Below are 114,012 nucleotides of genomic sequence, written 5' to 3'. Positions count from 1 at the left end.
CCTTGTTTCAAGATAGGGCCAACTTTTTGGTGTAGTTCATGCTCTAGAGCTCAGGGAGGGATTAGGCTCAGCCAGACACCAGTTGAGACCAAATCTGTGTTTAGCTTTTTTCTCTGTCTTACCACATTTCCATTCCTCCCTTTCTGCTGAGAACATTTCTTCAGTAAATCACCATATACAAATCTTGTTAGGCTTTGTCCACAATGAGCTCATTCTAAGACCTGGGTATTACTGCAGCAATATAGGGGCCAGGTAAGGATTACTCTAGGCGATTGCTGTCAAAATTAATGCTTCTTTGAGGTTAATGATATCTCTGGGTCAGCAAGTCCTTGCCCCACTCACCATTTTGACAGGGGCATTGTGCTTAAAAGCAACACTCAGAGAAGTCAGTGGGGTAACTTGGGGAAGGGAACATTTTAACAGGACCAAAAACAATTTGTTTAGCAAAGGACATATAGGTATTTATGATTAATTAGAAATTATCAAAGTCCTCTATCTCTTTTTCAACTTCTCTGCTGTTCTTAGTTTTTTCTTTGGTTATAGATAAAGGAAAGGAGGCAACTCTCAAATTCCTTCTTAGGCTTACTGTTTAAAAATTTTGACACTGTGTTTCTGTATTGAATTTATTGATGACCCTTGACTTAATGGACTTCAGAATATGTTGAGAAGCTTAGAGTCATAGACTTGAAATAAAAGAGGGAACTAAGCAAAATAGTATCCAGTGTCTTCACTATAAAAACCTAAAAATGACATATATTTTGTGATTATTAAAAGCAAATTTAGTACAACTTAGGATAACTCTTTTCCCAATCATGTCCAATATGTTTCATTTACCCAATCATGTCCAATATATTTCAATTTCAAATATGTTAAGCCAAATGAAGCTTTTGTAAATGGGAAGGTAAAGTGTCTTATGAATGACGTCTAAAGAGAACTGAAGCCACATCGATCGTTAATTGCTTGCCCTGGGACAAATCTGGTTTCATACCTTGTTCAGTCAAACATGGTTATGCTACAAGCAGGTTCTCAGTCTTTGGGTGTCACAGAGCTGTTTCATGGGGCTGATATAATCATCCAAGGTGGTAATGATCTCTCTCCTCTTGTTTCTTTTTTAAAATCATTCTAAAAGGGTTATTAATTTTTTTTAAATAAGAGTTTGAGAGTTTCCAAATTGGTACCACATGTTAGTGGAGACCAATGTATATACTCATAAGTCAGTCACTCAGTCAACCACCTCTAGCTGTGTGATGGTTTTAACTTTAATGCAGTTTAAATTGCTGTCATTCTTAGTCATAAGTTGTTTAATTTATACTCATAATGATTGCCTTAAGACTACAACATAAGGTTTATAAGTTACTGAAGTGTATGGTACTTCTGTAAATTTGTCTCAAGGTGATATTTATCACATTTGAGATATAATGATTTTTTGTTTTTGTTTTTGGATTTTTTTAATGTAGCCCACCAAGATGTACCTTAAAATATGTTTGAAAAGAGAAATTATAGTAGCAATTTTGTCTAACTTGGCTTTTCACTTTTGTGAATAAAAACCCTGCTAATTATATAAGAAGTATTTAAAATTAGCCCTTTGAAGTCTTTGCCATTTAGAAACAAAACACAGTACTGAAAAAAAAATCACTTGCCTTTTCTACATGCAAAATGAAAGAATTCCAAATATTGTATTATGCAAGCTCTTTTTATTTTTGATGCTACATCATAGCCTCATTTCAATGTTTTAAAAGAAATTTGATCTTCAAAATAAACTTTTTCTCTTTTATACAATTAGCTTAAAGTAAAATAAACAGTGGGCATCACTTGTTAAATGGAAAATAAGCATTGCCAGTATATGTTTTTATTACAATTATTGTAAAGATTGCATGAAGATGAATTTTATAATGCTTTCTTAAATAATATAGCAACCTAAAAGAAAATGCCTTTTCTTTAAAGTTACATTTTTACACAAACATTTTCCTTCTGTACAAAATTAATTACAAACTTGCACAATAAAAAATGAAATAATTATTAAAATTCTAAGGGCTTTGAAAGAGTATATACTACTATGAATGTGATCTGTGGATCCAAAAGGGAAAACATTGGACTAATGGTTTCCAAAATTTTGCCCAGCCCTGGAATACGTATTGAATTTCCCAGAGTAATTTTTAAAAAGATAATTCCTGCCCACTTCATCAGGTTTTCAATATTTTGATTTGTTTGTTATAATGCAAAAACAGCAATAATATCTGTATCATTTTCCTTAAGTTGTTAACATGCAATGCCAGGACTTGAGAAGAGAAACAAGAGACTAGATAGTGGAAAGATTTGGTACCTACTGTTTTAGATAACCCTTTTTCAGAACCTTGCAAACATAGGGACAGAAGAATGCTCATTTTGGGAACTACACAGCATTAAACACCGGAGTCTTAGAATCTCTTAATTTTTAATTTTATTTTATAACAATTTTATTTTTAAATCGCAACATTCTATTAAAAATGCAAAAATCTGGGCACCTGGTTGACTCAGTCGGTTAAGCGTCTGCCTTTGGCCCAGGTCATGATCCCAGGGTTCTGGGATCCACTCCCGCATCAGGCTCCTTGCTCAGCGGGGAGACTGCTTCTCCCTCTCCCTCTGCCTGCTACTCCCCCTGCTTGTCTCTCTCATGATCACTCTGTCTCTCTCAAATAAATAAATCTTAAAAAAATGCAGAAATCTTATGGAAAACACAAAACAAGATTATAATCCTTTAATCTATAACCAACTAAAAATTTTTGGATATATTTCCTAACAAATTGGTACAATACACTATTTTATATTCAATTTTTATTATTATCCTGAACATTTTCCACATTGCTATACAGCCTTCATTATTTTCACTTTCAGTGGCTGCGTAGAGGTCCATAAAGTGGATGCACCACTCCCTTTATATTGGATAGTTGGTCCTTATTTTTAAATGGTTCTTTAGTTATGACTTCTTACTTTGTTTTTGTAGATTAAATATTCAAAATTGGGGTTATGGGTTAAAAAAATTACATATTTATAGGATTGGATACATATTGCTACATTGCTTTTGAAAGTGTTTTATTGCCAGTTTAAAGCATCAAAGTTGATGAGAACATGCTCTCTCTGCAACATACAGTGTTATCACTTAAATCTTTTTCTAATCTGAAAGGCAAAATAAAAAAGATATCTTGCTTTAATATTATTGATTAGAAATTAAGGTAATAGATTTCTATAAGTTTGTTCAGTAGCCACTTTCCTTGTGAAATACCTGTTCAAATTTTTACCTGTTTACTTATTGGAATCATAATATTTCCATTTTTAATAATTTGTATGAACTGCTTATAAACATATTAAGTTATACATAGCCTCCAAATTTTTGTTTATATGTAAAAATTTTTGTTACATATTGAAATGTTTCATTTTTATTTTTAATATGTTTTTTCTTTGTGGTTTCTTCTATTCCTCTTAAGATCAGACAAGTTCCCTTGTTATGGGCTGAATTGTGTCCCACTTAAATTCATATGTTGAAGTCCTAATCCCCAGTACCTCAGAATGCAACTAAATTTGGGGATGGGACCTCTAAAGAGGTAATTAAGTTAGAATGAGGTCATTAGGGTGGGCCTTAATCCAATGTGACTGGTTTCCTTATCAGAAGAGATTAGGACAGGGACTTGAAAAGAGGGAAGGCCTCATGAAGACTCAAGGAAAAGATGGCCATCTACAAGCCAAGGTGAGATGCCTCAGAAGATTGATTTGGTTTCCTGCCGACACTTTTTGATCTTATACTCTTAGCCTGTGAGACTTGTGAGAAAATAAATTTCTGTTGTTTAAAGTCATCCAGTTTGTTGTACTTTGTTATGGGGGCCCTAGCTAACTAATACACCTTCCGGTTCCCTAAATTCTATATAACTCTTATGTTCTCCTATCTCTCCTCTATGGCTTTTTCAGTTTATGTCTGAACTTTATCTGTATTTTTGTGAAATCTAGATTGATGTGTGTTTTCCCCCAGATTTCTACATAGTTAACCCATCTTCAGTCACTGTTTTATATTTTAATATGGAGTTATTTTAGCCTCAGAAAAAGAATTGTCTGGAACATTCTGGTACCTAGTCAAAACCTTCTCAGATCCCTTGCAGGAAGTAATTTTTCTCCCTAAGAAGCACCTCTTCTCAGGGTTTCAATTCTTGTTTCACAATCACTTATGAACTCTCCACTAGTAGACCAAAGAAATCAGGATAGGGGCTGTATCTTACTCATCCGTATGGAGTATTTCTGTAGGCAGAGCACTGTGTGCATTAAGGAAGGATTGATGAAAGAATCAGGGAAAGTGAGCTCTCAGTCAGACCTTGGGTCACTCTAGGCCAGTGGTAGTCTGCAGGTCCCTGAGGCCTTTTCAGGGGGTCTGTGATTTTGAAACTATTTTCATTACACTAAGATGTTATCTGCCTTTTCCACTGTGTTGATATTTGCACTGGAACATAATAAAATTAAAAAAAATTAAACCTAAGAAATCACCTACAAAAAAAACACAAAAAACAGTGGTGATTAATACTGCTGGTACTTAAGCATGAATCAAAGCAGTAGCTTCAAGCAGTAATAATAGTTACTGCATTCCTCATGCCACATATTGGCAGGAAACAAAATTCTATATAAAAATGCCCTTTGTGAAGAGTAAAAGTTGTTAAAGTCTCAACTCTTGAATACGTTTGTTTTAAAATATTCTGTGTGATGAAATAGAAAGTACATAAAACATTTCTATTGAATACAGAAGGGTACTGTCTCAAGGAAAAGCATTTGTGTGATTATTTGAGTTGCTAGCTGGAACACTTCTTTTTTAAAAGCACAACTGACAAAAATTATGATTATTCAGACTTGGATATTTGGTATACACTTTCTTGTGAATTCAAGACTGGAATCTATCATTTCAAGAAAAACAATTGACATTTGTTGCCAGTGCTTAAAATTTGGCCTAAACACAAATTAGAATATTGCAAAATTTGTATACATGTCTGAGGTTGATAGCTTTCTAATACTTCAAAACTTTTCTGATGAAATCCACGGTAATATTAACATATAGGATTTCTTGGATGTTGTATAATGAAGACATTTCACATTGCAATTAGCTTTCCAGAAACTACCACTTGTTGATTTTGAACCAGATTTCCTCATATACTTAAAAAAAAAACACACCTATACCAACAGATTGAATGCAGTAATAGATCTGGGACTTGCCTGCCTACTATTCAGGTGGACAGTAAATAGATTTGCAAATAACACCAGTCTTTTTACCTCTTTTTTTCCTTCGAAAATAAGTTATTTTCATTAAAATATTTAATAAGTTTTGAAAATACATTTTAAAATTTCAATTCTAATTTCTAACGTAAATATCAACAGATAACCCATAAAAACAAAAGGTCTTTGGGGGTCCTCCAAAATGGTTTGTAAGAGTTTTGTAAAGGGGTCGTAAGGTCAGAAGTTTGATAAGCACTGTGGTAAGCTAACGCCTATAACTTTGGAACCTAATTCTTTGAAGGACCCTTTCCAGTGCCAGTAAAATAGTTCAGAATCTACACAGGTTTCAGATTGCGGGTCTACACCAAGAAGGATTTAGAAGTGCAGCTCTAGAGGGCGGTGGGGGTGGGGCCAATGCTGCGTTTGCAGTCTCCGGGGAAACCACCTTTCTCCGGTCTCCAGGATCGCGTCCTCCTTTCCTCTCTGCCTCTGATTGGAGGCAGGTTAAGTCCGTGGGCGGTCCTTCGGGAGAGGGGCGTGGCTTCGTTTTGGCGGAGGCTGTCCTCTTCGCGTGAACGTATTGACGTCACGCGGACGCCGCTGCCCTGACGCCTTGCATTTGCATCCCCTACTGAGGCTGCTGGGGTTGTTCTTTCGAGGGGACGCGAGCGGTACCCCTTCAGAGGCCCGGGCTGTGTCAGCCTCTGTCACTCCTGTGCGGTCCCGGCCCTGCGCAGCGCGTTGGTGCCACCGTCATGGATCTAAATTTAAACCGAGCGGATTATTTACAGGTAAACCTGAGGGGATAAAGCGAGAGCCGCGCTGGGTGAGACCCGCTCCCCGAGAGGATTTTGTCCTTCCAGTGACGTCTGTCGCGGTCGCCCAGAGCGGGTGCGGTGGCGAAGATGCTGCGGGGCTGGGTGCTGCGCTCGCGTAGTCCCGGTCACGGGCAACTCCTGCTTGTTCTTGAGGGTCCGCCGGGACTTGTAAAGAAGCGACACATGCTCCCGCGTTGCTGGCGCCTGGTCTTAAAGATGCCTAGAAAGAACTGACGTGATCCCGGATAACTCCCCGGGGCCCTTCTTCTCCCAGGCTGCAGCTACCTGTTGGCCCGTAACTCCCAAATCTCCATCTCTACCCAGCCCCTTCTCCGAGCTCCAGACACTTCTTAACTGTGAGCTGGACCTCACCAGCCAGATCATCATAAAAACGACAACTGCTTATTGTGCATGCAATTTATTCTAAGAGCTTAACATACATTGCTATTTAATCGTCATAAAAATTCTCGAAGTAGGTAATGTTACAGATCGGGATCCAGGGACTCAGATAAAGCAATTTGCTTAACAGAGAAAAAGGATGGAGTTCCTATGTGAAGCAAAGTCTCTGACTCCACAGCTGGTGTTCTGTTACACCATCCTGCCTCTCATTATTTAAGCTCTAGACATTTTGTCCCTCTTTTCCATCTTCTTTTTCAGTAATCCTATTTTGACTAATGGTGCAAAAGTTTGCCCCGTCAGTTTACCTGGAAATTATGCTAGGCACTTTCCATCTTAATATCTTCCATATTGAACTGGTCACTACATTTTGCTACTGCTTTTATCTCCTAAATATCTCTTGACTCTGTCCCATTGTTGCCATCTTCATTACCCCCAGTTCAGGTTCTCATTTTCTTAATTGGGCTCCTAGCCTCCAGCTTCACCTCCCTCTGAGCCATCCTTCACATCACTTGTTAGAGTGATGTTTCACAAATGCAAATATAAACAGATTACTTTAAACTTTAATACTACTCCTTAGAATATGGAATAAAATTGTAGTTCTACATTATCTGTAAATTTTTTCATGATCTGTTTTTTCCAACTTCTCCCCCATTGGTCCCATCCACCCAGCCTCCTATCCTAACTGTGCACCACTAGTGATAGTTCCCTGCTGAACAGGCCATGCTGTTTTCATCTTCCATATCTTTTGTAAAATAATCTTCATCATCGGATTGGATGTCATTGCCATCAGCATGTTTGGTATTTTAGCAAAAATCTTCTATGTTGCATTTTAAATAATTGTAATCTATTTCCAAAGATTTTTAATCACTTTAAAAAAACTAACAACTATATGACAACTGTATATATGAAGTTTTTTATGAAATCTTCTAGAAATATTTGTTTGTGAAGTGTTTTTCCACTATGAATGCTTGGGTGGCTCAGTCATTTTAAGCATCTGTCTTTGGCTCAGGTCATGATCCCAGGGTCCTGGGATCCAGTCCTGCATCTGGCTCCTTGCTCAGTGAGGAGCCTTCTTCTCTCTGCCTGCCACTCCCCCCTGCTTGTTTGTTCACTCTCTCTCTTTCTCACAAATAAATAAAATCTTTAAAAAAAAAGTATTTTGCCACTAATGTCACATTATTTTTGGCTTGACAACTTTATAGCATAAATTTTACTATTTTGGGGTGTCCTATATTTTGACTTTTGTGGCATATTTCATTAGAAAGTAAGTTCATCACTGATCATAATTATTTCATATCACCAATTGCAATAAAAATAAGTCTCACTATGATCTGAATCTGCTGGTCCTTTTAATCTCTGATGTAATCATTTCATGTCAGAAAACATTCACTAGGTGACTGGTGTGTTTCCTTAGGTGGGAGTGACCTCTCAGAAGACTATGAAGCTACTTCCTGCCTCAAGACATAGAACTACACAAAAGGTACTGTAGAGTTAATGGTTTCTCCCTATCGCTTTAGCTCTGACAGAGGAGAGGTTTATATTTCTTTATTGGTAAGTTACTCTTTAATGTTAAAATGTAAATAAATTTCTTTTAATTTGAACGGAGGTTGGAATACCAAGGGATATTTATAGACAGTAATTTTCTTGGATGTTATAATTTTTATGTACAGTCTGTAAAGGATAAGCAAACTTGTTGAAAAACATATTCCATTTTCCTGTTAATAATTTACTCAATGTGTACTTGTGTGTACCAGATTGTGTATATGAAAAAGAAACATAAAGCACAATAGGATATAGAGAAAATTCTTGTTGAACTTTATCATATGTGTAAGAATAAATATTGAGGTGCCTTGGTGGCTCAGTCAGTTAAGTGTCAAACTCTTAGTTTTGGCTCAATTCGTGATCTCAGGGTCCTGAGATCGAGCCTGGCATCAGCTCCATATTCATTTCGGAATCTGCTTCTCCCTCTCCCTCTGATTCCTCCTCTGCCCCACTCTCTCTTTCTGATAAATAAAAATAAAGTTTTTATAAGTATTTAAGTATTTTGATATTGAACTTTCTATCTAGCTAATATTATTTTTATAGAAATATTGATCCTATGATTTATATAAGCCAATTATAATTTCCTAGTAGACTAGTAAGATATTTTAATAGCTGCCAAATAAATACACTATCCTGATGTAATAACATTTTATTAAGATAAATCAACAGATTTCTGATTGTCATGTGTATTTGGTCTATTAGATCAGAACTTCTCAAATTCTTTTTGGTCTCAGCACCCTTTTACACTCTGAAATTATGTAGGATCCCAAAGAACTTTTGTTTATTTGGGTTATATCTATGAATATTATTATATTAAGATTAAAGCTGAGAAATGTCTAAAATATTTATTATTTTATTTTTTAAAATAAACCCATTACGTTTACATAAATAACATTTTAATGAAAAGTAACTGTATTTTCATAAACAAAAAGAATTTAGTGAGAATAGTGGCATTGTATTACACCTTTGTCAGTTCTTTAGTCTGGCACAGACAAAGGCACCTGGCTTCTCATGGCTGTTTCCTACTGTCTATTGTGATATATTGTTTTGATTGAAGTATACAAAGAAAACCCACCTCACACAGACACACAGTTGAAAGTAGGAGTTATTTAAATATAGCTTTTTCAGATAATTATGGCTCTTCGTACATGATATGACACATATACTTGGCAAGTAGTAGTTTCTTAAATATTAGTTGCAATGTGGAATATGAAACCATATTGAGTAGCTTTTCATACTTTGGTACATTAAAAACCATTTGTACTTTGAATGGATCTTTTACTCATGCGTGGTTTTATAGCATCTTGTAATGGTCTTTTGAGATTATTAGTTCATTGAGTTATACAGATCTCCCAAAGGTTGAATGTTCATATGTTGATTGTCCAAATGTTATTATAGAATATCAAACAAATCACATTTGTTGATATCACTACAGATTTCATCAGAAAAGTTGTTAAATATGGAATAGCTAGCTGTCCAGCTCCCAGTGGCAGATACAAGTCTCCCAGAGTACTTATTTTCATGTGAAAGCTCAAATTTTATCATTGGGAGCAAACACTCTCAATTATTTTCCTTTAAAATGACAAGCTCACTTCCTTCAGTTTTATAAAAAAAAATATCTACAAATACCCAAGTGTTAATAACAACTTATTATTAACCATTGTTAATAGTTGACAGTTGTTTTTTCATTCTTAAAATTGTGTTTCTTGGGGTGCCTAGTGGTGCAGTCAGCTAAGCTCTGACTCGGTTTCAGTTCAGATCTGATCTCAGGGTTATGAGATCGATTGAGCCCACGTCCAACTCAGTGCTCAGGGCAGCGTCTGCTTGAGTTTCTCTCTCCCTCTCCTTCTGCCACTCCCCCCCCCACCGTTTTTCTCTCTCTCTCTCTCTCTAAAATAAAATAAATCTTTAAAAATAATGTGTTTCTTAAAAAAACTGGGTAGTTCAGCTCGTGATTGAAACAATTATATAAGTGCTTTTTGGTTTGCAGCAAGAGTGTTTTATGCATATTTTCTTTTTTAAAGATCCATCCATCTATTTTATTTATTTTTTTCCTAAAGATTTTATTTATTTGAGAGAGATCACAAGTGGGGTGAGGAGCAGAGGGAGAAGCAGACTCAGCGGGATGAGGCGCAGAGAGAGATGGAGAAGCAGATTCTACGCTGAGCAGGGAGCCCAGTATGGGACTTGATCCCAGGACTCTGGGATTATGACCTGAGCTGAAGGAAGACGCTTTAACCAACCGAGCCACCCAGGCGCCGTGACCACTCATCTGTTTTAGAGAGCGGGCTGCAGAGAGAATCTTAAGCAGACTCCACAATGAGCACCAGCCCAACTTGGGGCTAGATCTCAGGACCCTGAGATCACGACCTGAGCCTAAACCAAGAGTCTGATGTTCAACAGACTGTACCCCCCAGGCACCCCAATTTTATGCATATTTTCTATTTTCTCACAGTAAATATTAAAAAGAGATGACTCAAGGGTCAAAATTTAACAAGATTAATAATTTTTATTGCTTCATCCAGAACACTGTTACATGAAGTTGGATTTTTTTTTTCTTTACTGTGAAGTGGTGATGAAGATTACAGTGACCACTGGTGTGGTTTGTTGTCGTTTTGATTCTTGCCAGACACTAGCAATTTTATCCACCATTGCTTTTGTACCATCATTGCAAATATCAACCTAGTGAAAGAAGAAAGACTTACTGAGAAAAATAGTTTTCACTTGGCAGATTCCCTAAGAAGTTCTCGTTGACCCCAGGAGTCCAGGAACCACACTTTGGGAATCCCTGAAATAGATTATTGTTTTTATAAATTATTGGAGTAGTGTAGTGTTAAAAAAAACTCAAAACCTTAACTGTTCTTATGTATTTTTTCATCTGAATAGAAATCTGCCAATACCAAAGATCTATAAATCTCCTGAAAATGTGTGCATAATTATTTGTGAATGTTCATTGTTCTGGGGAGAAAGTCCATAGCTTTCATCAAATGCACAAAAGGGTTTGCTATCCCACTACCCCAAAGTTAAGACTCAGGGGCCTTGGGGCCCTGGATGGCTCAGTCACTTAAGTGTCTGCCTTCAGCTCAGGTCGTGATCCCAGGGTCCTGGGATCAAATCCCACGTTGGGCTCCCTGTTTTACGGGGAGCCTACTTTTCCCGCTGCCTCTTCCTCTCTCTCTCTCTCTCTCTGTCTCTCATGAATAAATAAATAAAATCTTTAAAAAAATTGGGCGCCTAAGAATGTGCTCGGCAACATCAAGTTTTTGGTATTTGAGACTTATTTTATTTATGTCCTAATACATGGTCAATTTTCTGATGTTCCTGTGTGCTTGAAAAGAACATTTATAATTTAATTCTTAGGATGAATGATTACTTATTTATGCATGTATGCGCACACACACACCCTATATATATGTACATGCATATATACATATGTGCATATATATTAGATCAAAGGTAATTGTTTTTCTAATATATATCCTTATCTTTTGTCTGCTTGATTATTAATTCCTGAGAAAGAAGTGTTGAAATCTTCCTCTGCATTTATTTCAAAATAATCCATTGGTTACATGTTGATAATTGTTGAAGCTACGTGATGGATCCATGGGAATTCATTATAATATTCTGTCTACTTTTGTATATGTTAAAATTTTTCTATTACACAGGTTTTAAAAATATCAAAGAGGTCAGTCACAACTTTAATTGATAACCTGTTTTGAAGGTTAATCCTAACATGTTCTTATGCTCCAGCTGAGAAAAAAAATTACCTCCCTGACATTTCTCTCTCTGTTCTCTTGTTCTGTTTACATTGTAGGAACAAAATATATGGCCAACTACTTGCATAATGACTCTCCATACCTCCTTTTTGCCCTTTTCTTGTAATTTCTTGGAGTATTAGTTTGTGTGGGGGTACTTTCCTAGATTTTCTGATCTTTACATTTAAAGTCATAATTTATATATTGAAAATCTTGTTTCCCCCATATAAGTTAAAAGGCATAATAATAGTAACTTTAGATTCTCTTCAATCTATTGTAGGTGGTTATTGGAGATCACGATGGGGTAGTTATGTGCTTTGGCATGAAAAAAGGAGAAGCAGTGGTATGTATAGCTTTTTTTTTTTTTGAGAAAAACAGATTTTCTAAAAGAGAAACACTATTTATTGAATACTTTTAGGTTAAAATTTCCTAAAAGCAATGAAAAATGCATTGTGAGGGAAGTAGTTACATGGAGTATGAGGCTACAGGTGACACAAGAGTCATATGCTAGGGTGCCTGGGTGGCTCAGTCGTTAAGCATCTGCCTTCGGCTCAGGTCATGATCCCAGGGTCCTGGGATCGAGTCCCACATCGGGCTCCCTGCTCAGTGGGAAGCCTGCTTCTCTCTCTCCCACTCTCCCTGCTTGTGTTCCTGCTCTCACTGTCTCTCTCTGTCAAATAAATAAATAAAATCTTAAAAAAAAAAAAAGAGTCATATGCTAGCTAGCTGTAGAACAGATTACTTCAAAGTTCAGGGTTTAAAATAATGCACATTTATTATCTCACAGTTTCTGAGGGTCAGGAGTCTGAGCTCAGTGTCTCACATGGCTGCAGTGCCAGGCTGGGGTCCTATTCCAAGCTCACATGACATTATTCAGATTCTTGCTGTTGTAGGACTGAGGTCCCCACTTTATTGCTATCTGTACACCAAGGCCTGCTCTCATCATCTTGAGGTCCCCACAATTCCTTGCCCTGTGGTCCTCTCACAGGCTCACTCCTAACATGCTGACCTACTTCTTCAGGCCAGCAGGAAAATCTCCAGCCAGCTAAGGTGGAGTCTTATGTACCTAATGTATGTACATATATGTACATACATGTAACATATATTATGTTACATTATGTAACATAATGTAACATGGAAGTGACTATCCCATCACCTTTGCCACTTAATGTAAGCTAATCAAGGATGTGATTGTATATCATTATATTCACAAAATCATAGTTTACAAGCAATGGATCTGAGCTGTGAACACTTATATTGAAGAATTTATAAAAAGATGAATAGGTAAAAACTGTCAGAAGCCCAGTGTTTCCATTATTCATATATCCTCCCAGATACTTTATTCTCTGTATAAAGTCATTGGAGGGGAGGGAAAGAAACTGGTGCCAATAATAAAATGGAAAATAACCAGGATAAAATTAATGATATAAATGTTGTATCCAATTAGATATTAAGTTATACATTTGGGTTTTCAGTAAATTTTATAGCCTTTTATTTATAGTACTAAAATTCATGAAAATTATAAAAGATACAGGAGACTTTAGTTCTAAAAAGATGATTAAAATGTGGGTGCCTGGGTGGCTCAGTCGTTAAGCATCTGCCTTCGGCTCAGGTCATGATCCCAGGGTCCTGGGATCGAGCCCTGCATCAGGCTCCCTGCTCTGCGGGGAGGCCTGCTTCTCCCTCTCCCACTCCCCCTGCTTGTGTTCCCTCTCTCGCTGTGTCTCTGTCAAATAAATAAAATCTTTAAAAAAAAAAAAATGATTAAAATGCAAAAACATGTCCATTGGAGCCAGTGAGGGAATCTTGTTAAAATGCAGGTTCTTACTTAGTAGAGTTGGGGTTAGGCCTGAGATTCTGCATTTTAATAAGGTTACTCATACTGATGCCACTGCTTAATGAACTGTACTTTGAGATGCAGAAGTTTAGATTTTAATGATGTGGCTGAAATATGTGTGGTAATAAATATTCCAAATTTGGAAGATTTTTAGCCAAAAACCTTGAAGACTCACTGAAGTAAATACATTCATATCTAAAGATGTTTCTGTAGTGGAACTATAATATTTTGTGTGTTTGAAATCACAGCATTTTTTTTCAGTAAAGGAAAATGTTTACAGTAAATTTGTGTACTTAATTTTTTCCCCAATAATTTTTGCAGGCAGTGTTCAAGACTTTACCGGGGCAGAAGATTGCAAGATTGGAGCTAGGAGGTGTTCTTAATACACCCCAGGAGAAAATTTTTATTGCTGCAGGATCTGAGATTAGAGGCTTCACAAAGAGAGGAAAACAGTTCCTCTCTTTTGAAACCAACCTCACTGAAAGCATTAAAGCTATGTATGTTTATCCTTTTTTTATTTTTACATATCCATTTATAATATTTTGGATAGGTGACAAACATCAGATTGAGTATCATATCTTAATAGGTTTCCTGGGAAATAAAATTGACTAAAGGTACTTTATTAGTCAGAAATTAATTAACATAGAATCAATACAAAATCAATTGGTTGTCGAAATGTTTTCTTTTTAAGACCCTTATAGTATTTATACATTCATTTTTTGACTAAATGGTTCAGTTGATTCTTGATCAAGGTATAAAAGAAAAAAGTAAAAGAAATCTAGAGATACTTAGGTTTCTGTTCCTTTGCTGTCTCTGGTTATTTTGGTTGTGAGGTAGCATCATTTGTCAAAAAGCTGGCTACCAAAGTTGGTAACTAGCAATAGGCTATAATTTCAGGTAAATCAAGTAAGATTGTGAGTAAAAAAATAACTCCCTTAATGGCTTCCTGATTTGTGAGATTTTGCAAGTAAAATTTTAGTTTTTTGAATCATGGGAACTAGAAGGGTTTTAAAGTTTATCTAATCCACTGTCCTCAGACCTGCTACTTAGGAGAATCTCTTGGAAGCTTAAAAGAGTAGATTTCTTGTCCTACTCATACCTGCAGATTCAGAATTATTAGGAGTGAGTGAAAAGAAAAAAGTTCTTCATTTTACAACAACAGCCAAGTTGTAGACCTTGGTTTGAAAACTACTAATTCAGTCCAGAGTTCTGTGTGATGCACAGCTGTCCTGCATAATTCTGTATAATGCACATCACATGTCCTAATGTCCAGGCTGTAAAACTTTGCTTTGGTGAGATTAGGTAAAAATTAAACAGTGGCAAGTGGGAGTGAGTTCAGTGGTTTAACAAGAATGTAATATTTTTTTTAAAGATTTTATTTATTTATTTGAGAGAGAGAATGAGAGATAGCACGAGAGGGAAGAGGGTCAGAGGGAGAAGCAGACTCCCCGCTGAGCAGGGAGCCCGATGTGGGACTCGATCCCGGGACTCCAGGATCATGACCTGAGCCGAAGGCAGTCGCTTAGCCAACTGAGCCACCCAGGCACCCAAGAATGTAATATTTTTGAAATCTCCAGTGATAATTGTGAAATACTAAAATCAAAGTAATAAATTAATAATTTGCATAACTCCACATTCAGGAAGGTATGTGGACAGAGGTTTGAGGAAGATGAGGAGTTTCCCAGCCAGTATCTATTGCTAGTTTCTTAAACATTCTTACTAGAGTGGCAGAGGTGGGATGGAGAGGATCTTTACTCAATTTTTTAAAATTTATTGTCTGAATCCCCAGATTTACAAGGGTGCACAGGAAAGCAAGGTTATAACTTGAAAATATTCAGTAAGAAACTGAGCACTTACAAAGTTGGTTACCATTTACGCATCCTTCCCTGCTTAATGCTTCCATCTGTCCCCGCTCTTGTCAACAGTAGTGATTGCAAGTAATACTTTGGAAAATGTGTAATTGCAATATAATTTCAAATGTAGTGCAGATGGATTTCAAGATGAAACTTAAAATCTTGAAAAAGATAGAATTTCATTAGGTTGGTAAAAATGATATTAAGAGGACTACTGAAATCATAGGCAGAGCCACAAAGTGAGGCCCCTTAAGCGATAATCGAAGAGAAAATCAATGAAGATCCTTATAGCATAGGGAATAATTTTAGTACCAAAACTTTTTAACTAGACTTTAGAGCGGTGGAGAAATAGATGAAACCTTCAAATAAAATTACCTTTTTTATGATTACATGATTTTAGCAATCTAGAAGTGAAAGGTAATACACTAGTACGTGATTTTTGTCAAATTTCAGCTCCCCCAGTAAAAACTGGATTCAATATAAGAATTAGAACATTGCTATGATTATTGCCTAAATTTTGTTAAATATAATTTGAAATCAACTTGTTTTCATTTCTTTTTTCAAGAAAAATTCTAATGAAATCATTTTTTCCCCACTGTTTATCATTTAAAGTAGATTTGCTTCCAAAAGCCTTTTCCGGACAACTTAGTGTAGTATTAAGAAAGCTAACTCTAGACCTAAAAGCTACCTGAGCCGCAATCCACTCCACTACTAGTTGTGTGCCATTAGGCAAGTTACTTAACATTTTATTGTTCTCTGTAAAAAGGGATAATAATAGTCCCTAGTTTACAGAATTATGAGGATTAAGCTAATACATGTAATATATGTAAATCTCTCAGGACAGTGCTTGGCACATAGTGCACATTGAGAAAAAGTTACTTTTTGACATTGTCTTCAGATATAGACAATTATCATTGTCTTTGTTTTCAGTTTTTCTGAGCTTAATTTTTGAGATGGCTGAGGCCTTAAGATCCTCATTTTCAGCTTTTTAAAATCAGCGTTATATCAAAAGGCTACAAATTAAGTGGGGGAAATGGTGGGGGGGAACTATTCTTTAAGTTTGTGATAAAATGAAAGAGACTTGTATAAGTAAACTTATTTTCATATCAAAAGAATTCAGGAGTTTCCTATGCTTATTTTTTAAAATATGGATATTTTAAATTACTTTTAATGTCCTCAGGCATATATCTGGCTCAGACCTCTTTCTCAGTGCAAGTTACATCTATAACCATTATTGTGATTGCAAAGACCAACATTATTACCTTTCTGGGGACAAAATCAATGACGTCATCTGCCTTCCAGTGGAAAGATTACCTCGTATTACACCAGTATTGGCCTGCCAGGACAGAGTGCTCAGAGTTTTACAGGTTTCTGTTATTTGCATTTTTATGGTTTTTCATAATTTATGTAAATGAATATTGCTGAACAATGTGTACTTGAGATAAATTACTTATTACTACCACTTTAAATGTCCTACTTAAAATTATATCTGGAAAAAATGCTTTTTAATTGGTAAGCTAATTTTTTTTTTTAACTTAAGGCAAATGTATTGAGATCTTTGGCAAGTTTTTAGAGAGACATATATCGGAAAAAGGATGCTTTTCTGCCCCCATGCATAATTTCTGAACTAGTTCAGTCAGAACGGAATGCCTTTGCTACAAAGAACTCTTTCTAGCTTTTTTTTCTTTCTTCCTCCATTACTCTTCCCTCCCCCAAAAATCAAATTAATGGAGGAAATTGTGTTGGGGAGAGGGTGTTAGGTTTTAACAAAGAAGGGATAGTTGTGATCAGGGTTGTATCATTTGAGTTTATTCCACATTTATGACAATATGCGGAACAGAATAAGCACTCAGTAAATATTTATTGGATAAGTAAATGAATGATAGAAAAATCAGTTTATTGTCCTTATATTTCTACTAAAAACTATGATTGGTTAAAACAACTGCATAAGGCATTGTTATTAGTAATAAGAGTTACAACTATGTCTTCTCAAAAATGGCTTTCAATAAAATACACATATGTAAACACACCAGGATCCATAAAATAAAGTTTAAATGCAAATAACCTAGAACACGTGGATTAGGTGGGTTAGAAAGTTGGGCTGATGATAGTGCGGTTGAACAAAACATTTGGCCATTTATTCTGTGCCATCACAGGCTTTCTCACTCTTCTAAATTTCACAGCCAGAAATTTCATAGCTATTTCTTGACATCAGTCCTTTTATAGAAGGAAAATTCCAGTAGTTCTATGAGGTTTTATTTTTTTTTTCCTATGGGAAAAAAAGTTAATGTTCAAGGTTCATTCTAGGGGCATGAATGATTAATTTCTTCAATAGCCTGTGCTCCCAAATACAAGTTGTTTGAATAAGGCTTTTAACAGGAGCTGGCTAGTATTCAATTAGGAATTGGTCTAGCTGATTTGAGGATTCTGCTTTGTTTAACAAGAAGAGATCCATGTGCTTACTGTAAAAATAAAAAAATCACTAAGGATTTGTGAGAAGTTAAAACCTGAAGCCTTTGTTCTACCCTTCACATATCCCTACACCCCATCGACTCCACATTTGTAAGCAATCCGTTGCCCCAGAGGTAGTCTTTTTTTAAAGTTTTTTTGTGTATTTTTTTGTTTATATACTTGATACCTGTGAAGTTTCAAGTGTAATTTTAAATAAAAGATAAAGCATATGACTTTTATATTTTTATATGTTATTTAATTTTTTAAGAAAAATGTTATCATTCCATATTTACTATAATTTTGTGGGGTTTTTTGTTGAATGATTTATCATAGATATTTTTTCCATGTGAGTGTAAGTACTTCTACCTCATTCTTTAACAGCTTCACAAATACTGTGTACTAAATGAAAACATTACAAGTGACAAAATTTTTAAAAAGACAAATGGACATAATTTGTTTTCTTATCTAAGTAACAGGTCATTTGACCTCTCATTGGAGTAGGTTTTGGAAATATCCAAAAGAAAAGCCAACATTCTCCTTAGGAAGTAACTTTGGGTCTGTTTAAATGTTTGAATGTGCTCTAAGTTAAACTGGAAAAAAGCAACAACTTGTTCCTGGAAAGCTTTGATAGGAAAATTTACCAGTGTCAGTCAAGTTTTTGGGCAAAGTATTTAAAATGAAAAGTATTTGAAGTGTAGAATATTTTATATATTTCTTCTTGATCTTTACATTTTGTATGTATTTTTAAATGAATTAACATATACAAAATTGCTAACAAAGACAAGTTAATCACAACCTAATCTTTTCTGGCAGTTTTATTCTGGAGTTCTTTATATGAATATTGACATTATCTATGAGTGCCTATATTATTTTAAATTTGTACTCTGTTTCAGTTTTGAAATACTTGTTCTCCTTCAGGGATCTGATGTGATGTATGAAACTGAAGTGCCTGGCCCACCTACTGTTTTAGCACTACACAACGGAAATGGCGGTAATCACAATCAAATAAGGGAGGGCATTATGTTAGTTAAGTCTAGATATTTCAGGTTTAATCATTTAACTATATATTAAGTTTAAATGGGAAATTGTAGAAAGAACATGAACTGGAATTGAGACAATAGTCTTCAGATAACTTGCCAGTAACTAACAGTAATGAATTATTGAACTTTAATTTTCAGTTTCCTTATCTTAATATTAGATGAGAAAGGGTCTTATCTCTTATATTTATAAAATTCTGTGACTAAATAACCAACCCCCCCAAAGTAAGTGTTCTTTTTATATTTTTTAAATGAGATTTTTATGTGAAAGTCAATGTATACGAAAAATTTTCAGTTTTAAAGAGATGAGTCATGGGATAAAATTACATGTTGACTTTAATTATAACTAGGTGACTCTGGAGAAGACCTTTGGTTTGGAACATCAGATGGAAAACTTGGGCTTATTCAGATCACTACCTCCAAACCAATACACAAATGGGAAATTCAAAATGAGAAAAAGCGGGGAGGTATGTTTTTGATGTAGTTTAGATTCTGAAATTTCATTGATTATTAAATATCCTGAATTATATAGTTCATTCTGTTTTATTTATTCATGGTACATAGTAGACCTAGCACTTCACAGAGCCACCTTACTATTTGTTTATTTAGCAGGTCTGTCATACTTTGGCATAATTATTAATTACGAAATGCTAATAGTAGTTTAGTATAGATAGGCTTTTATGGACTAATGTCCATCCATAACATCATTCCATGCTCAAAGCCATTATTCATTGTTTGGTGTAGGAAATTTATTTGAATTTGAGAGTAGTTGATAGGAGACAAGGAAAAAGTCCAATGGGTCAGGGAGTATTTCTGTTTTCTAAGGAATTTATACCTTTCTGCGGGAATTTATATCTGACTTAGAAGGTAGTGAGATGGCTATTTATAGGTATAGTAATTCTATTCATATATTCATTTATTCCTTCAACAAATACTTGTTAGGTAGCAGAGACAGAGAATAAACAAATGAATAAATAAGATAGCTTCATCCAGTCACCTGAAAGAAATATCAGAGGGTGATGTATTAGTGATGGGTGGAGGGAGGAAGACTATATTTAGACTGGGTAGTAATGGAAGGCATCTTATAAAGGGTAAAATCTGAGCTGAGATCTGATTGATAAGTAAAGGAGATAGTAATGTAAAAACTTGGGGGGGCGGGTATGCTGGAGAAAGAGGAAAAACTCAGGACTTGAGGCAGGGATAAACTTGATTCATTTGAGGAGCAGAGGGAAGACCAGTGTGGCTAAATGCATTAGCATGGCAAGAAAAGAAGTCAGGGAAGTAGCATAGAGCCAAATCATGTAGGTCCTTATGGGCCTTGTAAAAGGGTTTGGATTTTGATCTAAGTGCAGTGAGAAGTCTTTGGAGAATTGTAAGTGGGAGTATGACATGATCTAATCTACCAAAACAACAAAAACCTACCAGAGAGAATGGATTTGGGGGGAAGCAGGTCAAAATTGGAAGCATAGAGATTGGTTAGGAAGTCATTGTTATAGTTGTTATAATTTATTTTACTCTAGGCTAGAGATATAAGTGGCCTGGGCTAAGCTAATGGTAGCTGGAAATGGAAAGGAGACAATTTCAGTATGTTTTGAAGATAGGGCTGATAAGATTTGCTAAGGGATTTGATCTGGGCAGTGAGAAAGAGAGGAATCAGAGATGTAGCCTAGAATTTTGGCCTGAGGAACTGGGTGATACCTTACTGAGATGAGGAGAGATTGGGGAAGGAGCATTGAGGGGATGTGATTAAGGGGAATGAAGAGTTTTCACTGGGGTATGGAGAGTTTGAGATGCAAATGTATGTCTCAAAGAAAATGTTGAATAGAGACTTGAATATATGAGTCTGGAGCTCTTGGGGAGAGGCCAGAGCTGGAGATATAAACTTATGAGCTATTTCTATTCAGAGTATATTTACTTTTTATTTTTATTTATTTTATTTTATTTTTTTTATTTAGAGTGTATTTAAAGTCTTGGAAATGGATGAATGTAGATAGAAAAGAGGACATCTGATTATGGTCCAAGGTTTTTGTTTTTTTTCCCATTCTGATTTGGTATATACATTTTTTTTCATTCTTTACTTTGTATATACTTGACTATAGTGTTAGTTTTATTAATAACTTGTCACCTCTATCATCTTTTTTTAAAGGGATTTTGTGTGTTGACAGCTTTGACATTGTGGGTGATGGGGTTAAGGATTTACTTGTTGGGAGAGATGATGGAATGGTGGAAGTGTACAGTTTTGACAATGCAAATGAGCCTGTTCTACGATTTGATCAGGTCAGTTCATTTAAAAAAAAGACTATATATGCTTATTCATCAAATAATTATAGAGATGACTATTATGGTTTAGGTTTTATTAAATCAAATATGTTAAAATCTTGTGTTTGGCTTAGAATATTGCACCTTTGATGTTCTCAAAATCTTCTCTAGACTACTCTTGTGTTTGAATAATAGACTGTTGCCTTCCAGCTGAATAACAAATTAGTGCTTCATTTGGTTTCTAAATATTGTATATTTGAAGTATTAAATATTTGCCTTAGTTTCTGTAATGCATAGTAGATTACAGAAGTAACATTTATATGTTTGGGTAACATAAACAAGACTGTGTTGTTTCAAGATAATAATGTTTTAGGAGTAAACTCATGTTGTTAGGACAATATCAAAATATCCTTAAGCAGAGAGAGAAAAGTTGCAATTTCACTTCTAGCCACCCAAGAGTTTACCATATGAGAATTACTAGATAAGAGTAATTTTAGTTCACTAATTTTAAATGTAGTTCAGCTTGTTTATCCTAAGGTACAGAGTTACATGGAGAATCATTCTGCCGTAAACAGAATCTTTCATTTTCATGAAGTGGTGTTCTCCAGTCCACGGTTTCCCATCCTGCCTCAGGCAGGATTCATTGAGGCTGTTTTAAAAAACAACAACAAAAAAACCACAACTCAGTATCAGCTAACTTTTCTTTGTCTAATTTCTGTGCTAGTGCTACCTCTCAGTTCCAGCTTTAACTACAGATCAGCAAATACAGATGTTTTGATGTATAGAGAAAGTATATTACATAGATAATATGGGGATAAAAATTCTCTAAAGGTTTCATATAGGCTTTCTTCTTTATTCATTAAAAAAACTATTTGGGAAAAACACATGAGAGATGGTATATGGAATTCAGATAGACTAAACATATTGGGAGTTTTGCTTATGTAACTTTTTAAAAAAGCTTCTTTCGTGGGATGCCTGGGTGGCACAGTTGGTTGAGTGTCCAACTCTTGGTTTCCTCTCAGGTCATGATACCAAGGTCATGGAACCGAGCCACACCTCGGGCTCCGGGCTCAAGGGAGAGTCTACTTAAGTTTCTCTCTCCATCTCCCTCTGCCCTCCTTATGCCATGCACATGCGCTCATGCACACAGTCTCCCTCTCTCTCTCTCTAAAATAAATAAATCTTCAAAAACAAAAAGCAAAAAACTTCTTTATATAAATAAATGATTTTTGCTCATTAGGTGACTGATGAGGCTAAGTGCAACACACAAATATATGAGTCATTTTCAATATTCTTTCCCCAAATTTAAAAGCACTGGAATTTTCTGCCGTTTGTGTAGGATTTTTGCCTTCTAATCTCATTGTTTCCACATGGTAAGTATTCAATAAATGTATGTTTTGAATGTCGGGAAATGGGAAAATAAGTTTTATGGCTTATTTTAATATGTGAATTTTTTAGTTATTAATGAAGTGCTTGATCTTAAATTGATTTTAGATGTTGTCTGAAAGTGTCACATCTATCCAGGGTGGTTGTATAGGGAAAGATGGCTATGATGAAATTGTGGTATCCACATATTCAGGTAAAGTAAATGGTAGTAAGTAAAGAAAGAATGAATAAGAAAAAACTTAACATTTAATAAATTAGTTTTGATGACTACTTTTTTAAAAAAGTGTTATTAGTAAATCTTACCTATATCATTAAACCTTTATTGATTAAAAAATGAGGGAAGGAGTGGGTGTATTGATTTATAAAACAGTTAATATTTGAATAATACTTGTTAAGAGTACTTAGCATGCTCTAGTATCTTTGAAAATTAAATTATATTCTTGGTTTTAAAAAGAAGTATTTGCTGAAATTTAGTTTTGTTATTGTGTACATTTCTTATAAAAGTTTCCTTGCTTTTGAGATGGTCATTTTTGCATTCTCAAAATAGCCAGTGTGAGAATTTAATTTTCCATGAAAATGATTTTTGAAAGACTGTTTTAATTCATCAGGTATTTGCTAGAATGTGTTGACTTATTCCATACTTGAAAACTAAAACTGTAATAAGTGAAAGATTTCCTTAATCATAGTATTATAGTGTTTCAGGCAAAATAAAAATAGTATTACAAAATGCCTAAGTAATTTCTTCTTTATGGTTTGAATATTTTCCAACTTGATTTCTTTTGTTTTTTGTTTTGTTTTGTTTTTTGAAGGAGAATAAGTCCTAGACTAAATGAGGTTGCTGTTGGTGGACACAGGGGCATGTAACAATTGGGGTTTTTTTTTAACACTAACAGCACTAAGTGGTGCATGATTAAGTAATTTCATCTCTACAGGCTGGGTTACAGGTCTGACAACAGAGCCTGTACATAAGGAAAGTGGACCGGGAGAAGAACTGAAAATTAATCAGGAGATGCAGAATAAAATTTCTTCTTTAAGGTAATCTTGGATTTTTTTGTTTGCTTTTTTTTTCATTTCATGAAGTGTGGGTTTTTTTTTTTTTTATTACTAATAGAAGCAGAATATTGGAAGGAACTATACCTTTTAATTCATTTATCACCTTTTTAAATGAAAGTTTATCAGTTTGAGAAAATTAGCAGTAAGTGCTAATTAGTTATTTCAAAGTTAGAAATATACTTTTATATGCTTTATTCTATACTGACTTTTTCTTAGATCATATTTTCACTTGTTTAGTTACAGATAGTTGTAATGTTTTGTTTTTTCACAGGCATTAGAAAGAAACCAACATAGATGCTGTGTTCCTCATTAATTGTAATGTTTCCTGCTCCTATAGACCCTTCTGAATCTTTAACTTTGGCTTATCGGTTTTCTTACTGGAAATGAGTAATGTTGATTCCTTTAGACACGGGGATTGCTTCTGTGGCCTATTCAGTTTGACAAGTCCTATGAAAAGGGGCCCCAGACTCAAGTAAAATTGCTTCATATAATGAAGAAGTGCAAGTTGCTAAAATTTTTAATGACTGCTCTCCCTACTTCAACCCTTGCCAACTTCTTGGGGCAGTGATGGCCAATCTGTTTTTGGTTGAGGGCTACAGAAGTTTTTAAGGCAGCAAAATGCCACAAGTACTAATTCACTAAAGCCAAACAAGTTTACTACAAGCCAGTTTAGCAAAGCCACCTTGGGAGCAAGCTCCAACTTTCATGCAACAAAGAAACCAAGTAGAGTCAATGTCTACTATCTCACATCCTCAGTATAATACCGTACATTTATAGCCCAGTCCATCCCTCCTGATTCCAGTGGAATATGGGATGAGAAACTTATGTCTGTTTTGTTCATTCAGTACCTACAACATAGGTACATATGAAGCATTCAGTAAATATTTCTTGGACGAATCTTTTCCTTTGTTTATTGCACAAATCTCTTCCAAGCTCTTCCCAGACTTTTCCCCCTAAGTTGGGGCTGGTGAAGCCTCATGTTGTTGTTTCTCAGTTACTATTTGCTTCATTTGCATATGGGTTTTCCCTTTAACTGGAGTGACTCTAAGCAATGAAGCAATGCCTGTACAGTTCAATCTAAGCAAAATCCTCTTCAACACTTAATAGAACTTCTGCTGTACCACTGGCTCATGATCATCCTATGGTCCCCAAAATGTGAATACTCTGCAGCCTCCTTCCTTTGTCTGTCTCACCTAATTTTGATTGAAAGGTACATATTTACACATTTTGTTTCTTCAAACTAAATCTGTTTCTCAGCCCCAGTACAATCAGTTTCTCTTCTGATTAGTATTATATGTAACTGTAACTAGATTTGTGTGTTAGAATTGATTATTTGCAACCTGCTTTGATACTTACAACTCTTTATTAATATTGCTAGTACGGAACTGAGTTTTAATTTTTAGATTAGAGATAAATAATGTGGAATTGTTTGGCCAGTCAGAAACAAAATTTTGCTCCTATTAGTGTCATAGTTCTAGTTCACCTAATAAAAATCCATTTTGCAGAAGTTAATGTCTCAAATTCTTGTAATCATTCTAAGGACTTCAAATGTGTATACTTGTAGGTGACAGAGTTGTATATATTTTCCTCTAGGAGTGAGCTGGAACATCTGCAGTATAAGGTAGTACAGGAAAGAGAGAAATATCAACAGTCTTCTCAATCAAGCAAAGCAAAATCAGCAGTACCTTCGTTTAGTGTAAATGATAAGTTTACATTAAATAAAGATGATGCCAGCTACAGTCTCATCTTAGAGGTACAGACAGCGATAGATAATGTCTTAATACAGGTAAGCAAAATGTCTAATTTATTTGTTTTGTGATTGGATCTATTTTGCAGATCAGTCATATACACTAATTATTATTGAACACTTTTAATTTTAGACAGTAATTATTTATCTTTTTTTAAATTTTTTTTCAAGATTTATTTGAGAGAGAGAAGGAGAGAGAGAGAGCACACCAATGGGGGAGGGGCAGGCAGAGGGAGAGAGAGGAGCAGACTCCCCACTGAGCAGGGAGCCAAACGCTGGGCTCCAATCCAGGACCCTGGGATCGTGATCTGAGCCAAAGGCAGACGCTTAATGACTGAGCCATGCAGATGCCCCTTTAAGTGTTTATCTTTTAAATGTTGCATTTAGTTTAGATAAATTTAAAGGCCTATCTTAATTTTCCATTAGATAATCAATTGCTCATAGATTACCTGGATTAAATCTTTTTTATTTACTTATTTTTTATTTATACTATAAGTATTAAACAAAAGACTCATGGACTTAAGTTTTAGGAAACATCAGAAAGAAGTTAAGGGTTTTGTTCTTTGGTTGACCTTTAAGAAAATTTGAAGAGATGTGACAGAAAACTACAGTATTCAGTGCCCTTGTTAGAATCTTTTTTTAAGGGGCGCCTGGGTGGCTCAGTCAGTTAAGCGGCTGCCTTCGGCTTAGGTCATGATCCCAGGGTCCTGGGATCGAGCCCCACATCCGGCTCCCTGCTCAGCAGAGAGCCTGCTTCTCCTTCTGCCTCTGCCTGCCACCCTGCCTACTTGTGTTCTCTATCTCTCTGTCAAATAAATAAAATCTTTAAAAAAAAAAAAGAATCTTTTTATAAACTCCAGATTCTAAAATGGTACAGCTTGCTCATTAGCTATCAGTTTCTAGGTAGGTCAGTAGGCAAAGTGGGTAAGGACAAAGGGTGAAATTTAGGGATAATAATATACAACTCCATTCAAGAATATATTTAATTAGTTTTCTTTAAATTGGATGATATTCAGGAAGTGGAAAAGGATGATAGTAGGATGAATGGAAAACAAAAGATGGAAAACCTATCAGATAATGAGAAAAGAATAAAGATGAGGAAGAAGACAAGGTTTAAAAAGATGGGGAGAGATCAGATTATTAATTAAAAAGTAAAGGCTGAAATCTGTCTTAAGTAATGCTAGCTTAAGAGCTGCAGGTAAGGGAGGAGGAGTAAGATGGCAGAGGAGTAGGAGACCTAAATTTCGTCTGGTCCCAGGAAATCAGCTATTTAGGTATCAGACCATTCTGAACACCTACGAACTCAACAGGAGATCGAAGAAAAGAATAGCAACTCTGAACAGAAAAGCGACCAGTTTCTGGAAGGTAGGACATGCGGAGAAGTGAATCCGAGGCGATATTCGGGAAGATAGACAGCGGGCAAGGGGGCCTCCGTCAGCCGCTACTGGCAAGTGATAGAGCAGCAGAGCACAAAATCAGAACTTTTAGAAGTCTGCTCTGCTGAGGGACATTGCTCCAGTGGCTAAACTGGGGGTGGAACCCTCGCAGGGACAGTGTGGTCTCAGAACCCTTGGGGTCACAGAAAGACTGGGGGTGCCTGAGTGCAGCAGAGCTCCCAGGTATCAGAGCAGGGAAGCCGGCTGCAGAGATGGAGCCGAGGCGTGGGATCTCAGCTTGGGGTTGCCATAAACCGTGATCCGCCGCAGAGTCGGGCCACTGCTCCTTCAGCAGGGACCCAACAAGTGGCAGATCCAGGGAGACTCCCCTTCCTCCCCCGGGAGGAGCGGCATGGGAGCGCACCGCAGGGATCTGCTGGGTTTGGAGACTCCACATGGGGTCGAGTGCCAGAGATAGAAATGCTCCGTCACAGGCCGGGTGAGCACGGAGTGCGGCCGGAGACTGGGGAGATGAGAGTGACTTACTGCTTTTCTCTGGGTGCTCACTGAGGAGTGGGGCCCCGAGTTCTCGGCTCCTCCGGGGTGGAAATTGGGAGGCCGCCATTTTCATTCTCATCCTCCAAAGCTGTATGGAAAGCTTGCAGGGAACAAAAGCTCCCGAGAGCAAACCCGAGCAGATTACTTAGGCCGGACCCGGCAAGGGCGGGGCAATTCCAACTTCGGCGAAGACATTTGGGAACCACCGCAACAGGCCCCTCCCCCAGAAGATCAGCAAGAACTGCCAGCCAAGACCAAGTTTATCGATCAATGAGAACAGCAGAACTCCAGCGTTAGGGAAATACTGCACATAGAATTTGTGGCTTTTTCCCCATGATTCTTTAGTCTTTCAAAGTTAATTTTTAAGTTTTCTTTCTTTTCTTTTATTTTGAATCTTTCTTTTTCCCTTTTTCAACCAACATCTTTTCAATCCCTTTTTTAAAAATCTTTTTTATTTTTCATTTTTAGAGTCATATTCTGTCCCTTCATAGTAGTTAACCTTATTTTTGGTATATATATAAGTTGTTCTCTCTTTAAAATTTTGAGATACAGTTTATTTTAACAGATCAAAATATACCCTAAATCTCTAGTGTATGGCTTTGTTCTAGTCTCCTGCCTGATCACATTCTCCCCTCTCCTTTTTTTTAATTTCTCTTCTTTCTTTTTTCAACCAACTTAATCTTATCAATTCCTTTTATAAAATCGTTTATAATTTTCATCTTTATAGTCATATTCCATCCCTTTGTTGTTTTTACCCTCATTTTTGTACATATATAAGCTTTTCTTTCTTTAAAATTTTGGGAGGCAGTTTCTTCTAACAGACCAAAATATTCCCAAAATCTAGTGTGTGGCATTGATCTAGTCACCAACCTGATCATATTTGGTCATATTCTTTTTTTTTATCTTTTCCTTTTTTTTTCTTTTTTCTTTCTTTCCCTTTCTTTTCCCCCAGTTTCCAGTCTCTTCTGATTTGTTTAGTGTATATTTTTCTGTGGTCATTGTTACCCTGTTAGCATTTTGTTCTGTCATTGGTCTGTTCTCCTCTGGACAAAATGACAAGATGGAAAAAAAAATCACCTCAAAAAAAAGAACAAGAGGCACTACCGACTGCCAGGGACCTAATCAATATGGACATTAGTAAGATGTCAGAACTAGAGTTGAGAATGACAATTATAGAGATACTAGCTGGGCTTGAAAAAGCATGGAAGGTATTAGAGAAGCCCTTTCTGGCGAAATAAAAGAACTAAAATCTAACCAAGTCGAAATCAAAAAGGCTATTAATGAGGTACAATCAAAAATGGAGGCTCTAACTGCTAGGATAAATGAGGCGGAAGAGAGAATTAGTGATACAGAAGACCAAATGATGGAAAATAAAGAAGCTGAGAAAAAGAGAGATAAACAACTACTGGATCAAAAGGGCAGAAATCGAGAGGTAAGTTATACCATAAGATGAAACAATATTAGAATAATTGGGATCCCACAAGAAGAAAGAGAGAGAGGGGCAAAAGGTATATTGGAGCAAATTATAGCAGAGAACTTCCCTAATTTGGGGAAGGAAACAAGCATCAAAATCCAGGACGCACAGAGAACCCCCCTCAAAATCAATAAAAATAGGTCAACACCCTGACATCTAATAGTAAAATGAGTCTCAGAGACAAAGAGAAAATTCTGAAAGCAGCTTGGGACAAGAGATCTGTAACCTACAATGGTAGAAACATTAGATTGACAACAGACCTATCCACAGAGACCTGGCAGGCCAGAAAGGACTGGCATGATATATTCAGAGCACTAAATGAGAAAAATATGCCACCAAGAATACTATATCCAGCTAGGCTGTCTTTGAATAGAAGGAGCGATAAAAAGCTTCCAGGACAAATAAAAACTAAAGGAATTTGCAAACATGAAACCAGCCTTGCAAGAAGTATTGAAAGGGTCCTCTAAGCAAAGAGAGAGCCTAAAAGTAACATAGACCAGAAAGGAACACAGACAATACACAGTAATAGTCACTTTACACGCAATACAATGACACTAAATTCATATCTTTCAATAGTTACCCTGAATGTAAATGGGCTAAATGTCCCAACCAAAAGATACAGGATGGGTATCAGATTGGATAAAAAAACAAGACCCATCGATATGCTGTCTGCAAGAGACTCATTTTAGACCCAAAGTCACCTCCAGATTGAAAGTGGAAAACCATTTGCCATGCTAATGACACCATAAGAAAGCAGGGGTGGCAATCCTTATATCGGACAAATTAGATTTTAAACCAAAGACTATAATAAGAGATGAGGAAGGACACTATATCATACTTAAAGTGTCTATTCAAGAAGAAGATCTAACAGTTGTAAATATCTATGCCCCTAACATGGGAGCAGCCAATTATATAGGCCAGTTAATAACAAAAGCAAAGAAACACATCGACAACAATACAATAATAGTAGGGGACTTTAACACCCCCCCCTCACTGAAATGGACAGGTCATCTAAGCAAAGGATCAACAAGGAAATAAAGACTTTAAGTGACAACTGGACCAAGTGGACTTCACAGATATATTCAGAACATTCCATCCCAAAGCAACAGAATACACATTCTTCTCTAGTGCCCATGGAACATTCTCCAGAATAGATCACATCCTAGGTCACAAATCAGGTCTCAACCACTACCAAAAGATCGGAATCATTCCCTGCATATTTTCGGACCACAATGCTTTGAAACTAGAACTCAATCACAAGAGGAAAGTCAGAAAGAACTCAAATACATGGAGGCTAAAAAGCATCCTACTGAAGAATGAATGGGCCAACTAGGAAGTTAAAGAAGAATTTAAAAAATTCATGGAAACAAATGAAAACAAAAACACTCTCCTCCTACGAGGAGAGTATATAGCAATACAAGCCTTTCTCAAGAAACAAGAAAGGTCTCAAATACACAACCTAACCCTACACCTAAAGGAGCTGGAGAAAGAACAGCAAATAAAGCCTAAACCCAGCAGGAGAAGAGAAATAATAAAGATCAGAGCAGAGGGTGCCTCGGTGGCTCAGATGGTTAAGCATCTGCCTTTGGTTTAGGTCATGATCCCAGGGTCCGGGAATCAAGTCCTGCATCAGGCTCCTTGCTCCTTGGGAGCCTGTGTCTCCCTCTGCCTCTCTCTCTCTCTGTCTCAAATAAAAATCTTAAAAAAAAAAAAAATCAGAGTAGAAATTAATGAAATAGAAACCAAAAGAACAGTAGAACAGATCAATGAAACTAGGAGCTGGTTCTTTGAAACAATTAATAAGATTGATAAACTCCTGGCCAGACTTATCAAAAAGAAAAGAGAAATGACCCAAATAAGTAAAATCATGAATGAAAGAGGAGAGATCACCACCAACACCAAAGAAATACAATTATAAAAACATATTATGAGCAACTATATGCCAGCAAATTGGATAATCTGGAAGAAATGGATGCGTTCCTAGAGATGTATCAACTACCAAAACTGAACCAGGAAGAAATAGAAAACCTGAACAGACCCATAACCACTAGGAAATTGAAGCAGTAATCAGAAATCTCCCAACAAACAAGAGCCCAGGGCCAGATAGCTTCCCAGGGGAATTCTACCAAACATTTAAAGAAGAATTAATACCTATTCTTCTGAAACTGTTCCAAAAAATGGAAATGGAAGGAAAACTTCCAAACTCATTTTATGAGGCCACCATTACCTTGATCCCAAAACCAGACAAAGACCCCATCAAAAAGGAGAATTACAGACCAATATCCCTGATGAACATGGATGCAAAAATTCTCACCAAAATACTAGCCAATACGATCCAACAGTACATTAAAAGGATTATTCAGCACGACCAAGTGGGATTTATTCCTGGGCTGCAAGGTTGGTTCAACATCCGCAAATCAATCAATGTGATGCAATACATTAATAAAAGAAAGAACAAGAACCATATGATCCTCTCACTAGATGCAGAAAAAGCATTTGACAAAGTACAGCATCCTTTCTTGATCAAAACTCTTCAGAGTATAGGGATAGAGGGTACATACCTCAATAAGATAAAAGCCATCTATGAAAAACCCACAGTGAATATCATTCTCAATGGGGAAAAACTGAGAGCTTTCCCCCTAAGGTCAGGAACATGGCAGGGATGTCCACTATCACCACTGCTATTCAACATAGTATTAGAAGTCCTAGCCACAGCAATCAGACAACAAAAAGAAATGAAAGGCATCCGAATCAGCAAAGAAGAAGTCAAACTCTCACTCTTTGCAGATGATATGATATTTTATGTGGAAAACCCAAAAGACTCCACCCCAAAACTACTAGAACTCATACAGGAATTCAGTAAAGTGGCAGGATATAAAATCAATGCACAGAAATTAGTGGCATTCCTATACACCAACAAGACAGAAGACAGAAATGGAGTTGATCCCATTTACAATTGCACCCAAAACCATAAGATACCTAGGAATAAATCTAACCAAAGAGGCAAAGAATCTGTACTCAGAAAACTATAGAATACTCATGAAAGAAATTGAGGAAGACACAAAGAAATGGAAAAACGTTCCATGCTCATGGATTGGAAGAACAAATATTGTGAAGATGTCAATGCTACCTAGAGCAGTCTACACATTTAATGCAATCCCTATCAAAATACCATCAACTTTTTTCAAAGAAATGGAACAAATAATCCTAAAATTTGTATGGAACCAGAGAAGACCCTGAATAGCCAGAGGAATGTTGAAAAAGCAAAGCAAAGCTGGTGGCATCACAATTCCAGACTTCCAGCTCTATTACAAAGCTGTAATCATCAAGACAGTATGGTACTGGTACAAAAACAGACACATAGATCAAGGGAACAAAACAGAGAACCCCTAAATGGACCCTCACCTCTATGGTCAACTAATCTTCGACAAAGCTGGAAAGAATGTCTAATGGAAAAAAGTCTCTTCAAGAAATGGTGTTGGGAAAATTGGACAACCACATGCAGAAGAATGAAACTGGACCATTTCCTTACACCTCACACGAAAATAAACTCAAAATGGTTGAAAGACCTCAATGTGAGACAGGAGTCCATCAAAATTCTAAAGGAGAACACAGGCAGCAACCTCTTCAACCTCAGCCACAGCAACCTCTTACAAGAAACATCACCAAAGGCAAGGGAAGCAAGGGCAAAAATGAACTATTGGGACTTCATCAGGATAAAAAGCTTTTGCACAGCAAAAGAAACAGTCAACAAAACTGAAAGACAACTGACAGAATGGGAGAAGATATTTGCAGATGACATAGATAAAGGGCTAGTATCCAAAATTATAAAGAACTTAGTAAACTCAACACCCAAAGAGCTAATCATCCAATCAAGAAATGGGCAGAAGGCATGAACAGACATTTTTCCAAAGAAGACATCCAAATGGTCAACAGACACATGAAAAAGTGCTCAACATCGCTCGACATCAGGGAAATCCAAATCAAAACCTCACTGAGATACCACCTCACACCAGTCAGAATGGCTAAAATTAACAAGTCAGGAAACGACAGATGCTGGCAGGGATGTGGAGAAAGGGGAACCCTCCTACACTGTTGGTGGGAATGCAAGCTGGTGCAGCGACTCTGGAAAAGAGTATGGAATTTCCTCAAAAAGTTGAAAATAGAGCTACCATATGACCCAGGATTGCACTACTGGGTATTTACCCCAAAGATACAAATGTAGTGATCTGAAGGGTACGGGCACCCTGATGTTTATAGCAGTAATGTCCACAATAGCCAAACTATGGAAAGAGCCAAGATGTCCGTTGACAGATGAATGGATAAAGAAGTGGTATATATATATACAATGGAATATTATGCAGCCATCAATAGGAATGAAATCTTGCCATTTGCAACAACGTGAATGGAACTGGAGGGTATTATGGTGAGCGAAATAAGTCAATCAGAGAAAGACATGTATCATATGACCTCACTGATAGGAATTCTTAATCTCAGGAAACAATCAGGGTTGCTGCAGTGGTGGGGGGTGGGAGGGATGGGGTGGCTGGGTGATAGACATTGGAGAGGGTATGTGCTGTGGTGAGTGCTGTGAATTGTGTAAGAATGATGAATCACAGACCTGTACCTCTGAAACAAATACATTTTATGTTAAAAAAAAAAACATAAAAAAGAAGTTAGTAGGAAGGGAAAAATGAAGGGGGAGATATTGGAGGGGAAGACGAACCATGATAGACCATGGACTCTGAGAAACAAACTGAGGGTTCTAGAGGGGAGGAGCTGGGGGGATGGGTTAGCCTGGTGATGGGTATTAAAGAGGGCATGTACTGAATGGAGCACTGGGTGTTATACACAAACAATGAATCATGGAACACTACATCAGAAACTAATGATGTAATGTATGGTGATTAACATAACAATAAAAAAGCTGCATTTAATAACTCTAGGAGCATCATTTACATAGAACTGGGTGCAACAGCTGTTTCCTAGAAACTACCTCTCCAGGAGATAAAAATTATCTCCTTTCTGTGTTACAGGTGAAAATAAAATTGATAAAAATGAACTGATATAATCAGAATGGCCATATTAGGAAGATTATACTTTAAGGGGGGTGGTGAGAGATGATAGTCTGTGATCTCTGATAAAATTTGAAAAAAATTAAGTCATTGTGATATATCATTTATTCTTTATTGCATTATTTTCTAGAAGTACATATTATCAAATATAAACTGAGAATTCATATGTTCAAATTTAAAGATGACTGTGAACTAGAACTAAAGAGAACCCTTAAAGAAAATGTTTTGTTGGGTGCCTGAGTGGCTCAGTTGGTTAATTGTCTGCCTTTGGCTCAGGTCATGATCCCAGGGTCCTGGGATTGAGTCCCGCATCGGGCTCCCTGCTCAGCGGGGAGCCTGCTTCTCCCTCTCCCTCTACCCCTCACCCTGCTCTCGTGCTCTCCCTTTCTCTCAAATAAATAAAATCTTTAAGAGAAAATAATGTTTTGTGAAAATTTTTAGTTTCCCATCTGAACCATTTTTTTTTTTTTAATATTGCCTATAGAGTGATGTTCCAATAGATTTACTTGATGTGGATAAAAATTCTGCTGTTGTCAGCTTTAGCAGCTGTGATTCTGAGGTGAGTAGAATGTATAAACAACTTTTCAGATACTTTTTCTATTATGCCATTTTGAATAAAGTCTATAAATGCTACTAGGGTTTGATGTTTCTTCTTCTATCTCTTTTTCATAACCTTTCCCTGAAAATCTGCTTCTGCTCTTTTTCCCTGTTTTCGGATAATCCAGAATCCTGGGGTGTTATCCTAGATTCCTTCCTTTCTCTGATCTGTTAAATCCAATTAGTCACTAGTTTCTGCCAGTTCTATCTCCTTGGCTCTTATATCTTTTCTCTGCTTCATTTCTACTTCTTTTATTTTATTTTATTTTTATTATTGTTTAAGATTTTATTTATTTATTTGAGAGAGAGAGAGAGAGAACATAAGCAAGTGAAGGGATAGAGGCAGAGGGAGAAGCAAAGACTCCCTACTGAGCAGAGAGCCCGATGATGCAGGGCTCCATCCCAGGACCCCGAGATCATGACGTGAGCCGAAGGCAAACTCTTAATGGACTGAGCCACCCAGGCGCCCCTTCATTTCCACTTCTGTTAATTTTCCAGGCCCTTTTCATGTTTGCTTGAACTACTAGTCACCAGTTTTTTTGCCTCCAGTATTGCCTCTCACCTCTAGGCTCTGCTGTACACTGCCACCAGAGAGATCTTCCTAAAGTATAAACATCTCTCTGTCATTTCTTCTCTCAAAACCTTTTAAAGATTCCTTATTCCCTGCTGCATATAAGTCTAGATTTCTCATTGTGGCATAACAACTTTCTATGATTCAGCTCTTGATTATATCTCTAGCTTATCTCTTACCAGCTGCTACCTTCCCTCCCATGCACATTATTTCTGCCAAACTGAAGTTCTTAAAATTTCTTGAAAATGCTGTATAGTTTCACACATCCTACATTTGAACATGGTCTGTTCCTTCTGCCTGTTCTTTTTCACCTTTTCTGGGCTTGTTGAATCTTGCTTAACCTTTATTTAGTAGACATTTGTTGAATACTTACCATGTGCAAAGTACCTTGGATGAGAGTGTGTCAGAGGTTTTGGATATGCTTACTATATCACTTCTTTCTGCTTAGTACTAGCTGACTAGCATTCTCAGAGCTAAGTGTGGCTCCTGAAGAGAAGTTAGGGTAAAGATAAGGTCTGGAGTAGTTGTGTTGAAGAAGGCAAGCCAGAGCAGGAGATGGTGACTAAAGTTGGCAGGTAGTTATGCACATAAAAAGGGAGGAATAAAAAGAATAGATGAAGAACAAAGTTGATAGCTATATTAGGGAATAGTTTTCAATATAATTTTATAGTAAAACTTTTTTTGATAAGAGATTTTATAAGTTGTATTATGTCATATATATGATTTGTCATCCCTGTTTGAGAATAAAACAAAGATTAGGGCCTACATTTTAATTTTCATTTAAAATATCAAGTTGATCTTAAAATTTTAATTTCTTAGTTGCTATGAAAGATTAACCTATTTTATTTACATCATTGCAGGATTCTTTGAAATGAGTATTTTATATTAATTTAAAATCAGTTTTCTAGAATGATGGCTTTAAAACAACCTTGTTATGAAGATTTCAAGTATATATAGAAGTAGAAACAGTAGTATAATAACCTACATGTACCCATCATTAACTTCAACATATGACCAGTCTTGTTTTATGCTCTTCTCCTTCTCCCATCCCAAACCTAATCCCAGAACTTTCATGTATTTTAATCTTTATCATCCTATCCATAAATACTTAAGTATATAACATTTGTTTTTAATCACATGAAAGCATATTTATTTTTAGGTTGACTGATATTCTGTGTTTATTAAATTTAAATGATTTGAAATTAAAATGCTCAAATTTTCTTTTTGTTATCATCTTTTTTATTTCTTCAGTTATTTTTTAAAAATAGGGAAATAGCAGTATATGAACACTGAATACTAAATATTTCAAGTTGATTTGTTTTTGTAATTCCTGCACACAGATTATTTCTCTGTTTTTAATAGTTTAATATTCAGGTTCAGGAAGTTATAATATTTGAAGTAACCTCTCCAATTTTAATTTAACAAGCATGTATTGAATGCTTACAGTATCATCCCAGGCACTGTGCTATTTGCTGGAAATACAGAGAGGAGATATTTCTTAGTCCTCTAAAAGTATTTGTGAAAGTCAAAGACTGTCAACACCAAACACTGATGTTTTTGTCTTTTAATATAAACATTAGGAGTGTGTGCTGTCAGTTAAATTTTTAGGACAATTAATATTTAAATGTTATTGCAGAAGCTCAGGATGGAAAGAGCGTGAGCTTTAGAATCTTAAAAGATATGAATTTGAATTCCAATTTCATTACTTACTAGCTTTTGGGAAGTTTTCCTAACTTGTAATGCTGCAGTTTCTTTGTCTGTTAAAACTTACTTAGTAAAACTTCACATAGAGTTGTTTGCAAGAATAAAAACACATCACAGTGTCACACAAATGATATGTGCTTAGTAAATGGTAAGCATTATTATTACTGATGTTTTTATTATTAAAAACGTGAATTCATCCTTTTTCTTCAACTTTGAATTCTTCCCAGTCAAATGACAACTTTCTTCTCGCTACTTACCGGTGCCAGGCAAATACTACAAGGCTGGAACTCAAGGTAAAAACATTTGAAATTACCTTTAATTGAAAGCTTGAACTTCTCTTCCCCTTGGCATATCTTACAACATATGATATCATTTCTTTGTATTATTTTCTCCCTGAAATGAGTCATTTGGAGTAATGATTTTTGGATGACGAGTTAGGTTTTAACTCAGCCCCAACCATTATGTCTGCTATTGGCTTCTCTAAAATTATCCATCCTGAATTTCCTCTAAGTGGAATTTTTTTTCTAATCCTCTATTATGGAAAGTTTCAAACCTACGTAAAGATAATGACTTCAGTTTCAACAGTCATCTCATGGCATTCTTGTTTATACTGTCACTGTCCATTCCAAATTATTTTGAAGCAAGTATAAGATATTTTATAATTTCATTTGTAAATATTTCTGTACATATATCCAAAAGATAAGAACTGTTTGTTAAAACATAACCACAATACTATTATCACACCTAAGGAAAATTAACAATAACTCCTTAGTATCATCAAATATTTAGTATTTAGATTTCACTGATTTGTTTCTACAGTTCGTTTGATCCAGTCATTGTCCATAATTTGGTTATTGAAGTATCTGAGTATTTGCCCTATATTTTCCTACCACTCAGATTTCCAATAATGTCATTTATTATCATCTATCCTAGAGAAAATCTTTTAATGTTTTCTTTAGCAATTTAGTAATGTGATCTCCCTAATAATTAAATACTTATTGTATCACACAAATCTATTTTACTTACTTAATTTGTGTGAGGTTATTAGGGACTATAACTTTTTTCACAGTGTTCCTGATGTTCAGACTCAAAGCCTGTTTTTTTCAGGAGAGATGCTGTTAACATAATAACTTTTTCATATCTAGTTAAGGAAATTCCCGTTAAATGTAGGTTTTTTTCTAAACAATTTATTTTAGTCTGCATAAGTTCCCTTTTGTGTATTTTGAAAGAAAAATTGAAAACTGGAATAAATTTTTTTCTAAAGGAATATACTTAAACATATTTTATGTAACTCAATTAAGCATTTTAAATTACATTTCCACTGAACAAGACTGTGCCAATAAATTGGGAAGTAGGCCTAAAAATATTAAAAAGCTGTGTTTTTTTAAAAAATTGGATGCAATAATAGATGCGAGAAAACTACTGAAAAAGAAGAAAAAGGTGGAACTTATCTTGCCATATGGTAAAACGTACCATAAAACTACTATAATAAAAATAATGTAGGGTATTTACAGGGCCTAAGTAAATAGGCAGTGCAACAGAATACTCTAGAAATAGAGCCCACTACACATTTATGGAAATTTAATGGATGGCATTTTTATGTAGAAAAAAATTCTATTGGGGCGCCTGGGTGGCTCAGTCATTAAGCATCAGCCTTCGTCTCAGGTCATGATCCTAGGGTCCTGGGATTGAGCCCCACATCGGGCTCCCTGCTCGGCGGGAAGCCTGCTTCTCCCTCTCCCTCTGCCCCTCCTTGTGTTCCCTCTCTTGCTGTGTCTCTCTCTGTCAAGTAAATAAATAAAATCTTTAAAAAAAAAATTCTATTAAATTACTGTCTATTTAAAAATTGGTGTTGACACAATTGGCATCTATGTGAAAAAAAAATTAAGTGGGTTCTTATCTTAATGTCATATATAAAAAAATAAATTTAGATGAGTTAAGTACCTAATTATTTTTAAAAAGAAGGAAATTTAGTTGTCTTCTAGGTAATGGGTGAATATCAATAAAATACAAAGACTGCCTATAACTTGCTAAAAAATAAAAAAAAAAGACTACCCAGTAAGGAAAATAGGCAAAGAATATGGATAGACAGTTCATACAAGGAGTCAAAATAGCTAACAAATATTAAAAGAAAATGTTCTATCTTATTATTAGTTAGGGAAATTCAAATTAAAATAAGCAAAAAACATTTTCTGGATCTAACAGATTGGCAAAAAGTTTTAAAAAGCAACATCACCAGATGGCAGGGTTGAGAAAAAGGACATTCTCAATCGTAGCTGAAGAAAATAAAAATTGTAATAGCCACTTCGGAAAAATAGGCAATAGTCCCATTTGGAGGAATCTATTTTATAGCAATAAAATCACAGTATTATACACACAGATATGTATTTAACTGCAGCATTGTTTGTAGAGGCAGAAAAGTGGAACCAAAGTAAATATTTAACAATTGAATGGTTGAATAAATAGCTGTTTATACATTCCATAGAATATAGCACAGCTGCAATTAAGAATTCATTGATCTATTCCTGTTAACATGGAGTGAATTCCATGAAAAACAAAATGTGGATAAAATCCCTATATATATAAGAAAGATATGAAAAGAAATACACCTGTCTGGTATGATAGATTATGCAATAGGGGGAAAGCATGGGTGGGATGGGAGTGGGTGGGAGGTGATGGCATTAGGAGAGACAAAGATAAAGGAAAAAAGTGATTATTAGAAATAAAAACAAAGATATCTATGATATAAATACTATTTATTCATATGAAATTATGCTTTTGTTTTTGTACATCTGCATAGAAAAATGTATGAAGGCATAACTACCAAAATAGCACTAATGATCATCTCTGGGTGGCAGGATTTTAGGTGACTTATATGTTCATCCTAATTTTTCTTTATATTTTTTAATAATGAATATGAATTGTTATATAATCAAAGAAAGCAGTATGACTTTTTATTGTGGAAAAAATTATGTGCCAGTGTAAACTTACCTTTAAAAAGAAACCCTAAAATATAGCTGTATCAGATGTATTTTTTATTTTTTATTTTTATCTTTCCTCTTTCCATTTAGAGCAATATTGGAAGTGTAACATCTGCAGAAAACCTTACTTTAAACTTTTATTTATGTTTCCAATTTAGGTAAAACATTGATTTCCCCCCCTCCCGCAACATGCTAAGAAAAGTATGAATTAAAATATTAGCTAGTTTAGAGAAGCTACCATTGTAATACAAGAGGTACTACAGTCCATCTCATGAATTCGAACTGAGAGGAGCGGAAAATGGGCCAGGAGGGAAAAGCTGGGCAACTTTCCAACTCCTCTAAAATTAGTTCTTCACAGTTTAATGAATTATTATTTTCTGTTAAGTGTTTTGAATTCTCAGGATATCCAACCAGGTATATTTAAAATAGCACAAAAGAATTTCCTAATCCAAATATGTAATAATTAGATGGTGTATACGTCTCTATTTTCATAGAAAATCAAGAATTAAGTTCTTGGTAACATTTTTCTGTCAATAGATTTTTTTTTAAAGATTTTATTTATTTGAGAGAGAGAGCAGAGCACGGGAGGGACAGAGGGAGAAGCAGACTCCTTGCTGAGCAGGGAGCCCAATACAGGGCTCAATCCTAGAACCCTGGGATCATGACCTGAGATGAAGGCAGACGCTTAACCAAGTGAACCAACCAGGCACCGCTCTGTCAATAGATTTTTTATAACAACTATATGCTGTAATATCATGAGAAATGAAGTATTCCATTTAAGTTTTAGTTCTTTGAAAAACTCATTTATCCCCTCAGCAAAAATGTCTAAATTTTAACCATTTTTTATGTGAATCTTATGAAATATATTTATATACCTGTGTTTTTAGATGTGGTGGGTAGTATGTGAGAATGTGTGTTTTTTGGAACGGCATAGCACAGCTAAGTGTAGACAAATCACCTAAATGTATGTGGTGGGGATAACTTTTATAGATTGTTTGCTTTTGACAGCCAAAATCTTTTTAAATTTTTCTTTACTCTAGGTAAAAAGTAGTTGTTTAATAGAATGTCATTTACTTCAGAATATTAGAGAAGAGAGTAAAATCTAATTATTTGATTACTTGTGTTGAACATTTTAAAGATAACATTTATGTTATGCTGCTAGATTAGTTTTATTTTCTTTTCTCTTTTGTGTTAAATCAGATTCGTTCAATTGAAGGCCAGTATGGCACACTTCAAGCATATGTGACTCCAAGGATTCAACCTAAAACCTGTCAGGTCCGCCAATACCTTATCAAACCCCTTTCACTCCATCAAAGAACTCACTTTATTGATCATGACAGGTAGGACAAAGGAGGAAGGAATTTATTTTTTAGGATATTACGTGATGCAAATAAACTTGCTTTTGATTTTTATAGTATAAATTCTGGTAGCTATTTATACATTTTAAAAATTAAATAGTATGGATTCATATTTTTAATATAAAATTTGTCTTTTAATGGTTGGTTGAGTTGAACTTTCCTATCTTTCTCATATGTTACCATTCTGCTATCAGTAGAATAATAGTTCTCTCTCCCAAACACCTATGATGAATAAATAGGATTTAGCATGAATTTTTCTGTGAATAGGATCTTATAATATTAGCCTCAAACATTATATTTGCTTTCTATTTCACCTCAGGGAATACTGGTAAAGCAATTGGTTGTGATAGTCCCTTATTTCTGACTTCCATCCCAACTTAAGCATCCTCCTGTTGGTGGTTTTTCACTTTCTTTTCTAAAGATGGGAGGCCATGGGCTTAAATGAAGAAGGGAAAGAAGTAACAATTGCTGAATACTTTCCCCTCTGCTGTACGTTGTGCTAGGTGCATGGCATTATCATTTAAGTTTGACAGCAAGCAAGACAGGTAGTAATGTCTCCATTTTACAAATGAGAAATGGAGGCTTGGAAAAGTAACTTGCTGACAGGAAACAGTTATGATTGGAGGCCAAAGCCCATGTTTTTTCTATTGCAGTTTGTAATTTTAAAGATATGTAATTTAAATAAGATGTAAGGAAAAATATTTATAGAGAAGATTTTTGGAAAACATGAAAGAATAGATTCTCTTTGTGGTATCTTCCTGTTTTGAAGTCTAAGTTGTTGTTAGTGGAGGTAGCATGCGTGGTGTGCTGGAAAGAACAGCAAACTGGGAATCAAGAGACTAAAATTCTTATCTTGTATCTTATCTAATGTTCCTCTTTAGCTTTGGGGAAAGCACTTATTCTCTTTGGGTTTTAGTTTTCTTATCTGCAAATGAGAGGGTTGATCTGGATGATCTCAAAAGTCCCTTCTAGTTCTTAGATTCCTTAATTCTGTATCTTCTTAAAATTCCTCCGACTCTTTAATCCCTTAAACTTTGCATTTTCTTAACTGTTTATAATTATCCATTTGATTTATTTAAATTTATTTATTTTACAGCCTTTTGTGTATATGTGCCTATATCTATGTGTGATTTTGCAAAATAGAAAATATTGTTCCATATCCCTGCAAGATAGCAGGTATTTTTCTCCAACTTACCCAAAGGCTCAGAGTTAGTAAACAGCTGGTAAATAATGGAGCAAGGTTTCATTCATTTCCATGTCTATTTTACTTGAAAGCCCAATTCTTTGCCTTCACATTATGCTGATTCTTTCCCTCAGGAAATTCTTGTGTAAGTACGTTTTATAGTTTATATAGATGAACTTTTAAAAAATGAAGTCTACCTGGATAAACTGAATTTTATTTGTAAAGCTATTATGTTACTTAATTGAATATTAAAAGCACAGATATAAGCATTCTTTTTTCCATGAAATTGAAATTTTTAGTTATCTGATGGTTAATATTAATCTGAGGAAAATTAAATGGATACTTTTATATTTGTTTAACCACTATTGCAGAATTCTGTTTGTTCATGTGTTGTGTATATAAATTACCTCCACGTATTCCCACATACAAATATGTACCTCCACCATTAAATTTCAGACCCATGAATACACTGACTTTAACGGGCCAATTCAGTTTTGCTGAAGTTCACTCCTGGGTGGTTTTTTGCCTGCCTGAAGTTCCTGAAAAACCTCCAGCAGGAGAATGTATGACATTTTACTTTCAGAACACCTTCCTGGATACACAACTTGAAAGTACCTACAGGTAAATAAAACTTATTATTGGTTCACAAGTGTTTTTATATAAATGGAACTTCTAATTTTTGTTTTAAGGCAGGAATAACTTGAAAATAATGTGATTGAAAACCTATACTGTTCAAAAGAATCTATTGAAAAACAAGTAGAATTAATGAGCTTAAAAATGATTGAATAAAGATGAGTATGAAAGATCAGTCTTTCCTATTCCCAACAATAACCAGTTAGAAAATAAACTATTTGAAAAGACCCTTTCAGAGTAGCAGTAATAACAAAATATCCATATAAAAATCTCTAGGAATATTCATTAGAAATATGCAGAACTTACATGAAGAAAACTAAAATTTTATTGACATAAGACTTGATTAAAGTCTTGAGTAATATATTCTATAGTCATCAATATGAAGACATTGTAAACATGGCAGTCCTTCCCAAATTGTTTCAAACATTCTAATAACAATAAAAATTCCAGTTAAATTTCTTTATGTAAAAATAGGAAATGGGGGGCGCCTGGGTGGCTCAGTCGTTGGGCATCTGCCTTCGGCTCAGGTCATGATCCCAGGGTCCTGGGATCGAGCCCCGCATTGGGGTCCCTGCTCGGCGGGGAGCCTGCTTCTCCCTCTCCCTCTCCCCCTGCTTGTGTTCCCTCTCTTGCTGTGTCTCTCTCTGTCAAATAAATAAATAAAATCTTTAAAAAAAAAAATAGGAAATGGTTCAGAACTTGAGAGTTTAGAACATACAGGCTTTTGAAGCTATCGTGTTAAAAGGTGGGGGTCATATTCTTCTACACTCTTCTTAAGCTCCTAGTTGCACTCCTGCCCCTTCACTATCACTACTTACTCATCTCCCATAGGCTTCCATAATTTGTTTCTGAATAGAGTAAAGGCTAAATTTTCCTTCTCCTTTGTTCCTATCTCTGAATGTGAAATGACCTACTTCTTGGGTAAGGCTAATTTTTCCGTCCGCTTTTGAACTTGTACCCTCTTTTTTTTAAAAGATTTTATTTATTTGAGAGAGGGCGTGGGCACAAGAGACCATGGCCAGGGGTGGGAGGCAGACTCCCCACTGAGCAGGGAGCCCGATGCAGGGCTGGATCCCAGGACCCTGGGATCATGACCTGAGCCGAAGGCAGATGCTTAACCGACTGAACCACCCAGGTGCCTCTTTTTTTTTGGGTGGGCAGCAAAGCAGAGTTTATTGAGTGATAGTACAAAGCTCCCGAAGAGGGAGGGGACTCGAGAGGGTTGCCCTCATACTTCTTTAAGGTGCTTGCATTCTCTTTCTCACATCTGTAGGTTTGTTTCGCCTTTTGGGTTTTTTTTTGTTTGTTTGTTTTTACTATTTTGTTTGGAGAGGAGGGAGCTTCTTGTCTAGGATTCTTTCCCTAAGCAGATTATTGAGGTATTCTACTTCTTGCTTCCTAGGTGAGACTTTACCATGCTAAGTTCTGGAAATAGCAGTGAACACATAATTTTACCTCAGAATGCAGCCTTTTGAGATCAAGAAGTCTCCAGAAATATAACTGTTTTTTTTTGCATCAGTTCTCTGAAGGTGTCTTACTGTAAAACCTTCAGGGGATCTTACATGTGTCTAAACCTGTAACAGTGACTCCTGTTTTCAAGTACCGCAGTGTTACAGGATTTTTTTTCTCTGTGGGTGCCCATGGTTCTTGGTTACACTGCTTCAAAGAATGGAAGAGGTAGACCAGACCAAGAGTGATGGGAAACAAAGCGGAAGTTTATTGAGTGATAGCAAAGTGACAGTACAAAAGCTCCCAAGGAGGGAGGGGATCCAAGGGGGTTGCCACCAGAGTTTCTAAGTCTAGGGGTTTTTATGGGCTTCTTGAGACTGGCTGTTTTAATCTGATTAACCCTCCCTCTACCTGTCATCCAGTCAGGTTTTTGTCACCTGTCATATGGGAAAGGGTGGAAGGCTCCTTCCAGGGTGGTGTAAACACTTTTTAAGGGTGGTTTCCTCTTGGGGTGGGGGGAACTTGTCCCTGCTTGCCTGCCTTCCAGCTATCCTGCATCAACAGTAAACCTCACACTTTAACCTAGCAGACAATTCAACACGCCCCTGGCATATTCTGTATTATTATAATAGCATACCTTTGCTCTTTCCCATTCTGTGTCTTTAAATAGTCTTTCCTTAACAATCAAAACTATAGGGATGCCTGGGTGGCTCAGTCCATTAAGCATCTGCCTTTGGCTCAGGTCATGATCCCAGCGTTGAGATCATGACCTGAGCTTTGATTGTTAAGGAAAGACTATTTAAAGACACAGAATGGGAAAGAGCAAAGGTATGCTATTATAATAATACAGAATATGCCAGGGGCGTGTTGAATTGTCTGCTATGATTAAGTGTCCTGCATCGGGCTCCTTGCTCAGCAGGGAGCGTGCTTCTCCCTCTGTTTGCTGTTCCCCCGGCTTGTGCACTCTCTCTCTCTCAAAAATAAATAAATTTTAAAAAAATCTTTAAAAAAATGAAGCTATATTGGGCGCCTGGGTGGCTCAGTTGGTTAAGCAACTGCCTTCGGCTCAGGTCATGATCCTGGAGTCCCGGGATCGAGTCCTGCATCGGGCTCCCTACTCAGCGGGGAGTCTGCTTCTCCCTCTGACCCTCGCCCCTCTCATGCTCTCTATATCTCATTCTCTCTCTCTCGAATAAATAAATAAAAATCTTTAAAAAAAATAAATAAAAATAAAGCTATAAAATCCCTTTAAAAAACAATCAATTCTACTTATCCTCCAAGGCTCAACTCAGTAGCTACATTTTGAAGCCTTCCTACCTGTCTTAGGTTATTTATTGTTATTTGAAGTACATAGTAATTTTTATGTAAGCTTGTCTCTTCAAATTAGACTTTAAGCTCCTCATGGGCAGAGTCAGTTTCTTAATTATCTTCATATGTTTCCTCCAAGTACCTACTGCATGGCTTTGAACATAGTGGTGCTTGATAAATGTTTTTAGAGTGCCTGAATAAAATACATATATATGGAGAAAGTGTGCTTTGGAGGCAGACATACGTAGGTTTGATCATGGCTCTGTGACTTACCATCTATTTGTCCTATCTGGACTATTTAAGTCTCTGAGCTTCAGTTTTCTTTTCTGAGGGATGGCAATAAAAGTACTTCATTGAGCTGTGATGATTAAAAGAAGATAAACCATGTGAATCATTCCACAGTGCTAGGTACTGTGTGTTTAATATTAAATATCATCAGTTAAAATTAAAGACTAGTGAAAATATCATGATTTCTAAAACATAATTGGAATCAAAATAATATATATGAACCATCTTCCTAGAAAAAATGAATTAGCATTTGTCTACAGCTAGTTAATGTAAACTATTAGTGTGTGTGAAAACCAAATGAAAAGATAGCATTTAATATATGAAAAAATGGTATATATATTAATTAGGAAACTTTTGGTTATCATAAGAAGGAACCAAATAGAAGCAGACCAACATACTGAATAACAGGAATTTATCAGCTCATATAATTTAAAAGTCCAGTAGTAATCTGCCTCAGGCACAACAAAGACTATCCCTTTCCAAAATAAGACAAAACCAGAGAGGGAGACAAACCATTATTGACTCTTAATCAGAGGAAACAAACTGAGAGTTGCTAGAGGGGAGGGGGGTGAAGGGATGGGGTAACTGGGTGGTGGACATTGGGGAAAGTATGTGTTGTAATGAGCACTGGGTATTATATCAGACTGATGAATCACAGACCTGTACCCCTGAAACAAATAATACATTATATGTTAATTAATTGAATTTAAATTAAAAAAAATAAAAAAATAAGACCATCCCTTTCTATTGCTCAGCTCCGTTCTTATCTTTTTTTGGCTTTCTTATTAAGTACCATAGTGGCCACCAGCAGTTCTGTCCAGTTTTCTATGTTTTCAGGTATCATAGACCCTCTCTTTCCCACTGGTTCCAATAAAATCCCAGGATTGAGTGTCATTGTAGAGCCGTGAACCATTGTGGTCAGGAAGATGGAATATACACTGCTAAATGCTTTCTCTTAAAGTCCCACAAATGGGCTTGAGGCCACTGCCAGTGAAACTACAGTTGACTCTTAAGCAACACAGATTTAAACTGCATGGGACCACTTATATGTAGATTTTTTTAATAAATACGGTACTGTAAATGTATTTTCTCTTATGATTTTCTTAATAACATTTTCTTTTCTCTAACTTTACTGTAAAAATATAGTATATAATATACAAAATATGTGTTGATTGACTGTTTACTAGGGTATTACTAGTTTTGGGGGGGTCCAAAGTTATATGCGGATTTTTGACTACAGGGTTTGGCACCCTACCCCCCACATTGTTCAAGGATCAACTGTATATGGATTGAGAAGGGTAAGACAAAGAAGTGGTTCTATAAAGAAGATGACAGGTCCTGTGTCCATAAGAAGTGGCAATGGATGATGGGCATGGAAGAACAGAAGCTGTCATTCTTAGGCTTAATATCAGCTTTCTTTTGAGAATAAAGAATGTAGTCATGTTGTAATTTATGTGATTACATAGAAAAACATATGTAAATAAGCAATTCCAAAAGCATTTTATATACATATGGAGTTAGCTGTTAGAAATTTTATTGGTGAGAGTGAAGAAAAAAGATGCTTTAATGAAGGATTTATATAAATTGTTATATGTTTAGGAGGCATATATCTCACATCTTTTGTTTAGTTTCACAATTATGTTCAGAACTTGAATTTATATAATAGTAAAAGGTTACACATTTAAATGTTTTATATTAATAATGTATTTTATATTAATAATAATGTATAGAAAGAGACCTAAAATCAAATGAATTCTAAACACCAGGTACTAGTCACAAAATATGTATTTACTGGACCTATTTATGTATTTTCATCTAATGCTGTTCTTTTAAAAATATATTAATTTTATAGAAAAGGAGAAGGAGTTTTTAAATCTGACAACATTTCTACTATATCCATCCTAAAAGATGTGCTCTCTAAAGAAGCTACTAAAAGGAAGATTAACCTCAACATATCATATGGTAAAAAAAAAAAAAGAGGAAAAATAAATCATTCTTTATGGGGTATTGTTTTTTGGTTATTGTTACAATAGGAATATTTCTGATCAAAGTGACATTAGCTAATTGTGCCTGACTCACCTCCTTCTAGAGATAAATGAAGTATCAGTCAAACACACTTTAAAGCTAATCCACCCAAAGCTGGAGTACCAGTTGCTTTTGGCTAAGAAAGTGCAATTAATTGATGCTTTAAAAGTAAGTATACATTTCATGAACTCATGATCATTACTTTATTGTGATGGGATTTTTAAAATTGTAAAGACTTTAAAGTTACACTGGATTGGATTTTGATTATTAAAGTCCTTCTGTTTTTAATTTTAAATAAGGAATTGCAGGTTCATGAGGGAAATACAAACTTTCTGATACCAGAATATCGCTGTATTCTAGAAGAGGCAGATCACCTACAGGAAGAATACAAAAAGCAACCTGCACATCTTGAAAGACTGTACGGTTAGTGGACTGTTCTAGAAAACCTTGCCGTATTTCTTTTTTTTTTTTTTAAGATTTTATTTTTATTTTTTGACAGAGAGAGACAGCGGGAGAGGGAACACAAGCAGGGGGAGTGGGAGAGGGAGAAGCAGGCTTCCCACAGAGCAGGGAGCCCGTTGTGGGACTCGATCCGAGGACCCTGGGATCATGACCTAAGGCGAAGGCAGATGCTTAACAACTGAGCCACCCAGGTGCCCCCTTGCCATATTTCTTTTCTACTGGCTATTTGTGAAGAATTTCCTGAGAAGCTAGGCAGAAAGATAAGCGAATATTACAGCAATCATGAACCAGTGACAACCAATTTATTGCATCAAATATTTTGTAAAATTTGTTTTAATATTTAATATTTTTACTTGAAAAAATGAAAGGAGAGGGAAGCCTGGGTGGCTCAGTCCGTTAAGCATCTGCCTTCGGATCAGGTCATGATCCCAGAGTCGGATGGAGTCCTGCATCGGGCTCCCTGTTCAGCAGGGAGCCTGCTTCTCCCTCTGCCTGCCACTCCCCCTACTTGTGCTCTCTCTCTCTTTGACAAATAAATTAAAAAAAAAAATCTAGAAAAAAATGAAAGTAAAACTTAAGTGAAATAAGTGTAATGCAGTAAATTAATCTCTATATGAAGAAACCTGGTGTGAAATGAATATAACCTATGAAGCAATAAAATGTAGGCCATATTTCACACGAATAATTTTTAGGTTCTGTTGATATTGTGAAATATCAAAAGGCAGCATTTAATATTTTTTAGGCAAAATATAATAAAGGATATGTATGTGCTGTGAATTTACAGCAAAAGTTGTTTTGCTTTGGTGGTGACAAGTTGGGTGTTTCACAAATTGTCTTGAAAAACATTGAGAACAAGAGGGAGATATGCAGGAAGGGAGAGAAAGGAAGGATGGAACAGCTTAAGGAAAACATTTTTTTGTGTGTGATCTTTATATAAGCTAAGCTTATTTATTTCCTATTTCTTTATAACATCTTCATTAATCAGATATTTAATCCTTACAACAGCTCTGCAAAATAGATGGTGTTATCTTCATTTTTCACATTTTTTTAACTGAAATCTGACACTAAAGAATTTGTTGTCACATTGGTAGTGGCAAAGCCTGCATTAGAACTTCCTCACCCCAAAATGCTTGCTTTTTGCACTATGCCAAATCTTTTCTAGAGTCAGTTGGTATCATCAATCCACATTGATCTTTGAACCTGCCTAATGAATTAATTTTAATAGCCAGGGTCTTGCTCACAAACCATAACAATATCTAATATCTTAATATTTACTATATGGAAAACACATGATCTTTTATCCTTATAATAACTTAGAAGATGGGTGGTTTTCTATTATTACCAGTTCCAAAATCCAGAAAGCTTTAAAAACTAAAACTTTCATAAATCATTTGGCAGCAAAATTGACTTGACATGAATTAATAATTTAATGACAAAATTTCACTTAAACTGACATGAGGTTATTTATAGTCATTTTTATTACACTTAGTGTGAATATTCACCCATATATTTTGTTGCAGAAGCTCATTCCCCTTGGATATTATGCTATATTTGGTATATCCCTTTTATTATCTCTCTAAAATATGAAAAATTCTGAAACATGTCTTGGATAAATCCCAAGAATGGTCAACATATTGATGGAATATTTTAATTCAAACAGAATCTGTTGGAGCGCCTGGGTGGCTGTCAGTTAAGTATCTGTCTTTGGCTCAGGTCATGATCTTAGGATCCTGGGATCCAGTCCTGCATCAGGCTCCCTCCTCACCCCGGGGGGAGTCTGCTTCTCCCTCACACTCTCCCTCTGTGCTCTCTCTCTCAAATAAATAAATAAAATCTTTAAAAAAAAGTATCAGTACCCTTAGGCTTATATATTAAATAATGCAGTGATGAGTGCTTAGAAATAGATTCTCAAGTAATCACTCACTTTCATTAAGTACTGTGTTATTAGAACTAATCAATGACAGGAAATTAACATTTTTCTTTATAGGCATGATCACTGATCTTTTCATAGATAAGTTCAAGTTCAAAGGCACCAATGTAAAAACCAAAGTACCTCTTTTGCTGGAGATTCTGGACAGTTATGATCAAAATGCATTGATTGCTTTCTTTGATGCTGCATGAACTATAAACAAGGTAAAGTTCCAAAGGAGTCTTTTTAAACGAAATATGTTAAAACAGAATTACAGCACAAGCTAATTGTACAAACTTTTATTTGAAATGCTTTTTAATATCGTCTAAAAATATTTAGGATGTGACTTCTTTTAGTAATGCTTCTATTTTGAGAAATGGAGCTTTTTTAAAGAGAGTTTTTATTTTAAAACAAGTGGAGTGATGATAAAGAACTTTAATGAATTTTTTGCAAGTGGATGTTTTAACTTTTAAATTGAGAAATATTTGGAAAACTAAAAATATATTCAAATATTTAACAAGCTGTACGCACATGTATAAACTGCTTTACAGTTTTCAAAAATGTATTTACATTCATTACTTCATCTCATCTTCACAATATATATTGTTATTTTGTCAAGTCATATAGGAAAACTGATTCTCTTTGAGGTTAAGTGATTAAGAGGACAAGCTGGGACCAGATCCCAAGTTCTGGTGCCTGGTTTGTGTCCTGGTTACTGTATACGTTGTGGAAATAACTTACCAATTATTTTTTCTCGGAGTTGAGATTGATTTGCAACTGATTTCACTCTTGCTAGGTAATGTTTCGTGAACCATGCTCAGTTTGTGAAATGCTTGAGTTGGTTCAGTGCTATAAATTGTGGCCAGGGAAATGAGCAGAGCTTGCACAGATTGAAGGGATCTTCACTTGCTGTCCCTGTAACCAGTAAAACTGTACAAGTGTACTGCATGTGAAGAGTGCAGAAATAGTGACGGCTCCTTAGATTTTCCTGCACTAGTACCCACTAATTTCCATTTTATCATGTATGGAGGAAAATAAGACTTTAAAGCTACAGAAGTTTTATTCATTAATCTTAATTTATGTTTTTTCATATTCAGGGGAATATTGTATTTAAAGGTTGTTTTAAAATGACATAAAGATTATATAATTATGTTTTCAAGAAGGGCACACTCATGAATTTGTCAAAAACAATGTTTCTTAATTATCTACCATTATATTTATTATATGCAAACCTTGTATATTAAATTTGAAAATTTGTTGAAGGCACATATCACTGAGAGTTTTATTTTAATAAGGTAACATTGTTTTTATTATATTTAAACAACCTTCATTGCTAAATGGAACAAATAATTTTATCTAGGTCACTAGAATTTCACTGGGTGCTTTTTGTTGGCTGCCACAGCTTGGGGAAAGATGCATCAAAATCAGTGACTGTCTAGTTTTCTTATAGTACATTACTTTTTGTTTTAGATAGATATATAGATAGATAGATAATCTCTCTCTATATATCAACAGTGGTTCAAGGTGGCACCTTCCCTAATTGCATCTTCATTAGGTAAATTCAAAGGCATGACTGAAGACACCTAAATGGTGAGATGACATTATAGTCTGGAACTTGAGTATCAGTTACTACGTGAGCAGCGTGTTAATGATTTATGCACATTATATAATCATGACAACCATATGACATGGAGATATTTTTACTCCCAATTAATAGATAAGAAAACAGAATCAGAGACCTTGAATAACTGGAGCAAGACTCTCAGGCCAGTTAGTGGCTCAGATTTTAGAGCTTTGGAAACCAGTTAAGCTAACTGACGGTCCCAGGGCTAACGTTAGGCTAGGGCGGCACACTAACAATTGCTGAAGTTTAACTCAGCTTATCTTAGAGGCGGCCCTTGTCCAGTGCCCAGGGATCACCTAGTGGCCCAGTTTAGTCGCCAGAAGCTCAGGCCCCGCCTCTTCGGCCGGCGCAGGCGTTTTTCCTCCAGCCGCCGTTCGGTGTTTCTCCGCCCCTGCTCCGTGGCCTTCGCGGCCGCCTTCATTTGCCTGCGACCGTGTCGCCTCGAGTGACGTCACGGGCGTCGGCCCTTCCCATTGGCCCATTTCAATAGTCGCGGGATACTTGAACTGCACGAACAGCCGCCGCTCCGGCGGGCTGCTCGCTGCATCTCGGGGGCTTCTTTAGCCTTCCACGCCCGGCAGTTCCTACCTACGCCTTTCGCAACCTCTTCGGAACTGCGCGATCCCGAGCGAGCAGGCTGGCCCGGGCTGCGGCGGCTGGTTACGGCTGGAGCGTTTCTCGGCGGTGTCGGCGGGACGGAGTACACGCTGCTTGGCGCCGCAGGCTGAGCCCGCCGCGACCCCGGGAACAGTGATGTTGGGTAGCTCCGAGCCCGGGCCTGCGGCCCGCGAGGCGGGCTCGTCGCTGCTAACATTGCAGCATACGGCGCTCCAAGAGGACCAGGAGAACATCAACCCCGAGAAGGCGGCGCCCGCCCAGCAGCCCCGGACCCGGGCGGGGCTGGCGGTACTGAAGACCGGGAACCCGCGCGTTCCAGCGCCGCAGCAGAGGCCCAAGACACGACGGGTAAAGAGATGAGCGATATCTGTGGGAGGGAGGGCCGAGCGGGACTTTTGCACGAGGTTTAGCAGGCCGAGGAGCATGGAGAGAAAGCATCTTCCGAGCTTTTTTAAGGGAGGCCTGGGTCTGGAGTCCCCTTGATCCCTAGTTTTCTGGCATGTGGGATGCCACTTACAGCTTCTCTCCCATTGCTCTCTTCGCCAGCGCTGTGTTTTGCTGCTTGTCTGCTCTTTATTGGGGATATTTTTCTGTAGATAATGAGGTCAAACCAAGCCCTACGTGTGTCCGCGCTTTTCTCGCCGCTTTAAACCTTAGGCACTGCCCTAGGATCTGGACCCGCTTCCTGCTTTCCATATGGTTAAGATTACCTCTATTTTAGGAAAGGGTATATAAAATACTTTGCTTTTAGTAAATTCCGCCATTTTACCGGATTTGCTCTGTTGCTCCACCCTGGGGCGAAAGTGGTGAACCAGCACCTCTTTGCCTGCTCTCCTAAACTTGTCATCTTTCAGCCTGCCACTCCACTCATCTTGTAGCTTTGATTAGTTTTATATACTTTCACTTAGTGTGATTCTTTCTATAACTTATGTAGGAATGCCTGTAAGGAATTTGAACATCCCTTCAGCCACTCAAACTTTGTTGCCTGGATTTTGTCCCAGATAGTTTTATTTCCTGAGAGTATTTGGGAGTGAAAGCAGAAACTGAGACCCATAAGGGGAAGAAAGCAAAACTCCATTTAATAGGCTCAAAGCCAGATATTTATTTCTTTTTAGGTTGCACCTCTTAAGGATCTTCCTATAAATGATGAACATGTCACTATTCCTCCCTGGAAAACAAACAGTAAACAGCCTGCATTTACCATTCATGTGGATGAAGCAGAAGAGACTCAAAAGAGGCCGCCTGAATCTAAAAAAACAGAACATGAAAATGTCCTGGCTTTTAATTCAGCTATTACTTTACCTGGACCAAGAAAACCACTGGTACCTCTTGATTATCCAATGGATGGTAGTTTTGGTAAGTTTTGTATCAAAATTTGTAAGATTTGTATCAAATCAATGTAATCATAATTATTAAATAGGCTGAATTAATGATATTTTGCATTTTAAGACATCGTACCTGATCCTTCTTACATAATGAAATTGGTTTAATGTAACAAAGTTTATAAAGTGTGTGACTTATCTCAGATCTCACAGCTAATACATTGACCTAGTGACCTATAAATCCTAATTGGGTGCTCCTTCCTTCTTGTATACTGCCGATAACATCAGTTTAATTAGATCTCAAACACTTTGCTTGCTTGGGAGAATAGATTTCAATTGTACTGATAAAACTCACTCTGTACATACCACTTCATAGTATTTGAATAGGACACAGTTTTCAGTATTGTGATATCTAACATCTCTTACAGCTTTAAAATTTTCTGTAAATCTAGTCTGATACCAAAAAGGGACACTGTCCTGTGAATGAAGAGTTGAATCATGGCTGCAGTTAACCACATATAAAATAAAGTAGCTGCTATAAAGACAGCTCTGCCAACAGTTTGTGCAACTTCTTTACCATAGGTCTGGAGTCACTGACAACTCATAAAGTTCAATCTCATTTAGGTTTTAGTTCTATTATGAGAAGTGGTCTGGGAATAGCAGGAAAATCCTTTGGAAATAAAATAATTTCTGTATTTTTATTGAAAATTTGTAACAAGTTTTAACCTCAAGATGAACCTTGAAGTGAAAAGAGTAACGAATGATATTCTTTGCCTCAAAAGGTAATTTAAAATTACAAAACATGAAACACTTGTTGATTGTAGTGCCAAGTTGTTTGAACTCATAACAAACCTAATTTTCATTGACACATTAGCCCTCCTAGTTATTGCTACGTTGTACTTTGAATTTATCAGACTGTGGGGTCTGCAAAATCTCTTAGGGTAAATACTACATAATATCACAAAACTTGGATTTTAACTCTGTCTTGTCTTCACAGGATCACTGTGCCATCTGCTCTTCTCTCTCATAGAATATGAGTGATACTTTAATAACATAATACATCTTCAAATGCACTTTCCTTTTAGTGGCCTATCAGTATTTTCTCTTGTTGATTAAAAGCAAGTGGACAGAGGTACAAAAACCAGAGTAAAATATTCTATGTACTTTGTCATAAGAAGCCCTTTTTTAGTTGGATGAAAGAAATGCTTTTGTATGGGACGCCTTACAAGGGCTATCAGTTTTGGCTATTAAATTAATTAGAAAATTAAACGATGAACTTAATCATACTTTTATATTCTCCCAGAGTCACCACATACTATGGACATATCAATTGTATTAGAAGATGAAAAGCCACTGAGTGTCAATGAAGTCCCAGACTACCATGAGGACATTCACACATACCTTAGGGAAATGGAGGTAAGAGCTCTTGGAATCCTTTTCTTATACTGTTGTTTATTCCTTGTAGCAAAATGAAACAGGATGTTTTTAAGTTCTTTAACTGCTAGTGAATTATTCTAATGTTATACTTATGTTTCTGGTATGTAGTATCTTTGTTAATGGTAGAATAATCTAATTGCAATTTTAACATTATAGTAAGTAACTTTCTCAACAGGTTAAATGTAAGCCTAAAGTGGGTTACATGAAGAAACAGCCAGACATCACTAACAGTATGAGGGCTATCCTTGTGGACTGGTTAGTTGAAGTAGGAGAAGAATATAAACTACAGAATGAGACCCTGCACTTGGCTGTGAACTACATTGATAGGTTCCTTTCATCGATGTCTGTGTTGAGAGGAAAACTTCAGCTTGTGGGCACTGCTGCTATGCTATTGGCCTCGTAAGTCCAACTTGGTTTGTTGGATTAAAAGTGATTGATATGCTTCTATGTAGGGAAGAAGTTGTGATTTTTATTATTTTTTTGAAGATTTTATTTGAGAGAGCACATGAGAGGGGGGAGGGTCAGAGGGAGAAGCAGACTCCCTGCCGAGCAAGGAGCCCGATGCGGGACTCGATCCCGGGACTCCAGGATCATGACCTGAGCCGAAGGCAGTCGCTTAACCAGCTGAGCCACCCATGTGCCCAGAAGCTGTGATTTTTAACATTGTGACATATTAATATATACAGAAGGCAGAAAGTCAGTGACTACTTTAGGGGTATCAGTATGAAACAGTGTGTGAAACTAATTTAGGACATTAATTTTCCCAGATCTAGATTGCAGGGTATCTTCTTAAATGAAGATGGGAGACTGGCTACATTTTAATACACCAGGACTAGATTACCAAGTTTGAAAGTGTGGTTCCTTCCCTCAAAAAGTGCTTTCTGGCATAAAATCTTAACTTCTCCCATGGAAATTAACTAAATTAAAAAACTAAAAACGTTTATTTTTCTAAGAATTTCCTAAATTTTCAGTTACTTGGTGAACTCTGGCATTGTTCCCATCTTGGCAACTCTCATATGAACTCTTATATCCTTTAAATGCATTGGGACAAAATTCCAAGTTCTGGATGGATTTGGGTCTTTTAGTTAGCATTTATCTAGCTCTACTGGAAATGGTCAAGTATCAGGGGAAACAGGCAATTAGTAGAGTTTAGGTTTTGGACTCATTTCATGTATTCTGCTAAAGGGACTTCAGAATTAGATAAACAGTTTGCTTCTCTTTTTGGAAGGACTGATTACTTAAAACTTTTTTCATTCTAGAAAGTTTGAAGAAATATATCCCCCAGAAGTAGCAGAGTTTGTATACATTACAGATGATACCTATACCAAGAAACAGGTCCTGAGAATGGAGCACCTAGTCTTGAAAGTGCTTGCTTTTGACCTAGCTGCACCAACAATAAATCAGTTTCTTACCCAATACTTTCTGCACCAGCCGTCTGCCAACTGCAAAGTGGAAAGTTTAGCAATGGTAAGTTCTTTTCATTTCGTTGAATGAAGATTCTTAGGTCACAGAGTTTAATTTTATAGCTTTGGTCAAGGGATTTAGTATTTCGGGGACAAATTAGTATTACAGTATAAAGAGAGCCTGCCACTGGCAAAAGATAACATGAATTGGTAAAGTACTAAGAATAGTGGTATGAGGATGAAGTCCTAGGAAATGGTAGCCAGAAGTTATAAAAATTATAAAGAGGAAAAAGTACAGGATGAGGATAGATAAAGCTATGGGTTTTTTTCTTTGGTTGCCATAGAGCCAGTCTTTGAAAGATTTTATGAGAGAGCACAGAGGGAGAGTGAGCAGGAGCAGACTCCCCGCTGAGCAGGGAGCCAGACGTGGGGCTTGACCCCAGGACCCTGGGATCACGACCTGAGCTGAAGGCAGGCGCTTAACCAACTGAGCCACCCAGGTGTCCTGCCATAGAGCCACTCTTAAAGAGGAAAATATTAGGGCAAAAGGCAAAAATTTGAGGCTTGGATTCTAGAGCTCTTGTGATCATCAAGTATATTTGCTTTTTCATTCCAGTTTTTGGGAGAACTAAGTCTGATAGATGCTGACCCCTACCTAAAGTATCTGCCATCAGTTATTGCTGCAGCAGCTTTTCATTTAGCACTCTACACAGTCACAGGACAAAGCTGGGTATGTATCACCATGTCCTCACACATCTTGTCTTGCAACTTAAACATTTGTGCCAGGTAAGTTAGATAACTGTCCTATACAAGTGTTGCTGGTACAGAGGTACTTACCTAGAAAAACTGTTCAAAAAATATATGCTGCTTAAAGTGTCTTACCTGTTTAGTAACATATGTTTGCTTGTTAGGTAGAAAGCTTAGTTATTACTTGGGTTTGAAAGGTGTACTTAAAGAATTAGGGCCATAAGACCTGCTGCTGGAAGGGAAAGTAGTAAACATTGATCGAAGTCAACATAAAAGACGGAATAATGGCTTGAGAAATCTGGAAGATTTGTTACTTGGAGGTGTTAGTCTTGAAATTTAACAAAACTTAGTTTAATGCCAATACTAACTCATTGTGTTTAGTGTCTGTTGCTAAAAACAAAACTCAGTGGTTCTCTACTCCCTTCTCTGCAGCCTGAATCTTTAGTTCAAAAGACTGGATATACCTTGGAAAATCTTAAGCCTTGTCTCATGGACCTTCACCAGACCTACCTCAGAGCACCACAGCATGCACAACAGTCAATAAGAGAAAAGTATAAAAGTTCAAAGTAAGAATTAACATGAATAGATACTAAAGAAGCTTGCTTTTCCAGGCTACTGTATGATTGAGATCCTTGATATTTTAACTTTATCAAAGGTTTCCCAAAATATCAAAGGATTCACAAAACAGGCACAGCCTCCTCTTAGCAGGCCAGGTGTTTTGAGTAGGTTGTAGTTATGCTTTATGTCCTGCATTTGAGGGAGAAGAGGGAAGAGGAATGGGGCACGCATGCATGCATATTTTGTGGAGCAATGATTTACTAACTCAGAACAGAAATAGCATTTCTGAGTTCCTAGTTATATGTATCATTCCGTGATCTCCTTTACCCAATGAATATTTACTGAGTTTTTTTCCTACTTACAGGTATCATGGTGTTTCTCTCCTCAACCCACCAGACACACTAAATGTGTAACAGTGAAAGACTGCCTTTGTTTTCTAAGATGTAAATCACTCAAAGTATATGGTGTACAGTTTTTGTAAGGTTTTAATTTTACAATCATTTCTGAATAGAGTTATGGTCAAGCACAAATTATGGTATCTATTACTTTTTAAATGGTTTTAATTTGTATATCTTTTGTACATGTAACTATCTTAGATATTTGGCTAATTTTAAGTGGTTTTGTTAAAGTATTAATGATGCCAGCTATCAGCACAGTAAGAATAAGAACTAATAAATGGATTTGGAAAATTTGGTCTGTTAAGTCAAATCTGATTTGACTTTATGATATCACTCAGAATTAATTTGATTTACTACAGAAGGGAACTGGGAAGGCTTCTCCTGAAATTAAAAGTTTTAGGAAAACAGATAAAAGTTTGAACACTCATTTTTCCCAAGGAACTGGATCAGTTTGGTGACTTGAGCATAATCTAAGCATATCTGGAATAAATCTGTGCTTATTTATCAGTTCTGATGATCCTGATAATCTTTCAGCCCTTTGTACACACTAAGAAAATGCTTTTTCATTCCTCCTCAACTTCTCCCCTTTACTGAAGTGACAATTATTTAAAACCTGCTAAATTGTCCAGAAGGTTTATTTTAAAGCATAATGTAAAAAATTATATAAAGAATCGACTAGATTTTATAATGGATTTGTGAATAGAAAAATACTCAAGTTATTAGCACTGAATAAATATCCCTTTAATAGTTATATACACAAATATACAACTATGTGAACTTCAATTAGCAGCTCTCTTCTTTTTTCTCTTTTTCACTGGCTTTTTACTTGGTGCTTTTTCTTGTTTTGCACTGATGGTTTGTGTTCTGTGAATAAAATAAATTAACAGTTTACTTACAGTATTAGCACTAGAAAGCTGATACCATGGATGGTTTACCAGACTTAACACCATTCTGCTCGTTAAATTTTGGACTACCAAAATAGGAGACTTTTTTTTTTCCCCCAGGAGAATATGTAACATTTGCCAACTAAGAATAAAATGCAGTAACTTAAAAGGCATCCATACAGTTTTATAGAATTAGGTCCTGTTTTTAAATCTCAGTTTGAAGAAACCACAGAAAGAACAGCTGGATTTCAAATAAAAAAGGGGTGTCTTTGTTTATAGTAGAATAAGATGAGAATAAAACCAGAGAAGTCTTGAGTTATGTGTATACATTTGAAATAAACCAGAAATTTGTTACCTTATTTTCTTTGGGTTCTTGTCTGGTTCTAAAATGATCATTTCTTCTTCTTCACTGTCTGAGAGTACTATAGGGGCATCTTTAAGAAAATGTTAAGGAAATAATATAAGTATACTCTCTTGGAAAATTTCTGTGTGGGTTTATGTCAGCAGTTCTAATATTCTATTTCCATACAAATAGCCCCAGCTCCTCTTGAGTTAAGGCTTACAGAACTACTTGTTCTTTCCTTCCCTGAAGTGACTCCTTGGCAAAGTTCTGAAAAATAATACATACTTTCTTTACTTCCTAAAAATTCTGTACTATGACCATTTTGTACATGTTGTAATAGGGGGGAAAGTCTATATAACTTCTCCCTATTATAAACAACACAAAGGAAAATACCTAGAAACAATTTAGGTCAAAAGGTATATACATTCTAAAAAATATTTTGCCAAATCCACCCGAAATACTATTCCAATTTATATGAAAAACTCATTTTCCTATGTACCCTTTTTTTCTTCAAGATTTTATTTGAGGAGAGAAAGAGCACAAGCAGGGGGAGGAACAGAGGGAGAGGAACAAGCAGACTCCCCACAGAGCATGGAGCCCGAACTGGGGCTTGATCCCATGACCCTGAGATCATGATCTGAGCAAAAATAGTCAAGATGCTTAACCTGAACCACTCAGGCACCCTAAATTTTAATATTGTCTGATACAGTAGTTAGAAAACATCCCTTTTTGCTTTGAATTTATTTCCTTTATTACTTTGCCCATGAAATATGTTACTGGCCATCTGTATTTGAGAATTACTTTGTATCTTTTGCCAATTTTCCTCCTGAGCCTTAGTTAATGATGTATATAAATCAATCTTTGAGTTTTCAATTAGTTTCTCCTTGTGTTCATATGCTTTACAAAGGCTTTACCTGCCTTATCCTCCCAATTATCTTAGGTCCACTTTTATTATTCAGTTGAAAATATTACTCTTCAAAGCAGTAATTGGATGTTTAGCTATTCATCTTAGAAAAATATTTCACAAATATATAAAGAGGCCTATGCAAAGATGCTTTACTGTAGCACTATAACAGAAAATGGTAACATTTATCAATAAGGGAATGTTATTAAGCCAACCTAGTTATTGTCAAAGCTAGAATTCTGTGTAGCATTTAAAAATGTGGCTGATGACATGAAAAAATTCTAAAGATTCATTCACAGTCCCTTAAATATAAGTGCTTAAAGCAGCTTATATTGGTGTAAATATATGGTAAATAAATACATAGAGCAAGGTCTGGAAGAATACCACCAAATAGAAGTAACCACTAGGAAAGCTGAATAAGGTTCCCAATCGATGGGGTTTTTTCTTTTTTTTCCTTACAAAAAACCCTGGCAGGCTCTCAGTAATGTTTACAGATAATTTCATTCCTTGAAGGTAGGTAGGTATGTACATTACATACCTAAACAGTATCAACACTTTTTTTTTTTCAGCTAGATTTAGTAAATACACCCTTTAGTTCTCTGCCAGCCTACTTGCTGCATCCATCCTTTTGTGATTTGGGTTTGAAAAACCCAATTCATGATGATTATGGGCCAAGCAAGCTAATTTGGTTTTCTGAACAGTGAAAATATCCACAAGTTAAAAACAATTTTCTCCAGTTCTTCAGCTTTCAGAATGCAAAGAACATCTAGGACTACCATTATTCCAAGTGATTCTAGAGTTTTGTATGTTCTAATACTGCTCTATTAACAACCATATATAGCTATTTAATTTTATATTAGCTAAAATTAAAATTTAGAATTCAATTCTTCTCTCACAAACCACATTTCAAGTGCTCAGTACCTGCATGTGGCTAGTGGCTATTATATTTATTGAACAGTGTACATATAGAACATTTCTAACATAAACTTCCATTTGGACAGTTCTAATTTATGATATGATAGAGGCTTTTTATGTTTGAGTCTAGAAACTACAAAGAAAAAAGAGCATGGGGGAATGAACTTTTTAAGAAACTCATCCCTTTAAAACTGGCCCAGATATACAGAAAAAAAGAACAAAACATTTTTAACTAAAAATGCCATTACATACCAGAGTAGCACGACTCCACAAAGATAAGCACATTCTTTTAGAAAACAATTGGGACTTAATATTATAGTTAGCATCAACAGTTTAACTGAAATTTAAATTACAAAATACTTAGCCCCTCTAAAAAAGGAACTGCTAATATAAATAAGATCCCTAAAATAGGAAAGTATATGTAATATATTATGTATATATAATATATATAATGACATAGAAGCCATAAATGAAGTGTCACCTACCTTGGCTTCCAATATTGGAGACTTCTACTCCAGTGTCCATTTTTGTACTACCAAGAATGACTGCTCCATCGGTGCCATCCACATCCTCCTCTTCCTTCGCAGAGTCTTCAAGATCACCCCAGGAGTTTTCTAGTCCCTCTCCAATTTGGGCGGTTCCAGGAGTCCAAAGCACAGGATTAGAAACACTTCACAAGTTAAGAAAATTATGAGTAACAAAAATACTATGTGATGCAGTGTTGAGAAAGATGAGAGTAAAAGTTTTAAGACTGATGTGTGCATCAAGTTTGTGCAAAAAAATTTCACTAATAGCTACACTATGGGTGGCTGAACAATAAGAAAAAAAACGTAACTCAGGTAAGATTTTATGGAAACAGTGGTGAGAAATATCGAGACACACTGGCTCTCAACAGTTGCAGTGATAAATATGGCAAATGGGTGAATAATTTCCAAGAACAATATGTAACAGTATATATATAAAGTGCTTGACTGAGATTAAGGAACAATTTTCCAAAGGAAAATAAAAGGCTGTAAATTGGCTAACAAGATAGAAAGTTTTCGGTTTTTGTAGGATAGTTGAAGAGGTGGATGTTATATAAAGACTTAAGACTAATCACTGTCTTGTATCTTAAATGTTTTCTCTAACTGTTTCAGAAAACAAACGTCAGTATGTACACCCTTCCCATATACCTAATAATGCCAAAAGTGTTATGAATCATGTTGTTACTGAAAAAACCATCCAATAAAGATACACTTCTGAAGGAGGCTCAGCTTCAGCAATAATTTCTTCTGCTTTCTCTTCTACATCGGAGGTATCAATAGGGGCCTTTTCCATTTTAAATGCTGTGATCCTTTGACTTGCTATAGACTCTGCAAAGCCAAATTTTCCACCTTCTTTCCTGTGTGGGTTTTTTATTTGGGGGTGGGGAGAGGTGGAGGAGGGGGAATGATAGATGGAAGAGAAAACAGGAAGGGAAAAGTTAACCATTTTATCCTTTTGATGGGAGAGGAACACTGGAAAAAAGCTATCTAACTTAACCTCACCAATTTATTATGCTTATCAAGAGAAATACTAAAAAGTTACTATAATTAATTTATTGAACCACGTGCCAGGCAAGTGCTAAGTGCTTTAAGTATATTACTTTCTAATCCTCAAACCAGCCCTACCAAGTAGGTATTACCTCCCATATTACAGAAGACACTGAAGTGCTGGGTTATAGAAGCAGAGAACCAACCCCAGTTTGTGTTACTTATGTTAGTTTGAGCTACCAGATTCTTTTTTCTAAAGAAAATGTTAATTTTTTTTAAAGACAAATATTATGTGGCTTCTCAGTTCAGATTATATTTAAAGTGGAATACAATATAACACTTCTGTATATTCAACTTAGATTAACAGATAAGGAAAAATGGGAGTGTGAAAATTAATATGGTTACTCTTATGGAAGAAAATTCCTTAACAGAAAAATCTGTTAAAAATAAAAAGATCATTTAGTTCTAAAAAATATTAAGCTTACCTTACTTTCTGGTCATTCTCCAAAGCCTTCTGTATTAGCTCTGTAATTTCCAGTACTTTCACACCAGCTATTTTACTACATCTCAAAACCTATTTATAAAAGTGCATTCTATTATTTAAAGACAACAAACTACACAGCTTTCTCTAACAAAACCAGAAATATGAGAATGGTTTTTCTACCTTTAAAATATAAGCTTGACCTTTTAAAATATGAAAATACAATGTAAACACAAATGAATGCAAAATGTGAGACTGGTTTTAAAATATCTGAAGGATTATCACATTAAGAAAACAGACTCAAAAACTTCTTTGACAGTGTAAAAGATACCATTGAAAAGGCCACAGACATACATTATATACTCAGGGATGCACTACCTTTCTGTGTGAGTGATCCAAAGCATTAATTCAAGATATGGCTGCAGTATCCCCTGGGAAACTATAAAGCAAAGATTCCCAGGCCTCAGGGACCTAATGGATCAGAATCTCTGGAAATAGGGATCTGATAATGGTCATAATACTGGTAATAGAAACTAACACGGCACACTTAATATATGCTATACAGTGCAATATACCCATGTGTTTATCCTTACATTCCTTAGCAAGGTGTCGACACATAACTTTATTCCCTATTTTACAGATAAAGAAGCCAAGGCACAAAGATAGGAAATCATTTGCAAAAGGTCAGTTAATATAAGGCAGAACTGGAATTCCAACTAAAGCAGCCTCTGTGCCCCACCTGTGCTACATGCTATATGCCAATCTATTTTCTAGAAGCCTTCGTGTGAATCTGATATGTAGCTGGATTTGAGAACTACTGCTTACTGAACCCAGTTTCTGAGAGTACTTAATTTCTACCTTTTTGACACTTTTTTTTTTTTTTTTGAATAGGGAGATGAATCTCTTTTCTCACTGGGAAGAAAAAAGTGTTCCTCTATGTAGAAGGGTTAGACCCTGGAGGGCCACACAGAGAGCAGCAAGGAAGAAAGGATACCTTGCAGCCACCAGTCAACAGAATGTAATAATACTGAAACCAGATTCTAACATATCCTAGAATGAATCACTGAAAATATCCTTGATGGCTTTTAGTTAAAAAACAAGAAAAAGCAAAACAAAACAACAAGAAAAAGCTTCTAAAAAGAAAAGACCTATTCTTAATAGAACATTAATCAAAGCACTAACTTGATCTTTCAGTAGCATTATCCCACCACTGGACTGGATAGTACAAATCTCTCGATGCTTGTTCATGGCAATCACCAGCAGGCCATCCATTACACGTTCTTCTCGTTCATTGGGATCCACCAATAAATATGTACTGAAATGAATGTTAAATGGACCTGAGCAAATCTGAGGCTGAATGCTTGTCAATTTTAAGATACTGAATATTTTTAAAAGATAGCATTAATAAAGTCAACACAGTGAAGGTCCGAGCCTGTGGATGTGAGTCACTTTAATGGCAAAAGAGATGAGAATTTTATTTTTACGGACAAAATAAATGCTAAGGGGATATCACTAGCTATTACAGTAAACTCACTTAAGTTCATATTGGTTTTCTTTAAATAATATATAATCTAAACCTAATGCTATCACTTTGGTTAAATGACTTGTTGCTCATTAATAAAAACTTAGATAACATTAATTTGTTAATTTTAAATGTCCCCTAGTGTGTCCTAGATCCTGAAGTGCTTCTAGGTTCTGCTAATGGCTCATTAAAAGAATACTATTTCTGCACCGTCCAATAATAGCCTCTAGGCTACTGAGCCTCTAAAATGCAGCTAGTCCAGACTGAGGTGTACGTGAGTGAAAAATACTAGATTTCAAAGATTTAGTAGAAATAAAAAAATGTAAAATATCTCATAATTTTTATACTACATATTAAGATATTTTACATGTAAGATAAAATATATATCAAAATCAATTTTCCCAGTTTCTTTTTACTTTTAATGTGGCTGCTAGAAAATTTTAAATTACATATATGGCTCATGTTGTATTTCTACAGTGCTGGTCTACTTCCCACTCATGAAATTCTACACTACAATGACTACAAGTTGAAAGCTTCCCTAGTTTTTATTCATAAAATTGTTACAATATCTTATTTATTTATTTTTTTTTTAAAGATTTTTATTTATTTGACAGAGACACAGCGAGAGAGGGAACACAAGCAGGGGGAGTGGGAGAGGGAGAAGCAGGCTTACCCGCGGACCAGAGAGCCCGATGCAGGACTCGATCCAAGGACCCTGGGATCACGACCCGAGGCGAAGGCAGACGCTTAACGACTGAGCCACCCAGGCAACCCAACAATATCTTATTTATAACTCCCTTTGTTTCTGAAGAGATTTAAGGCTCAAGTTTTCATTGAAAGGCACCACTACATGGACCTAAGACTCCAGTTTTTCTGTTGTAGGAAGAATTAGTGAATTGTGAAGAAACTACTAGAGAGCTGAAGAAAACTAGATTTATCCCATTTGTGAACCATTCCCCCTTGTGACTTGCTCCTCTAATATGCTCCAAAGTCCTATCTTCCATTAATCCACAGTAATTCTCAGCCTACTTTCCTGAATTAGAGCCTAGCACACAACTCTATTAACACCTGTACATCTCTAGCACCATCATGCTGCAGGGAATTTATGTATTTCTTTTTAAAGATTTTATTTATTTTTTTGTCAGAGAGAGAGAGAGCACAAGCAGGGGGAGCGGCAGGCAGAGCAGGTAGAGGGAGAAGCAGGCTCTCCACCAAGCAAGGAGCCCGATGTGGGACTCAATCCCAGGACCCTGGGATCATGACCTGAGCCGAAGGCAGACGCTTAACCGACAGCCACCCAGGCGTCCCTTGCTGCGGAAAATTTATAAGTATCCTATGAAAAGTGTTGTGAAGTCTCTTCATTACAGAAGAATTTGTCACTTCCACTGAGAAAGCTCTTTGCCAACTAATGCTCTCACAAAGAAAGAAAGAAAAAACATGTATAAGGTGCTTTAATATTAGAAGAGGTGTTTGTTCATCTATCCACAGCACATTTGAACAGAACAAAAAAGTTCCTAGCTACATGTACAATTTCAGCCCATGACAAGAATGAGACTTACCCTTGCTGGAAGAAGGCAAAACTGACACAAATGGGCAGGTGGTGGATGCTTAACGGTACAGGATCTCGCTCTTCAGGTGTATACTGTTTGAAAATAAAAGCTTCAATAATTAGCCACTAAATTATAAACATAAAAAAACACCTTGCACATCAAGTATTAAAAAATATAATTCCTTTAATCATCCGTTGAGTACCTAAATTAACTCTTTAACAATTACCTATTTGACTTTGCCACTCATGTTCCTTAAAACTTTATGCATATGTCAAAAAGCTTTAATGGAGTATAAATACCACAAAATCCATTCATCCTAAATATGTATCTAGTCACTTTGGAGTAAATTTAGAGTTATGCAACTATTACCACAATCCAGTTTTTTGACCTTTCCAATACCCCCCCAAATCTCCGAGTCTATTTGCAGTCACTTCTCACTCCCACTCCCAGCCCCAAGCAATCCATGTAAGTGGAATCAAACAATTTTGTCTTTTGTGTCTGCTTCCTTTGAAGTTAGCATGTTTCATCCATCTTGCAGTATGTATCACTAGTTTGGTCCTTTTTACTGCTGAATAGTATTCCACTGTGTGGATACACCACATTTTGTTTTTTGACTTAACCAGTTGATGAACATTTGGATTGTATCCAGTTTGGGGCTATTATGAATAATGCTGCCATGGAACATTCACATGAAAGTCTTTGACTGAAAATGTACTATCATTTCTCCTGAGCAGATTCCTAGGCATGGAACTGCTGGGCTGTGTAAGTTGACACTTAACTTTTTAAGAAACTGCCAAACTTTTCCAATGTGGCTATTCCACCAGCAATAACTACAATATTTTTAAATTGATCTTCTTTTACTTCCTTATACCAATTCCCTTTTCTGAAGGAACATGTCTATTGTTAATAAACCTTTGTCTCTGGGGTGCCTGGGTGGCTCAGTCGTTAAGCGTCTGCCTTCGGCTCAGGTCATAATCCCAGGGTCCTGGGATCAAGCCCAGGATCAAGCCCTGCATCGGGCTCCCTGCTCCTCGGGAAGCCTGCTTTTCCCTCTGCCACTCTCCCTGCTTGTGTTCCCTCTCTCGCTGTGTCTCCCTCTGTCAAATAAATAAAATCTTTAAGAAAAACAAACAAAAAAAACCTTTGTCTCTACCTTTCAGTCTTTAGAGTCTAGTCTAATGCCTAAAAGCAGCACATGAATGACTTTTCAGAAATGTGGGCATCTGATGTTTCCTTTCACAACTTTAAGACTCAAACTAGCCATAGTGTACTTTCATTATTCCTGCATGAATTCATATAAATTGACACTGACATACTTAGCACAAAAACAAGGCAATGTAAACAGTACATGTCAAGAGTTTTTAAAATGTGGCCCATCCACTGGCAGAATGAGTATCACCTGGGAACTCTGTTACAAGTACAAATTTGTAGGTTCTACCCCTACCCGACTCTGAGGGTGGAGCCTAGCAATATGTTTGAATAAACCTTCCAGTTGTTTCTGAAGGACTTCTGCCAGAGAGCTAGCACAAGTATCTCAATGTGCTGAGAACCATGTATTTCTCACACATGTGGCTCCTAAACATAAGCCAACCGCTTCATCTAATGCTCAATCCCAAGAAAAAGTCATCTAGTTTTATCCTAGAAAACCAAGATAGGGTGTGCTTTTATTGTCAGACACTTTGATACAAAAGATTTAAGAGATTTCAAGGACAATTTTGACCTTATATCATTTTTGCCTTATGTACAAATTTCAGAACATACTTAATTACCATCTATGATAAGAATTCACTAATAACAAGTTGCCTGAACATCAAGGATATTCGTTCTTTCATAGGGAGAAGTGTGGGTTGAATCATGGGAGCTTACCAGTGTTACTTCATCTCCTTGGACAGAGACATCGGGTCTTCGGAAGTGACACAAGGCTACAATTGCAGCAATACTGGCAGCATCAATAATATTCCCATCATGATTCAATAAATGTAGGTCCACACGTATTTGCCAAACCTGAATGTGAATTTAAAACAAAAATAAATCCTACTTGATCACAACCAGTGGCTATTCATAAGGAAAGTAACACTGCGTGCAAATTTTTCTCTTGCAGTTAAAATATGCAGTTACTCCTTCTATTTTATCAATAAAAATGTATTAAGAGAAATGTTAAGCCAGGCCAACATCTGAAGTACCAATAGTTCACCTTTCTATGAGTCATCTGACAACAGTAAAATATACACTCTAAATAAATAGAACTATTGCACAATTAATAGTAAGATTTTCCCAATCCTAAATATATTTTTGTCTCCTAACTTAAAAACCTCAAACTCTTAGGTTTTACTGGACAGTATTTATAATAACCTTACAAGTAATCCAAATAGAAAGTATCATATTCAAGGATATAATGTGGAAAGTGACTTCTCTGGAGTCAAAAAGATAGTCAAAATACCCTAATCAAGAGTAAAGTTCTAAAACATCATCATGCAGCACAATTTATTGAGAGTAACATTTCCAATATCAGTCTACCACTGACTCCCTGTGTAAGTCAATAAACCTACACAAAAGGATTTAATCTGTTCTTCACTTCCTCATTCATAAAAAAAGGAACACATTACCTGCTTCTATCAACTCACATAAAGAACATAAGAAAATAAAACAGAATGTAAGAAAAACCACAAGTTCTCTGAATAAGACATTTTACACACATCCAAGTTGATACTTTCACCAATGTTTATTGTCTCTTCAGAGAGCGAGATGACAAAGTTCTATGGGTAGCACTCAGGAACATTTGAAGTGAAGTGAATCAGTATACAATTGAATTAATAGAAGCTCTGAGAATAAAAGTACAGATATAGGAATCCATGAATCAACAATACTCAACCTAAGATTGAGAATTTTGGGCATATTCCCCACCTTTTCACCAGCAACAACACAGAGAGATTCAGTGTCTATACACTTCGAATTTCTTAGACATCTTTCCAAGAGTCGATTCAACTTCACCAAGAGATCTGACTGCCTATGAAAATAGGAATGGGCTAATGTCATGAAATATAACACCAGGCATTAAAACAATAGCTCACTGCTGTTATGTTCTCCTCTGGCTAAAAAGCAGCTTAAAAAAAAAAAAAAAAAAAGATTTAAATACCTGCCAGGTTCAAAAGCTGGGGCAGCCATCTGAGAGAGTTCAAGGTTAAAAAAAAGAATACCTTCTGTTGCCCTATTGAGCTTTGGAGAAACAAGCTCACAGGAAACCTGTCCAAGAACTCTGCAAAATAAAGTACAAATCTGTTAACTAAATATATCTCCTTTCCAATTAAAAATAAATCTTTAAAACAGGTACCAGTTAAGTTTCGATCTTATTCCGAGTAACAACATACTCAGTATGATGTATCATTAGAGGCTGAAATTACATATAAAGTATAGAATATATACAGAAATAAAACACATATTGGCATACACAAAAGGATGACAAGAAAAAACATCTATTACAATATTGAATATTCCATAGATTTTTTTTTTAAATCAATGATCTTTCTCTTTTCTAAAACAAATATTTATTGACACAAGATGGCATGAAAACTTGAGATTTCTTAAGAGTTTTCATATGGCATGGCTGGCCAACATTATCTGAACAATATCCTCACAGCTTCCAAATGAATATTAAAAACCTAATTCTCCTGTCAGGAAAATGAGAAAAGTAGGCCTACTTAATGGGAAGTGCAGAAAACAAATTCAGGGCAATTACTGCTGGCTGTATATATGACTTAAAGAGATCAGAAAACTATGTGATACTAATGTGATGAAAAATATATTTATGGTTAAAAATAAAAAACTCTCACATTAAAAATATACTTATTTTGACAGCGAAACGAAGTCTGTCCACACTTCTTAGCTGCTTTGTAAACAACCGACTCAATAAGGTCCTTTTAAACTTTTCCCTGTTGAGCTTTTAGCTCATTTGAATCCTTTGTTACCTTGTTTTCCCAAGTTCCACAACACAGCACCCATAATCTGTTCCAAATGAGATCTTGATGTTCCTATAATCATAGGTTTGTCTGCCATCCAGCCGCTGTAAGCACAACATTCATTCGTTATTCCTTCAACAAATATTTATTGAGCAGCTACTCCATGCCAGGGCTAAACACTTGGAGATAGGTGGTTTCCTAACCACTCCCCATAGGAAAAGTGGAAACCAGGTGCCCGAGCACTACTAGTCGCTGGTCTGACTCCAGCTTTGAACGCAACTGGAGCCAAAAAAAAAAAAAAAGCTTGAGGGATTGGGGGAACGCACAGGCTGTTCCCTCCAGGGGCTCCCTGGGCCTGCGAAGGCCAGCTCTGTACGACCAAACCGCAAGGCTGCGAGCGGCGGTGCGACCAGAGCGCCCACGCACCGCGAAGTTCCCCGGGACCATTTACCTTCTTCTCTTCGATGGCGCGGAGTAGGAAACGGCGCTCGCAGTTTGAAAGTGGTGTCTCCTTCATGCTGTGAAACCACAGCACACACTAGCCCCGGAATCGGCTAGGAAAAGTGAACTTGATCCCCTCACGCGTTACCCGCTAGCTCTGACGCGCAGGAAATATACGTCATCAAAGCTCGGCGGCTTAGGAAAGCCAGGGCTGGGGGCGGTCGCTAGTGCGCAAGCTCAAACCAACGTTGGCACTAGCGGGGCTGGCTAGGAGAGAGGCTAGTGAGTTTAAGGAGGCGGGTTTCTGAACGTAAAGCTGTTTTTCATTTATCAGAAAGTGTAGGGAAGAAAAGGACCCCAAAACAACTATCAGTGATAGAAATTAATATCAGTATAGGGCTTTCGCATTTCACCCTTTCTTCAGTTCTAGCGGGGTAGACTAGACAGTATTATTGTTATTTTATACAGATGAGGAAGTTGAGATTTAGCCAGAAAGCTGCAAAGGCAGAGTTTGTAGCATTTTCAGTGGAGAAACACTGGAATGAATGGGCGTAGTGGAGAGGAGGGAAGAGAAGAAACTTGAGATGGTGAGGTGGGGTATTATTGCGGGCTGAAAGGTGAAATCTCATAGACTTGAGAAGTTGACAGGAATTGGGAATATTGGCACTTCGTAACTAACGGTGTTATAATCACCACTAGTTGAAACAAAATTTGTTGTTTATTTTTTCAGTCTCCCCAGTTATTTTAAGTCGATAAACTTATTTTTATGGACATAGAGGAACCCGATGCTTGCGCCGCCAACCACTCAGCTTTTTTTTTTTTTTAGAGAGGCAGTATCAAGTAGTTAAAAGCAGGAACTCCAAAGTTCTGTGACCCTGGCCAAGTTAGCTTATGTGCTTCACTTTACTCATCTGCAAAGTAGGAGTGATAAGCCTATTTATTATGAGGGATGAAAACGAGTTAATACATGTAAAATGCTTAGCACAGTGTCTGGAATGAGTAAGTACTATGTGTTTGCATATTACTTTGTTAACATTTGTTTCTGAGGTGATAGTCACCGTAACTCCTTTTCAGGCTCCATTCCCCTACTTTTGTCTTTTTTTTTTTTTTCCCTACCAGTGATACAGTGTAGTCTGTTTGTACTACTTGCAATCCATGTACTCAATAAATTACATTTTGTGTGTGTGTGTGTGAGGGCCTTCTGTGTGGCAAGAATAATTCCAAGTGCAGGAGAAAAGGGGTGGACAAAATCCTGTTCCTCAAGGAACTCATATTCCCTTTGGAAGAGACAAACAATAAAAACTTAAACACACACAAAAAAAACCCCAAGTTCACATATTGAATGCTATCTGAGAATGGGGTTGCTATTTCAATAGGGATAGTTGCAGAAAGAGGTTGTTCTGTAGAGGTGGCATTTGAGTTAAGTAAATTCTCAGTGATGAGAAGGAGCAGCCATGATATCATCTGGAAGAAAGGAAGTGTTTCAAGCAGAAGGAGCAACATGAGCCAAGAATGAGATAGGATGAGCTTAAGTGGCCTGGAGACAGAAATTGTGAAGGAGGAAAGTGGACAGAAACTATGTCCACATGCTCAGTTAATTGATTTTCAAAATAGGCAAGGGGATTATAGAGTATAGGCCATTCAAGTTCTTTAACAATATAGGTTATTTTATAGTACAACTTCACAACAGAACTCCTGGCTGACTTCATCATTTAAATCCTTGTGTTCTTTTAGTGGGCATTTACGAATTTCTCTTTTTGTCAGAAATGAAATGTTGGCCTTTATTGAAGTAGTTTATCCTTTCCTGGGGGGCAGTTTGGTAGTGGAAAAAGAATGTTTGGCTTCAGATAAACTTCAGTTCTAATGGACTTTGAGTGAACTAAGTAATCTTTGTGAACTTCAGCTTCTGTATCTTAGTTTGGAAAGAATAATTACTTCGTGTTAAGTTGAAAGAATCTAACACAGGGTTTTGGACAGGATAGCTATTCAATTGGTTTCCTTCCTTTTTTGACTTGCCAAAGGGTTCCCTTGAAATCACTCAGATTTGCCATGTCAGATTGCTGTTCTGAGATTGCTGCTTGATTATTTTGCCTTTGCTTTTCTCCACTTAGGTAGATTTTCCACTGTTCTTTCCTACTTCCACTATTATGTTATTATAATTTTAACACTGCAGCATCTGCCTTTTATTGGAGTTAGTCCAAAGATGTATAACCCATCTCCACCCACATCCACATACCATCACAAAATATATTTACTTCATAATCTTATTTTTAGTAAGAAACCTTTGAAACACCCAAGGGACCTTGGCTTCATGTTTTCAGGGGAAAAATTTTTTTGAAGTTTGAAAAGAGGTTCAAATAATATTGTACATCCTGCTCTTTAAAAAGAATCAATTTGAATCAGCATATTAACCTGGATTGTCTGTCTAAATATAACCTGGTTTTCAACAAAATATTTGAGTATACATCTTTTTTTCCCCTCTTTATTGGGCATCTGTTGCTTTGTCTGACCAGCATCCTTCTATTTTTTGGAGAAATGTCCTTTCCTGATCCCACATTATTCTGGTATTAATGTTTATAGGAGGCAGGGTATGACCAGGCCCTACTAATCATGGAACTCCATCCCTCTCTCCTCATTGCCTGTTCACCCAGGCAGGGCTAAAAAGAGTCGCTTCATCAGTCTTGACATGTGAACTCTAGGAAAGAGTAGGTCTTTCCTTCTCTAAGATTATGAACTCTAACCACAATGCAAGTCTGGAACTATTAGGGGCCATCTTGCTACCACAGGGAGAGAATGTGTTTGAAAATGAAGTCAGACAGAGGCCAGTAAACTGAGAAATAAAGGAGAGAAGTGGAGCCCTTATGTAGAAATAGTTTGCACCAGTTCTTGGGTTTCCCAGTTGGTGAACCAGTACATTTGAATTGGTCTCTGGTTAAGTGTATCCAGAAGAATCCTGACTAAATACATTTCAACTAGGTTATAAAGATCCATGTCTTACTAACCTTTATAGCACCTACTGAAACTGGTGTACCTTGTGAGTAAATGAATGAGTGAATGGTCTGTTACAGCACATCTGGTAAAAGAAATTAATAGGTGGATGAATAAATGAACAAATGGAATCTTACAATTTTGTTTACCATATAATATGTCTGCTGTACAATTTGTCTCTATAGAAATTGATTTTCCAGAAATTATCCTGGAAGAAAATAATGCAAAATGTTAAGGTGTTTATCTCTGGGTGGTGGGATTCTGGGAATTTTTTTTTCTTTTTTGAACTTTCTTCTTTATGAATTTCCCAAATCTTCTGTGAGGCATATAATAGCTTTTATCATCAGAAAAAGTAAAATAAAAATGAGTTTTCCTTTTCTTGTTCTGAAACATTTAACTATTTAAAGAGATTTTGGCTTTCAACTACATTTTATTTTTTTTAATATTTTATTTATTTATTTGACAGAGGGAGACACAGCAAGAGAGGGAACACAAGCAGGGGGAGTGGGAGAGGGAGAAGCAGGCTTCCCGCCGAGCAGGGAGCCTGATGCGGGGCTCGATCCCAGGACCCTGAGATCATGACCTGAGCTGAAGGCAGACGCTTAACCACTAAGCCACCCAGGTGCCCCTCAACTATATTTTAACAAAGACATTTGTTTTGTTGTTGTTTTTCAAGACTCAAACTGGAAACTACATAGTTAATATGTGAAAGGATTTTATGCATTGACAACTGTTGTGGTCTGAATGTTTGTGTCACCCCGCAAATTCATATGTTGAAATTCTAACCCCCAAAAGTGATCATGTTAGGAGGTAGGGGTCTTTGGAAGGGGAGGATGGAGTCCTCATGAGTGGAATTAGTACTCTTATAAAAAAGATCCCACAGAGCTCCCTGGCCCCTTTCACCACATGAGGATACCATAAGAAGTCTCTGACTCAGAGAGACCCCTCACCCAATCATGCCAGGACCCTGATTTCAGTCTTCCAGCCTCCAGAATGGTGAGAAATAAATTTCTATTGTTTATAAGCCATCCAGTCTGTGGTATTTTGGTTATAGCAGCCCAAACAGACTAAGACAAAAGTGACTGAACACTAATAAGTCATATGTAGTGTGTATTACCCTTCCATATTTTTCTTCCATATTATAAATTTTATTTTATTTTTTTTAAGATTTGTATTTATTTATTTATTTGTCAGAGAGAGCACAAGCAGGGGGAGTGGCAGGCAGAGGGAGAAGCAGACTTCCCACTGAACAGGGAGGCCAATGTGGGACTCGATCCCAGGACCCTGGGATCATGACCTGAGCTGAAGGCAGCGCTTAACCGACTGAGCCACCCAGGCGTCCCCTTCCATATTATAAATTTTAAAAACCTAGATTATCAAGTTCATCTCTAGTTTCTATGGACTAGTTAAAAGAACTTCCTTTTCTTTTTCATCATTTGCTATGATCAAATATCTATATATGAATGCTTATATTATTATTAAGCTTTTTCTTTATGTTTAGAGGAATAAAAAATTATTATCTTCAGCTTATAAATACAACAAAATGAGGGGGAAAGAGAAGCAGGGGACATTTTGATTTACACTGCTCTCAGATAGTTGTAACATGTGGGTAATCCTGGACTCAAAGAAAATCAGGCAAATTCTCAGGTTCCACCCCAGAATTACTGAAGCAGAAACTCTGCAAAATGGGCCCTACCATCTGTGTTTAAAAAACTCCTCCAGATGATTTTTATACACACTAAAGTTAGAGAAGCCCCGATCTAAATTTCTTAGAGAAAGAGATACACCTGGTCTTGTCCATAGCTCTGGGATTCCCAGTCTGTTTTAGCAAAATGTACTTGCAGATGTCATCCACTGCTCTTCCCCAGGGGACACTGCTAACTGAGGGCTTACTGATTTCTGGAGGGAAGTGGAGGCAGAAAAGGAATTATGGAGCTCCTAATATGTGCTAGGCAGTGTGATTGGTGCTTGTACTTCTGTACAGTGATTTCCAACTTGATCTTCACTGATTTTACAGAAGGAGAGTTTTCAATTACAATCCAAACCTGAGCTATATTTCAACAGCATGGATTTTTATTATTTTATTTTATTTTTTAGCAGCATGGATTTTTTAAAGTTAATAGACACATGTTTAAGAGCACAGTGAAATTGAGTGGAAAATACAGAGTTCCTATATACCCTTCCTTCCCCAACCCCACTACATACGTGCAGCTTCCCTCACCACCAACATCCCCAATCAGTATGATACATTTGTTACAGCTGATGAACCAACATGGACACATCATTATCCCCAAAGTCCATAGTTTACATTAGGGTTTACTCTTGGTGGTATATGTTTTATGGGTTTGGACAAATGTATAATGACATATATTTGCTATTAGTGTGTCATACAAAATAGTTTCACTGCCCTAAATATTACCTGTGCTCCACCTGTTCATCCCTCCCTCTCCCCTAGCCCATGACAACCACTGCTCTTTTTACTGCCTCTACAGTTTTGCCTTTTCCAGAATGTCGTATATATATATATATATATTGGAATTATAAAGTATGTTGCCTTTTCAGATTGGCTTCTTTGACTTAGCAATATGCATTTAAGTTTCTTCCATGTCTTTTTGTGGCTTGATAACTAATTTCTTTTTATCACTGAATAATATTTCATTGTATGGATATACCATAATTTCTCTATTCATTCACCTATTGAAGGACATCTTGGTCGCTTCCAAGTTTTGACAATTATGAATAAAGCTGCTGTAAACATTCACATGCAAATTTTTGTGTGGACATCAGTTTTCAACTCATTTGGGTAAATACCAAAGCACACAATTGCTGGATCATATGGTAAGAATATGTTCAGCATTATAAGAAATCTGTCAGACTGACTGTATTCCAGAGTGACTATACCATTTTGCATTCCAACCAACAATGAATGATTGTTGCTCCACATCTGCACCACTTGCTCTTTTCAGTGTTTGGGATTTTGACCATTCTAATAGGTGTATGGTAGTATCTTGTTATTTTAATTTGTGATTCCTTAATGGCATATGATATTAACTTATGTTGAGGAAATATATATGCTTATTTGCCATTTACAAATCTTTGGTGAGGTGTCCAGATCTTTTTCCCTTATTTTTTTATTTTTTTTAAAAGATTTTATTTATTTGACAGAGAGAGACAGTGAGAGAGGGAACACAATAAGGGGGAATGGGAGAGGGAGAGGCAGGCTCCCTATGGAGCAGGGAGCCCGATGCGGGGCTTGATCCCAGGACCCTGGGATCATGACCTGAGCCGAAGACAGACACTTAACAACTGAACCACCCAGGCGCCCCATCTTTTTCCCTTTTTAAATTGAGTTTTACATTTTCTTATTCTTGAGTTTTAAGAGTTCTTTGTAGAAAAAAAACTTTAAAGAATTCTTTGTATATTTTGGATTGTTGGGTTTAGCCAGCAAGCCCCGACACGACAAACAAAAAGATTACTCCAGATACCTTAGTAGGAGAAAGGAGAGGGGACCAGATGTTCTAGTGGCAAAAGGCCCTGAGCCAAGCTCTGCCTCCACTTTTATTGTGAACATTATCAATACATCAAGGGAATAAAAAAAACAAGGAGTGTGAAACTTTAATAATCAGGACAGTAACAAAGGGAGTATCCTGTGATTAGAACAAGCTATGCTCATGTCACATATGCAGGCAGGGAGTACGTAACCACCAGGGATAAATGTTTCTCCTAAGAATTTATTCCCTAGATAAGTGCACTGATCCGCAACAAGGATCCGGCTGTTTTCAGCCCAGAAACTGCAAAGGAGGCCCAGTTTTCTGGACACTCCTTCTTTGCTTTTCAATTAGTCTCACCCAGAGAGGCATATATTTATTAAATCTTATCTAGCCAGGAATTATGAATTCTCACATTGGATGATAAATGTGTTTTCCACTGTTTTCTCTCAGTCTGTGGCTTGTCTTCTCATTCTATCGACAGTGTCTTTCACATAGCAGAAGGTTTTAATTCTAATGAGAGTCCAACTTGTCAATGTTTCTTTTTTGGTTTGTGTCCTTGGCATTGTATCTAAAAAGTCATCATCTCCAAACCCAAGGTCATCTAGATTGTCTTGTGTGTTCTTAAGTGTTTTCTACTTTTTCCATTAGAGCCCTTAGTGTATGAATTGTAGTTGTTTTAAATTCCTGGTTTGATCATTCCAACATCCTTGCCGTATCTGAGACTGGTTCTGATGTTTGTTCTGTCTCTTCAAACTCTGTTTTTTGTCTAGTAGTATGCCTTGTAACTTATTGTTGAAAACCAGACATCAGGTACTGGATAAAAGGAACTGGCATTCATAGCCCCTTAGTGTTGATAAGGTGTGGGGAACGGGGAACATTCTATAGTCCTATGATTTGGTCTCAGTCTTTTAGTGAGCCTGGGCCCCTAGGCTGTGACATTTTACAAGTGGTTCTCAGTTTCTCACCCCACCTTCCTTAGGTAAGACAGGAAAACTAGTGGGGAATGGAGTTGGATCCTTCTTTTCCCCCAGGTCAGGTGGGCTCTGGTGACATAGTTTCTCTTGAGGGCAGGCCTTATTAAGAAGAACAGAGTGTTCTGGCCCTATGTCAAAATGGCTACCATTCCCCTCCCCTTGCCAGAAGCATGAGAACACTTTTTTCTCCAGTCTTCACTGTGAGAGCCTGGTAGGGCTTCTGTAGGTAAAACTCACAAAAGAGTGGGAGTCATCCTATGAGTGACCCCCAACTGGAATTTTTAACTCTCAGACTTGTCTGCATTGAACTCCAGCAATTAGTCCATTACAGCTTAGGCGACCACAGAGGTTCCTGTAGAGGTTTCTGTATGTGAGTTTCTGTTCTGGTAAGTTGTGGTTCTCCGTATCTGCCTGTCTCCCTCTCCGGATTTTGTGGCAGTGGTTTGTTCTGTGACCTCACTTCTGTGACAGGTCTTAGAAAAGCTGTTGATTTTTAGTTTGTTCAGCTTCTTTCTTTTCATGTGGACAGGAATAACCATTTCCAAGATGACTGTGTGCTAGACCAGAAACTGGAAGTCATGTGAAGTAAAAACTTAAAACAGATTCTTTTATTTAACAAACATGCATATAACACGATGTGCCAGGTCTTGATTTAAGCACTCATAAATATTAATCCTAATAACTAACCTATGAGGTAGGTCAAATTATTATCTCTGTTTTACAGATGGGGGAAACCCAAGACACAGAGAAATTAAGTGATTTGCCTAGGGTCACACAGCTAGTAAATCATAAAACAAGGACTCATTTGCAGGCAGTCTGTCTCAAGAGACTGTATTTATAACCACTACCCTGTGCTGCTTCTTATAAATGGGAATCCATTTCTATGCCAAGTATATGATCTTCACCTTAACACCAAGTTAATTTATTTTCTTTCTCTGTGAGGATCTTAACTTTCCTCTTTCAATTATATTGACATCTACAATTGACCCTTGAATAACACGGGTTTGAACTGTATGGGTCCAATTTTATGTGATTTTTTTCTGATAAATACAATATAGTACTATAAATGTGTTTTCCTAATGTTTTCTTTTCTCTAGCTTATTTTGTTGTAAGAATACAGCATATCATGCACATAACATACAAAATATGTTTAATCGATCATGTTATCGGTAAGGCTTCTGGTCTTCAGTAAGCTATTAGTAGTTAAGGTGGCGCCTGGGTGGCTCAGTCAGTTGGGCGTCTGCCTTTGGCTTGGGTCGTGATCTTGGGGTCCTGGGATCGAGCCCTGTGTCAGGCTCCCTGCTTCTCCTTCTCCCCTCACTGCTCGTGCTTTCTCTCTCAAATAAATGGGTAAAGTCTTTGAAAAAAAAAAAAAAGCTATTAGTAGTTAAGTTTTGGGGGAATCAAAAGTTACATGCAGGTTTTTGACACTGGGGGGGGTCAGCGCCCCTAACCCCAGCATTGTTCAAAGGTCAACTGTGTATAGAGAAGAAAGCTGCTATTATATTACCCAAACTCAATTTCTTATGCTTAGACTTGACATGCAATTAGATGTACAACCATGAAGTAGGGTTCATTAATGCAAAGAGACATGATGAGATCCAACTGTAATCCCAAAGCTTGCATAAGGACAGAAGTAAGATTGTAATTTAGCTTTTATTAATAATCAGTATGAGAACTTCTACGTGCAAAAGTGATGTTGGTTCTTGATTGACTTTTACAGAATATGTCATTTGTACAACCTTTAGCCCTTAAGTCCACAGATGCTGTCCCTGTTTCATTGATCAACTCTTTATTCAAATTAATGACTTAAGGGGAAAAATTTCTACTTTACTTCTTGTTTTCACTTTGTTTACCTCTTCCTAAAGTTGCCCAGGAAGGAAGGCTTAGATTATTTCAGAAGCAGCAGTGTCAGCAGAAGTGGGAGAATACCAGATGATGGTGACTCTCAAAAGAGGTAATAGTGGACAGCCAAAGGGAGAAGGTGGTTTCATGTGGGCATGCCTCTTTAACAAGCAATAAAGTAGGGGTACCTGGGTGGCTCATTCTTAAACATCCTACTTGTCCTACTTTGGCTCAGGTCATGGTCTCATGGTCAGCGGGGAATTTACTTCTCCCTCTTCCTCTGCCTCTCACCCCACTGGTACTCTCTCTTTCTCTCTCTCTCTCTCTCTCTCTCAAATAAATAAATAAATAAAATCTTTTAAAAAATAAGCAATAAAGTATTCTTTTGAGATAGTACTTCGGTGGTAGGCAGCCTCAAAGATGGCCCCCAGGGCTCCCACCTCCTGGTATTCAGGGCCTGCATAATCCTCTCCCTTTGAGTGACTTGCCTCAAACCAGTAGACTCCCTCAACATTGAGAGGATGATACTTTTGTGATTAGATTACAAAATAATGTAACTTCCATCGTCCTAGCAGTTTCACTACCTTGTTGGCTGTGATGAAGCACGTTTCTATGTTAGGGGGGCCCACGTGGCAAGGAAGTAAGGATGTCCTCCAACCAACAGCCATGTAGATACTGAGGCCCACGATTCACAGCCCAAATGGAGTTGAATAATGCCAATGATCACATAAGTGAGCTTGGAAAAAATCCTTCCCAAGCTGAGCTTTCAGGTAAGACCCCTGCCCTGGCTGACGTCTTGATAGAGGCCTTAAGCAGACCCAGCTGAGCTGTGCCTGGATTCCTGACTTACAAACTAGGAGTAATAAACGTTTATTGTTTAAGCTGCTAAGTAGCAATAGACAGCTAATGCAATTTCTAGCACAAACTCTTAGGTAAGCATTACTTCTGGATTTCATATTTCCATTGACCTATTCTCACTTGTTGATAGTGCAAAGAAAATCTCTATTTAACATTTTTTGCAAGCCCTGAGTTTATAAAAATGTTGCTAAAATAATTTATGAAGGAATTTGTGGCATGTAAATGCTAATTCTTTATCACTGAAGTATGCTTTCTTTAGTGACCAGGAAATTTTTGATGATCTTTAAGAGAAGAGGTTAACTGAAAGGAAAGCGTGGTTTGTATCTCAAGAATCTTGCTATAGTTAAGTACTGCTGGACTAGAACTGTAATTTTTATCTCTGGCAATATAAAATGTATGGGAAAATGACTTCTAATGTGCAGATAGGAAAGCCTTGACCGACTTTGCTCTTACTTAAAACAAAAAACTGAGCCTGAATATGTAGTTTGTTGAAAGTCAATGACAAGCAAAAATCCATTCAGCAATGGATTTTTTATTGGATCCAATAATGTTATCTGAAAAGGTGAATGTATATTGGAATCTCTGTTATGAGACTATATCTATAAAAAGAAATACCAGTATCTGTTTATAAACAGGGACTGGAAAAGAAAGCTGAAATTAACAGGGATTATGTATTATGTCTGATGGTGCCATTTTCCTTAATTTTCATTTCTGATATTACTAATAAAATTAGATTATGTAGCAAATAAGAATCTGAAAGAATTCAGTCATTTATATAAATATTTTTTGTGAGCATGCTATGTGCCAGGCTCTATTCCAAGCACTGGAATAATGTAGTAAACAAAGTAGACAAAGTCCCTTGGAGCTTATGTTATAGAGACAGGTAGACAGTAAAATAATCAAAAAACAAGCAGATGAATAATGCCTGGTAATAACAAGCAATACAAAGAACAGTAAAACCAGGTTTGGGGGAGAGAGAGTGGCCAGAAGTTTACCATGCAGATAATATAATCAGGAAAGGGCCTCTCTGATGAGTAGGCATTCAAGGAAACTTGGAAATGTGGGGAATGAATTATTAAGTGGACTTTGGTATTCCAAATGACCAAATGGGCTGTGAGAGGGGTTGCCGGAAACAAATAAATTACTTCTTTGAGGTTCTGTAGCATGTACCATACACAGTGGGACATAGTTTTATGAGAGGGGATTTAAAAAGCCTAGGCTCCAGAGCCAACTTCCTGGTTTAAATTCCAGCTCTGTAACTTATTAGCTGGGTGACCTTGGGCAAATTATAAACCTCTCTAAAAAAAAAAAAAAATGAGGCTAATAATCACAACCTCATAAAGTGTTCATGAGGGTTAAGTAATGTGTGAAAAACACTTAGAACAGGCCTCAGCCCATATGTAGCTATAATAAACATTAGCTACTGTTCTTAATAAATTTCCTCTATTACAATATTTATTCGTTATTAAATAAGGTCAACACATACCGCTCTCTGGAGGTATAATGATCTGCCTTTTATAAGGTGAGGGCTCTATCCTTCAAATTTGCAAGCCCAATTTCCCAAGTAGCTTTCCTGGCCTCTAGGAGAGTTTTAGCACAGGAACGCAGAACTAGCTTCAGATACATTAGGTATACACTGTTAAAACAAAGGTATAAAGAAGTAGGTGTCAAGAGTTTTTTGAAAACATCTAAGAAAGTCACACATTTTCTACAGTGTAATTTTTATAGTGGTTCAGGGCATCAGGCAGCCTTGGGTTTAGATCCCGGCTCTCGGGAGACACATCATCCTACCTCTCTAAACTGGGGTTGTTATAGCTGACACTCTTACAGCATTCATTCTGGACCAGATACTTTTCCAAGATGTTTACATACATTAGCTCGTTTAATCTTCACAATCCCTTTACAAAGTGGTTACTGTTATCCCCATTTTACAAATGAGCAAATTGAGGCAGAGATCAAGTGACTTTCTCAAGGTCACAGAGCCATTTAAGTGACGGAGTCAGGATTTGAATGGATTATGTGTGGCTCCAAGTCTGTGTGCTTAAAAGCCTTATACTCTACTACCTCCATAATAACAGTTTCTACCTCATTGGTAGAACCTATTAAGAGGTTATGTGTAAGCACTCATCACAGTGCAAGACACTAAGTAAGTGCTCAATAAACATTTGTTGAATGACTAATTATGCAAAGTCGTAGTAAATTATATCTTAGTAAATAGACTGCATACTTTATTGTGGCTGAATAATTCAATTATTTTTCACGTTTTTAGATAATCTTGTATTTATTACATCAACTTTACAAGTCCATTATAGTCTAATAACCCTATTGGATTACCTGGCAAAATTTGTTTGTACTGAGCCCATGCTGGCTCCTGATGTTCACCTCTTATGTTTCTAAATGCCCACAGACCATCTGTTTGAGAATATATTTTAGAATTTTGCTTGAAATCAGTGTCAAGCCCATCATTTACATATTTGCCTTCTTTGCATTTTTGGAACTTGGGGAACTTCTAGTTCTTTCAGGATTAAAATCTAGTTCACATTACTGGCATACTTCATTATTGATGAAGACCATTAGAAATTTTCTACGTAGTTTCAATTTTTTTGTTAAAGTAATGGGATGACTGCATTATACTAGAAAAGCATTTGAATCATACAACTAGCAAATCACTTCTATTTCAAACCCATAACTGTATCAGATTGTGGGGCTGATCCAGCATAAAATTAGATTACTCATCTGTTAGAGGAAATTTTCCAACAGGAAAATTTAGGTAGGATATGAGTCATATAATCTGACATTCTTCTGCTATCTAAATAAATCCTATTTCTTTTAACTAAACCATATGTTTTAAAGGAGTAAAGAAAAAATAAAAATGTAAAATTTTTGTACATAGAACCCCTTGACCAATTAGGTATTTTATACATTTGAATTTCTGAGTTATAGTTGGACCTTGGAAATAGGTCAGTCATTTTCTTTGTAGCAAAATTTTCCAACTGCATTTCCTTCTTAATAAATGGTTTCTGGTTACTTAAATTTAGCAAAGAAATTAAGCTATGCATACTTTTGTGTTCTCTGTAGATGGTACTGTCTAAAAGCAAAAGCTAGTAGTAAAAGTTCTGAAATATTGAAATGGATAGTGCATGGTCTCCCTTCTTAAATTTTCTAAAGGTCAATGGCATTGTTAGGAGATGAGAATTAAACTCCAAAACTTAAATTGTATTTTATTTATTTATTTAAGTTGTATTTTATTTCTACAGTCTGCAGTTAAAATGGTAATAAGTTGCTTCCATGGGGAAGTTTTGGTACAACAGTTGGAATCAGAGCTCCACTGACGTGGGTTTGGCCTTGGTCATGGAACCCAAGGTTGCACCTCAATGCCTGTTCTCTTTCCTCCTTTAGTTTGGTTTGCTGAGAGCTGAGGATGAGTTGTAGTGTAACTACAAAGGATGGGGGTGGTAAGAGAAGGAAAACAAGACAGAGCAGACCTTGGTGGATCTAAGACGAATGCTAATCTGTTAGTTGAGAATTGAAAGTCGATGTGAGTGTGTGTATATGCATGTGTCTCTGTGTGTGTTTGTGCATTTAGATTGACTTACACTCCTTATTGTTAAAACCAATGGAAATTGAGTCTTTTGCTTGATTTTTCTGCATCATTTGATATTGTTTGTCTTCTTGAGATGTTTTTTCCTATGATTTTAGTGACCTTCTTGAAATACTTTTTTTTCCCCTCTTGATTTTCATGACTTCTAATTCTCCTGATTCTTCTGCCTTATGTGACGTTCCTTTTTAGTCCCTTTTGGGGATTCCTCTTCCTCAGTTCATCTCTCAATTATCAGTGTTTCATTGAATTCTGTTTCAGAAAATTTCTTCCTTTTTACATTCTCCCTGGTTTTCCACTTCCCTGGTTTCAATTACCAACTATGTGCTGATTACTCCCAAAGGTATTGTGGGATTTCAGACACAAATCCAGACCTCTTCTGAATTTTTCTAGATGTTCTGTGGACATTTCAAATTTACTGTGTCCACAACTGAACCATGATCTCTCTTCCCAAACTTATTTTTCCTTATATTCTCTCTAGTGAGTGGCAGCATCCCAGGAGCCAGTACATGAGGGTGTCATTCTTGACTCGTTTCTTACCACACCCACCCCTTCTCATAGCTCACCAAGTCCAACTGAGGCTACCTACTAAACACCTAATCCATTTGTTTTCTCCAGGCCCATTGTCATGACCATTGTTCAAGTCACTATTGTCTTTTCTCTAAGTTGTTGTTATTGGCCACCAGCTTAGCCTGCCAGTCTTCAGTCTTGCCTTGCTCCACTTCATTTTCCACAGTATGTGTGATGTTTGTAAAACACAAATCCACCATGCTGTTTTACTTACAGCCCTTCTATGACTCCACATTACTTTAAGATAAATTCCAGACTCTACCCCATGGTTTACAATACCTTTTCTAATTTAGTCTCTATTTTCCCAGTCCTATCTGTAAACACTTTTCTTTTTATCTAATCTTCAACTTTATTGAATTATTTTCAATTACTCAAAAGCACCGCATTCTCTCTCACCTCCAAGCATTTGCACTGGGATTCTCTCTGCCTGAAATACATTTTCTATCTGGCCAACTCCTAACCGTTCTTCACGTTTCAGCAAGAAGTCTTTCCTGAAACCCCAGACTGACTGGAGTCCCCACTCTATGCTTCTAGAACATTTATGGCATGCATTTAAAGTGGTCTGTTTGCCTGGCTGTGTCTCTCCTTAAGCTCCACGAGGAGAATCTATTTCATTCACTTTTTTATCCACCGCACCTGGGCCTGAAACATGGCAGATACTTGGTAAGTATTGAATAAATGAGAGAAAAGCAAAACCAGGATCAAAATGGAAGCATATTTACCTGGCACCACAAGCCTATATTGTACTACAGAGCAAGAGTAATCTTCTCAGTCACATTTGCTTTCCTACTGCGTTCCAGGCACCATTCAAAGCAATTTCCAAACATGTGCTTTTCCCAACAACCCTAAGTAGATGAGGATTTTTATGCCTAGATAAATAAAGCAACTTGCCAAAGGTAAGACATTTATTAATTTGATGCTTTCCTCCTCTTTGGTAGGGTGGCTATGAGTGTTCACTATGTCTAACAAAATATATTATTTCATATTTTGCACAAAAGTACCACTAACATGCTTATGACAAACTTCAAGTTTGAGGCTTCAAGTTCTCTAAAACAAATTTTAAAAAATCTTTAAATTAGAAAATATCATTTTAAATAACCATGCATCCTTTTTATGAGAAACCTGTTAAATTATTTTTCAGAACCTTTGCCAACATTATATAAATAATGTAAAATTTCAATGAAACTACCCTCCTTTATTCAAAATAGTTTCAAAGCCTTCTCAAGAAGGACAGATGGTGTTTTCATCATCTACAATAATATGAATGATACCAAAGTCAGTTGAGGTTAGGCAAAGTACCAAGTTTCATAGAGCCAGGCCATTAATTTAAGAGGCATAAAGAAATTTGTTCAGAATTGGGAATCTTTATAGAATCCCAAAAAACCCACAACATATTTAGCCATCCAAATTGTATCTCACAAGATGCTCAGTGCATTTCTATTTTTCTGCAAGAGATTAGTCAATATTTTGGTAATCAGATTTTGAGCAGGCAGTTTGAAGCTCTGCTTTTCACAGAGAAGGTGATCAGGATATATGTTGATGGCATGCTTTTAAATGGCAACACTTTTCTGCTTCATCCTGAAGAAACTATAAGCCAGTTGATTAACTTTGTGTAAAAATTAATCCATGGCAATAGCACTAGAAGGAGTTATATAAAACTTAAACCAGTGAATGTATTTAGAGTGGTGGGATTTTTTCCCCTGAATTTCGTGGAGATGCTGTATGTGCCATAGACAAAAATCAGGGAGAGATACGAGGTCTGTCTAACTCGTGCTGGTGGCAGCCTCAAGCATCTGGCTCATGTCTACCTGAACTCTTAGAAAGCAGCCATGTCACCCTGTGGCTACTCCCCCAGGCTATGATGTCTATTTTGGCTCAAGACTTGTGACACCAGTTAATAAGCTTTATTCTGTCCTAAAGCACAAAACTGTGTTATTTGATTAGCCCAAGCTCTGTAAAAACCCTGTGCTCAGAAGCACATGATTGTGTTGGGTTCTTAAGAGCTTCCAGTGGAGCCCAGGGAGAGAAACCAGGATGCTGGGGGATGCGTTCCCCTCTACCCCTCACTGTGGGTGTCACACGGCTGGGGAAGAAATAAGGGAACAGCTGGAGCGAGGCAGGGCCCTTGGCAGCAGAGCATGGTGTCAGAACCCAATTTGGCAAAGCCGAAAGTCGTTGGCAGTTATATCAGGAGTGCCAGGTCCTTTCCAGCTGCCAAGAGAGAGTGGCTGTGGGTGGGTGGGTGGAACAAAGAGGCAAAGGGAACAACGCAAGCCCATTTCCAAGGGGGAGTGGGAGATACATGACAGAGAAGCTGCCCTCAGAGATGTGACACACTAGTGGCTACTCTGTGTGGGGAGGGAGGCAGTTGTCACAATCTGTATCAAGTGAATTACAGATAAGGTAAGGTTGCCATGCTCGAGGAACTGTGTACTTAAATTAACACAGTGGTAAACTTCTAAGGAAGCACTCTGACTCCACAGAGGAGGTTTAGGAACTAGCACAGGGCTCCTAGCATCTCTATGTCAGCACAGTCTTGGCCCCAAAAAGCAACCCATTAGAACGGCAAGGCTCTTGTGTGACTCCTGAGCCAGAAGAGGGCAGCTTGATTTTCAGAGAAACATGTTGGTAGGACTGCAGGGATCCAGCAAGCTTACCAAAGCAGATTCAGTAGTCCCATTTTGCCACATATGATCGCTTGAAAATGATATGTCTACATATGAATGAGTGATCTCCCGCTAGGAGGAATGAAATATCAGAATTTAGTATATTGACTCCTTATCTTTGGTTCATTCTTACAGACCCTCCATGTAGAACTGCCACTGAGTGTCACGTCTCTGCAGGCACCTTCCTCTTTGCTTTTTTTCCCAGTACTCCTTGGTAATGGGGAGTTGGATCCTTTTGCCTTTTTGTTCTACCCACCCACTTGCAGTCTTTTTTTTTTTTTTTTACTTTTTATTTGGCAGCCCAATAATAAGCAGTGGGTCCAAAAGAAACCAACTACAAAGCCTTGAAACAAATGCTTGTCTAGGTTTTATTTTACTAATCTCACCTCATTCTGCTTGTCCACATCACTGTGATACATAGAGCATTAAATTATACAGCTCTTTTCCATATTCTGCCCTGTAATTGTTATCTATTTCTTTGATCTTTCAATTTAGTCTCTTTTGAAGCAGAAAATAAAAATTCCTTAAAGATGGGGATGCATCTTTTATTATTTGGCATGCTATCTAATGCATAAAGGGTGAACTGTGGACAATACAGTTACAGAGTTAACGCCAGGTGTTTTTAGTTCTTCACTCAGCGCCTGAGACAGGGCATGTACAATTAGACCTTTAAAAACCTTTTGTGATTTATGAGATGATTCTCTATGTGTTTTTGATTGTGAATCTATCTTAAACAAGTTGTTTGACCTCTTTCTTTTTTGTTTTTAATGATAGAGATCCACTTTTTTTTTTTAAGATTTTATTTATTTGTCAGAGAGAGAGAGCACAAGCAGGGGGAGCGGCAGGCAGAAGGAGAAGCAGGCGCCCTGCTGAGTGGAGAGCCTGATGCGGGACTCGATCCCAGGACCCGGGGATCATGACCTGAGCCGAAGGCAGCTGCTTGACCACCTGAGCCACTCAGGTGTCCCTGTTTGACCTCTTTCAACACAGTTTTATTAACATACTTTCCAGATCTAGCTTTTTACGGTATAACAATAAAACCAATCCACCCCCAAATCACTACTTCATGTTTTTTTCTAAAATCTTCTGGAAAAACAACAAAATATATTTGAATGAACAGTACTGATGTCATTAAATTTGAAAATAACTCCAAATGACTCTTTGGACATAGAGTATGCTCATCTTTGAAACCAATTCAGGAAGCTCTACTTGCATCTCTTCACATTGGTGGAAATGAATTCGTGCACTTTGCAGAAAGCACTTTGTTCTAAATTGAAGACTTTATTTTTTTTAAAGATTTATTTTTTTATTTATTTGAGAGAGAGAATGAGATAGAGAGAGAGAACATGAGAGGGGGGAGGGTCAGAAGGAGAAGCCGACTCCCCGCCGAGCAGGGAGCCCAATGCGGGACTCGATCCCGGGACTCCAGGACCATGACCTGAGCCGAAGGCAGTCACTTAACCAACTGAGCCACCCAGGCGCCCTAAATTGAAGACTTTAGTTGGGATCAAATTAGATTATGTATGGGAAATTGCCCTGTTAATTGGTCTATAAATATATGTCATTAGGATGAGTAATGATGATGGTCGTCATGGAACAGCCAAAATACATTTGGGCAGTGAGGAGCTGGGACCTCTCCAGGCATGGCTGACATTCATGAGATAACTAGACAACTAAGTGCCCCCAACCTAGTGCTTCTGAAACTTTAATGTGCATAGGAACCACCTGGAGAAATCGTTAAAATGCTGCTTCTGCTTCAAAAGCCTGGACTCAGGCCTGAGTGTCTTCATTTCTAACAAGCTTCCAGGTGATGCCAACACTGCTGATCCATGGAAAACCCTTTGAGCAGCAAGGTGCTAAGCCTTCACAAAAGTTGCTGATTAGGAAGAAAAAATAAAAAGGAAAGAGGATAAAGCCAAGGACTATATTCTTCGAAGTGCAGCCCATCGATAATGGGCTCCTATTACATAACCTTGGTACCTTGCACCCCTAAACACACACACACACAGAAGTACCTGAACAATTCCAAACACGTTTGAGGTGGGAGGAGGAGGTGTTTGGGATGTAAGAAAATAAGCAGTCTAGGATCCTTTTAAGGATGTTTTTGATCACAATCCCCCTAAAAGCTTCTTGAAAAAAAAAACTATATTTCCACTAAAATATTTTAAATTGACATTTAAAATTTTTTTATCATAAATTTAAATAGCAGCCAAGGATGTTGTTTATGGCATACTACAAATATCTGTATTTTAAAATAAAGCTATTGTATCACTCTTCAGTGGAAACGTAAGATCCACAGTGATTTGAACCCATCATCATCCATTTAAAACATTTATAAACAAGCTCCTTTCTAACAGTAATTTCATGTTTTTGTTTTTTTTAAAGATTTTTATTTATTGAGAGAGAGAATATGGTAGAGAGAGAGCATGAGAGGGAAGAAGGTCAGAGGGAGAAGCAGCCTCCCTGCTGAGCAGGGAGCCCGATGTGGGATTCGATCCAGGGACTCCAGGATCATGACCTGAGCCGAAGGCAGTCGCTCAACCAACTGAGCCACCCAGGCACCCCCATGTTTTTGTTTTTTTCTCTTTCAACTTCCTACTTCACTTCTCTATAGATTTTTATCCTAATCCAATAGGCTTTTATACTGAAAGTCTTTTATTGGCTATCTTACGCTTCTTCACATCAAATATATATCCTATGACCATGTATGTAAAACAATTTGTTTTGGATTGGCTCATCATTATAAACACAAGTAACATTTGATTAGAACAGCATAAATTATGAATTTTGATAATTATTATGTGACTATTAGTTGGCACAAATACCCCAAACAATACACAGAGGAGGCATAGAGCAGATTTATTGGGAAGTCTCATATCTGAGAGCCAGCAGAAGAGCATACAGGATCTCACCAGCTCTCAGCCAGCAATGAGAAGTGTTTAGGCCTAGGACCTCACCCAAGGCATTGAGAGGGGGCAGGGAGCCTTTATTTGACTATGTAACAATAGGCACTTCCTAGGGGTAGGATGACTTTTTTAGAAAAGCAAAGAAGTTGGAGCCTAGGCTGGCATCAGCTAGAAGCCTCACCACTGTATTTTTGAGCTGGTTCATTGCTGGGCTGCCTAATGGGATAAGGAGAGAGAGCCACTGAAGCCAGTGGGTGGACAAAGCGTTTTTGTTTCTTGTCACCTAAAAAGGAAACATCTTTGGAAATATATTTCTTAATGAGATGGATGGGGGAGGATATATTATGGTGCGTTGAATAAAGAAATTATTTAAAGGATTATTTCTGAATTTGGCAATAATTCTGAATTCAGAATTATTTCTGAATTTGGTAATATTAAGATTAGGAATAGGTAAGAGATAAGTCTTGTTAAAAATGGGAGGAAATTTGGAAAGAGGAGTATGAAAAGAGACCCTTGACATATTACCAAGTGAAAGAACCCTATTTGAAAAGGCTACATGCTGTATTATTGGCAAAACTGTGATCAGTGACTGCCAGGGATTAGTGGGGAGTGAGAGATGAACAGGCAGAGCAGGGGATTTTTAGGGCACTGAAACTACTCTGTAGGATACCATAATGGTGGATACATGTCCTTATACATTTGTTAAAACCCATACAATGTATACCACCAAGAGTGAATTCTGATGTAAACTATGGACCTTAGGTGATAATGACGTGGGTCAGTGTAGGTTCATCGACTGTAACAAAGGTAGCACTCTGGTGGAAGAGGTTGATAGTTGGGGAGGCTGTGTGTATGTAGGCACAGAGGGCATATGGGAAATCTGTATTTTCTACTCAATTTTGTTGTATACCTAAAACTCTTCTAAAAAATAAAGTAAAATAAAAAAGAGAGACCTCTGATGACTGACAGATGATTTTAGGAAAAAGTATGTGGAAGTTGAAGATCTGGACATAGCCATGCTCATGTCCTATTTAGAAAGTTTTCATATACCTTCAGTTGTATCTGAAACCTAGTTTGAAGACCTCTGGTCTAAGGTTATGGGAGAGTGAATAGACAAGAAAAATGTAGGAAAGATGGGTTATTCATCGGGGAAAAAATGGTTTTAGGAAAACAGGGTAGTCATATGGGAAAAAGAATAAGGATGGATCTCTGCCTTATACCTCATCAAAAATTAAATTCTGAATGTATCAAAACTTTGAACATTAAAAAACCCTATAAATGTAATAGTAGAAACATGATCTGGAGAGTGACAGGTATGATTAGTGAGGTAGGCAATGAAACACACAGCTGGTTTGTGTAATTATAAGAGGGCCCACAGATCAGCACTGTCATTGGTGTGTTAATATCCTGACTTGTGAAATAATAGTAAGAATAATAGTTAACTTTTATTGAGCACTTACAATGTTCTGGGCAATGTTCTAAGCTCTTTCCATGTATTAATCCATTTAATCTTCACAACAACCCAGTGTTGGGGCCTCCATTTTTCAGATGAGACAGTTGAGTCACAGAAAATTGAAGTCACATGATGGTTGGGATGGAAGCCAAGATTTCTCAGTTCAAATAGCCTGGCTCTACAGCCCAGGGACTTAATCACCATACTCTGCTATGAAGCAATGCTTATTTCTATATGTTTTTTTTTTAATGTTAGCTATACAGATTAATAAGTATTAACTTTTACAAGTTGTGTCTATAGTGCTAAGTTTAAACAATGTGTGCATTTACTTTCCTTTAGAAAAGCTTTAGAGAAAGACTGTTTTTCATTTAATAGTTCATGGAAAAAACAGAATTATTTTATCCTTAATATATTTCACTAACTGAAGAGTATAATTTCCACATCTTTGCAGGCTAACTTTACAATTTAATTCATGGTATTTTAAAAAATCACAGTCTGTACAATAGTTTTAGAAACATACTGTTATTATGCATGAATTATTTTACAAACATGATTATCAATAGTTTATCATAGACTGATGGGCAAACAATTGTCCTTTAAATTAATTTTCTGCTTGTGTTGAAGTTGAGAGCAAATATTGTCACATTATTTCTTTGGCAGAGTAAATCTGCAAACCTTGTTAGAAAAGCGTGAATACCAAACAGCTCTAGCTTTATAATACTGTCATGAAATGATTATTGTGTTGTTACAAAAGATATAAAATGATAGGTTGTCAGGTGCTTGGTAACAAAATTGCTCAATACTCTCTAGTGTTAAATCATCTTTAAGATGAGACCAATTTTTGTTCAAAATTGGATGAAAACTAGTAAAACCATTTTCTTATGGTGGTGGGATGTAGAAAGCTTCATTTTTAAGCCTGTACAATGGAGGGTTTATTGTTTTTGTTTTTGTTTGATTTTTAAGTTTTTATTTTAATTCCAGTTAGTTAAGATATGGTGTTATATTAGTTTCAGGTGTACAATGTAGTGGTTCAACAATTCCATACATCACCCAGTGCTCATCACAAGTGCACTCCTTAATCCCTATCACCTATTTTGTCCATCCCTCCACCAACCTCCCATCCCCTCTGGTACTATCAGTGTGTTCTCTATAGCTAAATGTCGGTTTCTTGGTTTGTCTCTCTCTCCTTTTTCTCCCCTTTGTTCATTTGTTTTGTTTCTTAAATTCCACATGAGTGAAATCATATGGTATTTGTCTTTCTCTGACTTATTTTGCTTAGCATAAGACTCTAGCTCCATCCATGTCATTTTACAAATGGCAAGATTTCATTCTTTTTATGGCTGAATAATATTCCATTATATATGTGTGTGTATATATATATTCCATTATATATATAATATTCCATTATATAAATTCCATTATATATACCACTTCTTTATCCATTCATCAATGGATGGACACTTGGACTGCTTCCCTATCTTGGCTACTGTAAGTAATGCTGCTATAAACATAGGGGTGCATGTTTCCTTTGAGTTAGTGTTTTTGTATTTTGGTGGTAAATACTTAGTAGCGCAATTGCTGGGTCATAGGATAGTTCTATTTTTAACTTTTTGAGGAACCGCCATACTGTTTTCCACAATGGCTGTACCAGCTTGCATTCCCACCCACAGAGCAAGAGGCTTCCCCTTTCACCACATCCTTGCCAACACCTGTTGTTTCCTGTGTTGTTGATTTTAGCCACAGTGGAGTTTTACTTATTCTAATCTGAAAGAGAATATAAACAGTGCATACAGTTACACTGTATGCCCTGTCCTCAACAGCCTACCTGGCAGGTCTTATTAATACAACCTTTCTCTTATACTCTTTCTTACTTGGAAATGATTTGGGCTTGATCAGAGAAGTTGAAGAATTATATGTGTGTGTAGTACTCAGGGAGAGAATATCTTCTTGGCAACTTGTAGAATACCTTATCGGCAGGGTCAATTTTATTTAAAACGGAATTTGATAACTTACTGGTAGGAGCTAGCTCAGGTTGGTGCTCAGGTTTCCTGCATAACAAAGAAAGCAAAGGAAAGAAAATAATGACTTTGTTGGGGAAGACGGTGTTAAAAGGAGAGAGAGCCCAAAGTTGCACGAACAGCCAACCAGGGCCTTTGGCAGTGACAGAATTGTCTAATGGATATTTGTTTGCCCTGTTGTCTAAATTCTCCCTTTAGTCTCCCTTCAGTAAATTCTGTGTTGCTCAGTCATGTTTTGTGGAGTGATTTTCTCTTTTAGAGGAACCCATGTTGTGCTGAGTCCTGCTTATGGTTTGCACATAGGGAAAAAGTGGTTGTTTTTCGGAGCAGCTGATAAGTAGGTTACATATGAATAACTCTACTTACTTAAAGGAAAAATGTCATGGCTGGGGGTGAGCAGTGGTTAACTAACCTCTTCTGTTAATGTGCTAGAGGCCCTTCTGGGAACAAATTGCTTTCTTTTTGAGAAAGAAGGCGCTCTGGGTTCCAAGCCTACCCTGTCGTCGTGGCAGCTGGGAACAATTCACACAGATACTCTCACTCTTCCACCACCCCTGGTTTTGGCAGGAAAAACGATGTCATTTGAATTTTGGAACTAGAAGGGACATGGAGATAATTATGTTCAATCCCCTAAGTTAGGGAACAGAAGCGTAGAGAAGTTAACGACATGCCTAACGTTATGGCTCATGCTAGCAGGGGATGGTGAGAATCCAGGCTTCTGAAGTTTCCAACCAGCGTTCTTTCCACAACACCAGAAACTCTGAAGAAATCTGGAGAAGAAGGAGGAAAAATCATACCAGCAAATATAGCGAAGTCATCAGCAAAATGATGAAACTGATATATGGCTGTTTTCTTCTTGTGATAGATTTTTTTCATCTGACAAAATACACAAGATAGAAGAAAACACGAAGAGCCAAAAAAATATGTAGGTAGCAGGTGCTCAGTTTTGTGTATTGAGTTGTGTGTTCATCTTTTCTCATAGGTGAGAAATGGTTCCACCACCAGCTGGGGTGGGTGGAGAAAGAAAATTCTTGGTGGTATAAGTTTCAATCATAGCCCACCAGCTTAGCCATACAACACATGAAGAGATCATGATTATGAAGGGCCACACAGAGAGCCAGGTGTGCAACAGCCTACAGAGAATATGCATTTTCTTAAGATGTCACAAACCTTCGTTTTCATTACTGAGTAATTGCTGTAATAGCACTCAGTTCAACCAACAGTATCTGTGATGGAGCAAAAGGAAACCTCAAGACAGTATTAGTATTCAAATACAGGTAATTCACAAACACCCTGAACATTCTCTTGTTACAATGCTTTTCAAGTCACAGAAAATAATAGAACAATCTCTTTATTGCTGAATTCATAACCTATACCTTTTGAATTCTTGAAAAATATTTTAAAGGTTGCTATCTCTATGGTGCCATTCATCTTAGTGTTTAGATGCTCAGATCCATTAAGTAAAAAAAAAAAAAACTAAGAAAGAGACTTTGTCTCTCCCAAGCCAGCAGCCTCTAGTTTGAAGTAATGATTTCCTTGGGGAGGGTGAGAAGGTTCCTTGGATGGATTCACAGTGGCTTCCAGACAGCTGATAAAAAAAAAAAAAAAAAAAAAAGGGAGGCTTGGGTGGGCAGTCATTGTTGGCTGTTTGTGGTGGGGATTACAAAAGGAATATCCAGATGTATTTTCAAGTGGAGCCCTATAGAATCTCTTTCACCAAGAGTTTCTGTTTATGTTCTAACCAGTATTTATGACAACAGGCCTTCTGATATGGCATATCGCAGAGTCAATAATACCAAACTGATACCTTAACCACTGTGGAATTGGTCTCTCTAAATACAGAAAATCCCAAGGAGAAATAATTTTCACATATATTAAATGGTATTGTGGCTTTCTGCATTAAGCATACTTGCACTCTACAGGAAATAGTTCTTCAGAGGGTATATATGTATGTCTTCTTATAACCAGTAACCAAAGTAGATTATTTTAATGATTTAGATCATATGATGAAGTTCCTGTTTTATTCAAAAGATGTCTACAAGAGTGGTATATACATACAATGAAATATGTATTAGTTAAGGATCTCCAGAAAAGCAACCAATAGAAGATATAGATAGATAGATAGATAGATAGATAGATAGATAATTATTTATTATTAAAATAAATAAATAATTAGGGAGGGCAATCTGCTTTACTCAGTCTACTGAGTGAATGTTAATCTCATCCAGAAACACCCTCACAGATACAACCAGAATAATGTTTGACCAAATGTCTGGACACCCTGTGGTCCAATAAATTTGACAAATGAAGTGAACCATTACAGAATACTATTCAGCCTTACAAAGGAAGAAAATTCTGACACACGCTATGATGGGGATGAACCTTGAGGACATTATGGTAAATGAAATAAGCCAGTCACAAAAGGACAAATACTGTATGATTGCACTTATATAAGGTACCTAGAGTAGTCAAATTCATAGAGAAAGAAAGTAGAATAGTGGTTGCCAGGGACTGGAGAGAGGAAAAAATGGGGAGTTATTGTGGAATGGGTACAGAGTTTCAGTTTTGCAAGATGAAAAAGTTCTGGAGATGGATAGTCATGATGGTTGCACAACATAATGAATGTGTTTAATACCACTGAACCGTACACTTAAAAATGGTTAAGATGATAAATTTTATCTTAAGTGTGTTTTACCACAATTAAAAATAAAAAAAAATGGGACGCTTGGGTGGCTCGGTCGGTTAAGCGGCTGCCTTTGGCCCGGGTCATGATCCCAGGGTCCTGGGATTGAGTCCCACATCGGGCTCCTTGCTCAGCAGGGAGCCTGCTTCTCCCTCTCTCTCCCTCTGCTTGTGCTCTCTCTGTCAAATAAATAAAATCTTTTTAAACAAAAAAAAGGAGGATTCTGGGAAGATGGTGGATTAGCAAGCACTATGAATTTGTCTCCCTACCTAAACAACAATTGTACTGGCAGCAGGATCTGATACGACTATTTTGGAACTCCAGAGTCTATTGTAGGCTTTCAATTTCCAGAAGTCTTGGACATAAATTATGGTAACAGAGATTACAGGCTCTGAGTAACAGTGATTTTGAGCTCTGGGTAACAGTGACCATTGACTCTGCATAATTCCGTTTTCCCCTTTGCTCCTCTAGTCCAGGGGACTATAATCTTGTGGTACTTCTCTGTTTTGCATCTTGCATTCATTCAACAGCTGTCTAACCAATTTCCCTACTTTAGATACCTACAGTGGTTTTGTTTTCTTTTTTGGAAACTGATAATACTTTTCTTCAATTAGATTAGGTCAATTTATGTCATATGCCCCTCCTAGACTGAAAAAAAAATCATCGTATTAACTGAATGACTTTTAGATCACTAGGATACACATCCCCAATACAGTTTCCTCTAAGTCACATGGGGTGCATGGGAAAGAGGTAGATACCTGAATAAAGTGAGGATTCTATTAATAAGGAAGAAAGAGGGATGAGGTGCTTCTTAGGCAACCAAAGGTATTCAAGGTTACCCAGCTAGCAAGAGATGAAGCCAAGACACATGTCCAAGCCATTGGACTCAAGACACTCTCATCACTGTACAGTATAGTATAAGGTAGAGTGTATAGGGCTGGTACTAGGACCCAAGTCTGTTCATTGCCAGTTTGCCTGTGTGTATGTCTAAAAGGCAGCTTGGATCCCTAGATCTGGGAATACAGGCCCTAGTTGCTGAGGTCACCAGATCTTACAAGCTGGCATTTCACAAGGAGTATGGGTTAGAGACAAATTCTACTTTTTTTCCAATTTCTTTTTCCCTTGTGGCAGTATAATTTTAGTCCTATGTATGTGCACATGCATCTGCAAGCCCATGGCTCTGATTATTATCAGCTCATACAGAAGTTCGCAGACCTTCCATTAGAAATGACAGTTTCACCACTGCCATTATTGAGGTTGTGCTAAACAAAAGATCTATTGCTCTATAATGCTCAGATTTTTTATTTTGCTACATGACATAGTATTGATCCAGTCTAGAGTCAGCCACAGTCACATCGACTTTTTTTAGTGTTACTGCTAACTTACTGGAAAGAGTCTAAATTAAAGAAATAGTGTTTGGCTGTTAGCACAATCTGTCACTTAATTTTTTTCAATATTGGACAGACTTAGGCATCTTCTGTTGTGTTTTAAGACATTCTAAACCAAGGACAGGGTCTAGAATTATTCTTAGTGGTGAATTCTGGGTTTCAAAGGCTACCCACATAGGATGATCTCCCACATACCCCTCAAATAAATTTCTTCCTTAGATTTCCCTCCCTCTCTCCCTTTCTTCCTTCCCACTGGAATTCCTAAATGGTTATGTGAGATTTAAGCAGTTTATCATTTACATTTTACTTATTTCTTGAAGAGTTAGTATTGCAAAACTGCTACAGTCATTCTTTTGGGATGGAGTAGGAAAAGGGGTGAGGGTGTGGAAAGCAAATCCCATTGTCGGGGTCTTACAGTGACTCTTGGCTAACTTAACAACTCACTTTTCTGCTCCTCTACAGCAGTAAACATTCCCATAGCTATTCTAATTCTGACCCAGAGGGTGGTAGGAGTTTTAAAGAGTGTAATAAGGGGGCAATTCCAAGGAAGCCCAGTTTGTATCGCCTAGAAGTGAACATGGTGGTACATTTGTGTATGGGGAAGAAGCAAGGGATTTGGGGCGTCAGAGGAACATGGATAGTACGGGCTGGGATATTTGGGGCCATTAATAATTGCCAGGATCACTGGGTGATTCGGGCCCGGATTAGCTAGGACAGAGCTTCTTAGGGCCTGGGAACTTCCACAGAGAGTGGATCTCATCCTCAGCACATGCATGAGTGCTTTACAGGAGAGTCCATCTAAGCAGAAGCCATTTACCTGTAACCCAGTTTTTGGGGTCCAGAGCACCCGGAAAGGTGTGTAGTTAACTTAACAACCCCGTGTTAATAATCATGGTCAACAGCACATTTTGAGGCCAGAGCATGGCGCAAAATAGTTCTTCAATTTCTTTTGGGTTCATTTCAGACCAAAATGAATTAGCCTTAGAAAGATATCTGGAAATCTTTTTCTCTAGTCTCCCAGTTTTGTCCTTCCCTTGCCTTGGGGAAACTGCTTCCATCCTGCAGGTTACCCCCAACAGTTAAGTCCAGGAAGGTTTCACCCAGGGATGGTGACAGGAGAATTTTATTGTCCTTCCTTTTGTGTTTTCTTAGGCCTTTAGACTCTTTAGAGAAGCACATTTATAAGACACATTCTTCTATTCCTACCCTTAATCACTTCTCATAAATAGTTTCCATGCTTGTTATGATAAAAGATTCCTCCCTAGCAGAGGTGAGGAGGAACAGAGCAGGCAAAGGGGTAGAGAACCCTATTCTGATATATACACCATAGCTTCCATAGGCCAGGACCTGGAGCAGCCCGGGGGCAATATCCAGTTGCTCTGAGACTTGTGAGGAGTAGACTGAGGAGTTGAAAGATACGTAAAGTCTAACTATGAGTAGTCGACGTGTTGAGTGGAAGCATATATGGGGTCAACTTTGTGGGCAGTGGTATGGGATTGTAATGACATAGTCTCCGTCTGTTTTACCAGTTTGTGCACAAGGGCTTTCTTTTTAGATGCTAGAACCAGCCAAGCTCTTATCTAAAGTAAGTGTCTTTTCTGCCTTTTAAAATGCTTGGGTTTTCTTTCTATGGATTTCCATTAATATGCATATTTAGGTAGGGAAATATTGTGTCTTATTTCTGTGGAGTCATTTATATAATAGAAACTGAAATTCAGACCATCTTATGAGGTGTGTAAATATGATCAGAAGCTAAAAAGCATTGGGAGCATCTAATAAATGTCATAAGTTATTTTTTGTTGTAGCAACATTATTTTAAATACAAATTCTATTGAGAGTGACTATGAGGATTTATTTGTTAATATTTATAAATTTATTTAAGCTGCTCAGATAAATGGAAAATCTAAACAGTTATGGTCAGGAAGGCTGAAATGGGTTTGAGCTTGGTGACATAAAACTTTCATCTGTTGGCCTCTTTCCTCATCTGCAGGCAAACACTCACTCATTTGAAGCTTTGGCATTGAAGAGTTCAAAGGAAGGACCCGAGATGTAAGTAAGCAGAAGGTATGGGTTTCTTGAAATTTATTTTCCTTAAGTTTGACACTCTAAAGAAAAAAATATGGTCATTAATTTGATGGTCATACACAAGAAAGGGGTACTTTCCCCTGTGAGGCAGTGCATCATAGGGGTTGAGCGTGAAGGCTTTGGAGCCAAACTCCCTGGGTTCACATCCCAGTTTTGCCACTTGTTAGCTGTGTGGCTTTAAGCAGGTCACTTAACCTCTCTGTGTTTCAATCTCCATCCTTTAATAACTTGGATATCTGGATGGCAATGTGCGAAACGGCATATGTCTATTCCACCAAACACTTTATATTGATTATGAGTGCATTATATATGCAGAGTGTGTAGGTAATGCTTTCTCAGTCAATATTTGCATCTGCAAGCTGGCACTAACCACCATTCCTTGCTACAATAAGGAGATATACTGGAAAACCAGTGGAAGCTCACAGAATGGAAGAGAGGCAGGAGAGCCACATCTGGGGAAAGGGCAGGAATCAAGGATGCCTTGAGAGGCAGGCAACAAGAGCCAAACCCAGGTCACTCCTGGGACTGGTCTGGCTTTCAGAGCTCCTCTGCTACCCAGAATGCATCTGACCTCCAAACATCTCCTCCTGTTCTGTCCGCTCCCAAGCTTCAGAGTCTTGGGATGCAAGGATATTTGGCCGAGTTTCTGGCATGGCTCTTTCTGCCCTTCTTCTTGCACCGTATCAGGAGTGGGTAAAAGATATATTTGAACCTCTTGGTTTACACAGCAGGAGGTGGCAGTGGAAAGCACTCACTGGAATCTGTCCTCCTGTCAAGATTAGATAAAATGGAGAATTCTACCAGTAGGAACATGTGGTGTTTCTGTGTAGTAAAACAACAACAACAACAACGACAAAAAAAACCCCCACAAATCTCTGCTTTACTTACATAAAACTTCAAATTTTCCTCAGTAGCTCCATGAGGCATGGTGTGGTGGTTAAGTGTTTAACAAATGACTCTGGCCCTGATTTGTAGCGTTTGTACATTTCCAAGGGCAAAGGCTCCTACCGTGGCCAATTCCTGGCTACCCACATGACATCTGAACACAGAGAAGAGAGGTACAGCAATATACAATTATATAATATAGCCATACAGTTACAACAGATGTACATAACCTCAAATGCATAGATAATAATGAAATATAGTAAAATAATGTGGAAGTAATGAGCTTTGAGTATTTATTACCTTTGTTGTTAACATTATTTAGTTATAAACTTACATGATTTAATTTTTCATAATAGCTGTATTTTAGCAAATGCCTTGCAAAAGTTTTCAAAAAATGTTGTGAGCCAGCACACTACTGCCTAGAGGATGGATCAATAATGTTATTGAGAGAGAGATTTCTTACACGGTACAGTGCTTGGTGAGAGGCCTGGGACCTGGACATTTTATACAGTACATTTTTGTACATTGGGGATCCTCAGTAACAGATTGAAAATAGTATCTGACATTTACCTAACAAAACACATTCTTATTCAACATTGCATTCATTTTTGATCCTCACAACAAACCCAGGGAAAAGGTACACAAGGTATATTATAGGTGAGGGAACTGAGTCAGAGGACCGAAATGACCACTGACCAGTGGAATGGAAACTAGATTTGGGTCCTTGAGACTTCCAATTCCCAGCTTTTTCCACACCATCCTGTTTCTTTGAACCGCTTGCCATCCCTGAAACAGCTATTTATTATGGGCAGACCAGTAAATAATCTGGGATGTGTATGTCAGCATTTATTTATTCCCGGAATTCAGCCCAGGGGGCCCCTCCCATCTCTTCACAAATAAACAATGAAATGAAGTTGGAGGCCAACAGAATGGACAATGACAATATGTTGCATTAGCAGCTTTGATGGCCAGACTCCAAGATGGCCCCCGGCCGTCCTTACCCCTGGTGTTCATGTCCTTGGACTCCTTCACTGAATAAGACTCGGCATGGGACTGACAGAACATCGCAGAAGTGATAGTACAGCACGATCACTTGTGGTAGTGCTATACTATCACTTCTTCCGCTAGCTGCGAAGAGCGCTGCACTTTCTGTCATGTTCTCTTGGGTCACTGGCTCTGGGGGAAGCCAGCACAGTGTTGTAAGGGCACATAGGCAGCCCACCAGGCAAAGAGCTGAGGCCTCCCAGCAACAGCCAGCGCCACTTGTCAGCCATCTAAGTGAGCCACCTTGGAACTGGATTCTCTAGTTCCATTCAAACCTTCAGGTGACTATGGTCTTGCCTGACATCCAGTTGGAACCTCATGAGAAACCCCAGGCCAGAATCACCGAGTTAAGTGCTACCAAACTCTTGACTCTGTGAGAGTGTCTCAAACCATGAGAGAGAACTAAGGTTTGTGTTGTCTTAAGCCACTAAGTTTTGGGCAGTTTGTTACACAGCAGCTGCTCCATATAGGCTGCCCGTGATCTTAAATACAGAGAGGTGTTGGGGACTTAAGGGAGCATTTCAAGTAATTGTTTATTGTTGTTGTTTTGTTTTTGCTTTCCACCAAGGAAACTCAATTTCAAGTCAAGGTTCTGAAGCTTTGTACAATATAACTTTTGAAATGCGTTTGTTCTTAATGCTTTCCTAAATGACCTGTTGTCCATGGAAAAGAGCACTCTGTACTGAGTGCATTTGCAACTCTGGAGGGCAAGGCAGCTTGAAGTGGAATTCACTTTGGCACGGCGAAGTCACCTCAGCCCTCTAGACCCCACTTTCACTGTTATCTTTCATTCTTTTGGGTTTCTGGGCCATGGCATCTTTCCCCTTTGGGAAAACCAGGACAGTGGAAAATAATGAAAGACATTAATTAGGAAGGGAGGGGGCTAGGGACCCATTGGATGTTGGGGGTGGAGATCTTAAGATCACTTGCCAAACACCAGCCCCAATACCCCTTGGGGGACTGAGCCATGACCCCTTCTCCTGGTGTCCCCGCCCGCAAAATTCGCTCCTAGAAAAATCCGCTCACGTCCCCAAGAGCGCAGGAGAGGATCTCAGCGAAGCGGGAGGCTCTTGTGCCTGCTGGGAGAGGCGGAGCTGGGATTAACCAGCTCCTTGGCGCTTTTCCTCCGAGCTGGGGGAGGCCGAGCACGGACCGCGGAGTAGGCGCCCAACGTGGGGCGCCCGTACGCTGGCGGAGGAGACCCGGAGGTGGGAGAGCCGGCTGCAAACCTTGCCCCGCGGCCGCTACCCGCGCCCAGCGCGCACTGCCACCGAGCGCCGGCGCCTCCAGCATGGAGTGGGAGCTCAACTTTCTGCTCTACCTGGCGCTCTTCTTCTTCCTGCTCTTCTTACTTTTCCTCCTGCTCTTCGTGGTCATCAAACAGCTGAAGAACTCTGTGGCCAGCACGGCCGGGGCGCTCCAGCCCGGGCGTCTCTCCGTGCACCGGGAGCCTTGGGGCTTCTCCCGCGAGCAAGCGGTGTGACCCGTAAGGCGCGGGCACTAGCGGGAGGGCACGGAGCTGCGCGGGCGCCGGGCTGGGTCTCAACCTCGATTCCCTGTGCGCGTGGCCGCCCAGGTCCAGTGCCAGGCTCGGTTGTAGCGCCGGCAGGTTCGTTCGGGTGTGGAAGGGGTCTGCGGAGGGGCGAGTTTCTCCCCGCCTCGGGGTGGTTCTGGGCTCGAAGCACGCTCGGTTGCCAGGCGCGGCGCGTGTATGGGGTCTGGGCTGGCGCTGTGCTCTTGGGGACCGACCCGCAGCTTTTCCGGGGTGGTGAGAGATGGAGAAAGAGAGATGTTCAGCGGTTGGAGCCGGAATGGCTTTGGGCACCTACAAGCTCTTCTTCCCAGTCCCACTGCATTTTAGCTTGTGCGGAAAGGATGGAAAACTAAATCATTCAGATAATTCAGTCCAACCACTTCCAAGACAAATTTGATATCCCAAATCGAATGTCAACCTTAATGTCCAAATTACCGAGAAAGTGTGGGCTTTGGGACAGGAAGCAGGAGGAAACAGTATGCCAAATACTGCTTTAAATATCTTTGCGCTTTGGCAGACGCTAAATGGGGTTCGTCTGACCCTGCCAGAGAGGATTCAGTGGCCCTTCTTCCCCTTAATCCCTACTCCTCTTCTAGCCACCGACCCCATTGATGCCTGCTGAGTTGCCACACCAGGTGGGTTTAGAATCTCAAACGGCGGGAGGGTGAGCGTTAGCGAGTCATTTGGGAGATGCCTTGGGGGTGATGGAAAGTGGTACACTGTTCACACGTTGTAGGGCAATAGGAAGAAGAGGAGCAAGGCTGTCGTTTCAAGTTTACGTGATTAGACCATTTGCCAGAAGACTGGCGGGCAGCATTAAACTTCTTATTAATGTGCCCTAAGCACCCTCCAAGGCACTGTCAGTTTGGGGGAATAACAGTTTCATCTTCCAGATGCTTTTTCCTCGATTTATGTCGTCTCGAGTTCTGGAACCGAGCTGTTGCCCTGGGTTGGTGCGCTGAAGACCACCACTGCAGTTACAGCTGGTAAGGGGCAGCCCCGCACGGAGAGGACCGGGACAACCCTAGACGGACCTTTGCTGCAAATGGTAAGCGGGGACCACCCTTGATTTCACTTTGTCCCTGGTTGTAGCTGAACTTCTGAAGACCCAGAGCCTAAAAAAGTGAGAGGTTAGGATCGTGGAAACGGATCTTAGGATCCTAGGATCCTAGGACCTAGGATCTTAGAACCGATGAACTTTCTACTAAAACTGGAGGAGGCGAACTGATTTCAACTAAGTGCAAGAATCAGTGTCTATGCAGAGGAGCCTAGAAATTAGAATGGGATGTGAGGAGTGTTTACAATTGTAATCATCATTTTGCTCTTCTGGAAAACAGTGCAGGGGGTCTTGGAGTTGAAATTCGGAATGCAGATATACTTGGCTTCAGTAAGGGAAGATTTGGGTTCAGTCACGTTAAGGTGGGATGAACTGTCCATGTCATGACTGAATATTGAAAATATTTATTAATTTTAGGTACAAGGACCATGTAGAGAGGATAAAAACAAGAAATACTAAGTTTTGCCTAAGTGGATAATACGAAAGTGACGTGGAAGACAATTATTTTGACAACTCTAGGGAAGGAAAAAGTACTCTCATGTAGGTAAATGGGAAAATTTTTTTGGCTGAGACATTCAGATAATTTCCCACATTTCTATTTCACTTTTCTAGAACAGCCCTGTTTTAAATGAAGTATAAGTGTGTGTGTATATATATTTCTCTCTCTGCATATAGAAATACATATGTAATTCTCTCTATATAAATATATGTAATTCTATATCTCTATTTATCTATCCATACTTCTCTTTATCAGAGCTATGGTACGACTTGTTTTGAATTTCCAGTTTGAATCCCAGAATCAACTGCAGTGACTCTATCTTGTATTTTGAGCAATAGTTCTCTAATTGATTGACACCCCTGCAGTAGCATTTAGTTATTGGGTTGCATGGTTAATATGGACATTGAAGATGAGTGGGGAGAGTAGTTAATTAGCCATAATTTTTTTACAAGGGTAGAAAACAATCACTTCATACTTTATAAATCACCAGAAGGCAAATTATTTTAAACACCTCCGTGACTTCTTGAGTTTGTAATCCTTTAATCTTCCCAGCAGTGCCTCTGGTGTCCAGAGGTTTAAACCCTCCTGACTCTTCTAGAGAGGAGACTAGAGAACTCAGGGTGAGTAGTTTGCTGCCGTCCCTGTATGAAGCCAAGCTCTGGGTGGTTCTACTGACTCTGCTCCCTGTGAAAGGGTGGTTACTTTTCTATCTTGTGCCCATGCCATTTTATAACCTCCTTGTAATCTAATTATTAGTTACTAAGTTCCCATTTGTCTAGGCCAAAAAAAATGAATATTTATTCCTGTTATTTAATCTCTCCTTGAAACTTGGCCCTAAACTCTGGAAATTAAGGTCCCTCACATTTGCTCTCAGAACTTGCTGCTGTTGATCTCCTGCCTTGCCCTTGCTTGGTTAGGCACTCTGCTTTTGAAACTGGGACACCCCGTACATGAGCTGCCTTTTTCTATTGTTTATTCAATCATCATTTTTCCAAAACTCAGCAAAGACCAGTCTTCCAAATAAGAACTACTTTTGAACTCACTTTTTTTTTTTTTGTTTTTTTTTTTTTTTTGTTTTTTGCTACTGCTATGTTCTTGATCTAATGCTCTGACACCCACCAGGGTCTAAGTTCCCAGTTTGTGCATGTTGGCTGTTCTATCCACTGACCACATTCTGATCCTGACTATCACTAAATGAAGTCTATTTTTGAAGATGGTATGCATGTGGGCTAGACATGAAAACATTTGAAAAGTCAGGAACATTTAAAATAACTGCTCATCATATAATTTGATTATAGAAGATTCTTATCTTCTATTTTCAATAAAAGGTTTTTAGTGATTCTTCAGTGATGCTAGAAGCCTAGTTGAGTTTCTTATGTCATGAGGAAATAGGCCATAAATCAATTATTAGGAAATATTAGTATTTTATTTCAAGTGTTCTTATTTCAGTGTTGTCTCTAAATTTTGGTTATTTGAAATGACTTTAAATCTTATTAGGATAATCTTGATTGTCTCGCTGATTTCCAAACCTGTAAGTGCAATGAATCAGTGGTTCCACTTGGAAAGAGAACCATTTTCAGTTGAATGAGAACAACATCACACACCTGCAAAATCTGAAATGTCTAATAAAGTAGATTCCTATGTCTGAACTTCAATTTTAGGGCACAGCTGTAGATGCAGGACTGATGCCATCTGGTGCAGTTCCACAGAAGAAGAGATAAAATTTACCCAGAGTGTGCCATGCACTGGCTTTTCTGGGAATGACAAGGTGCCAGGATTTGTTTTTGGTTCATTCGCGGGGGTGGAAACTTGGAACGAGGTGAGTAAAATAGATGCAATAGCCCCGTTTATAGCTTATATATTTTATATTTCCAATTCTGTTTATAGTGTCAAAATAAGTGCGAAAGAGTTCATTTTTTTTTTAATGGCCCAACATTTTAACACTGTAAATAGTTAAACCATTTAGGATAGGGGGAAATGTTTACTTTTTCTAACTCATACCTACTAATCTAGGGACTTTTAGAATGCTAGTGGTACTAATACAGTACATAGAAAATATGTGCAGAGTACTGTACTTTGGTTTTAATTTTTATAGCTACTTTGAGGTAGTTGTGCTTATTTAAGCTAAAATCACAATGAAAACTCTGGTATCATTAGGAAATCACTGTCAGGTGTCTGTGTCACATACAAGGGAAAGCTAAAAACTGAGTTGAAGATCTCTGAAGTTAATTTGGCGGGGGGGTTGAATCAGTGAAATCAATTCTCAACACTACATTTCTTACTTTGTCCACACAAAATAAGATTATAGATTAAATAGTGATCTGATTAATTATCTGAGTAGTTAGCATCTTACTCCATAGGAATGTGGGCAATCAGGGCAGGCCTGTGCTTAGAACAATAGTGAGAACATAATAGGCATTCAGAAAAATCTTCCTGATGAAGTAAGCTAAAAATCCTCTTGTTTTCCTTAATAGCAGCTATTTTATGTAATAAACATAATCATTTCTCCCACTGTTGCACTGTGTAGACATGGGTAGGTTGAAGTTAAAATTTTTATACTTTTGTTTTATTAGTATGACTCTATGAAATTACTTGAACTTTATTGAATATATATGATTCTTCAGGCAAGTGTTTTTACAGTAAGATGGAAATCTTGCTTTCCTATTGGGAATCAAGATGAATGGCTACCTCAGTAATAGAGTAGGAAGTTACTGGACCGAACAGTAGCTTAAACAAAGTAGGAGTTTTGTTTTGTTCTCATGTGACAAGGAGGTTAGGGGTAAACTATTGCTGGTGTTGGTTCAGCAGCTCACAGATGTCAGGGTCAAGGTAGCCCCTGAGGTTTCCTTGGCTTTTCCCTTAGGTTCCAAGATGGTTGCTGCAGCTCCCCAAGAAGATGAAGGAAGCTGAAAGGGAAAACAGGGCACACCATTTTGATTCTGCTTCCTTTTAAAGAGCTTTCTCAGAAGCCCAACAACTTTTACTTACATCTCATTGGCCAGACTGTGTCATATCTGCGAGGTTGCATGAGAAACGTAGTTTTTGTAGTTGGACAGATGATTGCCTTCAACACAAAAATCTGAGGAAATCTAAGGAAAAAAGATGATGGATCTTTGAGGAACAAACTAGCAGTCTGTGCCCTGGTTACAAAATACAGTTGTCAAGGAGCATAATGATTGAAACAGATCAAAATTGTAACTCCTTCACAACTAATAGTACTCCAAGCAACACTGCTCTGCCCAGAGAGTGAGCAGAGTGAAGATATCCTAGGTTTTTTCTTGAAACACCTGCCAGAACTGGCTTTCGCAGTCAGCCGATATGCTTGCCCCACATCAGGATTTTCTAGAGGAGGACCCTGGGAACCTTACACTTCCTTGGAGGACATAGTCTATGGAAGTTTGGAACAGGATAAAGAAGGCTGTACCTTGCCGCTTTCCCATCTGCTTCATGTATCTCTAATTTTCCTTATAGATTTTTGGTGGAGTTTAGTTTGTTTGATCCCCAGAAAAGGATCATCCCGTCCATACCTAGGAAAAGGTAATCTATGTAAAGAAAGGCTACTTTACTCACTTCTGTGACACCACCACCCATCTAGGAATATCCTGGGAGAAGACTTGCTTCTCAAAGCTGCTTCCATAATCAGCCTACATCCTGCCTAAGCAAAGGAAGAAGAAACACTTCCCACATCCAGGGCTGTCCAAAAGAACTTTCTGTGATGACAGAAATGTTCTATATTTGCACTGTCCAATATGGTAGCCACTAGCCATGTGTGACTAGTGAACACTTGAAATGTGGCTAGTGTGACTGAGGAAATAAATTTTAATTTTATTTAATTTTAAATAATTAAAATGTAAATAGCCATATGTGGCTAGTGGCTGTTGTATTGTACAGCACAGTATACAACTTTCTTTTTCTTGCATTTTCCAACTGCCTGGGAGGGGTTTGAGCCAGTCACGTGCTTGGTGTTCCATCGTCTTCACTATGCCACCTTGCCATTGAACTTGTGTCCCAGAGAAAAGGAAAAAGAGTATCCTAGAACTAAAGTCAAGATGTTAACTTGACATCTATACACTGTATGGATTTCTGTATAAATGGAATGATCCCCTGAGAATGGGTCCTGTGATTGATGTTTGTGATAATTGATGGTGGAGAAATGGCGGTGGTGCTGGTCCACTTACCATTCCTAGTGAACATTATGCATTCCTAGTCGGAGTGAGTCAGCAGGATTCATTTTGTTCTGTTGTGCAATTCGTTCTGGTTTATTTTTGTAATATTGTGGCTGCTAAGTGATTATTCCACGTGTGTTTTTCAAAATACTTAGTGGTTTATATTTTTTAAAAGGCTGTGAAATAAAATAATTATATGTAACTCAGTTTTTTTGTGTGTGTGAATTATTCTTACCCATAATTTTTAAAGAGTTAATTAGGACAAGGTTAATGGATAGAAGGAAATATTTATTATTTATTTATTTATTTTTAAAGATTTTATTTATTTATTTGAGAGAGAGAGAGCAAGAGAGAGCAGGAGCAGGGGGGAGGGGCAGAGGGAGAGGGAGAAGCACACTCCTTGCTAAGCAGGAGCCTGATGTGGGACTCAAATGCAGGACCCTGGGATCATGACCTGAGCCAAAGACAGATGCTTAACCAAATGAGCCACCCAGGCACCTGAAAATATTTATTTATTTTTTTTAATTTTTTTTTTTAAGATTTTATTTATTTATTTGAGAGAGAGAATGAGAGATAGCACGAGAGGGAAGAGGGTCAGAGGGAGAAGCAGACTCCCTGCTGAGCAGGGAGCCGGACGTGAGACTCGATCCCGGGACTCCAGGATCATGACCTGAGCCGAAGGCAGTCGCTTAACCAACTGAGCCACCCAGGCGCCCGAAAATATTTATTTTTATATCAGATTTTTTGATGGGCATGTCTGTATGTCAATTAATGTTATGTTTTAAAAATATTAAATAATATTTTCATCATATTCAGAGTTTGGGTAAAATATGAGGGTGGTAATTGTATTGGGGTAATTTTTTCCTCAAGTGTCTGGTTGTTTTTCTATCTTAAACATCACTTGGATCTTGTTTCTCTATAGTGCCCTGTCTGGGGTTATTTGTCTTTTGTTTTTGAGTTGGAGGAATTCTTGATATATTCTAGACACTATTGATTTTCGACATATGTGCTTTACAGCAATTTTCTTCTAGTTTGTGGCTAGCCTATTCATTTTCTTAGCAATGTCTTTAAAAGAGGTATTTTAAATTTTGAAGTTAGATTTATCCACTTTTTTTTAATGTTTATTGCTTTTTGTGCCCTCTCTAAGAGAATCTTGCCTATCTTTTAGGTCACAAAAATATTCTCCTGTACTTTTTTTCTATACTAGAAGCTTTATACTTTTAAATTTTACTATGTCTGTTGTGCATCTTAAATTAATTTTTGTGTGAGATATGAGGTAAGGATTAAGATTCTTTTTGCCCCTATATATAAAAACAGTTTTCCACCCATTTGTTGAAAAGACTTTTCCCTCTCCATTAGATTGCTTTGGCATCCTCTTCAAAAAATAAAATGACCATATAAGTGTGGGACTAGTTCTGGGCTCTCTATTCAGTTCCGTAGGGCCATTCTCATCCATTACAACACTGTCTTGATTCCTGTAGTTTCATAGTAAGTCTTGGTATTCACTACAGAATGTTATTGAATCTGAACTTTTATAATAAACTACTAAAGTCTGCATCTACACACAAAAAGAGGCTTCAGTAATTTCAGTTGAAAATGGTCAAATTCAATAAGGTCAACCCTATCCCAATACCATGCTTCTTTCATTCTCAATTCTAGTTCCACCCACAATCTGAAATCTGGATTTAGGGTAGCACTTGGTGAAAACATATGTGCTTGTGTTTCTACATATCTAGATAACTGGGAAATATCTTATATTTCTGGTACTACAGTTGAGAGCAAATTATACTTTATAAAAGGTACTTTTTGCAGGAAAGCTAAGTGATACAAAAAACAAAGCAGAGAAGTTCATGTGTTGCTAATGTCCCATCTTTGTTACTAATGTAGAATTAACCACAGATTGAACTGCCTGGCTCAAGTATTAGGACATCCGTTTTGATGTTTTCCCCTCACCTCAGTGGTAATCTGATATTTGAATATTTGGATATCTGATCATGCTTTTTAGAAATTTAGCTAGGATCATTTGATTGGCACCAAATTACTTCTCCTGCCCCATTTTTACCTGCATGCAGTTTTTCCAGATACGCTACTTCTGTCCTTTATGCATCTCAACTTGGAACTCACTGCAGAGTCTTGACCCATTAGAGGAAACGTGAATGGTCTCCTCCATCTCCAACTATGTCAGCTCACTGCCTCCTGGGAGCTAACAGTTGTTAACAGTTTGAAGTATATCTTTTGAAATGATTTTCTGTGTATTTGCCATGCATAGTTATCCAGTCACATTCACATTTGCATGCAGATACACAGAAGGTTGTTTTTTTTTTTTTTAACATAGATGACATCAGACTATAGATATTCTGCAATTTGCCTTCTTCTCTAGTATGTTGTGGCAGGTTGTATTTTCCAAAAGATGGCCAGAACAGCGTCTCCCATTTCACATGCTTTTACAATATGATTTGACATTGAGTGGGAGAGTCTATACCCCCTCTCCTTGAATTTGGGCAGGCTCGTGACAACGGAAAGGTGCAGAAATGAACTGTCTGACTTATGAAGCCAGGTCAGAAAAGCAGTGCAATTTCCCCATTGTTTGATGGAATACCTACTTTTGGAGCCTTGATTTACCATGTAAGATGGAATTATCCTGAGGCCACCATCATTCTCTGAAGAAGCCCCAGGCAGAGAGGCCCTGTGTAGGTCCTCTAGTGCAGAGCCCCAGCTAATGAGTAACTCCCAGGAGTTGAGTCCTCCCAGTTGAGGCCCTCAGCTTTATGGAGTAGACACCAACCGTTCTCACTGCACCCTGTCTGAATCCTAATCGTTTTAAGTCACTAATTTTGAGAGAGTTTGTTACAGCAATAGTAACTGGAACATATGTTTTAAAAGTTTTAATGAAAATAAAGTCATCTTTATTGTTTAAAATTGTTGTAGAGAATCCTCAGCAATTTATTTAACAGATGAACTATTGATGAATATTAAGTTTGTTGCAAATTTTTCTTAGATTGTATTCACAGAAGTAGGATTTCTGGGTCAACTGGTTTGGAAATCTCAGTCTCCATCCTAAATGTGCCAGAATATATCTATCCACTTCTCCACAGTATTTGACATTATGGGTCTTTAAAAAAAAATCGCCATTATAAGAATAAAAAAAACAATAAAACCTTACAGGTTTGATTTGAAAAATTATGAGGGAGTTTGTTCCTCTCTCTCTCTCTCTCTCTTTTTTTTTTTAAGGGTGGGGGTGTAGAGAGAGAGGGAGAGAGAAAATCTTAAGCAGGCTCCACACCCAGCATGAGCCCAACGTGGGGCTTGATCTCAGGACCCTAAGATGATAACCTGAGCTGAAATCAACAGTCGGACGCTTAACTGACTGAGCGACCCAGGCACCCCTGTTGCTCTTATTTTATGTTTATTGGCCATTTATTTATTTATTTATAGATTTTATTTATTTATTTGAGAGAGAGAGAGAGTGAGCATGAGTGGGAGGCAGAGGCAGAGGGACAGAGAGAAGTAGACTCCCCGCTGAGCAGGGAGCTGAAGCAGGGCTCCAATGCAGGACCCAGAGATCACGAACTGAGCTAAAGTTAGATGCTTAAATGACTGAACCACCCAGATGCCCCTTATTGGCCATTTTCATTTCCTCTTCTCTATGTGCCTATTCAAATCCTTTACCCATTTTTAATAGGTTGCTTGTCCTTTCATAAGTAATTTATGTATAATACAGATATATAATGACTATAGTACAGATATATAATGAATATCTCTATCGGGTGGCCATATATATAAAATCAGTAAATATATACATACAGTTATTAGTCATTTGTTGGAAGTTGAAACTGTTTTCTCCTAGTGAGTTGTGTATGTTTTAACTTTGTCTTTTGTTTGTTTGTTTATTATTTATTTATTTTCCAAATTTTAATTTAAATTCTAATTAGTTAACATATATTGTAACATTGGTTTCAGGAGTAGAATTTAGTGATTCATCACTTTCATATAACAGCCAGTGTTCATCACAGTGAGTGCCCTCCTTAATACCCATCACCCATTTATCTCATCCCCTACCCACTCCCCTCCATCAAACCTCAGTCTGTTTCCTAGAGTTAAGAGTCCCCTCTGAGGGGCAACTGGGTGGCTCAGTTGGTTAAGCGTCTGCCTTCGGCTTAGATCCTGGATCAGGATCCAGATCCTGGAGTCCTCAGATCGAGTCCCGCATCGGGCTCCCCGCTGAGCGGGGAGTCTGCTTCTCCCTCTGACCCTCTCCGTTCTCATGTGCTCTCTCTCTCTCTCTCAAATAAATAAATAAATAAAATCTAAAAAAAAAATAAAAAATAAAAAACAAGTGGCTACCAATAAATATTAAAAAAAAAGAATCCCCTATG

General features: G+C 37.5%; 3 protein-coding genes and 1 long non-coding RNA gene across 6 annotated transcripts; 2 read left to right on the top strand and 2 right to left on the bottom strand.

Annotated features, from left to right (window-relative positions):
- The first annotated feature begins 5,817 nt into the window (after nucleotides 1-5,817).
- On the top strand, nucleotides 5,818-51,580 carry BBS7 (Bardet-Biedl syndrome 7). Its single transcript, XM_027597709.1, has 19 exons — nucleotides 5,818-6,017; nucleotides 7,858-7,923; nucleotides 12,021-12,083; nucleotides 13,899-14,074; nucleotides 16,611-16,797; nucleotides 18,800-18,872; nucleotides 19,269-19,385; nucleotides 21,065-21,195; nucleotides 22,672-22,756; nucleotides 23,496-23,598; nucleotides 25,210-25,402; nucleotides 34,331-34,405; nucleotides 36,946-37,011; nucleotides 40,900-41,039; nucleotides 42,697-42,861; nucleotides 47,771-47,880; nucleotides 48,008-48,111; nucleotides 48,243-48,366; nucleotides 50,393-51,580. The coding sequence occupies exons 1-19, from the start codon at nucleotides 5,982-5,984 to the stop codon at nucleotides 50,524-50,526; spliced, it is 2,148 nt and encodes a 715-aa protein (XP_027453510.1). The 5' UTR covers nucleotides 5,818-5,981; the 3' UTR covers nucleotides 50,527-51,580.
- On the bottom strand, nucleotides 10,475-52,385 carry LOC113924242. 2 transcript variants are annotated; one of them, XR_003520600.2, is made up of 3 exons: nucleotides 52,054-52,385; nucleotides 45,904-45,988; nucleotides 10,475-10,667 (listed from the first exon to the last, which is right to left on the bottom strand). It is a non-coding gene; the product is annotated as an uncharacterized LOC113924242 (long non-coding RNA). The 2 variants fall into 2 exon arrangements; XR_003520601.1 differs by lacking the exon at nucleotides 10,475-10,667 and adding an exon at nucleotides 37,030-37,111 and having other exon boundaries at nucleotides 52,054-52,251.
- A 55-nt stretch (nucleotides 52,386-52,440) lies between these two features.
- Nucleotides 52,441-62,726, top strand: CCNA2 (cyclin A2). 2 transcript variants are annotated; one of them, XM_027597712.2, is made up of 9 exons: nucleotides 52,441-52,904; nucleotides 53,672-53,912; nucleotides 55,182-55,294; nucleotides 55,491-55,714; nucleotides 56,575-56,782; nucleotides 57,335-57,448; nucleotides 57,898-58,031; nucleotides 58,388-58,466; nucleotides 62,604-62,726. In XM_027597712.2, the coding sequence occupies exons 1-8, from the start codon at nucleotides 52,692-52,694 to the stop codon at nucleotides 58,434-58,436; spliced, it is 1,296 nt and encodes a 431-aa protein (XP_027453513.1). In that variant the 5' UTR covers nucleotides 52,441-52,691; the 3' UTR covers nucleotides 58,437-58,466; nucleotides 62,604-62,726. The 2 variants fall into 2 exon arrangements, with proteins under 2 accessions (XP_027453513.1, XP_027453512.1); XM_027597711.2 differs by lacking the exon at nucleotides 62,604-62,726 and having other exon boundaries at nucleotides 52,442-52,904; nucleotides 58,388-58,994.
- On the bottom strand, nucleotides 59,141-71,106 carry EXOSC9 (exosome component 9). The gene is made up of 12 exons (XM_027597710.1): nucleotides 70,939-71,106; nucleotides 70,497-70,591; nucleotides 69,668-69,787; nucleotides 69,436-69,538; nucleotides 68,398-68,535; nucleotides 66,541-66,623; nucleotides 64,642-64,774; nucleotides 63,464-63,552; nucleotides 62,702-62,848; nucleotides 61,953-62,137; nucleotides 59,661-59,739; nucleotides 59,141-59,285 (listed from the first exon to the last, which is right to left on the bottom strand). The coding sequence occupies exons 1-12, from the start codon at nucleotides 71,002-71,004 to the stop codon at nucleotides 59,201-59,203; spliced, it is 1,323 nt and encodes a 440-aa protein (XP_027453511.1). The 5' UTR covers nucleotides 71,005-71,106; the 3' UTR covers nucleotides 59,141-59,200.
- Between the last annotated feature and the right edge of the window lie 42,906 nt (nucleotides 71,107-114,012).

Source organism: Zalophus californianus, chromosome 2 (assembly GCF_009762305.2).
Source record: "Zalophus californianus isolate mZalCal1 chromosome 2, mZalCal1.pri.v2, whole genome shotgun sequence".
NCBI lineage: Eukaryota > Metazoa > Chordata > Mammalia > Carnivora > Otariidae > Zalophus > Zalophus californianus.
Note: the sequence above shows the minus strand (reverse complement) of the source record. Positions and strands in the feature narration are given on the sequence as shown.

Bases quoted from the DNA above. Each gene is read 5' to 3' on its own strand.
- EXOSC9 (XM_027597710.1), bottom strand. From the start codon at position 71,004: ATGAAGGAGACACCACTTTCAAACTGCGAGCGCCGTTTCCTACTCCGC. The intron at 69,788-70,496 runs GTAACAAAGGAT...TTTATTTTGCAG, and splicing joins GTGGAACTTGGGAAAACAAG to AGTTCTTGGACAGGTTTCCT. The intron at 62,849-63,463 runs GTAAGCTTAATA...AAACCCACACAG, and splicing joins GAGAATGACCAGAAAGTAAG to GAAAGAAGGTGGAAAATTTG.
- BBS7 (XM_027597709.1), top strand. From the start codon at position 5,982: ATGGATCTAAATTTAAACCGAGCGGATTATTTACAG. The intron at 42,862-47,770 runs GTAAATAAAACT...TTAATTTTATAG, and splicing joins CAACTTGAAAGTACCTACAG to AAAAGGAGAAGGAGTTTTTA. The intron at 47,881-48,007 runs GTAAAAAAAAAA...ACCTCCTTCTAG, and splicing joins TAACCTCAACATATCATATG to AGATAAATGAAGTATCAGTC.
- CCNA2 (XM_027597712.2), top strand. From the start codon at position 52,692: ATGTTGGGTAGCTCCGAGCCCGGGCCTGCGGCCCGCGAGGCGGGCTCG. The intron at 56,783-57,334 runs GTAAGTTCTTTT...TTTTCATTCCAG, and splicing joins AAGTGGAAAGTTTAGCAATG to TTTTTGGGAGAACTAAGTCT. The intron at 57,449-57,897 runs GTATGTATCACC...CCTTCTCTGCAG, and splicing joins CAGTCACAGGACAAAGCTGG to CCTGAATCTTTAGTTCAAAA.